This window comes from Clarias gariepinus, chromosome 25 (genome assembly GCF_024256425.1).
Source record: "Clarias gariepinus isolate MV-2021 ecotype Netherlands chromosome 25, CGAR_prim_01v2, whole genome shotgun sequence".
Lineage (NCBI taxonomy): Eukaryota > Metazoa > Chordata > Actinopteri > Siluriformes > Clariidae > Clarias > Clarias gariepinus.
In genome coordinates this window covers 10,220,420-10,337,653 of record NC_071124.1, presented here as the reverse complement: position 1 = coordinate 10,337,653, position 117,234 = coordinate 10,220,420, and the positions used below count along the sequence as shown (strand labels likewise).

The 117,234-nt window shown below is 38.3% G+C and overlaps 1 protein-coding gene across 2 annotated transcripts; it reads left to right on the top strand.

The window, feature by feature from the left end:
- Positions 1–31,393: 31,393 nt before the first annotated feature.
- Positions 31,394–108,601, top strand: efr3a (EFR3 homolog A (S. cerevisiae)). Of its 2 annotated transcripts, XM_053486378.1 has the most exons (24): positions 31,394–31,453; positions 31,751–31,885; positions 50,110–50,186; positions 54,095–54,222; positions 54,331–54,481; positions 59,540–59,661; positions 63,669–63,818; positions 74,029–74,136; positions 81,505–81,583; positions 81,919–82,054; positions 87,484–87,651; positions 87,903–88,017; positions 88,204–88,255; positions 89,079–89,251; positions 89,362–89,437; positions 93,660–93,821; positions 93,921–94,052; positions 98,182–98,249; positions 98,829–98,956; positions 101,159–101,244; positions 101,591–101,639; positions 101,748–101,851; positions 102,689–102,738; positions 103,549–108,601. In XM_053486378.1, the coding sequence occupies exons 2-24, from the start codon at positions 31,876–31,878 to the stop codon at positions 103,652–103,654; spliced, it is 2,430 nt and encodes an 809-aa protein (XP_053342353.1). In that variant the 5' UTR covers positions 31,394–31,453; positions 31,751–31,875; the 3' UTR covers positions 103,655–108,601. The 2 variants fall into 2 exon arrangements, with proteins under 2 accessions (XP_053342353.1, XP_053342354.1); XM_053486379.1 differs by lacking the exon at positions 50,110–50,186.
- Positions 108,602–117,234: the final 8,633 nt, after the last annotated feature.

Sequence of the window (117,234 nt, the reverse complement as noted above, 5' to 3'; positions counted from 1 at the left end):
GATATGGAACTGCACTTCAGAAATAATACATAACCCATGTGGGTTACATGACTGGTTTATGTAATATGAGATATTCTTATAAAGGTCACCTCCTCCGAGAGAGCTTAAACACTGATAGCGGAACATTTTCAGCACACTTCCTCTGAGAGTGTGTTATTCTTCGCTTTTGAGGTAATTGTTGAGTATTTTCCTGGTTCTTGGGATGTAATACAATACACTTTTACAATAGGCTAGCACAAAAAAGTGAGTGTCATGTTTTGCAGCTGCCACTGTTTCTCCAGGGTACCGAACGCAATACTGAGGTCGTTTTCCGGTAGTGTGTGACATTGCATGTTTATTCAGTATATGCATGTGTTTCCTTTTCCACATTTCTTCACACCTCTGACAAACATCTTCATAGATGTGACTAAGTGAATTAGTGTATTCCCTTGCTAGACCTATTTCAGCCACAACATTACGCCCATTAACATAACAAACACCTAGGTTTTGGGTTCTGTTGTACCACATGGATGGCCCTGACCACTTAAGGCATGGCTCCAGCGAAGCCTCTAGGGTGTGCTGTGCTGTGGTGTCTGGCACTGGGACGTTGGCAGCAGATCCCTTGGGAGCTGTAGGTTGCTTGGTGGGTCCTATGGATCAAACTTGTACTGTATGTCCGGCACATTCCACGGGTGCTTGATCAGATTGGAATCTGGTGAGTTTGAGGGCCAGGTCAGTGCCTTTGGGCTCTTTGCCTGCTGGGCCCCATCTGCAGTGGGCTTTGCTTTACTGGGTGTTCTGGTAATTTCTATTATGATCAGCATTTAATTTTTGGCTAGTTGTGCTGCAATACCTTTTCTGTGGGCTTGAACTGGCCTTTGGTCCCTGCGGGAATGGATGAACCAGAGGCTCACTCCCCTTGGGTGCCAATGAACCTGTCACTAGTTTACTGGTGTAAAGTTGATCACTATTACAGTTTTTGTCCATTGCTTGAACACATTTTGCAAAACTTGGCTCATGGTGCCAAAACTCTACACACAAGGAAGTAAGGAAAAACACTGGGAAATAAACCATTCACATCTATGCCAAATACAAACTCTGCCATCAAAACTGAACAATCCTTTGTCAAAACCTCACTTTGATGACTAAATGATGCCCACTTCCACATGTCAATACACTCTCATATCAGCGGCAACACACTAGTCTACTTTATATAAAACACTGCAGTCTTTCACTTTTACTGCTTTTATTCAGTTACAATTCCAAATGTTTCACATAATTCCAAAAATAAAATACTGAAATCAAAATACTGCAATTACATTACAGTAGTGAAATTTATATGACAGGAAATTCAGTTAAAGCAAAAATAAAACAAACTGAACTTCACACAAAAGAAGTTACATGTATGGATCCTGCCGTCTGTCGGGGTCGGGCCACAGGACCTCATCCACATCGCAAGCAATATTTTCTCTGGCTAAACATCGGGGAAAAAATCCCCTTGTGTGTCTAATCCATCCCTGAATTGACCTGATTTCAATATCTCCGCAGGCCTGTTCCATTGCTTGTAAAAGTGGCATTCGGGTGTGGGGTTGGCGGTCATATACGCGCCATCTCCATGCTGAAAAAAACTCCTCTATAGGATTCAAAAATGGGGAGTAAGGGGGCAAGTACACCACTTCAAATCCTTCATGATTAGTAAACCAGTCTTGGACCAGAGCAGCCCGGTGGAAACTAACATTATCCCACACAACAACAAACCTGGGCTGCTCTGGTCTATTCTGTATGACTATGTTATGAAGACCATCAAGAAATGTGAGTATTTCCTGTGTATTATAGGGCCCCAATTTGGCATGATGGTGCAGTAGCCCTTGAAGGCTAATGGCAGCACACAATGTAATATTTCCTCCACGTTGCCCAGGGACGTGCACAATTGCCCTTTGGCCAATAAGATTCACCCCGTCGTCTGTTTTTTGTCAGATTGAATCCAGCCTCATCGATGTAAATACACTCATGAGGCTGAGCAGCTCCATCCATGGCGAGCATTCTCTGCAAGAAAAAGTACATATTACTGTATGGATGGCATTACTCAAAGTACACAACTACACTGATACACATACAGAATTGAACCACCTCATCACACAGGGGCCTGTTTAGCTTTCTGAATATACAGTGTCAATGTGGTACTGATCCAATGGTACAGACTCAGCTATTTGACTGCTCCTCTTTTGTATTGTAAATGTAGAGGACTGAAACACTTACCTGTACGTATTCTGTGAGTAACGTCGAAGTTCCTTCACTCTGGCATTGTTCCTCTGAAATGGAACCCTGTACAGTTGTTTCATTGTAATATGGTGCTTTGTCAAGATGCGTTATATGGTGGTAATGCTTACTGTATTTATATTGCCAAAAACCTGTCTATCTGCAATTATGTGACTCTGTAGCTGGTGGAGACGGATCGCATTATTTGCCCTGACCATGTCCACTAATACAAGTTCTTGTTGTTCTGTGAATAGGCGTTGACGTCCACCGCCAGTAGGTCTTCTAATTATTCTGTAGAAAAAATGCAACCAGAATTTGTAATTGTTTTCGTCTATTTTTCAGTACTGTACAAACTGTATTTTACTGTATTTACTGTACTTGTATTACAGTACTGTAAAACATCTCAAGACATGATTATATGTTTCACAAAACAAGGAGCCACCCTTCAGTACAGTACTGGTGTAACAGTACATGTACGTAACATATACATGTAAGATGAGACAGTACTGTAAATACTCAAGCTACATTACTGTAGTAGAGGAATTGAAGACATACCTGTTTTCCTGTCGGAATGTCCTTATGATGGATGCGACCGTGAAATGGTTAAGATTGGGGTGGACTCTCTGTCCAGCTTCCCTCATAGTCAGACCATGGTTTATGACATGGTCCACCAAAGTTGCCCTAATGTCATCAGAAATGATGGTCCTTGCACGGCCTCTTCGTCCACGTCCTCGTCCTCCTCTGCCTCTGCCTCTAGCTCTCCCTCCCTCCATGCTGGCAAGTTCTCCAAAATGGCTTAGCTAAGGCCTTTTTGTAGCTGACTGATTGGTGTTCAGTTTTGTTCGTAAATGTTTTCAGGTGTGTCTAATTGTTTTCAATGACAGACTGTGTTTTGTATTTTGAATAGATGTGTTTTCCCAATGGTACTGCGAGATTTCATTTTTGAACAAAGTGTCTTATGTATGAAATAGTGTGTTGTGAGCAGGAGCAAGTGTGTTGCAGAAAGGAGCTAGTGTTTTGCAGAATTGCAACCAAAGTGCAAAGCAGCACTTTTGTTTAAGGTATGGTTACACTTTGTTTAAGGAACAGCCACAACAACTTCAAGTTGGGTTCCTTTGGTTTTAGCATCTGTCAATAGTGTTTAAGCAATTGGTAAAAACTGTAATGTTATGGCTGATCAGTGTATGTAAATAAGGAAGTAATGAAGACGGAGATAGAGAGAGAGAGAGAGAGAGAGAGAGACATAAAATAATCCTAGTATACTTGTGGGAGTATGACCATGCGACTATGCATCTACTGTGCAACAGTTTCAGTTCAGTAAACAGGCTTTCATATAACTATTGAGTCAGTTACCAATGTTAGACTTGAATTGAATCCCTTCTCACTTCTTTATCCTTTTAGACAAAATGTGTCTGATTAATATACTCTACATATGAAAATATGCAAAATTTTAATGATTTTTCAGCTTCTTTAGTAAAGTCTGTAATGCTGGAGGAGGGCAGCAAAGTGCACTTTCACATCCTGCTCATGGTTAGAACAAAAGCTTTAATTTTGTTGATATGCACTTTAACTAATCAGATCATAAGCATTTAGTCTTCCCCAGAGAACACCTTATGGAAAAAGTAGCACAGACTTAAGTAAAGATATGATACAAGATACATTTATGTTCTAAATGTTATGGAAATGCAAAGAAAGGAGGAAAGTTTGTGTGTGTGTGTGTGTGTGTGTGCGTGTGTGTGTCTGTGTGTGTGTGTGTCTGTGTGTGTGTGTCTGTGTGTGTGTGTGTGTGCGTGTGTGTGTCTGTGTGTGTGTGTGTCTGTGTGTGTGTGTGTGTGTGTGTGTGGTTGAAGCTAATCTCTTGTGCTATTAAAATCTGCTTCATGTAATCTCTTCTTCTAAGGAAAAGTTCAAAAGGTTTGAATCAGACACAGAAGTGACAAAGAGAGAAAAAGGAGACAGATGGAGAAGGACAGACAGGCAGATGGAAGAGATTGCTTGTTTTTTGGACAGAAGCCTTTTAGGTTATTTCTCCAAATTTGTCCCACTCTCCTTCTGTTGTGTGCGTGTGTATGTGCCCTTCTGCCATTTTATAAGATTTCAGCTCATTTTACTGTTGATGAGTTGAGAACCCACTTGGGGCACCAACACACACACACACACACACACACACACGCGTGCAAACAGGCACACACACACACACACACACACACAGAGCTTGTTGCAAATGTTTGCTGCATTTGCTTTTGCTCAAATATAGATTTGTGAAAGTGTGTCCTCAGACTAACAGTAAGTTAATATTATATGCATAATTGTGTGCAGAGTTAGTATACTGTATAAGGAAAAAAGAAGTGACCATAAAACAACTGTTAGGTTTGTGTGCATAGGGAAACATTATCATTTACTTTAATTAGCACTGTACATGGACATTAACACTGTTTGCCTTCTCTCTATAAAACAGTGTCCTTTCAAGAAAATAATTACACTAGTCATTTACACTAAAAGGATAGGGTCCCTTTTGTGTTTAGTTCCTCCGAAAGCCTCTTCCTTATGTTGTCTCAGGGGGGTTTGTGTTGTCTCTGGATTCCTCTTTAGGGATTGTAAAATACATCTGGATTAATGTCAATTGAATTAAATTAAGAACAATAACTCATGCTAATACATAATCAGCACAATTATAAGTATAATAAGAAACTCCATTGTTGTTTATTTTCTTTATATAAAAAAGGAGACTTAAAAGACTGTACAAGCATTTTAACAATGAGATACATGCAATACAATACAATACTTATGAAGTGCATGTGCCTTTAGTGTTTTGTCATCTAATAAATAATGTTTTGTATGCTTTCTCCATCTGGTTTTTATATTAAATATCTCTTAATATCTATAGATATTTACATATATTTTAAGTATACTGTAGCTTTTATGTTAAAATGTTGCAGATGTAGCTCTGGAGTAAACTTTTGACCCTCTGAAACCAACTTGGAACTCAATTTCATTGTGAAATATTAAACTCATACGCATAAACGTTTAATGAAATAGTTAATTTAAAACTTATCCTTATCATAAGCCCGCTGGTGAAGGTTACTTAAAATATATATTTAATAGAAAACACATTGTGGTGCCATGTAAACCTTTCTAAAATCAAAATCAATCAAAGAGAGAGAGAGAGAGAGAGAGAGAGAGACCAACGTGCTGATTGCTGTCCACTGCTGAAAGCATTAACAATAGGACCATTGAGTAATGAAAGATGGTGTTCTGGTCTAATAAATGACATTCACTTACAGTACATTAGAAATGGCACCAGGATGTATTATGGGAAAAAGGCAGAGGCAGTGTGATGCTCTGGAAATGTTCGGGATAAGGCACCCTACCAGACTGGTTTGAGGATTATGACAAAGAGTTTAAGGTATTGACATAACCTCCAAATTCCCCAGATGTCAGTCGAAACAAGCATCTGTGGGATGCGCTAAACAAACCATCCCGATCCATGTAGGCCCCATATCGCCATTTCAAAATTCACAATTTAGATTTAAAGAACTTTTTAGAACTCAGATTCAAAGAACCAGAGGGAAATTGCTTTGGCTTGTTACAGTTGCTCACTGTTCAGAAAGAAAGAAAGAAAGGAACCATAACAGAATTACAGAAAAAAAATATCAAAAAATTAGCATCACAATTTGTAAGTGAACAGGAAGTGAATTGGAATGACAAATAACCCAGTACGAGAGTAGCCAAGAGTTAAGTGTAAGAAGCAAGACGTAAGACACAGTGCACTAACATTGATAAAATGTTAAAATTATACAATGAGTATTGCATATAAATATTGCTAATAAATAGATTTAAATAAATGTAACTATTTTACAAGTAGTAACATATGGAGAAATGATTGTGACCACTTTCAGTTGCAATTTTTACGGAAAGGAGTTGTGCAGTTTAATCGGCACTGAGTGAAAGGATCCCCTGTGGTGCTCACTAGAGCACTTGGCAGTTATCAGTCTTCGCCTGAATGTGCGCTTCTGACCAGCCAGCACTCTGTGTAGTGGGAGCAAATCATTGTCCAGGATTGAGTGGGGTTTAGACAGCACCTGAGGGTCCAGCTCAATGCCTAGGACAGAGCTGGCCTCCTTGATTAATTAGTTCAGTCTATTTTTGTTCACCACCTTCATTCTACAGCCCCAACAGATCACCGCATAAAAGATTACACTAGCCACCGCAGACTCACAGAATATCCACACAGCATGGTACTGCAGACGTTAAAAGACCTGAACCTCAATAGAAAATACAGCTGGCTCTTGCCTTTTTGTAAAGCGCTGTTGTGTTTTTTGTCCAATCCAGTTTATTGTCTAAATCGACTCCCAGGTATTTGTACTCTGAAACAAAATCAACCTGCGTACCCAGGACAGATAATGATTGACAAAGGTCCTGGGTTTTCTAAAGTCCACTACTAGTGCCTTTGTTTTCCTTATATTGAGCTGCAGGTGATTACATTACAAAACCATCGGAGAACATCTGAAGATGGCAGGACTCTGAGTTAAATCAGATGCATACAGGGAGAAGAGAAAATGAGACAGAACTGTCTCCTGAAGAACACCAGTGCTGGAGAACACAGTTCTATAGATGAACATACTGGGGTGGCAAGAGAGTTAATTCAGAAAAGAAACTGTACACATTAATAATTTTTTTTTTCTCAGGAAGGCAGGCTGAATGGTTTTAAAGGCACTGGAAAAGTCAAAGAACATAATCTTCACAGTGCACCCAGATATGTTAAGATGGGTATAGCTTCAGTGTAGCAGGTGGGTAATGGCATCATCCACTGCAAGTAGAGGCTGGTAGTTTTAATGTTCTAGCTAATTGGTGTAGCTATTGATGTCTCTGACAATTTTTTTCTAGCCTATTAAGACCTATTCCAGGTCAATGGCTCTAGGACATGACTGGAAGACTGCAGGTGCATTGGCCAATCGGTATGGCACTATAAGGTATTTTTAGTGTCCAGATGGAGTGTTAAAGAGGTTGATGTTGTGGACATCATGAAGAGAGGGTAGCGATTCTTGACAGTAGGGGTTGAAGATGGTCAGATGAGTTCTTACAGCAAGAGAATCCAAAATATACTTTTATAGATATATAAATATACTGCAGATACTGCAGAGTATTCCCTTGGGATTGTCCCTGGGAAAGGTTGATGGCATAATCATTGGGTCAGACAGGTGTGTCCAAGAACTAAAGACGAATGCTAAGAAGCTTCAGTAATAATCTGAGTTTCTGTCAGAGTGGAAGCAGCTGAACACCCTCTTCATCTTGTAACACTCAGATTAAATAATTAACCGAGCTTACACTACTAACAGGTCTTTTATCTTTAGTGCCGGTGCCAATAAAAATAGATACCAATATTTACACATTATATACAATGTTTTTAGTGTGTAGATGGATGTATGGAATGTCCAACTTCTGTATATTGTAAGTGTGTGCATGTGGGGGTGCGGGGAAAAAGGATCGGTCTCACCGGCTCCATTGAATCAGTCCGGGAGCACGATAATTGAGTTGGCTGTTCTGCAAAGCTGTCCTGTTGGTAAATAATCCTAATGTTCAATAAATTCTCAGCGAGAAGGAATTAACAGCTTACGACAGCTCGCAACAACTCCAAGGCAAAAAATGTCATCCATGGCAGGGCTCTGTACTATTTTTACATATATATATATATATATATATATACAGTATGTATATACAGTATATATACTGTACCAATAGTAATCTAAGAGTTAAAGATGAGATCTTTAAGAAACTGGAAGGGTCAGACACAAATAATTGTTAACGAACATCACATGGACACTAAACGAGAGGTACACAAGGGCGATTCTCCAGCAACAAAAGAACCTCTTGTCATTCTTTTAAAGCCAAGGATTGATTACCTGATAGATTCCAGGTGCGTGGGGGTAATTAACTCTGAAAGTCAAGAGAAAGCCTGAAGTTAAGTTAAGATCTCGCTCCCGGCCTTGCCACTATTGGTCCCCTGGGATTAATTAATTAATGAATTTGAAATATTTAAAACAAAAAAGGAAATGTTCAATAACTTAAATTTTAAACCCTTGTTTAGTCTTCACATTTTGTATACTCCCGCTAAGGTTCAAAAGCAACATCTTTGATGTGATTGTACTCCAGGATGATAGCTGGCATATTTGCCTAATTACTCAGGCATCTTGTATGTTGTGCTCAAGAGGACCACACTCTTTTACTTTTTGGTAAGTAAGAAACTAAAGTGGTGGTGGTGTGGGGGTCAAGGCAAAGAAGGGAGCTTGTTCTAACTGTGCTTGTTCAGGCTGAGATCATAAGACCATTACACACCCGCTGAAGTCTGCAGTCTTCTACAAAATTGGAAAGTTTCTATAAATATGGAGAAAGTGGATTGATGGATGCATCCTTTTACTTTTGTTCTCTCCAGGATGATGTTTTGTCTCTCTGGTCTGATGAACAGTTACAACACTCAAGCAATGTCCTAGGCATGGGCAACTGTGGTCCCTGTGGTCATCCTGGTGTGTGTTTTTTTAGGTCTCTATTTAAATGTAAGCAAGAGTGTGATATCAATCAATTAAATCTCATCTATTTAAGTATAATTTTTATTATTATTATTTTTATAAATAGTGGAATCCATACCAGCCTGAGTACACACTGCCAATAAAGCACAAAAGATGACCCCCAAATAGTAAGAGACTCATTTAAATTGTTATAAATAATTATACTTTTATTTAAAAAGTTGTTATACCATAATTTGTAATGAAAATTGTTGCTTGAAATAAGAACATAATGCAAAATAGAAGTATTTTCACTGGTAAATCAGACCTTTGTTCCCACTTCATGTCAACAATAAAGGCTGTCTTCTTCTTCTTCTTCTTCTTTGCAGCTTCTTCTTCTTGGACATAGATACATTGTATTACAGAAAAAGAACAACTGACCACAATCATGCACATATACAACTAAATTCTACACTTCAGTCAAATTCTAACATAAATTCTGTCATAGGTAAATTGTCTTGTCAACAAGACAAGGATAAGAATCTACTAACTTATAACTAATTATAGGTTTACTAATTATTTCTAGCCTATCTGGTCATAGAGTTGCACTTATTAACTGAAAAAACTACTGAAAACTGGTATTTAGCTTTTGGAGCCATGGCTTGGGCCATTTTCAGACCTAAACTCAGTTTGACTATGGTGAAGAAGGCAGTAATAGTCAAGAAACTGCCTTTAGGAAGCATTTAAGCAGTCATGGACTGAGTAAATGACACCAGAGTACTGTAGATGTCTTTGTGGTTTTACAGTATGCCCAGCTAAATCCAGCAGTTAAAAAAAAGGACTTATATATTGATTGTTTTAGAGTTTTCTTCTTCTTCTTTTTCTTCTTAATTGTCATTGTCATAAAAAAAAACACTGAGAACGTTATTAAAACATTGAATTTCACATTTATCTCAATACCACTGTACAACTATAACAACAGCGTAATAAAATTTGTCTTAATTTATTAAAGGATACAACATTTATTTCACGAAATACAAAAATAAATAAATAAATACACTGCTTTCACTAAATTTGAAACAGAAAGTGGTAGCAGTAAATTACACGACTAATCTTGTATCCATACAAGATTACTAGACCAGGTGTTCTTATTCAGGGATGGAGAGTAAGATAGATAATCTCTTCAGACAAAAAAAAAAAAAAAAAAGCTGCATATTATTTTGTCAAGACGTTGCACACAAGCACACCAGGGGCTGCAGAAACAGAATTGACATTATTTTGGTTTGTGGCTTAGTTCAGATATAACAAAAGCTAACAAATGCAACTACTGTTCACTTGTCTCATGATGCTTATTAAAGACTTTCTTTGTTGAATAAGACTTAGGGAATTAAGATTCATTCCTGTCTACTTGCAAAAAAACTGTCAAACAGCCAAAGGTTCAAGAATACAAATTGTATACTAAGTGCCACGTTGGATATGAAAGATTTTTTTTTATACCATATTTAGTAAAGTATATAAAAAAATTTGTTTTAAAATTTTTTCTATAATGCATTCAAAATCAAAATCGACAGTAAAAATCCTAGCTATGTTTACTATTAAGAGTAAGGAGTAAGAGAATTTCCATATAAAATAAAAGGAAACCTCAGAAGATTGAAACTAAACAGCTGTATAGACATAAGACAACAACTTATTAGCGAGGCCAATCTGAAAAAAAAAAAAGCAGTTGAAAACGGTGATGTGGTCAGATAAGTCCAGATCCTATTACTGGAGGATATGTCAGGTGAGGAATGAAAGAGCATGAAGCGATGTACCCATCATGCATAATGCCCACTGTACAAGCCCAGGGAAGCAGTGTTATAATCTAGGGTTGATTCAGTTAGTTAGGTCTAGGCTTAGCAACATTATATGGCAATAAAATGAAGTTACCTTAAGGACAAAATCTAGAGTACCTGTTATTGTGTTTGGACTAGAAGCCTTTTGCACCTGTCATCAAAAACCTGTGGTTCCGCCTACTTCTAGATGGCAAAAGGGACGTTACTTACTTTGTGAGCAACAAAGCTAACTAGCATCTAACACCAGGCTAAATCACAAATTCCCTGTTAATTCCTAATGAAGGACAGTACTTAATATGTGAAACAAGGGATTCTACAACAGACTAGCTTTATATTTTATGCTATTTGGGATTTAACCCTGGAGTATTAGCTAACAGCACATAATTCTATGAAGCAAGAACAGAATATTCATGGTCTATATAGCATGTCAATATAGCATGGTCTCATTTGCAACAAATGCACTAAATGAGCTACTGTAATGCTATGGCTAGAAAATGCCACCAAATCATGAGGTAACCATTATGATAAATAGAAATTTGCAAATGAATACCCTTCGCTGTATTTATGCATCATGTAGCTCTATAAATGTGTTAATGCATATTTTAATGTTGACTTATTCCATGTATGACTTGAAAATGTTTGACAATTTAGTAATTACGGCTAAACATGCGATGGCGGGTTCATCAGGGAGTGCACCTAACGATGGGCCGAGCCAACTGAACTCACCTGGGCTGGAGGCTCATCAGCAATTGCACCACTCAGTGTCCATGCGGTCTTTAAAGAACCAAGACCCCCCACACACCACCACCACCATGCAAACTTGCATTTGTCTCCTCTGCCTCTGGACTTGAGAGCTTCTAAATCCTGTTTGCCAAGGAGAAAGTCGCCTGTTGTCCACAACATTTATCAAGATGGCTATAAAGCCTGTGCTTTTATTGCATGTAGCATATTTCTAAAGACCTGCATACTTTGCTGCTTAAACTAGAGAGCTTAGTTGTCCTTACTTGGGACATCTGCCTTCAACAACCGGCGCTTTTGAAGCAGCTCTCACATGGTTTGTACAGTAGATGACAGCAGCTGAGCTTTTGCGCCTCTGCTTCAGGTCAGCATGAGAGGCTCTACCTGATACACGTCAACACCTGTTCCTTATGCTCACACCTCATGATGACATCAAAGCGTACTTGTGCATGTTTGAGAGGACAGTTTAGCAGGAAGGATGACCATGCCACAAAGGGAGTAAGATTCTAGGCCTGCAGCTATCGGGTGTAGCACAGCGTGCCTATTTTTCTTTATCTGAAGAGGAAGCAGAGAACTATACACTGTTGAAAGCAGAGATCTTAGCCCGCTGTCGGCTTTCGAGTGCACACGCAATGGGGTTTCATAAATGGACTCATGATGCTCAAATCGTGCCTAGGGTCCAGCTTTATCAGCTCAGCCAAATAGCGATCAGATGGCTTTAACCCAAAAGTCTTTCGCCATTCGAAGTGGCAGGACTGAATGAGTAACGATGGACTGCATGCTTAGAGACATGCTGAATGAATATGCACTAAACAGTCTTTTACTGGGACAAGAAAAGAGTCTAATAAGCGACAAGATTGCACCAAGAATCTACTCCCCATTACGCAAAGAACCGGCTCTGATGCTGCCTCCATGCCTGGAATTTCCACCTGCCAGCGATCGCCACCTGCTAAGCCCACCACATTTACGGTAATTCCACTGCCGAACATTAATGTACCCTTTAAAAGGATTGGCATAGATCTAGTAAGACCGCTACTTAAATCTGGGAAAATTTATAAGTATCCACCTTGAAGAATATCCCAAGAGTTCTGGTACAGCTCTTCAGCAGAGTCAGCCTCATCGAGGAAATACTCAACTGCCATTCATGTCAAAACTTATGTGTGATGTGTATAGGCTGTTACTGTTTAAGTAGATTTGCATGTTGGTGTATCACCCACAGATGTACGGTTTGGTCAAGAGATTCAACCAAATGCTAAAACAGATGCTTCGGGGGGCCAGATGCTGGGCGAACTGCTGAAAGCGGGTCTCACTGCCAACCCCAGGAAGTGCCATTTTGGGGCTCACCAAGGCACAGAAACTGGGCTATCAATCAAATTGGGCATGACCTGCTAAAACCCCTGTGGCAGCACCCTTATCCTACTCCTGAGAAAGGACTGCCGGAGAAGGTCCGCTGGACAGCCAAAGAAAAGCAGGCATTCAATATGTTGAAGACATCCCTCACCACCTTCCCCGTCCCCCGGCGCCTTAGACTTTTACTGCCCCTTTGTTATCCAGACCAACACATCGGATAGTGGGCATAGGGCAGTCCTTTCTCAGGAGTTTGAGCGTGAAGAACATTCAGTCCTGTATGTGTGTAGAAAACTAACAAAAGCAGAGAAAAAGTATGCAACCATTGAACAGGAGGCCCTTGCCATTAGGTGGGCAGTAGAGGATCTTCAATATTATCTAAAAGGGCAGCACTTCATTCTAGTAACCGACCATGCTCCTCTACAGTGGTAGACAAGGGCAAAAGACAAAATGGTTTCTTGCCATATACTTTAGGACTTCTCGTTCTCTGTGGTTCCCAACCTAAGGCATGAACCAGTAAAATATCTTGTCTAGATAGTGAACTAATATTAGCCAGTTACCCCAAAAGACAGAAGATGTTTCTTTCCGAAAAGTCCTTTTTTTTTTGGCCAAGTGGTGGTCATAGGTTTGCTCAGTGCTGTTAGCTTGGTGATGTGTCTCCTCAAAAAAAACCCAGAAATATTGCATAAAACAGATGGTAGCAAGCTAACTGGTTTACATTAGCTTGCTATCCTAAAGATAAGGGCTGTGCTCCGTTCCACAGTGTAATATAAAGTCCCTTTTTCCTGTGAAGGTAATATCAGTTAAGGAATGTTCCCTGGACAAGATTCCTCTTTACAGAACCCCCTGCAATGGCACCAATGCAGACATGTGTTACTATGGTAACAACAGCATGTGGAATACCTGTTGCTGCTACTGTGGAAATTTCATATTACTGAAAAAGTTTTTGATTATACATTGAGACAAAAACGGATACAAAATGTATACTATTAAAATGTACATATCCTGTGATTAAATGCGATTTGATCAACTTACAAGTACTGTCACTAAGAAAGGGATAAATATCCACATGAAAAGCCTGCATAATAGAAATGATTTATTGATTAAATATATCTGAAGATTGCTTATGAATTGAATAGTTATGTGTTTTTTGTTTTCCAGTGAGGCACAGTGACTGATTGTTAATTTTGCCTGTCAACTTTTGTCAAGACGATGAACTATTGTTCACTTGTTCCTTACACTCTGCACAGTTCCCTTTGAACTGAGCAGTGTTACTCAATATTGTCCAGAATGTTATTAGAAATGGCTGAAAACCCTATGCACTTTGCTGACATGTTGATGTCTCAAATGGAATCCCTCAATTTTAGTTTGTTAATGTTGATCTTATCTTGTTTAAACTTTGAGGTCTCTATTTTTTACTGCAACTCCAAGAGAGGTCTTTGAGCAACAACTGTGTTAGAACATAGATGAAGAACAGACATTGTTTCTGCTCTGGGCAGTATATTGACTGTAAAGCATCCTGTTTCTAACCCCTGCCTTTCATTGAGGGAACTCCTGAGAAGTTGTGATGGTGTAAGGATCATAATAACTATTTCAAAGCTGTAGTAACCTACTGTATTCTGGACTTCTATGGTGGCTTGCCAAAAGAGCAACTCTAACACTGAGAGCAGGTTTGTTATTTATTGCCTTCAGTAAGAAGTGCACCAGCAAGCAGGTAGAAGCTAAGACCAAGGTTTGGTTCCTAAGTCATTGAACAATAATGAAAATAATAAAGTCATTGGCCAGTGGCAAATCAGATTCAATTAGAAATAAATAATTGCTTAGAAAATATTAAACATGATTTCCAAAACTGTAAGCAATGCCCTGTGCCATAATACGGTAGTCTTAAGTTAAATGTAGCATGGCCACAAGAGCCTGAAAATCTTTTAATATTTTTTGAAAAAAGATTTTTGTACATTTATTCATAAACACAACTGATAAAGTAACCTTTATCTAGTATATTATATTTAGTAATAGTATATTTACTTATTATGTGGTGGTAAGCAATGCTGCTAAATTATCTCTATTCAGCAGTCTGCCAGTCAGTCAAAAAATAATCAGACAAACATGCTATCAGGCCAATATAAAAAAATAGAATTGAATGTACAGTATACACACCACAAACAGTTTAATGTGACATGGGTAATTCGTGGTGTGCGTCTCTCTCCTCTATTTTAAAAATCGTGGAACTGTAATTTTCCCTTTGCAGATCAAGATCAGCGCCCTAAGTAATTGACCGTATTCTGATCCATTGCGGAAGTGACAGCGCTCTAAGCCAATGCACAAGTGAAACAACAACCACTCAATAGATTATTGTGTGCTCTCATGCCCAATTTTTCAGCATTCTTTTCTGCCTTGAGATTCGGATCTCGACCCACGCTCTGTTTCATGGACCAAGGAGAGAAGTTGGGTTTCAGCCAGATTCATCTTGTACCGTTCCCTCATCATGGACTTCCATAATGTTTCACGATTTGGATTATTGCTTTCTCGGACTTCTGGATATTGACCCTCACTCTCGTTTTCAAGACCACGATTCTGGATCACAGACTTTATTTGATTCAACGGCTTTGACCACACACATTCATGACTACGATCATTCCCTGCAGACCAGACTTGCGTTCAGCGCACGACTTCTCCGTCTCTGCACTTCTGCATTCTCTCTTTAAGGGTCGTGCTGTACCTCTGCATCGCCACATGGCACAAGACATTGTTTTTCATTCACAAAACAATCAGATCTCAAAAACATTTTATCCAGCAGATATCGCACGGCTGGAGGCAGCGGTGTAGAACCAAGGCGTGCTTTAAGGCTCTCATCAGCAGGATATTCAGCACATCATGTCTATGCTTCACACAGTCACGCAAACGCTGACACCCCTCACTGATCAGATCCAGCAGCTACTCCTTACTCCTTTTCCTGCTCATCAGGAGCCACTGCCACCACCAGCACTCATCGCCTTCCATTCTTGCACCACCACATATGACAGTGATCCACTCACCTGCTATTCATTCCTGTCTCTATGCTCTCTCGTACTGGAGTTGCAAGCTTCATTCTTCCCCATCAAAAACTCTAAGGTAGCATATATCATAACCCTCCTTACTGAAAGAGCAAGGGAGGGGGCGACAATGTTATGGGATGCACAGATCCGCTGCTGTACCACCTATGGGGCATCACCTCTGAAATGAGGATGGTATTCGACTGCTTGTTTTCAGGACGCCAGACAGCAAGTCAATTACTTAAGTTAAGCCAAGGATCCTGCTCTGTTACATGATTACACCATTGACTTCAGGACCCTGGCCCTCTGTTGTGGCTGGGATGATAAGGTGCTTTTTCTCCATGGTCTTGCTGATCCAATTAAGGATAAACTGGCAGCTCGAGAGCTTCCCTCATGATCCAAAGCTTATGGATCTTGCAACTCGTATTGATGGATTGACGTTCACAAACGGCAGGTAGAAGCTAATCAGTGGTCCACCACCCCAGCGGCTTTTCAACCACCAGATTGGTCGTACTCGCATCTCATTGAAGGAACATTGCAATGAAGGCTCCTGCTTTTACTGTGGTCAAGCAGTCCACCTAGTACGAACCTGCCCATTAAAAGTCCAGGGCCTCCGGTAATTTTGGGAGTACAGGGGTGCCCCCCATGCTCAGCTCATTCCTAGATCTCCACAATCACTCAGATCACACTTATATTCTCCGGAAATCACGCTGAAAGCATCTCTCTCCTAATTATCAAGAGCCCCCTGCACTAGTTGTCCTTGGCCTCCTATGGCTAAAGCAACATAACCCCCACATTGCCTGGATGAGCAGAAGTGTCCTTTAATGGAGCCCTGCCTGCTTGTCTTCCTGTCTTCGTTCTGCCCCCTAGAGAAAAAAAACAAGTCCCTTCGTCCCTCCATAGATTAAAGAAGACTCAATGAAATCAGTGGTCTCACATAGCCCTCGATTTCGTCACTGGATTACCCCCCACAGACAAAAACATCCTCATACTATGTAGCTATGTGGACCACTGGAAGAAGGTCTTTGTGGACCAGTTGTCGACCGCGTCTCCAAATCAGCTAACTTCATTCTGTTACCTAAGCTCCCATTGGCCAAAGAAACAGCTAAACTTATGATTAACCATGTGCTTCGGCTCCATGCACATGGTTAATCATGTGGACTAGTACATGGACTACTACGTGTACGAGGACTACCTGTAGACATAGTCTCAGACAGAGGAACTCAATTTTCAGCTCAATTCTGGGAGGCCTTTTGCAGCCTGGTCGGCCCCACACCCAGCCTTTCTTTAGGTTTTCACCCCCAGAGTAATGGGCGGACAAAATGTATCAACAAATACCTCGAGAAATCATTGAGATGCATGGCCTCACGTGGTGCAGCTTCTTGGAGCCGTGATCTCTCCAAATACACTCCTCACTTATTCCACCGGAATGTTCCCTTTCCAATGCTGCCTTGGTTACCAACCACCAACCACCACTGTTCCTCCGCTGCAAGAACACATGGCTTCAATGGCTTGTGCTCAGTTGAAATGCACAGTGAGCACATTCCAGCGTGAGGCCAACCACTCTCATTTCGTGGCCTCCAAGTACCGGATCGTCCAAAATGTTATGCTGTCCAAATATGATCTGCCTTTTTTCCATGCGTCGGGTCAATCCCACATTTCATGTCTCCCAGATCCGCAGATTGGCACCTTGCCCTCTGAATCTAAACTCCTGCCCTCTACCATCACCTTGGCTCATAGATGGTGGCGAAGCCTTCACCATCCAAAACTTCTTGTGTCTAGACTGAGAAGGTAACGGACCGAAGAAGAGAAGTTAGGTTTCGGCCAGATTCATCTTGTAATGTTCCCTCATCGTGGACTTCCATAATTTTCATCCGGAGGCACCTGCTCACGTTTTACTATTTGGATTATTGCTTTCTCGGATTTCTGGATATCGACCCCCAATCTTGTTTTAACAACCATGATTCGAAGCACTTGCTGACTTGCTGAATGCAAGTCTGGTCCGGGGAGAATGATCGCAGGTGAGAGCATGCATGGTTCAAAGCCATGGTTGAAATCAAATAAAGTTTGTGACCCACACTGGCACTACACTTGCACATTCTCTCCTCAAGGCTCGAGCCTCTGCAGCTCCACATGGCAAGAGCTTTCATTCGCAAAACAATCAGTGTGTTGTACAAAACAGCAACATCATCGCTGGATCCACCTCGCCTGCTCGGATCGTGACAACAACTTTTTCACTTAGCCATTATTTATTTAATTTATAATACTAAGTAGTCCCATTATCCAATAGCATGTAGATCCATCTTTAGCAGCAATAACTTGAAGTAATAATTTCCTGTATGAGTCTATAAGTCTTTTACCCTGTAGTGGAGGCATTTTGGTCCATTCTTCTTTACAACATTCAGCTTTAGTTCATTGAGGTTTTTAGGATTGTGCATACCTCTTAAGGAACTGTTACAGCCTTTCAGTAGGTTTTTTTTTTTTTTTTGCCATGCTGATGTATATTTACTGCTTTTAATTCTTGTCCTATTACATGACCCAATTTAAATTAATCCTTAGCTGTTGGACAAATGGCCTCACATTTGCATCTAAAATACTTTGTTACAGAAAAGAGTCCATGATCGACTTACTGACTGCATGGTACCCAGGTCATGTGGCTGCAAACCAAGCCCAAACGATCACCTCTCCACCACCATGCTTGAAAATGATTCTGAGGTTCTGAAAATGATTCTTTCTACTAAAATGCTGTTTGGTTTCCACCAAACATGGCACAGGACATTAAGTCCAAATAACGTCACTTTAGTCTCATCTGTTTATAGGACATTGTCCCAGAAGTTATGTGGTTTGTCCAGATGCAGTTTTGCTTCTATGTTCTTTTAGACGGAAGAGGCTTTCTCCTGGCAACCCTTCCAAGCAAACCATAATTGTTCAGTCTTATTCTAATTGTGCTGCCATGGACTTCTAACATGCTCAGTAAACCCTTTAGGGACTTGAGATGTAACTCTTATAGTTTGACCTTTGGGTGAATGTGCTGGGACGTCAACTCCTGGATAGAGTAGCACCTTGACTTGTTTTCTTGACTGCTTTCCGTCAGTGAATAATCTTACTATAGAATGGTTGAATAGAAATTGGTTTTATAACACTTTCCAGATTGATGTGCAGCAATTATTGATTCCTTAAGACTAACGCTTATGTATTTCCTCTTGACATTGTGTTGACACACCTGAATACTGCAGGAAAGCAAACCTCTTTATAGAGCTTAGTAGCCCAAATGTCCTGTTCCTCAGTAATTGTTTTAGGTATTTCAATGATTTAAAAAATAATTGTAATAATAATTGTAATTGCTATAATATTGCTATTGTGTGTCACATTAAATGTGTAAATTAAAATTGTAATATTGAAAGTTCTGACTAAAGTAGCATACCCTGTCAATACACTGCTTAGAGCACGCATCTGAAGCAGTTCTGCATTTGGCAAGCCACCAGTCTGACGTATTCCTAATCCATTATATTAGTTGAAGTACTTGCTACAGACCTCAGCATGGTTGAGCTGTTTCTTTAAATCCCCTTTTAAAATGCTAAGTAAAAATCCTTGCACTGAAGCATAATGAAATCTGTCACAACAAGGCCTGGGTTAAATATTATATAGAATATTTTGGATTCCATGTCACTATTCATTCCCACTTGGTCCACTACGTTTTTATGTTTGGCCGGTATGGTTAGCTTGGTATCTGTTACTGGTGTATGTTAGCTTACAAAGGGCAACTTAGATGCATTTTCATATGCACCTAAACTCAGAGTTGAGCATGACAGATCTGATCATTACCAGCCTAAAAAAAAAGTCTGAGAGGTGACTGTAGACACTACACTCATTGGATGAGGTATGGGAAGAAAGATAACACATTGAAGAGGACACTGAAAAGCCAGGTGAAAGACACCTTGAGGAAAAGTTGAAGAATGAGTGAACAACATTAAACTCTGGTTTCTAAGTAACCTCTTCTTATTTCAGCCAAAACCGTTGTGCATATACTGTACTGTACACAGGTGAGTCAAAAATGATCTTCACTCTGGCTGTAGAATTTATTTTAATTATCTTTTAGTAAGTACAAATACAAACATATAATCTTTTTACAATAATACCCTTTGTCCTTCTGTCAACAATCTACCATATTACCTTATTTAAAAAAATTAAGGCTAAGTTGTGAGACACAAATGCACCACTGACTCCAGTTCTTAATCAAAATGTAACCCTTATGAATGCCTTCTGGGGACCAAACAGGTGAGATTTTGATGGAGCCAGATCAGAACTATAGGGAGATGCTTTAACACCTCAAAACAAAGGTTTTGGGCAGGAGTGTGTGCAGAAGTGTGCAGATGTGCATTGTTATGCAAGATCACAATGCTTTGAATAGCAGTCATCCATGTTTAATCTGACGTTTGGGCTTCAGCTTTTCAATAAGCATCTCACTGATGTGGGCACTGTTTATTTTTTAACCTTTTTCCTGATAATGCACCAATACTGGCCCTTGAGAATTCCAGAAAATTGTAAGCATAAAATTTTCAGCTGATGGTTGACTTTTGAACTTTTCTTGGTTCAAGAGAATTTTCTTGAGAATGTTTCCATTCAATATGCTGTCATTTACTTCAAGGCACATAGTGATGGATCCGTGTCTCATCATCTCATCACTAGTTCACTTAAAAAAAAATAAACTCTTACCTTCATTAGAAAATTGGTTTTAAATTATTGAATGCTGGTCTTCTTTTGTGCAAGTCACAAGTTTGGCATCCATTTTGCTTGTGCAGCAGTTAAAAAATTTACTGGGGAGACAGTAACCTTGAACTGAAAACACCAAAAAGATAGTAGGGCCAACAGAAGTTTTAACACAGCAGGTGTGCAAATTTTTGACTCACCTTCGTATTTTAGCCAAATAGCTAGTTTTCTGATAATAAATACAATGTCATTATATGATGTTGACAAAAAAAATAATTGCACCCCATTTTGTACATTTAGTACATAAAATAATAAGGATTACAACAGAGAGTAGAGCCACAAAGACCACCAGCTATGAAAAAGCCTTCTAATTAGTGCTTGAATCCTGCATACATGAGTCTAGGTTAAAAAGCTTTTTTAGTCAGGCATTTTAAATATCTTTTTTTTTCTTTTACATAAGGGTGCAGATCTAGGGGTTCATGCTCACAGAGGGTTATGGTAAACAAGAACGATTTATTGTCTGCAACTTCCTTCATATTACGACAAACTCACATTCAATACAACATTTCAGGAAAGCTATCGCTGCTTGCAGATGTATACCTTATGTACACTGTATATACCTTAAAATCCACTTTAGGATAAGAGCATATCTAATTATGTATTTTCTTTTCTCTGTTGGTTTATGTACTGTACACACCTACTCTCTGACATGATGCTGCTGTCAGATCTTTGTATGCTGCTCCAGTGGCTCATTTTGCCTTCTGGACATGCTAGATTCACGTGAATGCTCTACTTGGAGTTTTCTTTACAATAATGTCCTGTAATAAGCTATGCACTACCTAAAACAGATTATGTCCAAAACTTGCATTTTTTTAGAGGATAATCTCACTAAGATTATATATGAGCATATTGATACTCAATATTCTTTCAACATTTCAGTGCTCTTTTTTTACTTCTTCAGTAAGTAAAAACAAATGAGTCTTACTTAAAAAAGAAAATGGGTTCCATTTTTTTGTTTGGTTCTTCTTAAATTTCCTCTCATGGCTAAGTATGTGCACAAAACCCTTTATATTTACATTTACAGGATCTGGTACGCTGAGGACTTTCAGCTTCCTAACAGGATGATATATGCAGAGACGTTTACTGTACTGTAATGAATGTGACAAAGAAATGTTTTTTTTTTTTCATTAATCTAAAAATTTCATTTAAATTGTATTGTTTTGTATTGTAGTGTTACTACCGTTTTTCCCACTATGCTACATTACAATTTGTATAAAATATTTAAAATAAAATAAACAAACAGCTTCAGCTTCAGCTTCAGAATCCACAGCTTTAGGATACCTAGTTTGATTTAATCCATTTGGCAGCATTAAAAATGCCTAAACTAGGTGAATTTATTATGATTAACTGATCCAAGGCCACCTAGGTTAATCATCACCTCTTGGAAAAAATGTACTTCTCAACAATGTGGCGTACAATGCACCTCCAGGGTCTGGGTTCGATTCCTGCCTCAGGGTCTGTGTGCATGAAGTATGTATGGTCTCCCTGTGCTTGATGGGTTTCCTCTGGGTACTCTGTTTTCCTTCTACAGTCCAAAGGCATGTAGATTAGGAAGGGAATAAATACAATGGTCAATATTGGCCTCTACTGGCCCTTGTTGGACTACAGAAGTTTCACAAAAATAAAACAATTCTGCAAATAAGATTTGGCAAAATACTCCACAGCAATGGAAAAGACCAATTGGCAGATTGGCCAATCACCTGACTGCAGGTGTTGCCACCAAGCAGGGGCTGACTAGGACCAAAAAGTGGCCCTGGCACACAGCAGCCCACCACATCCCACATCATAATACATTGGCTCATTAATGTGTTTTCACTGTTGGGGCCTTGTTCTCCCTGTGCTTGCTTGGTTTTATCAGAGTACTCCGGTTTCATCCAAACAAAATGTCTGTAACTTCTGAATCGTTAATGCAACACTTTTGTCAAACACCTTGAAATAAAGCCAAAAGTCCTAATTTTAGATACATATTTATTATATTTTCATTTTACATTTAGTATAGAGACCAAATGCCCCAAAAAAATCTTTATTTAAAAAAGTATTGGCCTGACTGTATTTTAAAGAGTGTTCTATGATTGTTATGTACTGAAAGATCCAGGACAGGCTTTTCTAATGAGAGTTTAAACAAGTGTATGTTTAAAGCAGGACAGAACAGTGCCACTGGCTAAGCAGCTGTTTATAATGGTTAAAATATTAGGAATGACAGTGAGCAGGGCATTTTAAGTAGATGTGTAGGGATTACATTACATGACTAAATATGTGAAGTGGGACAGTGTTGCAAGTTTTAAGAGGGCAGACCATATTAGTAAATCAAACGTATTATAAACTAGGGAAGAAATACTGACCTTATATTGTTCGGCATGGCAAAAACTTCTTAAGGTTTTTTCCAGTTGCTTCTGGGATACATGTAAACGCGAGTTCATTATAGTATCTGAGAATCTACAAGAAGGGTAGGGCCCAAATAAGCATGAAATCTATTTATAAAAAAATGCATTATGAGTTGGACAGGAAATAAAAGAATTAAATAAAAGGTTATTAAAAAGGTTAATAAAAGTTTTTATACAATACAATTTATTAATCAAAATAATTCAGAAATTGATGTAGTAGCTAACAAACTGCTTTGGAGGACAGGGCAGCTGTAGTTGCAGACAGCTCTATAGTTATTTACATAGTCCAACTAAGTCCAGGCAAGAAAGTGAAAGTTACAGGCAAGAAAGTGAAAATACAGTATATGATGGTTGTGTTCATTCACTATGTGACCTGGGCATCAGGTTGTCTACTGGGGTTTCCCAGCGACCCTGTTGTTTATGAGAAAAATAACATATTGTATAAAAAAAACAGATTTGCTGTCACGAACCAACTGAAGATGGACCAGAAGACTTAGCATTTAGCCCGTGTAGTGTGAATGGTGAACCCAAATGTGGAAGTAGCGCGTAGCGTAACCACGCATAGAACTCTCTTGAAGCAAGAGCAAGAGTTTACACAAATAAACCAGCGTTCTAACAACACACTCGTCAGGAAGATAAACCCAAAATTGGTGAGTACTCACGATTACGATGCGAAGCAACGGAACCATCATGGGCAACTCAATGACTGAGCGATGTGATGCGCCATTTTCTCCTTTTATGCTTCCTAAGTCGCCACCGTACTACTTGCGGGTCCTAGTGCCAGTCGCGGAGCGAGTGCGCATGACAGTACCCCCTATCCAGGACCAGCTCCTGCTGGTCCTGGGGTGGAGGATACCCGACGACAGTAGTCTCGGATGAGCTCAGAGTCGAGAATGAACCGAGCCAGAATCTAAGACTAAGAAATCTAAGACAGAGAGTGCGAATTGAGGATCTTACATACGGTGTAGGCGGGACCACCGTCGATGATCCGGGGAGGAGGAGCACGGAGGGTGGGTGCAACCATGGGAGAGGTAGTGAAGGCAGGCAGCTGGAGCCCGTAGGTGACAGGATTTATCCGGAGGGTATTACGGTAGGAGCTGATGAATCTAGGTGAGAGTTTTTGTGACTCAGTGTGGAGGTGGAGATTTTTTGTGGAAAGCCATACCACCATGTGCACGGCCTTGGAGAACCGATCGGCGATGGTTAGGATGGTGTTAGGATGGTGCAGGCCCGCGATGAAATCTACGGCAATGTGCATCCAGGGTCGATGAGGAACCGGGAGTGGTTGGAGCTCCTTTGGCGTCGGTTGATTGGTGTCTTTTGCCCTGGCGCACACTGGGTATGCCTGGACGAACTTGTTGACATCCTTCGTGGTGGACGGCCACCAGAAGGCGCGTTGGAAAAATTGGATAGGTCGGCGCGTGCACGGATGTCCTGGGAGAGGAGACGAGTGGCCCCACTGAAGGACCCCCTGCTCTCGTGGGGCTGGGTACGTAGACTCGTCCAGGTGGCACGCCTGTTGGTTCGGTCTCTGACAGGAGATTTTGGTCGTGGTGAAGGAGAGTTGCTCTCATTTCTCACCATCGATGATGCGCTCCCAACCCACAATAGGCACAGAGCCCCCCTAAACCATCGTTACCGTTTTGCAGCGGTCAAGAAGGCACATCCTTATTGCATGGGTTCCCCGGCTCCCGTGTCAACCACGGCGGGAGGTGGAGATCTGACAGGTTCGGTGACTGTTTGGGCTGTCGTGCTTCAGGAACCTGGGCGTGGGAAAAGAAAGTCGAGGAGCGGGGCATGGTGTGAGATAGTGATGGTTTGGTGGGCGGTGGTGTCCAAGGGGCCCCAGACGAGAAAGCAGATGCTTGGTGTCGGTCTCCACCTCACCGGCAGGGTGTTCAAAAGTGAGCTTGAGTTGGCGGGTAAATTCGTTGTAAGAGTGCGCTGTGTCTAAATCTGAGCGCAGAACCACTGTGGCCCACTCAGCTGAGCGAGTGTGCATAACATTTGCATTTTCACACTTTACTTGGCAGGATAAAACACAGCGATACAATATAAGCAATTCAGAAATGACCTCTTTCATACCCAAAAGATGTCTTCTCACCTCACTTATCTTAGGTATGGTGTATGCTCTTATTTCATTTATCTTGCTTAACAATACCTGTGAAATCTTTTAGTCAAACTGTATTACAGTATATAGATCTTTACCGGTGTACAAAAAAAAAACATTTTAACAAATAAAGATCCTTAACAACAAACATGCCAGTTTAAAAATAAAGTTTTTAAACTTTTTGGGTTTCTATAGTTCTTAAGTAACTCTTAACATTATGAAGCCTTTGACAGTTGCAGGTCATGAAACACAGGGGGCCAGTCTCAACGCTGTCTGCTGGTTTCCCAATAACACAAAGCAAACCTGGATGTTTGAGTGATTACCTGTGTTTGTGTTCTGTATGTCTATACATTGATTCTGTCTGGACACTGTAGGCTAAGCAGTGAGTCAAATACCAACAGCGTGTTAAAAAATGTCAAACACCCCAAGACAGCAATCAAAAAGCACACCTATGTGGGCTAAACATGAATCCCTTCCTGTGCCCCAATATACGCACATACACTGCGAAGGGACAAAATTGATCTGGAACTTAGCTTGAAGCTTTAAGGAAAGAACATAAAACATTTAAAGTCAGTTTTGTCAGAGTCCTTGTGCGTGTGTGTGGGATTTCAGTACAGTAGGTAGGGCAGAGAAATACTGGTAACTGGAAGGCTATTACCAGACTTTAAAAGGTATGAGGATCCATGTGCAGAAGCTGAATGCAGTAGATGTAGTCACAAAGCCAAGTGAGGGGTCATCCAAAAAAAAAAAAAAATTTTAATAAAATAAAATATCTAATCAGGACTATTAGCCTATATATTTATTTCATAGGAAGTACACGATAAGAATAGAACTCCATTGACAGTGACCCCTGATGACCTCTGGTACTGTTATGGGCCTCTGTCACATTATATCACTACCTTCAAGCAGCATTGTTGGTGGCAAATTTTATTGCAACCTTTAAATTTGTAATGAAATATGACCATTACTACAATACTGGCTTAGTTAAACACACATGTAAATGTAAGATATGGATAAGGGGTTTCCTTTTTTCTTCTTACTAAAACAATGTTTATCACCTTACTAATTGCTTATACAGTAACTGACATGATGGTTCGATCATTATTCACACTTTCTCTCCCTCTCAAGCACACACACACCCAGAGTATTAACTACATGAAATGTCACAGATGTCAACAGTGGATTATCAAGACAACATGTGTGAGAGAGAGACAACATCATGCTGCACTGAGAGAGATTATTTGAGCAAATAGGATTATAGTTTAGACTGACACTTTAGTTCTTATTATGTCAGGTCAGAGTGCATTTTTTCTAACAGGAGGTAAAAGCATATACTTGAGCTTAAGCTGTACAATAAAATAATATAATGACTAGTGATAGGGGAAAGATAGGGGGTTATGAATCGTACCGGCACACTGACAAAATCAGCAGAGATGGTAAAATGTTGCATATACTCTATTATCCTGCATAGCATCCAATTACAATTCATATCAAATCAGGATATTTATAAAATTGTAATATTTACAGGTAGTCTCTGGCGATTCCCAGAATTCTCTTGTTTTATTTCTAGAAGAAGACAAGTTTAAGCTTTAAATTACCAAAATATCTGTCAAAAAGATGCTTATATTATATAAACAAATTATATATTTGTTATATATAATTTTTTTTCAGATTGTAATTAAATTTTGATTAAATGTTGCAACATTTAGATATAGCAATTAACTTGCTATAACAAAAATTGTTGTGATCGGACGTTTGGTAAATTACCAAGAAAATGCTATTTGGTCCTGAGTAAAAATGACATGATATAGCTATAATGCGGTAGTTTTCATTGACTTAATTACATATGTTAATGTATATTTTTATTGATTAGTGTGTTAATTTGTGCAGCTGTGTGCTTCATATTTCTTCTATTATTAATGTTTAATGTATGTTCTATTTTTATAGGTATGTTTTTATTCTCTATCACTTATCACTATTACTATTCATTATTAAAATTATGTTTTTAATGTGGTTTAAAATATACTTATTAACTACCGACACAAAAGTTTGTTTGGGATTATATAGGGACTATGCCTATATCAAATGAAAAGGCTATGTTGAAAAGGCTAATATTTTATTGTTATAACAAATGTTAACACTTAAAGAAGTATGTATCCTTCGCTGGATGATTTTATTATTAAAACAAGGTCAGTTCCTTGAACCACCAGTTCATTATTTTGCACAGCTGAAGGAATCCTGTCTATACAGTAGGTCTAGTTTATATACCTGTTATCAGCTTTCAGACTGTGGTATGACAGGAAGAGGTAAGACCACAATGTTAGGTTTAAGAATTGAAGAACTGCCAAAGAAATTTAAACAGATGAGCTTTTAAAGGTATGATTTTACATAAAACTGTATTATACATGTTGGGTGGTCAGGTAAGCAAATCCTGAGTGTACTTTGCCCAAAATATTCCAAATATTACTAAAGTAAAAGTAGAAGTCCTCCATTTACAGTATATGTCAACTCACTTCAAATAATATGCGCCACTGTTGTTATGTGTGTAAACAGCTGCAGAAACCCTGGATGAACTGGAAGGTCTGCCTTCTACTAAAAGCATGAAAGATAGCCTTTAGGTTTGGAGACCTGGAGGCCTACAGCATCACCAATAACAATCTGTGAAGGGGAATCTTCTTCAACTATGATCACAAACAGCAGATTAAGGAGCACTTACTATGCTGACTCCCGACTCATGTGGCATGGCATTCACACTAACACAGACTTCAACCTACCCAGCAAGGGGCCTCTAAACCAGCTCTGCCTCACTTCCTGATAATCCCAATGTCCTTTTTAAAAAGGGCATCATGATGCCAATGCTCAAGGAGGAGCTACTACCAGGTGAGCAGCCACTCTCATTCTCCAACTCTGTGTTTGCTGCTCTGAGCAGCGTTAATACAAATAAAGCAGCAGATCCAGATGGCAGCTGGTCAGGTGTTCAGGACCTGTGTGCAGGGGTCTTCACAGACATTTTTAACCTGTCCTTGGCTCAGGCAGCTGTTCCCATCTGCTTTAATTCAGCTACCATTGTGCTGGTCCTCAACCACCTTAACGTCTGCCTGCCTCCCATTCCAAACGAGCTTGCTTATTGTCCCAACAGGTCAACAAAGGATGCCATCTCCATGACACTCCATTTTGCCCTGACGCACCTAGACAACCCCAGCACTTAATCCAGGATGCTGTTTATTGATTTAAGTTCAGTATTTAACACTGTCAGCCCATTGAAGCTAGTTTTGAAACTGAAACAGCTTAGCATTAGCACTCCCCACTGTAACTGGACCGTGAATTTTTTTAAAACTGATGATGTCAGTTGGACAATCAAGTCAAAATGGACAATCTCACCTTTTCTAGTCTCAACCTCTGGTGCAGTCTCAAGCATTGGTGTTTCTCAAGGATGCATATTGTCTCTTTACTTTCAACAACAGAAGATGAAGGAGGTCATTGTGGACTTCAGACAGGCTAAAAATTAACACTCCAATCCATATCAGCAGAGGTGTACCTACCTTCTTTGGATCCCAAATCTCTAAAAATCATACCTGGTGCGTGAACTCTTCTTTGATTAAAAAATCAGCAGGTACTGAAAATAAAAATTATCAAAAAAATGGATGGCACTCAGCTACCCACCATGGAGGACATTCACAAAACAAAACAAAGGTCAAAAGGCATTTTTAAAGACACCTCTCACATTCACACTTACCAGGGACTATTTAATGTCCTCCAATTCAATAACTACTGCCCTGTCTGTTTACAGAGTGCACTGCTTACTCACTATGCATTTTACCACTATCCAGAACCTAGCCTGATTATTACCATTAAAACAACATGGTGCATTATATGGCTGCTCAATCAGATTGGGATCTGGTCAGACCTTGCAATGCTCAGAGAAACACACACAAAAAAACTCTAGAGCTATTTCTTGATCCTCACAGGCCTTACCGAGCATTTTAAAAGTCCATGATAGCACAATTAGCAGAAGACTGAACAAGTACTGTTTGTTTGGAAGGGTTGCCAGGAAAAACTTCTGCCTAAAAAAAAGTCTGATGTTCACAAAACTGCATTTGAACAAACCATGAGGCTTTTTCAACAATGTCCTATGGACAGATGACACAAAAGTGGATTTGGTTGGCCTTAATACCCAGCACCAAGTGGAAAAAAAGCATACAGCATTTCAGCAGAAACACCTCATACCCATTGTCAGGCACAGCCGTAGAGAGATGATAATTTGGGTTCGTTTTGCAACCAGAGGACCTGGATAGGCCTGTGATTTGTAGTCAATGAGTTGACAATGAACTCCTCTGTATACCAGAGTAGCATGAGGAAACCTGTCTGAAAATTTCAATGAAACTTGATCATGCATCAGGACAATGATACAAGCACACCAGTAAATCTACATCAGAATGGCTAAAAAATATGAGAATCAAGGTTTTGGAATGGCATAGTCAGACTACAGGTCCGCCACAGCTACAGCTGGACATCACTTTCTTTATTAAGAAATTAAAATGTGAATCGTTGCAGTTCTAACTATTATATGAGTTTGAAAATGTTACAAAGACGGGCTTATATGACTGTCTAATCCTCTGATTTACTTATTTATAAAGTTATTTATTTGTTAAACAATAGGAACCCACATCGACCTTTTTGCACGTGACATATGTCTGCGGTACAGTGCAATGCCCTGTTTCACCACACATTTGCCACATTAGATTTAAGGGGGCGCTGTTACACGCTGTAAAATAGTGAAAAACAGGAGATGGGACTCAGCCACAGCACATCGAATGTTAATGAGACAAATCTGTTAAACTAAAAAAGGCTGAAACCCTGGCTTCCTTTGGGCTTCTCTTCAACAACCTCACATTACCTACTAGCCTGACCTTAATATTTATTGTTTTTATTATTTTATAAGTAATAATTTTATCATATTGATATATATATATATATATATATATATATATATATATATATATATATATATATATATATATATATATATATATTTTAATATATTTTCACCAACACCAGTGTCAGACAAAAGTAAGAATTATGCCACATCTATTTAACAAAAAAGGGCTGGGCATTTACCTTAGTTCTCTCGCCTTACTTGGTCCTGTTTTTTTTTTTTCCTTTCAAAGAATTTCCATATATATTCAACTATATTTCTGTTTCCCATACATCGGCCACCTGAACCAGAGTGGTATATATAAGTTTTATATATATATATAAAACTCTCAACAGCTCTAACCTAAGCCATTCAATAACTACCTCTTCCTTTCCATTTCTTCCCACAGGTGTGCAAACCACTAAAAGTATGTAAACTATGTAATTATCATGCCATCAAGAATTTTGGACATTAAACTTTGAAATAATTGTTCATGGTCTCAAAGGAGATTGAAGAGCAGATTGCATGTAGAAGGCCTATTTTAAAAAATAATGATGTATTATTATTATTATTATTATTATTATTATACTGTCTTTAGGTGTCCAATGTTTAGAGGTACTATTTTCTGACAAATTTTAAGAACTTGTGAAATACTTAGAGACTGCTATGTTTTTTATTCTGTGACTACATTTCAGAGTATTGAGCATGGTTGAAATTATTTTGCTGGCTATGATTTTCAATTATCTCCATATGAGTTCCTTTGGTTTTGAAATCATAGTGGTTCTGGATTAAATGTGAATGTGGGAAAGGACCTAATTTTTTTCTAGAAGTTCTGGGCCAGCAGTAAGGTTGCTTTCTCATATCAATATGTCAGTTTCATATGTTCACCATGTGTTGGGGTGGATTTCCTCCCCACTCAGAAGCATGAACGTGGAGTGGACTGGTTCCTATTCTATGTTAACTTCCTATCTTTCTGGGATAGGCTCTAGGTTTACGGCAACATTGAGTAGAAACTGGTATTGAATATAAACGAATGAAAGAACGAAGAGTTTGCCAGTCATCTCTACAAAATGTATATTTTAGGTCTAGGTTTTGAAGGAGCAACCTGATGAATACATATGCTGACACTAAGAGATGCCAGGGAAGGAAGTCTGGACACTGACGTCAGGAAGTAAATAAATAAATAAATAAATATACTGCCTGTTTATTATCATTATTAATTAAGCAGGTATCCATTAGTTAGTTAAGTATTTATTAATAATAATAAAAAGAATTCTTACAAAATCGAAAGAATATCATTATAAAATACAAGCTTTTGGTGTAAAAAATATTAAATATTTAACCAGTTAACACAGTTAACAAATTAATAAAAAAAATATATAGAAGATATAAAAAATAAGCAAACTTATAGACAGAATAAACCAACCAAGAAATAAATGAAAACCCTTAAAAAATAAGAAAATAAACTACAGTAAATGGAAATCGGCTGCCTGTTCGACTCCCACTTCCGCGTTGCTCAGTGACGTAACTCCAGCGTAAAACCGGAAGCGCTAATCTCAAGGGATTTTCTCCGCTCGTCCACAGGTATTTACTCTCAACTTTGTTTTTGTAACTTCGCTGTACGTCGTGCCTTCGATCTATTGAACGCTGCAGCGATACACAGCTCTATGTGGCACAATCCCTTTATTAAAGAAATAAAAAAAAACCACACAAAACGTATTGTTATTGTCGTGCTAAGCTAGTTAGCTAGGCGCGGACAGTGTTGCAGAATGCAGGTGACAGGAAGGATGACACGGTGCTCTGACCGCTCGCAGTAGCTTTCACACGACGTATGTGTTTCAAGAAATCACTCATTATAGTTTGTTATCTTTTCCGTTTTAGCGTCCCAAGATAAATCCTCAGACCTTGTGGTGTGTGTGAGTGTGCTCGTTAAGGCGAGACATTAAAAACAACTCTCCAGCTCCAATTGCAGCGGGGCAGAGGATCTGCGCTGTGTTTGCACCAGAATGCCTGCGGGTAAGCAAAACGCTGATTTATTGTGTATTTCGTTTAGAAATAATGCACGAGCTCTTTCCGTTACACACTGATGGACAGCGTTATTACTGACCTCTAAACAGCTTTAATTTTATAGTAGTGTCTCTGGGGTGGGAGAGGAACAGCCTAGACTTGTTGTTGTTGTGATTTGAAACTTGTTTCTCACAGAAGACTTGGTCAACACACACACACACACACACACACAGTAAGAAAAATGTGCCTGAGTGTTTCTCTAGAAACAGTCTGCTCACTAGAAATCCCATATGCTTAAGAAAGAAAGATCCAGAACATTTTATTTGGCTTGTGAGCATAGTACTTTTTTTTGGTAAATCACATCTTATGATAAGATGTTTTAATGATAATAATAATAAGTTAATAAGAGCAATAATGAAAAAAAATCATAGTCATTATCATAGTAACTTCTTTATGGGTACAAACAGGGACTTGTATGTATTTCTAAATAAATGAATGAGCTCACAAAGCAAACAGTCACCTGACCATCACACCCATATGTATTTTTCCTCAAACTGTCACCACAAAGTTGGAAGCAAACAATTACCTACAACATCTTTGTATGCTTTAGCATTGCATTTCCTGTTCTGTCCGTACTCATTTGCAGAAATCAAGCTCTGTGCATACATGTTTTAGGGATGAACTGGAATGCTGACTGCATGCCAGGCCTCCTCACCCATCAGTGCCTGACCTCACCAACGCTCTTGTACCTGAATGAGCACAAATCCCCACAGTAATGCTCCAATGTCTAGTGCAGGGCTGTTTAAATCCACTCTCCTGCACAGTTTTCGTCCTGCATAGTTGTAATTCATCAACACTTAAACACACCCACTGTGTGCTGGATTTGAACAGCTTTGCTTTAGTGATGGATGGAGGCTATTATAACAGTGCAGGGACTAAATCTGGGATGACACAGTATATTCAAAAAGCACATATAGGTGTGATATTAAAGGGTCCACATAATTGTTTGAATTTTATTAGATTTTTTCTCATATAAGGACAAACTTACGAGAGGAAATACTCAGCCATCACGTATGTATATATACCAATTGACATTATGATAGTAACTTGCCTCATGTTGAGTAGGTCCCCGCTTTTGCCACCCAGATCGTCGAGGCATGACTTCACTAGATGTGTGTGCTCTTATATCTGTCAAGAAACTGTCAGCAGCATATCCTTCAATTACTATATTTAAGTGTTAAGGTATAGCTTGCATAGGTCTGATTTGGGTCTCCCAGCACATTTAATGAATACTGAATTTGATTGCGATCTGGAGAATGTGGAGGCCAAGTTAACATCTATAACTCAATGTTGTGTTTCTCAAATCATTCTTGGACCATTTTTACAGTGTGACAGGGCGCGTTATCCTGCTGAAAGTTAACACTGCTATCAGGGAATCCTGTTTCTATTAAGGAGTGTACTTGTTCAGCAACATTGTTAGCAATGTTCAGTAGGTGATCAGATTAACATCCAAATTAATCCAAGGACCCAAAGCAGAACATTGCTCAAAGCATCACACTATTTCCACTGGCTTTCCATAGTGTATCCTAGTACCTTCTTTTATTGGACTACTTTTGGTAGGTCTCGATCACTGCAGACCTACTCTTTTTAAGGTCACTGGCAGTCGTGTAAGCATTTCACTACATTTCGTACTGTGTATGACTGTGTATGTGACAAATAAAATTTGAATTTGAATTTGATTTGCACACGGGAAACTTCCCACAAGAACAATCTGGCCCTTGTCAAAGTCGTTGAAATTTTTACACTTGCTTATTTCTTTTTGTTTCCAACATATCAACTTCCGGGATAAAATGTTCACATACTGCCCAATATATACAACCCACTTCCAGATGTCATTGTAACAAGATATTCAACTTTATCACTTTTATCTCTCACTGGCCGTAATGTTATGGTTGATTGGTAAAGTCTATCATTTAATCAAAGATGAAATGTAGGTGTGTTCAGTAGAGGCTATGAAAAACATTGTGAGGACACAGTGAATAAAGCTGTAATAGCCAAAACAGTCTGTTATTAATGTTTACTTTGCTTCTTCATTATGTGTAAGAGGAATGCAAGCTCATACCCTTCACTAAAGATAAACCTTTTTTTAAAATCCGTATTTATTACAACTCAGTGGGGGTTATGTTAGAATCCTGACATCAGATTTTTAAGGGTAGTACCTCTATAAAAAATTTTGATGATCCTTTTTAGGAATCCACCACTGATTATTATTATTATTATTATTATTATTATTATCAGTTATGATCCATATACTTTGATATTTTATGCTGTCAAACATATGATTTTTTTGACTGACACAACACAGGTCTAAAACATGATCATATCTTAAAGCACTCACGCCTCCTTTGCATTACTTAGCAACCGAAGCTGGCAGAGAGGAGGCTCAGTTACTAAGAGTGAGCAGCGTGCAGTACTTTTCCATCATTTTGCCTGATGCTGAGTGCAATCGTCGCTAACCACTCTATATCACAGAGAGGCTTTTTCACATCTTAAATGTGGTTATGTTCTGCTACTAGACAAAAATGTCAAGTAGATGAGGCCCAGTGATTGTGAAAAGCACTTAAACATGTGACATATGAAGGGCAGAGCTTTTGATTTCACGCATTAGTGCTGGTGGCAGTTAACGGCGTTAACAATGTCTGCTTTTCACCTCGCAGCAACAGCGTCATGTCTTGGTAGGTAGTAAGCTTGAAATGGTGCACAAATGCACGTAAGCAACACATTCTCAGTTTCTGTGCGTCATCCTGTAAATCCTTCGGTCAAATTGAATGGACATTGTGTGCATATTTAAGCAGCAATTGACGACACCTCAAGTAAGACTGGACTTGGAATATGTTCACGCTTCCATATAAATAAAAAATTAATTGTGCTGTTATTGTAATATAACATCCACACATAGTGGGATGGTGTGATGCAGCCATATGCGAAGCAGATTTTCCAAAAGTGGATTATTTTCCTATTACCACAAATCCCAAAGCGTGTATTCCCCTTACACTGAAGTGATTTACAAACTTTAATGGTCCATTTAAATTTTTTAATAAAAAGGCAAATAATGTTTTGTTTTATTTATTTTATTTTGTTTATATAAATTGTTAAGAAACATCTATGAGACAAGATAGGTGTGTTATTGCTTACAGCCGCTATAAATAGTTGTCTGCTTAAATAGTTGTCAGTTTTTTTTTTCCCCTCCACTCTTGAAATTAAAAGGACATTTAAAAACAGCATGTCATGATTCCCTCTAAAGGACTCTGTTGTAAGGGTGCTTTGATTGATCGGATGCCGATCAGAATCAGACAATATTCTCTTTAATTTATACAGATCGGTTGTCTCTCAACTGGCCGATTACACACCGACTATTGTGATGATGCAAAAAAACATCCATCGACAGCCACATCAACATGCATGTCTCTTTAAAAAACATCAAATTTGCAATATGCAAAGTTTTCTTTTAAAAGCAAAACTCTGTGGGGCAACATCTTCAAAAGCTTCAACACACCTAATCTTTTTTCGCTGGTTAAGAACAACACACCATAAATACGTAGAGTATTAAAAGTTATCCGCAAAGGGGGCACCTCACTCAACTCAAGTGACCCTCACTCAACCACCTACAGGTGCTTTTTTCACGCAGAGAGTAAAAAGACTTAAATAATTAGCAAAAAATAATAATGAAAAGATAGAGAGTGGTTCCAAGTCTGTTTGAAGCACCCAGGTTTACTTTAATGCTTCATGCATTTGTGCTGACCTTGAGCAACTATTCAGCACAGTAGCTCCCATTCTGGATGATAAGAGGAATAGACTGTCACTTTAAAATGCAGAAATTCTGATATTAATAAAGACATACCTGCCCTTGCTGCTTACTAATGAGTAGCCATGATCGGCTCGCCAAATACAAAAATGACTGATATCTGCATTTATTTAAAACCTTTGGTGCAGGGTTTTAATTTGTTATTCATTGACACAGCTTTGTTTCATGTGCTGCATGTTACAATGGGTAAGCATAAGTACATTTTTGCACTGCTGCTCCGTACCCATGGACGAATTTTTTTTGATTGGAAACAAATACCTGCTTTTTTCATTGATCACTTTTCCTCCCATAAGCGATCATTTAAACATTTACATACAGGAAACCTTCTGTATTATTCGTGATGGTGGTGATGATGATAATTATTGTTGTTAGTTGTTAAAATGTATTTAGTCTGTTTATTGTTAGTACAGTATTAGATTATGTTTGGTATCTACAATACCAGTCCCTTTGAGTGAGCTGTTATTGTATAAGTGTGACCTGATTTGCTGTTTTAGATAATAAATCCCCATCTTCTAACAGATTTGGGAATTTAATCCCAAAATCAAGGTAAATTTAAGGTCATACACACGCATGTCCTGAGTGGCATGTCATGTCTGGTTTATAGCTGACTTGATGCATGGTCACTCATGTAGCATACTTGTATAAAACATGAGTGTGTACAGTAATGAGCAGTGTCATATAAACCAAAGTATAATTTACAGAGAAGTAAAAACTAAAAAAAAAAAAAAACGTTATTTTGTGTCAGCACAGTGTAACTTTGATTTAAAAACTGCTTAGGGGAAAGAAACAAAACCTGGGCTCATAAACAGTAAACCCAGTGAGTTCATCCTAAGAGATGCAATGGGCATAATGCATTTTTTTTTATTGTTTTTATATATTTTTTTCTTATATTTTTTCTTATATATTTTTTCTTTTATTTGCTCTTTTCTTAGGTAAGAGGGAATTTAATGAGTGGTCAAGATAAGACGCTTCAGTTTTCACCATCTGCAAATTGTTTGTCAGATACATGGGAACACAGTTTTAAAATTGAATACCATTACAATTTGTGTCATATAATAAAATTTAGATTATTATATAATTTTTTAGACAAATTACAATGTTTGGATTATTTATTGTGTGTATGTAAAGATCCTAATTGATCCCAATTAAGGCCATAAATACCCTAGAGCAGAGGTTCTTAACCTTTTGTAACTAAAGCCCCCTCAAACCTTCCCTATCATGTACCTCCAACAAATGCACTGACTTTTTCTGAAAGAAGCAAGTTCTTGGCATCTCTCCCTTGCATAGATGTGTTCAGCGAATTCAGCCCTTTCGAAACTGTCTACAAGGTATGACAACTGCACTAACCAAAGGCGGTCATCCAGGTACCGCGCAAGGTCGGACTTAATATTTACAAGAAATGTCTTCACTTCGGAAAGCAATTTGTAGAGGCGATGTAAAACTCGACCTCTGGAGATCCAGCGAACCTCAGTATGAAAAAGGAGCTTCTCATGTTCGGCTCCCGATTCCTGACACAGCAAGGAAAACAAGTGTGTGTTAAATGGATAATGGAGCTAAATTCTGGCCGCTAACTCTCCCAGTCATTAAGTGGGCTCCGTCCGTGCAAATACCGACACATTTATCCCGTGACATGCCTGCACCTCGTAAATATCTATCCAGAACTTCAAACAATGCCTCACCGGTTGTATGCTCTGGAAGGGGCCGACAGAAAAAAATGTCCTCCTCAATATTAGCATTTTTTTTTACATATCTGACATAGGTAAGCAACTGTGCTAGCCCTGCAACATCAGTTGTCTCATCAGGCTGTAGGGCATAGTACTGGCTTTGCATGATGTTAACTAGCAATTGCTCTTTAACGTCGCTTGCCATGTCAGATATGCAGCAGCCAACGGTGTCGTTAGAAAGGGGGATGTCACAGATATCTTTGGCAGCAGGTAAGATTAGCGCCTCAGCGATTGTGTAAGGTTTTCCTAATTTAGCCAAACGTTTAGAGACGTATTACGATGCTTCTAGACACCTGTTGGACACTGATGTGTGTCTGCTGAGGTTGCGTTTCTGCTGTTCAAGGCCAGATAACTTTAATAAAAAAAAAATCTAAGGGTTTGTCTTTAAGCGTTGGATGTTTAGTTTCTAAATGGCGCTTTAGCTTGCATGGCTTCATGCAGCGGTTCAGCATCTGTCCCAGCCACCCTAAAGCCAAGCTAAAGATTCCTAATGTCATACTTTTGTATTTTACACTTCTTAGCAGTAGGAGCTGACGACGCATCGTCACAACTCCTTTTTGTACGTGTAATGAATTTATCCATTATCTTTCCAAAATTCGTTCCGCTGCTACTGATAATCTGAACATGTCTGCACTGACTGCTGGATAAAAGGCAGGCTCTCCAGAACAACAGAAAAATGCAGAGAGATAGGAGCATATTTTTCACCCCAAGCTGAGCACGTTTTCTTCCAAATCAAGCAGGGTTTTTCCATTTTTCCATGTGTATTCTACCTGGAAGGTGAAATGCAATAAAATGCACTCAAATAATGCCCAAATAATGCATTGTCTCTGTTTTTTCTTGAAAACAATTTGCGCCCCTCTCCCAATCTTTCCGCGCGCACCCCCATTACCCCCCCAGCCCCCCCTTAGATTGCTGCAGACAGCATGTTTTTGGGGATTGCAAGATTTGTTGAGAAGTATAAATGGATGGAAAGCTATTTCAGATTGCTGTGAGTGCTCTGGAGCACATTATTATAAAAACCACTTTCCAGTTCAACTATATACATAACAACTTAACCGCTGTCACCTATGTTAGACCCTCATTCCAGGTGCCATCAAACCACTTTTTATTAAACCACCAATTTTTTTTTACATTTTTTTAATTGTGTGTTCCTTGGCTGAGTGGCCATTTACAGTTAATGTGTACTTAAATTTTACTTACTTTTGCTGTACCAGCGCTGGCTGATTGTCGTCCCACGGATGTTCAGACGCACATGAATTCTGGTTTGCCAGTTCATGTTCAAGTCACATGACCACGTATTTATTGGATATGTATGTGATCTAGGATATAATGCATAAAAACTTTTTTAGATTTTCAAATGAAAAACATCAGATTTGTGCATTTGGACCACACTGTGTCTCATTAGTGTAAAAAAAAAAAAAAAAAAAAAAAAAAAATTGCAATTGATTCGCTTCAGGCTAATAATGTGAACGGAGCCTTTGATCACTAAAAGAGCAGTCGGGATGCTGGTGTGTCCAGGGCATGACTAATGTATGGAGTGTATTACTCAACCAATGATTCAGTTTTAACGATTATTTCATCTGGTAGTTATTATGATGTTATTAATGAAATCAGTGACTGTATTGCCAGTGTGTTTCTAAATCTCATGTATATTTTTTGCAATCTTTGTTGAAACATAAAGTGTAAAGTTGCTTATGTGAACGTATGTGAGATGGGGAAGAAAAAACAGCTACATATATCACAGAAATAAGAGAGAACCTACACCTGTCACATGTCTCTTCTGCTTTACCTCTCTCTCTCTCTCTCTCTCTCTCTCTCTCTCTCTCTCTCTGGCCATCTTTGTAAATGTACAGAGAGAGCACTTTGACATGTTAATGTCTTTGGGTCGAAAGCGGATTGAGCATTTTTGCTTTTGGAACTTGTGTGTGTGTGTGTGTGTGTGTGTGTGTGTGTGTGTGTGTGTGTGGGAAGTGGGTGAGTGAGTGCGCAAGAGACAGTTTGATCTCCAGGTCTGTTCAGTGTGTGTGTTTGATCTTGAGCTCTGATTTGCGTTCGTGTCGGTCCTTCGTTTTCCATTTGGCATTGCTTCATTCATATGCGTTATGGAAAACTCGCTCTAAAGATGGATTGTGGGAAAAAATAACATGAAAGCTTTTAAAAGCTTGGAGCTCTGTTTTTGAACCAGAATATATCACAGACATCTGCATCATTATTACACAATATCTTCGTGATGGTCTTTTTTCTAAGGGAAAAAAGTCTCTGATTGTTGTCATTAAATGTGGTGCATTGATTTGCTCAAACTAAGTTTAAATTTATTATAAATTGTTTCGGCAGATTTGCAGCTGAGTGTGTAAAGCTTGATCCTTGTGGGATGCCCTTTTTTATTTTTTCATAAACACATTCTTCATAATATTAAGGACTGGATATTCACTGTTTTATGCCATTTCATTGTCACTTTGACTTGGCTCTTGAGATCATTGTCCTCCTAGAAGGTTAACTCGAAGCCTTCAGCAAACTGAAGCAGCTTGTTTATATTTTTGCTTGCTTCAATCTCAGGCATGACCGTTTTGTTGGGTTTGTGCCACACACATGGTGCTTTGAGTTCTGGCCAAAAGGCCATAAGGCTCCAAAGGGTCTCCAAAACATTTTACACATCTTGCTTGCTTTCTGGCAACTCCAGATGGAATTCTTGAGTAATGGCTTCTTTCGATTTTATGCAGAATTGATATGTTGTAATTCAAGTTTACTGCACTTAAACTTTTAAATCAGTGAAATATCCATATTCTTTATTATAATTAAGTTTATTGCAGTTTATCTATTGCTTTCATAACAATGCTGTGTGGTCAGTAAGGATGAGAATTATTAGCCACCTTGTTTGGTGATTTAATTTGTATTGCAAACCTGTAAGTATCATAATTTTATAAATAGCTTAATTACCATTGTAATACCATGTTTCTAAATTTAAAATAGTAAACAGACTTTATTACACTGTATTATTACATTGCAAATTTGAGGTGGGCTGGGTTTGGATTGACCTGCTGTGTGCTCCAGATCCTAACCAGAGTCCGAAAAGCCCTGCCGTATACAAAGGTATTACTCAACATAGTCTCCATCACAAGCGATGCAGTTGTGCTATTTTAAAACTAAATTCTTGAAACCTTTTTGAAAATCCCCTTCGTCACAGTTGATGATCTCCCATTATATGGTTTGTCTTCAATGCTGGCGTCCTCATCTATAAGCTTTTTCATCCATCTTGGCACATTGCTCTTGTAAATCTCTGTAAACATTCTGCAGCACAGTGGGAGACCATCAACTGTGACAAAAGGGAATTTCAAAGAGAATTCCAGAGTTAGTTTCACTAATGGCCAAATGCGTTGCTTGTGACTGTATGAAGACTATGTTGTATGCAATAGTATTTTTTTGTATAGGGGAAGAGTTACTGTACCAACATGTGAAGAAACTTGTGTGGTCAGAGTTTTGTTTATGCACATACTGTACTTTGTTTCACTATTATTTACCCTATATAGTATTACCAAGATGGTCAAAAGTATACTTTGTGCACACCTAAAATTGATTGGTCTACCAATGTATCATTTTCTCAATTAAATAACAAATCTGGATATAATCAGTCAGTCAATAGAAGCTAAAGTTAGCATATATTGTCTCACAAAATAAATTAAAAAAATCTTAATCACAAACGTCTTAGTTGTACAACAAAAAAACTGAACTGTTCTTGTCGTTCCAATACTTTCAGAGGGGAGCCCTTGGCCCATATCAGGAGAGAAAAGAAGAGTGTTTAATTTTGCCGAGATTAGGACAGTTCTTTCTTAACCTCACTGACTGATACACACAGGCTTAGGGTTATTGGAGCTATTTTTAGCTCTAAGACAAGAGACCTGTACTGGAAGCAGTATTGGAGTTAGTAATAACATTAGTGTTACTAATGCATGCCAAATTGTCTGTGTGTAGGAGCTAGATTAATGCCTACCTCTGTTTAGAGAGGGAGATAGAGGGGAAAGTGGAGAAGGAAGGGGGGAGGGACAGTGGGTATAGAAGACCTGCAAGGTCAAAAAGACAGAGGGGCAGAGCAAGATGTAAAGGCAGTAGAACTAAAGAGACCACTGAACAGCTATGGATGCCGGAAGCCCTTATCTGGGTAAGAGTATGGTGTGTGTTTCTTTATATGTGTCTGTTAAACAGAGCATGAGAGACAGACATTAGTGTTATTGTTGTTTAGCAGTTTAAGTCTATACTTGTGGATAAGAAAAACTGCACATGGTGAGAAAAAGGGGAATAAATCTCTCTCTCAATAAATTGCAGGAGATTAAAATAAAAGAGAAGTGATGTAAAAGAACAGGTTCTGTCTGTTTGCTTTTATTAACGGTATAAAATGTATACATGTATTAGAAGTGTAATGCACAGTGCTAGCTTCTTTAAAGTGGATTATTTGTTCGTTTCAACGTGCCGAAAGCACCATTTTTTCCAGTCTGTGTTTGTGTGTTTGGCCAGAGCCTGAACATTTGATTACAGTTGTTCTTGTAGTGCTTCATAAAAGGTGATCTAACGTTACATAATCTTAACCTGTGTTAAAGCATATATAGGCACTAGGGGTGTAACAGCATACAAATACATTACCAAGAATTGTTTTAAAGCAAGTATGCCAGGTTCAGAGAAGATATGTGAGTTAGGATCAGTTGGAGAGGTGTGACCACTGTTGCCAAAGGTTTTAGGAAAATAACCATCCTAAATGCAACTTCCAAACTGCACAAAAAGACTAGAATCCACTTCAAAGACGTAATTATACGTAAGAGAGAACGTTGATGTGGTTTGCATCTCACATTGGTCTCATCAGTAGTTTGCTCCAGTGGCTCGACCTACAGTAATCTCTGCTTTACTGAGCTCGCCAGTAAAGCCACATTTCTACTATATTTCTGTATAACCAGGAAAAAAATATTTATAGAGCCCACTACTGATTATTTGTGTAGCTCATGCAGACTGTGTATCTTATCACATATCATTATATCTTTGATAGGCTCTTCATAAATAATCATTTAATTTATTGTAACATACTGTACTAAGTTTTATATTTATTCATCGTTTCACCATTCTACAAAGAATATCTTCCTGAAACATCCTATGGCTATTATAATGAAATGCTCAATGATAATGAAATAATAATAGAGAAATAATGAATGTCACAGCATGTGATGCTGCATGTTTAGTGTGATTTTATGATCTTTTTGGAATGTCATGCCTCCTTTGGCTGCTCCCATTAGGGTTTACCACAGCAGATCTTACATTTACACTTTATAGCATTTGGTAGATGCACTTATCCAGAGTGACTTACATCTTATCTTATTACACAAATGAACAGTTAAGCATTAAGGCCCTGGCTGAGAGGGCCAACACTGGCAGCTTGGCGGTGCTGGGGTTTGAACCTGGCACCCCAGTTGTCCAACAGCTTAACCACTCAGCTACTCTTGCCTCTAACCCGTGTTAGATTTTTGGCACAGACTTTATGCCGGATGCCCTTCATGATACCCAGGCTTGGGACCAGCACTGAGAGTGCACGGACATGTCTGAGGGATTCAAACCTTGCTCTTCTGTAATTAAACAAGCAAGGAAAAGAGTACAATTATGTCAGTCTTAACGCTATGCTAATATTAGTGATATTTTGTGACTCTCTCGTGTCGCTTTCTACTCTATCAGCTAAGGCTGTGTAGGTCAGGGTGTGAGGAGACAGAATCAGATAATAAAATCATATAAATCCCATACTATATAATTTCGTGGATGCACAAGGTTCGATAAGTTCCCACAATAGCCCAGGCTTCAGGTTTCCATTGTGTAAAATATAGACCTAGAACTTTGGAACAAAGAAACATCGAACCCTCTGTCATGCTTCCATTGTGTGTGGTATGTGAATGTAGGGCTCTGGGCACATGGCGATGACCCCAAAACGGTATGCATCATTTAAAGCATTTAAAGCATTTAAATCATCATCATTTTTGAACTCATAAATCTTTATGAACGCCTAACTACTGAAAAACATTTATTCATTCAATTTATCCAAAAAACAAAACAAAACAAAAAATTATAATTTTAAGTAAACCAAAAAAATTCTAGTTCTTGGATATATAATGTTCAGTTAATGTTCATTGTGAGGGTTATTTGACCCTTTTTATTTTATTGTATTTTTTTATTGTATTGCACACACACACCTCATGGTCAGGAAAACCTTTTCTGCTTGATTGGTTTGACCTCACAGTGATTGACAGGTGCAGCAGCGCTGGTGTTGGTTTAGTGGATCTGTCCATCACAGTGGAAAGTGGGAGTGGAAGGAGGTGTGGCATGTATAAATGTGCGCCTGAGTCCAGGTGCACAGGTGTGTTAGGCTGGTCGGCTCAGAGTTTGTACTTGTAAAATAATTCTTTAAAGAAGAGTAAGGTCGCTCTGCGACAGCTGCCGTTTGTGGGAGAGGTCGGAGGTCACCATGCGGCGGTACAGGCAGGTGCCACGCTCGGATGCGGATGGAACTTTTACATACAGACGCACAAGGGACCGGACAACCTTTTTTTCCACACTGGGTATAGAGATTGTGTGTGAGCAGTGTGAATGTGTCCGATACTTGATTGTTGATTCTAAATCTTTGATTTCTTATAGATCATGAATTCAAAACATATACTGTTAGTATGGATACATATCTATAGGCTGTTTCTGTGTCTTGTGTTAATTATTTTTTTTAATTTATGTAGAAAAAGGATACAAGGATATATTGGTATAAATAGTTTTATAAATAATGCATAATACATTATCTCTCTCTCTCTCTCTCTCTCTCTCTCTCTCTCTCTCTCACAATCTCCTTCTCTCTTTCAACCTCTCAGTAAGGGTATCATATGCTTGATAATGATCAACCCTATTTCCACTTCTCAACTTACAATACCACACACACACACACACACACACATTTTGTAGCGATATTACAGCGATATTTGTTATCTTACTCATGCATCATTAAGCTTTTACTGAAAGTAGGACAGGTGGGCATACTGTAGCTCCACGGTGTATAACTATAGGGTCTGTGATGTTGAAAATATTTTAATATTGAGTACCGTAAGTGTTCATGAATCCCTGGATTACAAGCCTTGAAGTGTGGTATACTTTCCCAATATTGTAGTAGGTTTAGAGAGCCTAGCGCAGAAGCCTTGCTGTTCTACCACTCTTTTCATAATCGCCTATCCCTAACCCTCTGCAAACGACATGCCACAGACCAGTGTTTTTGCATATGTCATTCAAATGGTCTCTTGCTGCTGGTCTCTGGACAGCTTTAGAAATGGAAAAATAAGAGACTCAGAGTCAGGTTTAAAAGAGTTATATTGTCATAACTACCAACAGCACTCTGTGCAATTCTAATACATGCCAAAATTGTGTGTCTGTGTTTTACTAAGAGAAAGGGATGTGTTAAATGAGTGGAGCCTGTTGTCTGGTTGGATACACTCAGATGTCTTCTTTTCTCTTAATTATTAATTACCCATACACAAACACACACCAAACCTTCTGAACTCTAATCTATGTTAACTCTAGTTATTTGTATCAAACTAAATTCAAAGTATTAAAATTTATATTTTAGCAACACCAAGGCATATTTTATTTAATGCCTTGGTGTTAGCATTAAATAGGGCTCTTGGGTGCATTTAGATACCTTGCCGATATCGAGTACCAATACGAGTACTTGCTACTTGTCCGTGAGCATAAAGTGAACAGACTCTTTCGACTTCTCCCAACATCTAAAGCATATCATCAAACCTACCCTTTATAGAAAATGGGTAAGCCATAACATTATCTCAACAAACTTGATCACTAACCATATACCAGCAGACTAAAGACAAGATCATGGTCGCCCAAGCTCACCCATGTCCTCAAGACCGGTCTGTCCTGCCCGATTCTAAGGAAAAGCCAATGCGGCACAAATCACAGAACAATCTCAATGCTTGTCATGACAGAAAGGCACTAGATCACTATCCGCTGACCCGGCCCTAAAACTCCCAAGATCCCAAACAGTCCCACCGTGCAACCCACAGCACTCAAAGGATTCAATTCAATTCAATTCAATTTTATTTGTATAGCGCTTTTAGCAATTTTTATTGCTGCAAAGCAGCTTTACACAGTCAAAAGAATTATTTAAGTTTGTATGAAATGTGAATTTGTATGAATCAAAATGGTCAGTTTGTCCCTGGTGAGCAAGCCGAGGGCGACAGTGGCAAGGAAAAACTCCCTGAGATGGTAATAGGAAGAAACCTTGAGAGGAACCAGACTCAACAGGGAACCCATCCTCATTTGGGTGAAACAGAAAGCAGTAAATGATCTGCATTTATACAGTGTGTAGGGTTTGAGGCAGTTCAGCTATAATAACTGATGTTAATTGATGTTAATATGGAGGCCAGGTAGTTATTGAAGACCCAGGTAGACTTGTAAGAAGTTCCAGTCCTGAACTATCGAACTGTCAAGTCCCCAGAGAAACAGTTGCCAACACCAGTCAAGGCCAGAACCATTTTCTAGGTAAAGAGAATCATTCCCAGACACCAGACGCATCCCAGAGAGACACACGGGGCATCCATGTGACGAGATCTTCAGCCAGAAGCGGGGCACCAGGATGGGTCAGACAGGTCCGGAGGGCAGAGGGAGTCTGGATCACTGGCAGCTCAGGAACGACATGTGTAGCTCGACAGAGAGAGAGAAAGAGTTAAAGGGGGAGACAGGAGGAGAGAGGAAAGAGAAAGAGGGGGGGAAAGAGAAGAAGAGGAGAGATGGCAGTTAGGTATGGTCACAGTCACACAATGTATAATGTGAATGTATATTAACTGTAGAGTGCAAGCAGAGACTCCGGCAGGACCAACTATGACAGCATAACTAAAAGGGAAAGCCAGAAGGAAACACAAACATGAGGGCTTCCTGAGATGTAAAGCAAACTATCACCTCACCGTCAGCAAACCTGAGTGATCAATGAGAGTGAGGAAGACAGCATCCAAACATACCAGTTCACCATAATACTCTACGTCCATGAAAGGATCAACTGACAACGTCCCCACAGCACATCCCCTTAGCCCTGCATAGCTGCAACTGGTGGCACAACAGCAACCCAAAACCTGGTCGATTTTCCTTTTAATGTTTTTGTAACTGATGTTGTGGCACATTGCATTCTGGGTAATGGCCGGCTTCAGCATATTAGGATCCACCTCTTAAAATAAATAGTAACAAGGAAACAGAAAACAAAGGGATAAACCACCTAGGTTTATCAGGACAGACAGACAGATGAGAGAGAGATGCACTGCTAGCACATGAGTTTAAAGTTATTTGCTGACCTCAAAGCCGAGCAGGAAACACAATCTAACCTGATTGCTGTTTCTGCAGTTCACTTACAGAAGGATAGTTCTTTGTCACCTTCTCATTGAGGATGTCAACACTGCTTGCCACACTGACAATAGAGTGGAGGAGGAGGCTTTTGTCAAAATAATGGGGGTCTTTTTAACTTGCACAGGGAGTGTATAGGGCTTCCCCGGCTTTAAAGCAGTATAGGAATAGTTTTCCGAGTTAATGGACACTGTATTAGACCGATGTTCGGTACAGGTACAATTTTAGTAATTTAGTAATTATTAGTTTATAATTTAAGAAACAAGACTGTTGTGTTTTTTTTTATTTTATTTTTTCATATTTTTTCTGAGCAAGCAGACAATAAACTGTTATTGAACTCTCTTTTTCTTTAAATCCCATATAACCACCAGGGGCAGCGAGAGTGACCTGGAGATCTTCCAAAAAGTCAGAAAATGACACATGACTAAGTATTTGAAATAAATACTGTCATAGAGCTATCTGCCCTTGTTTCTGAATGAAAGAGTGATTTAAGATGATTACCACACAGCAGTGCTGAGAGTGGCAATTTTAACCTTGTTGAATGTGAAGAGAGTGCGCAGTGCTGCCCAAGCAGCAGCAGTGCAGATGTCTGTGTAATGCCTATAAGGAATAGATGCTACCTATAAATAGAATTGCTTATTCGGTTGCACATTCTATAGACCATGATGATGTCATCCATCACCCGGTGGGCCAGTGTCTGCTTAAATGTTGGACAGATGAACAGTTGGTCTGATAAGTTCCACAGGGACCATACTGAGCACAGCAAGGACTCTCTGTAGGCTTACCTTCATGAATCACTGCAAGGTTAATAGATTTATTTATTTTTTGTAAAAATGGTGTCAGCAGAAATCCAATGGGGTCAACTACAGAGTCAGCTGACCATCAATGCTCGCAAAATAAGCTTAAAATATTTAGTCATCTGGATTATTTAGCCGAATTGATTGCTGGCAAAAACTGTTTTCAGAGATTTGATATGAGTTCATTATCTTGCATGAGGTCATAAAGAGGGGCCCTCAGTGAGAGATCTGATGCCAGCACTAATTTAATAATGGTGAAAGTAAATGAGGCCCCTCAGTGATGCCATCTCCACATGCAAATGTTGTCACACATGCCCAGTGTTCATGGGCATGCGATGATCCCTAGCAGTCACTGAGAAAAGGTGGTATTTTGGGATTTGGGCATTGCACCAGATCCAGTAAAGATGTACACTCTTACTACAAGAAGGGAATTGTCTCTTTTTTTTATATATGGCATTTTGGATCCAGCTGACGGTCAAGCCCAAAGAGACCTTCCAAAACCAATTCTAAAGTTATTTAAAAAAAAAAGCTGATGCAACCCAGTGAGTCTGATTCGTCATTACAATGGCATTGTTTTTGCTAGCATTCTCATTAAATGTAGCTGCCCACTGATGAACCTTCTTGGTTGTTGCAGCATTTAGGACGTTTTCTGAGCACTCAGTAAGAGCCATTGCATCTCTGTGTACAAGTGGTCTGCTTCTTGATAAAGGTCCATAGAAGCTATTCATCCAAAATAGGAAATTGTCCTTAATTCCTCTGGACATCAGAGTGTAAAAGGAGGTTTACAAAAATCTCACAAATATCCATGGTGCTACAGAGGTTGAAGTGGAAGGTCCAACAAAGACTGCTGAGCTTAAGACGTAGTGAACCCAAGTTGTTCAAGTCTTCAGCATTTCATGTTATGTTTAAAAAGATAAAACAAATGGAATGTTTGTTCTCTTTCAGACCAAGTATTTTGTTAATATGATTCAGTAAGCAATCAGAAGGTATGCCATCTCATTAAAATAAATTAATTAATTAACAAATAAATATGGGTAATGTGTGGAATTGGAAGGCAAACTTTGAAAAGCATCCACATGGAATAGGGTATGCAGCTTCATCTATGTGAACCAGTCCTGCGCTTACATTTCCTCTGATGTCCTTAGCATATGTAAAGGATGGTTGTTTAGGAATCAGTTCAGCCCCATCGGATCTAAAAGTGAATGTAAAATGCCATCCTTCTTCTGAACCAGGAAGTGTGTGCTCAACCACAGGGGTTATCTGAAGAGAACAAACTTAATGCGCCAGAGTGACATCTTTGTTGGGGTTGGTATTTTGAAGTGACTCTGAAACCCATGATATTAGGGGGGCCAGTTGATATTGTCTCTAAAACCCAGATCTGACGCAGTTGCTGCCTGTGGCTATAAAGCATGCCGCAGTTCTTCACGTCAATTGGAGTCAGTTCTATAAATTTAAACCTGCGGTCGGGGCTGAACACGCAGACAGTCTGTGTCACATAATGTTAAGTGTAACTGTTCCACTTTGCGATTGTTGGGTGTTTAGTGACCCACACTTTTTACTGCAGAGAACGAGTGAGCTGCTTGCATTTGGCTGAGAGAGTGTACAGTTCCCTGCATATCTAAGCACTGCCTGTAACTCATCTAACTTAATCTTGTTGTATAAACATTGGCTTTTCCATCTAAATAGTTATAGACAAAAAAAGCTGCTATAACACAGTTGCATGTACAGTTGCATGTACAGTTCTACAATTAAACACAAATCACACACTGAAGAAAATGCAAATGCCTAACTCCGTTTGTTGGCTGCAAAGTTATCTTCATGGTCACAATGGAGCTTTATTTCCATCTTTCCTTTGTCCATTCCATATTTTTTTTTTATCTGTCCTTTTATTCTTCTTTCCTTACATACATTTTATTTTATGCCTTCTTTTCCAGCTTGTTCATGTTCTCTCCATTCTTGGTCGGTTTCCTCTAGGTGCTCCATTTTCTTCTCACAGTCCAAAAACATGCAGATAAAGGGGAATTGTAATTTTAAAAGAATTGTATGTGTTTGTCTTGCAGTGAATTTGCACTCCAACTAGGGTGTCCACCATCTCATGCCCACCTAAGCAGTATGGTGAATGAGTGAGTGGAAGAGAGGGATAACGATCTGTTGGGACATTATCATTTTACTAAAGAAAACTTGTAATAATGCAACCAACTTAAGTAAAAAGTATAAAAGGGATCTTCTGGAGCAAAGTTTTTCTAACATGTGCACCTGGCTTAAAAAAAAAAAAAACAGAGTAAAGCTTGTATCAGTATACTCCATGTTTCCGCACTGAGCTTGCTTTTGAGGACTGAGTAATTCAGATCGGTGTGAAGTGCAGGGCCTCAATAATGCCTCATGTCTGTCTCATGGCCTTGCGTACATATGAACACTGAAAGCTGTCTCTCGCTACAGGTGTGTGTGGATGCTGTGGACGGTGCCGTCCCCGCTACAAACGCTTGGTGGATAACATTTTCCCCGAGGACCCAAAGGTAGTACTACTTCAGCCACACACACAAACACACACCCACACACACAGTCAATATCTATCAGTAGAATGTGTCTTTCACAAAAACTTGTAAATCCAGAAAACAAATTTAAAACATCTCCGCCATATTAATTAAGACAGACTTAAATTGTTATTTAAGTTGAATCTTTTCTCAACATTTAATACCAGAACTGAAAGATATGCAACTAGTCAAAAGCTTGGATACAAAATTTATTTTTTTCTCTACACTAAATATACAAAATATACAATAATCTCCTTTAAACATTTGATATTGAGATGTGTCTGCTACGTATGATCTGTAAAGCCTTCATAACTGCTCTAATCTGAGGAGTTGTTAATTAGTGATTTTTAAGGCTCCTTTAATAACTCAGTAGTTATTATAGTAGTATAGCAGGTTTCATCATGGTGCTTAATGCACATTTGCAAATGCACTTGATAAAACTGTTCTTTTAAGAACTATTCCAGAACAATTGACCACCTTGTCTTAAGATAACAATCAACTGTTGTTGTTGCTGTTACTTAATTACCTAATGACCTGTATTGTCCTAGAATGTAGAAAGTTAAATCTAAACTTTTATCTGTTATTATATGTTAGCTTCTTTATTGGCAACATAAGCTCCAGGACTTGTAATATTCTGTCGGTTTATTGGAAATGTTATATTATAATGCAGCAAAAGATCTTTAGTAAACAGGAGCTAAAGTTTGGGAGAGTAACATGCCCTGTGCAGAGAGTTTTGTGCTAAGTTTTGGTAATAAAGGTTCTGTCTTTTTTTTAATGCTTTTGTTCTACAGTGAATGACCTTTTCTAGAATCAATGCGAACATTTTCTCATATTATTGAACTGTTTATTAAATTGCAGAATCCTTTTACATTTCATGCCGTTATGTTTGCAGGATAACACAGTCACAGACAAAATACTCTAACATAACACTTAACTAATCTTAAGGCATCTATTCACAACTGATAAGGATGACTTTAACACCTACTGCAGATGGGAGAAATGACTATAACTTTCTCAATCTGAAGTTATTATCCTGTACCCGCTTATCCTGTACAAGGTCGTGACTCAGGACAGACCTGAGCATTTTTCTAACCTGGGATCTCCAATCTTTTAATCATTGCGATTGGAGATTGCAACTTTACTGCTTACATGGACGATGATCCCATAAAATGTGCATTCATTTACATGCTTAAAGCATTTAATCAAAATACCCTTATTGACATGCGTGACCTACACGCTCACCTTCCCTCATATCTACACTACATTTTGTACATCTACATCCTGGACCATTGCACAAAGACACTTTAATAACTTTGCACACCTACCTTCACAACTACACTACATGTTTACGTTTACATCCTGGACCAGTGCACAAAGACACTTTAATAACCTCTGCACAAAGACACTTTCTTCTATGCATATTTGCACACCAGTACAGTATATTTCAATTTGTACAGTATATTTCTATTTTTATGCACATCATATTTCTATGTACAGTATATTTCTATTTTTATGCATATCATATTTCTATTTTTATTTTTAGTTCCATTTTTTTTCTAGCACATTTCTATTTTTATTTTTAGTTCTATTTTTTCCTAGTTTAATTTAAATTTTTTATTTAATTTTTTTATCGTATTCTTTTATTTATATTTATTTCTTATTTGTAAACTTTAATTCTCTTTTAGGGTCAATAGCAGTCGTATAATACATTTCACTACATTTCGTACTGTGTATGTTTGTGTATGTGACAAATAAAATTTGAATTTGAATTTGAAAGTGTTGCCACCCGCTGTGACCCATATATTCTTCTCCAGTTTTGAGGTTAGATTAGGCTTCCTATCTTTTTTTGATGAAACTCACCTTCTGCGTTATGATTGGTTTTTTAGAATTCAGTCTCATCTATGATTGGTTGGAAGCTTTACTGTGAAATGGCAGGCCAATCAGTGCCACTTCCATCAAACATTGAGTCCCAGTGAGTGAAAGGAAATATAAATGGGAGAGAGAGTTTTTTCCATACAGTGTTTACTGATAGAAAATGAAAGTAATATTTTAAACATGCAGAAACCATACATTTATACAGGCTTATACATTTATAAAAGTAAAACATTTAGATCAAGTGTTTACATGGCCCATATTTCCCTACTGTACGGATTATAAAAGGTTTACTTCACCCCTCTCATTCTGATTGAAAATTCATTATAATCGGGTCGCATCGGGTCAGACAGTTCTGACTGGGGTGATTACATGATGCACTTTTATTGTGCTTGGGTGATTAAGTTAACCTTTTATTTGTCACATATACATTACAGCACAGTGAAATTCCTTCTTTGCATATCCCAGTGTAACTTGGGTCAGAGCTCAGCCACCACTGCACCTAAAGGCTGTGAAGTTTGAACCTGAGACCTTCTGGTCAATAGTGCAACATCTTAACCACTGAGCTACCCCTGCCCAGATTATTATAAACAATAGTGGAATATTAGTGGTTGTGTAAATGCACCTAGTGAACAACTGGTTGTTAAAGGACTGTATTAGAGGATTTTTATACATTTTTTAATAATTAATTTTAACTATAGGGTATGTTCTCTCACTCTCTCTCTCTCTCTCTCTCTCTCATTCACTCACTCACTCACTCACTCTCGCACACACTCACTCACTCTCTCTCTCTCACACACACACACACACACACACACACACACATACACACACACACACTCTCCCGTTCACAGAAATGCATCTTTAAGCATGAATGATATGCTCTTACACTTTACTAATACACATTTTCACACTTTTCCTCGATTGCTCAGGGGAGTGACATGTAGACTTGGACAGAGGTTCATTAATGAAATTAGCAGCTACGGAGCTTTGGAATGGAAGTGCTCTGGGGTGATGTGGCTAACACTGCTCTTGCTGATTTGCACCAACCGGCTTGATGGCTACCTCTCAGTGAAGATTACCCAACTCCTTGGTGGACAAACCACAGCTTAAAGGCGTACATCCTTCACAAAAGGAAAAAGTTCATATTGATGTATCTTTATCAAGTTTAGTCTACTTTATCAAAAAAAAAGAGTTGCTTTGGTCCCTAGAATGAGGTATTATACCAAGTTTAGAAAAGGTTAATCTTTGGTGGTAGTAAAGACAAGGGGCATTCAAGTTAAACTAGGACAGTCGTTCTTGTGAGTGGAATTCTTGTTGCAAACTTGCAGAAGAGACACATCTGTGTTGTGGGAACTGTGGGAACACACAAATCATTTATGAACATGACTTGCACATTATAGTAATTTGACTGGGAGTTATTGTCAGATCACCCATACAGTCCTAACCTCGCTAACTATTTCCACATGTTTGGGCCATTAAAGAAGTTCCTGGAAAGTAGACCATCTAAACACGGCTCCTGGGTACGGAGAGAACTTTCTACCTTCATGGTATCTACTGTAAGGTCTAGTGAAAGGCTGGGATAAGTGCATTAGTGTAGCAGGGGATTTTATTGAGGATTGAAAGAACTCCAATAAAATTCTGTTATTCTGCACAATCAAAATTCTTGTTTTGACATGAACCTTCTCATATGTACGTTTGCCAACAGGTACCCGGGCAGCTCTGTTATTCTATCTGTTGTCCTTGTTAGTGGTTAGCAGTTAGCATTAGTTTTTACTGCAGGAAATTTACTGTGGCTGAGTGACACAATGCTTGGTGGTCATTTTCTTGCCAGAGAATTAATCAGCAGAAGACTCTTAGGCAGAGCAGTGCAGAAATGCCCAACAAAATATTATCATAGTATAATAAGACAAACAAGAGATAAAAGATAGGTTCATGATACCACTTCATTATTGTTTCCCTCCCTCTCTTTGCTTTAATCTTTTCTTCACCTCTCTTTCTTGCTCTTACTTTTTAAGGATGGCTTGGTGAAGTCAGACATGGAGAAGCTGACATTCTTTGCTGTGTCAGCTCCAGAGAAGCTTGACCGTATAGGAGAGTATCTCGCAGAGCGCCTTAGCAGGGACGTGGTCCGACACCGCTATGGGTGAGATGCGCGTACACACACATACATGCACACTTTGAGTATACCTTGCTGTTATACTGTGCATGCAGCTTCATGAATAAATGTGTGTGTCTGTGTTTATGTGTGTAGGTATGTGGTGATTGCAATGGAAGCACTGGATCAGTTGCTGATGGCATGTCACTCTCAGAGCATTAAACCCTTTGTGGAGAGTTTTTTGCACATGGTGGCAAAGCTCCTGGAATCCAAGGAACCAGACCTGCAAGTGTTGGGGACCAACTCTGTAAGTGACTTATTGTGCTGTTCAGATAAATGTAGCGGATAATTAAGAAGATTAGGAACAGGGAGCTCACAGTGGTCTCGAGAATGACAATGAAGGTGGTGGTAAATGTAAAGTATATGATTTAGGACAGATAAATTATATAAACAATAATGTTCTTATTACCCAGTATATTATTGTAATTAAAGTAGAGATTCCTGGTTGTTCATTAATTCACACTGGGTAGTTTAGTGCCGGGCATTAATCAGCAAAAACTGTGAAAACTTAAAAACACTGAGTGTTTATCATTCACTTGAGTCAAGCTAAAATGAAGTCACGCAGATTAAACAAGATCATAGTTATTATTTTCAGGTGCCGTTGTAATCCTTTTTTAACAAGTTAAAAAGTTTTACAAGTTAAGGTTTTAGAGATCTCTGTTTCAGGGTCAGTAGCTGGAACTAGAACAACCTCTTTGCAGGGAGGCATTTTACAACACAGGAAACTGGACTTTCCTAAAAAAGGAAACCCCAGGCAGTGCCCAGTATTAGAGCTGAAGTAGGGGCTATAGAAATTGTGATCACCTCTTTTTTTTTTCTTCTTTTCACGCTTGGAATGATGTCATACGAGGGGGAAATTTGAACGATTTGTCTAAGAACATTGATGGACAAAAAAAGGCAGAGAATGTTTTTGTTTCATATTTTGTCTCATATTTGATTGAATAACCCACATGAATGTCCACAAATTTTGCAACATAAATCCCCTCTAAGATGACACAGTGGCATTGTGGTTAGCACTGTGACCTTGCATCAAGGGTTAACCTGGGTTAAGGGTTTGATTCCCACCTCAGAACTGTGTACGTCTTTGTATATTCTCCCTGTTCTTGGTGGATTTTCTCTGGTTCCCTCCTACAGTCCAAAGGCAATGCAGATTAGGTTAACAGGGTTTAGCCCACCTCGAGCCTTGGCTAGTCTCCAGCCCTATGAACAAGAAAAGTGGTATAGAGAAGGAGTGAGTGAGTAAGAAGGTCCTCTTTGACAGTATACATTTGAATCATCGTGTGGAAGGAACGTGTCCAAAGGAAAAGCTAATCAGTTTCAAACTTATGAGCAGTATAGACATAAATTTAAATCAGCAGCCTTGATACACATTTACTGTATATGTAGTATGATCTATTATGTTAAATTAACTTTTCAGTTATTTTTAGACATTCAGATGGGTGTGTCTAGGTGTGTGTTTAAATAAAATGTGTAACCAAAAAAAAAAAAAAACATTTCCTGCTTTTTGTCCATTTATGTACTGGCTGTGGCTTAATTATTAATTGATTGATTTGATTTTCTCATTTATGTGACCTCATATAAGGAAATCCCCCCTGAACTCTAGAGACTGAAATTGCTATTTCAGAAGAGCAGTAAAAGAAAGGGAGTTTGAGATAAGACAAAATGCATTACCTATCTCAGCTAGTGTGTTACCAGAAACATACTGAAGGACCTCTATTAACTTAGTAAATAGTAAAATATGGGCCCTTTAAAATGTACTTTACACTTAAAGGAAGCTATTAAAGAAAAAACAGTTTTCTACATTTGACCTTGACCCTCTTTGGATCAGTTCCAGAATCCAGTCAGGCCATCTGCTAGTTCTGAAGATATTTCCATTTGCATCCTACAAAGATTCAACTAACAGATGCCCTGTTTTTAGCTAACGCTAATCACTAAGAGACTGACCTATAAAAGCAAGTCAGAGATAGATAGAGAGAAAGAAAGAGAGACACTGTTAGCCTTCACCTTCAGTTGTTGTCGTCTTTTTCAGATTTAGTTCAGAGGAACCTAAAATAGTGCTCTTGGATGCGAAAACAAGCTGCATAATTTAACGTTGAATGAAGGGTTGAGAGAGAGATGATATAAAGTACTTTACGAATTAAACAGCAGAAAGCAAACGAACACTGGAGAGAACGGAAGGACAAAAAAAATTAGTGGTGAGGTGGGTGGATGGTGTGAAATGCACCACTGAGAGAATTCTGAAGTGCTGAGATGTTTACTCTCTTTTTCGTGATTTTTTTTTCTTTTTGAACTTTAGACAGAGCTTATAAATCCCAGACATTCGCTACAATAATGATGGAAAAGCTTGGAGACATTCTCTTTTAGGGTGATTTGGAAATCTAAAGGCTGCAATCTGAGTCAAGGAAAACTTATCAATTATAAATAAAGGCCATCAATTATAAATGCCATTAGAAACAGAATAGGCTGGAGGTCTAGAGGTCAAAGATTTATGAGTTAGTGTGTTTTTTCCCCCTTTCCAAATACAGATTAGATATAATCCCTTACACCTTTTCAGCAGCTCTGAAACTAACCTAGTAATCAAGGGGTTGAGCAGAGGTAAATACATAATCATCAATAAAACTTTAAAGTTGTTGTATCTGTACATTAAATATATTTGTGAGAAAATAACTTTGATGAGTAATAAAACACGGCCCACGGTAAGAGAAGATATGCAATTTGGTAATTTAAATGTAAGTCCCCTTATATAATAAAAAATCAACTTTGGAAAAATCATTAGTTCTTCTCAAAATTTAACAATTGGGGTGTACATTTTTAATACATGCCTATGGTTGTGCAATTGAAAACTACTTAATAAACGCAATCTTCACCTTTATTCTGTGCACTCCACTGTAACGCATAAAAAAATTGGTTATTTCAAAATTCAACAGCATTGTAAATTTTTTAAAACATGCTTATGAGTGAAGTCACGGGCACATCTAGTCTCCTATAAGAGTTGCAAAGTTTAATCAGTTACGGTTGACTGAAATCTGACTTTCTAAAACCACTGGTTCTTAACCTCGGTCCTTGAGGAACACCTGCCTTGCACATTTTAGTGTTTTCTTAGCTCCAAGCGGGCCTTATAAGTTAAATCACTTAATAAACAGCATTTTCTTAAATGATAGTAGGTGTGATAGCATGGCGAAAACTCTAAAATGCGCGGGTCCTCCATGACCTTGGTTGACCTTAGCTAGTTAGTTTTTGTTAATTTATGGTGTAATTTATGTTAGGTCAATCTGTCTTGTCTTTGCTAGCCAGCTAACTAGGCCTCTTAGTTAGCTAGTTTATTTTTTCTGTTAATTTATTTTGTAAATTTATGTTGCATGTAGCAACATAAATTGCTGGTCACTTTTCATAAATTGGTCACTTTTCGAGCCTGTTTGGGCTTCACCTCTCGTCGCGGAATGATGTCGCAATGCCTCAGCCTGTTTTCTTTTCAAACTTTGCCTGAACGGCATTGTGACTGGCCGAACAAATCCTTAGCAGACAGAGGTTTATCCAAGTACACGGTCCTGTATCTGGGATGTCTGAGAGCATGAGCCATAAATGCCTCTGTGCTACCACCGCAGTCGCCATCCCCCTGCCGAGGGAGAGAACCACACAACGAGATGTGCAAAATGTAGTCTGTGGCGGTTCTGACCTGGTTAAGCAGCGCACATATCGGGCTCTCTTGAGGCACCAGTGAACACATTGCCTGATACGTCGGAAGCACCGCAACGGTATTGAGCACACGAGCGCGGTATATCTTCTCTAGCTGGTCAGAGGAGAATCTACAGTGTTTGGACGGAAGGACAGTAGGGCCAGACACTCCGTGGTTATGCGAGGGTGCCAAGTAAGCGGCCAAAGAGAGCTCCATTGGCGGTGGGCTAACCAGTCCTGCTTTCTCAGCGCTGTCCAATTCTAAATACTGTTCGTAACCGGGCACTGATACGCAGGTCGACAGCAGCTTGCTCCATGACGACGTTAACTTACCAATAATGTTGGGAAACATGGGCAAGCAGTTTTTAACGGTTGTCAGTTCAGGAAGGAGAAAAAAAAATCCCGCGAACCTCGATAGATTCTGAGACGGCTGTGGGGAGGACCACTCCACTTCCAGCTTTTTGGCCGCTCCTGGAGGAGTCCTGGAGGAACGTTGTTTCGTTTTACTGTGTACTGACTGTATATGGTTGAAGTGACAATAAAGCCTACTTGAACTTGAGAAGAACTGCTCTAAACAATCAGATCCGCCGCTTCATGTGCGTTGCTTGTCATTAATTATGAAATTCATAGCTTAATACAGCTTTTTTAATACAGTCAGGTGCTTAAATTTTAGAGCAAATGTTTTTTGCCTTTTGTCCTGTACACAACACCACACTGAATTTGAAAAGCACCACTCAAAATGTGAGCAAAGTCAAGACTTTCAGCATAAATTCAAGTGGTTTGACAAAATGTGCCATTAAAATAACCTTTCAGGAAATACACCCTCTTATACACACACACACACACACACACACACACACACACACACACACACACTTGTGGGAGCTCATAAATAATGGAACAAACTAACAATCACAAAAGAATTTTTAATCAGAGTTTGCTGCCTCAAGATGCCTTGCCAGGCTTTTACTACTGTTGGTTTCAGCTGGTGCATGTTTATGTCTTTCTGACTTCAGTCTTCCCAGTCAGGGAAAAGTTGGTTAAGAGCAGGTGGACTTACCAAATGAGGCTGTTGTCGCTAACACCAACAGGAACAGTAAAGCTGATTTTAAGCTCAATCTTATAATATAAAATGTAAAGTTGACTAGCACCTAGAAACTCTACGGAAAAGGTGTTCACAGCGAGGTAAAGAGCGTAAGAACTGATTTAACCGTGGTGACGATGGCTTATAGGTATAGGCGTCGCTACGCCTACGTCACCACAGGTTTGACTGCCTTTACAGCGTGAATATAGGTGGCTTCAGCCAGGACACGAGAGGGCGTGATATCCCATACTTTGTGTTGTACCGAGTGAATCGACTGAAAGTGATCAATACAGCAATACCAGTGTGCTGGTATATGAACAACATTGCACATACACCTTCTAATAGTAGTTTTATTAAAAGTCAGCAGCCAGAAAAATTTGTACTGTACTTCTATAAGAAACTTTTTTTTTAAGTCCAAAAAAAATGCTACTTGCACAAAAAATCTAATCATCAGTGGCATACAAGAGACATTTACATTAAGAATTGATTAATTTATTGATTAGTGTTTACAATTTGACCGATTTTTTTATTGTTTTTGTTTCACAGTTTGTGAAATTTGCGAACATCGAGGAGGACACACCTTCCTATCATCGACGTTATGACTTCTTTGTGTCCCAATTCAGCGCCATGTGCCACTCCACACATGAGGACTCGGAGACTCGTACCAGGTGTGTGTGTGTATTAGAGATGGAGAAAACATTGATTCAGTTATGACTGCGTTTTTTGCGTGCTGGTTCATGTATCGCCACACTTACTCAAAAATTAAAGTTTGAATAATTTATTAAATTCATAGTAGAGACGCTCCTCTCGAGCAGTGACTGGACCTGGCTGGTTTTCAGCTTGATCAGTCATAACTGATCAGCCTTGGACTTAACCAACTCTGTCCTGAGTGCACAGGCTTCTGAGTGGTTTAAAAGAAACAAATTTTCATGGCATTACATTATCATAAGTTGCATGCATTTAAAAGCCTTTTTCTTATTTCCCCTTTCCCCAAAGTCTGTAAGCAAATTAGTCTTAAAACCAATGTATGTTGGAAGCAGCGCGTGTCTGCGTTAGAAGCCGTGGCACCCACCCACATGCTCACAGCTGATCAACACATGCTCAAGTCTTGAGTGCTGAAGGCGTTTAAGATGGTAAAACATCGCTGTTGTATTTTCCTGCAGGTAGTACACGTGAAGCTCAGTAAAAGTGGAGCTTTTAGTTTCATTAAATGCTGCGCTTGGTTTTAAGTAAGAAAACTTATGTTATAAGGAACAGGCTACATTTTATTACTCATATTCAATTCAGTTTTGAGGCTGTTGAATAAAACTAAGGTATAAAGCTATGTTATGACAATGGTTTGAGTTTGTAAAATGGTAACAAAATCGTAAAAAGTTTAATATCGAATCAGTATATTTATAAAATCATGATTCACAATTGAAGTATCAATTAAAACAGCACTTAGGTAACATGATAATATTGTATCAGGTTGGTGAGTGGTTATTCGCCTTCTTGGTGTGTAAGGTTTGATACTCATTTAATTACTTCTAGCATGATTTATTTATTTTTATAAGTTCTAATTAAGTTCTTTATCAGGAATTAGAAGTTTTGGGAGCACAAGAGCAAAACATATACATTTAGGCATTTGGCAGATGCCCTTATCCAAAGCAGCTTACATTTTTATCTCATTATACATCTGAGCAGTTAAGGGTTAAAGGCCTTGCTCAAAATGTACAGTCGTGGCCAAAAGTTTTAAGAATTACATAAATATTGGAAATTGGAAAAGTTGCTGCTTAAGTTTTTATAATAGCAATTTGCATATACTCCAGAATGTTATGAAGAGTGATCAGGTGAATTGCATAGTCCTTCTTTGCCATGAAAATTAACTTAATCCCAAAAAAAACCTTTTCACTGCATTTCATTGTTGTCATTAAAGGACCTGCTGAGATCATTTCAGTAATCGTCTTGTTTCCTCAGGTGAGAATGTTGATGAGCACAAGGCTGGAGATCATTATGTCAGGCTGATTGGGTTAGAATGGCAGACTTGACATGTTAAAAGGAGGGTAATGCTTGAAATCATTGTTCTTCCATTGTTAACCATGGTGACCTGCGAAGAAACGCGTGCAGACATCATTGCGTTGCATAAAAATGGCTTCACAGGCAAAATATTGTGGCTACTAAGATTGCAGCTAAATCAACAATTTATAGGATCATCAAGAACTTCAAGGAAGTCCAGCAAGCGCCAGGATCGTTTTCTTAAGAGGATTCAGCTGCAGGATCGGAGTGCCACCAGTGCAGAGCTTGCTCAGGAATGGCAGCAGGCAGGTGTGAGCGCATCTGCACGCACATTGAGGCGAAGACTTTTGAAAGATGGCCTGGTGTCAAGAAGAGCAGCAAAGAAGCCACTTCTCTCCAAAAAAAACATCAGGGACAGATTGATCTTTTGCAGAAAGTATGGTGAATAGACTGCTGAGGACTGGGGCAAAGTCATATTCTCAGATGAAGCCTCTTTCGATTGTTTGGTGCATCTGGAAAAAGGCTTGTACGAAGAAGAAAAGGTAAGCGCTACCATCAGTCCTGTGTCATGCCAACAGTAAAGCATCCTGAGACCATTCATGTGTCGGGTTGCTTCTCATTCAAGGGAGTGGGCTCACTCATAATTTTGCCCAAAACAGTTTGGTGAAGAACAATGCGTTTTCCAGCACGATGGAGCACTGTGCCATAAGGCAAAAGTGATAACTAAGTGGTTCGGGGACCAAAAACGTTGAAATTTTTGGTCCATGGCCTGGAAACTCCCCAGATCTTAATCCCATTGAGAACAAGTGGTCAATCCTCAAGAGGCGGGTGGACAAAAAAAACAAAACACTAATTCTGACTATTTCCAAGAAGTGATTAAGAAAGAATAGGTTGCTATCAGTCAGGATTTGGCCCAGAAGTTGATTGAGAGCATGTCTAGTCGAATTCCAGAGGTCCTGAAAAAAGGGGCCAACGTTGCAAATACTGACTCTTTGCATAAATGTCATATAATTGTCGATAAAAGCCTTTGAAATGTATGAAGTGCTTGTATATTTATATATAATTATATTTCAGTACATCAGAAAAACAACTGAAACAAGGATCTAAAAGCAGTTTAGCAGCAAACTTTGTGAAAACTAATATTTGTGTCATTCTCAAAACCTTTGGCCAGGACTGTTTATATGTACAGTGGTGTGAAAAACTATTTGCCCCCGTCCTGATTCCTTATTCTTTTGCATGTTTGTCACACTTAAATGTTTCTGCTCATCAAAAACCATTAACTATTAGTCAAAGTTAAAATGCAGTTTTTAAATAAAGGTTTATGTTATTAAGGGAGAAAAAAAACCTCCAAATCTACATGGCCCTGTGTGAAAAAGTGATTGCCCCCCTTGTTAAATAACTTAACTGTGGTTTATCACACCTGAGTTCAATTTCTGTAGTCACCCCCAGGCCTGATTACTGCCACACCTGTTTCAATCAAGAAATCACTTAAATAGGAGCTACCTGACACAGAGAAGTAGACCAAAAGCACCTCAAAAGCTAGACATCATGGCAAGATCCAAAGAAATCAGGAACAAATGAGAACAAAAGTAATTGAGATCTATCAGTCTGGTAAAGGTTGTAAAGCCATTTCTAAAGCTTTGGGACTCCAGCGAACCACAGTGAGAGCCATTATCCAGAAATGGCAAAAACATGGAACAGTGGTGAACCTTCCCAGGAGTGGCCGGCCGACCAAAATTACCCCAAGAGCGCAGAGACAACTCATCCGAGAGGCCACAAAAAAGACCCCAGGACAACATCTAAAGAACTGCAGGCCTCACTTGCCTCAATTAAGGTCAGTGTTCACGACTCCACGCAAAAACGGCCTGCATGGCAGATTTCCAAGGCGCAAACCACTTTTAAGCAAAAAGAACATTAAGGCTCGTCTCAATTTTGCTAAAAAACATCTCAATGATTGCCAAGACTTTTGGGAAAATACCTTGTGGACAGACGAGACGAAAGTTGAAAAGCTGAAGCGATCTTGGGTGCTGCAGCAGGACAATGACCCAAAACACACCAGCAAATCCACCTCTGAATGCCTAAAGAAAAACAAAATGAAGACTTTGGAGTGGCCTAGTCAAAGTCCTGACTTGAATCCTATTGAGATGTTGTGGCATGACCTTAAAAAGGCGGTTCATGCTAGAAAACCCTCAAATAAAGCTGAATTACAACAATTCTGCAAAGATGAGTGGGCCAAAATTCCTCCAGAGCGCTGTAAAAGACTCAGTGCAAGTTATCGCAAACGCTTGATTGCAGTTATTGCTGCTAAGGGAGGCCCAACCAGTTATTAGGTTCAGGGGGCAATTACTTTTACACACAGGGCCATGTAGGTTTGGATTTTTTTCTCCCTAAAATTTCTTTCTCCACCATCATTTAAAAACTGCATTTTGTGTTTACTTGTGTTATCTTTGATTAATAGTTAAATGTGTTTGATAATCAGAAACATTTTGTTTGACAAACATGCAAAAGAATAAGAAATTAGGAAGGGGGCAAATAGTTTTTCACACCACTGTAAATATATGTATATAGATTTAGTATTTTAAATATTTATATATAAGTTTTTCTTTTTCTGAAGTTTGTATAAATTTTTTTTGGCTGACTGTGTGTCTGATACATAATTTGTGTGTGTGTGTGTGTGTAGGATCCGTGTAGCTGGTATCAGAGGGCTGCAGGGTGTCGTAAGGAAGACAGTGAATGATGAATTGCAGGCCATCATCTGGGAGCCTCAGCACATGGACAAACTTATTCCATCCATGCTTTTTAACATGCAGGACAATGATGATTTGGATAGGTACGTGTGCACAAGCATGCACCTGCAGACATGAAAAAAGGAGTATGTATTGTGACTTTTTTTTACTTTCATGTTTTGTGATCAGATATGAAGCCCAGATGAAAATATGCACAAAAGAAAGGCCACTTTGAATAACATGGGTGCAAATCGAGTGCTTATGCTATTCATATATCATAAAAATCAATATATGAAATAATCATTGCACGCAATAAGTGACCAGTTTCCAGTCAATTAAATGGAAATGCTAATTACAGCAACAGCTATTATTGGCACCCATGTTTAAGATGTGTTCTTAGGCTTTTAAAAAAAAATACTTTTTTTTTTTAATTGCAGAAGCAACTGCACTGAGTAAAAAACTTTTTTTGTAATAAAATAATCTGTTTCACAATTATTGCCACTCTAACAATTCTGATAAAATAAATGTAATTAAGCCATTTCTAAAAAGTTTATTTTAGTTTTTAAAGTTGATCAGAGTATCTAGAACCTTTAATTAATAATTCACGACTTCCTGTTTCCTTGTGGTATGAATACAACGTGACACAGAGGCCTATTTCTCTTATCCACTCTTCAGTAAGTAAGTAAGGAAGGCAGGTGTGTGTCGACTTTCATAAGTCAGGCAATGGCTTACAAGAAAATAGCCACTCATCTAAACTTGCCCATATCTATAGTCGGAGGAATCATTAAGCAGTTTTAAATCAACTGGAACCGTGACTAACAAGGCTGGACGAGGAACCAAGTTTATCCTGCCACCACGCACAGTTAGGAGGATTTTAAGAAAACTAAAAAATCTACAAAGCTCATTGTTAAAGAACTGCGTCAAAGAATGGCCTCTGTCTGAAAGCTAAAGCAGGATAATCACCCAAAACGTGGCAAAATCTACACAATTTTCTTCTTGTGAAATTTTGTAGAAGGAGATTAAGTGTTGTCTTGCTGGCAAAAGAGGGTACGTAGTATTTACAACAGGGTGGCGATAATTGTGGCACACATGATTTCATGTAACAAAAAAATTCTCAATGTTTCTTAATATTTTTTTTCCACCTAAATTGAAGGTTGGATTATTTTTCTCTTTTTTTGCATTGTGGTTCTATATTGTTTAAATAGAAAAGTGCATTTATTAGAAGCTTATGAACACATCTTAATTGGGGTGCCAATAATTGTGGAGGGCACTGTAGAGCTAGAACAAATAAAAAGTGTATGACTGTGACAAACAACTGGCAAAACTGGATCATTGAATCCTCTAGCAAATATTTACAACTAATGCAATACAAACTTGGAACAATTCTATTATTTTAAAATTGTTCTCAGGACCCAAAATATAGGCTTAAACATCTTGAATTGTTTAAAATCTGCCAGGAAGGATTGAAAAAACAGTATTAAAAAAAAGTGGTTTTGGAATGCTTTAATTTTGTAAATACTTGGGGTTGACACTTTAAAATTTTATTTCATATGCTTTTTAGCATGGCTGCAAAAAAAAAAAAAAGTCATTTCTGAAAGCAGCCTACAAAACAGTTCTTAAACTTTCATAAAGTGTCATTGGACATTGCAAGATGGTTGATATGATTGGAGGCTGGTTTATGCCTTTAAATGAGCAGGCACCTAATTATTTTATGTGCATCAGAAGGCACTTCAGCTGGGGTTAAGCATGGCTGGCCAGCACTGAAGTGTCCAAACTGCCCAACCTCCTCCACACTTACTTGTCAGTAGAGAGGTGTGAATGACTGGAGGTGTGTCTGACAGCCTCTCATCCTCAAATACTTGTTACTCTGTGTTGGGTTGTAGAGAATCTGTCAGTTTAACTGCATTTCCATAGACAGAGATGGAAGCTGTGTTCCTTTTTTAATCAAGTCTCTTGTAAAGCAAGCTTGATTTATTTTTATATATTTTTTAAAGATAATGAACATAAATATAAAGATAATAATTTGTCATTTTGTGAATTTACATTGCCATACAACCATCAATATTTAATATGAAGTCTAGAATACTCTATAATACTCTGGTGTCACTTGCTCAATCCATATTTTCTTGATTTCTTCCTGAAGAGCATGTGCAGAAGATGGTTTCTTGACTTCTACTTCCTTCCTTCTGTCCAGCAGTTCTCTATTAAGTGTAGGTCTGAAAATAACCCAGGCCGTGGTTCCAGAAGCTGAACACCATTGCCACATAGACATGTTTTATTAGTTTTTAAATTATTTAGCACAATTCCACAACTTCCACCAGATGAGACGAACTAGAACTAATTAGTGGAATTACCTGTTTTGTGCACAGGGAGAATTATATGTTGCCTATGCTGGTTTAATTATTTTGATCACCACTATAGAGTATTTCTACATTTTCTGATGTCTTGGGGTTTTCACTCGCAATAGTCACTAGGGTTGACTCAGAATCTTGCATTAAAGGAAAAAACAACACTTGTAAGTGGCATCCTGTTTATAGTGATTTCTAGTTGGTGAGAAAAGGGCAGTGGAAAATGGCCAGAATGATTTAAGCTGACAAAAAGGCTACAGTAACTTAGATAATCACTCTGTACAATTGGGATGAAAAGCATCACAGAAAGCTCAACATCTCAAATCTAAAAGTGGATGGGCTACAACAGCAGATGACCATGTCCAGTTCCACTTCTGTTAGCCATGTACAGAAAGGTTGAGGCTGCATTGTGAACCAGCTCGCCATAACTGGACTGTTGAAGACAGGAGAAATGTGACCTGCTTTAATAACACTGTATTTTTGCTAAGAGTCACAGATGGTAATGTCAGAATTTGGCACAAACTGCATGAGTCTATGTTCCCAACCTGCCTTGTGTCAATATGCCAGGCTGACAGAGGTGGTGTAATGGTGTTGGAAGTGTTTTCATGTGGTGGAATGCCACAAACTATTTCAATACTGTTGCTTGACCATGTGCATCCCTTCAAGGAGATCCTTTTGCCATCACCTAATAGCTACCTTGAGCATGAATGCATCATGCCATAAAGCAAACTAGTTTCATTAACATAACAATGAGTTTAGTAAACTTCAGCAGCCTTAAAAAAATTTACCGGATCTGAATCCAGTAGAACACCTTTGGGATGTGGTAGAACGAAAGAATCACAGCATGAAAGTGCACTTGAAAAATCTGCAGGCATTGCCTGATGTACTTACTTCAACATGGGCCAGAAAATCTACTAAATCTAAAACATTTTGTGGAATCTTAATGTGCATCTTTAACTAAGTTTTAAGTAAACTTTAAAAGCTTGAAATCATGCTTTTTGTCGTAGCATGTTTAATGCTCCTCAGATGAGGCCACAGCAAAAACAGCAACTAAACAGCAACTAAACTAAAAAGCCACCTTTTTTTTTTCGAATAGGCAGAAATAAATCAGGCTCTGTCACATGTTCACAGCAAACTTGCCATTTGCTGCATGCCAAAAACTTAAGCCACACTTCATTCAAAATTTGAGTGATTTGTGACTTGACTTGAGACTAAAGATTTGTGAACTAACTGATCGGTATATAAACAAAATCAAACAAAAGAATAAATAGCGACTATTGTCATGATGCAATAAATCCACTCTTTTCTGATCCACCATGTGCAGCTGTGTGTGTCAGATTCATGATTGCTGTGCACCATAATAAACTGTAGCATAATGCACAGTGGGCACAGCAGGAGATCATAATTCCTTTAGAAAAACTGTGAAGCAGTTTTAGGAGCTCTTGACATAGCTCAGTTGTCAGGTGAAGCACCATTAAGAGGTAACCTTGGATACAGAAGAAGTTAATTTTGAAAATTATGTGTTTAGGTGATTGCATGGTGTCACTGTTGCCTTGCATCTTCAATCTGTGTGCATGGAGGCTGTTTAGCATTTTCAATTTCATTTATATTTAGGGATTTTACAGCTGATTTCTGGAGAGCCTCCATCAAGGATGAGATGTTTGCTGGATATGCTGAGATCCGAGTGGAAACCTGAGTGTCTAAGCGAGGAAAGGGTTGGAGAATGAAATGAGTGTTATCCAGATAACAATAATATGAAAAGCTGTGCAATTGATATTAAAGCTGGGATTGAGCCGTGCAATCTTACCATAAGATTGGGCATAGAGGTAGAATATTGAAGGACCAACTACTGAGCCTTCTGGGACACCAGTGGAGAGTCTGCATGGAGAAGATGTGGATCCCCTGCCTGTCGCCACACACTACCGATCCTCTGGGTAGAAGGCAGACCATTGGCATAGATTTCAATTTCCCCATAATGTGCGCTTGTGCCCAATGATAAGATGGCCCCCCATTTATAGTGTACCCCACCTCATGCCACAAGTTGCCTGGAATAGGCTCCAAGTTAACAATTTATTCAGGTCTAGGCTGTAGTAGTGCTGGGAACCATAAATCCAGCCATTTTTTTTCACAGAATAAATTGTTGGACAAGAACCAGAAGAAGCAGTAAACTACTTTATAAGTAATATAAAGTACGTTATCAGCTTATATAAGACAGCAGTTTGTTCCATTAATTTTATTGGATTGCATTGTCCGTTATTAAATGATAATGTCTTGTTTATAGAACTATTGTGTAAAACACACACCCAGAAATGTTGCTTAGTTGGCTAGCACATTGGAGCTGTGATTCATTTTTTACACATTTTCGATCCAAGTGCACAAATAAGTGTGTTTCTGCCTCTGTAGTTTGATGGACAGTTTAGAACCTCTAGGTGTTATAAAAGACTGTGAATGCACCTGGATTAAAAAAGAAAAAAAAAGAAAAAAAGAAAAAGTCACACAATGTATGTTATGTTTGTGTTTCCTTTTCGGTTTTCCAGTTTCCTCTTACTTCCCTTAAAGTTTGTGGTGACCTTTGGAAATAATTGATGCCTTGTATGTACAGTGTGTATATATATATTTGCATTTTGTGTGAACTGTATGAACAGTTGCTTCTTCCTGTTCAACTTGCAAGACATAAATGACTCATGGATAGACTCATGCAGTTTTTTTTTCTTCTTGCTGTCTGCTCACACCCACATGTGTGTTTATATTTCCTTTAACATCCTGTTTTTCTAATATGTAACTGGAGTTTAAATTGCATGGAGTTAACTGGAGTTAAGAAATCATTAAAATATATAAAAGTTTCAATGTAAAATTCTCTACTTTAGTATGAAAGCTTTATTTTTTATTTATTTTTTATTTATTTTTAAACAAATTGTTGAGGCACTTATGTGAGAATATGAGAACTCCTCCTGCACTGACTTGGGTTTAGTGCCACAAATAACACTTGTGAAACCTACAACAAGTTTTGTCAAAGCTGTCTGTTTAGTTTTCACAAAATGTTCTCTCCTTGTATCTTTATAATCATGATTTGAGAAGAACAAACAATAATAAGTAATGTTTTATCTCTGTTGCTTTATATCTTGCTTAAAGGTACAATTACTCAAGATTAGTGATCTAGATTCGTACCCACAAGTTTTGATATATATGCCTATACAACAAGCTTCTCCTTCAGGATATATGGTGCCCTGTAGCATCAGTATTAGGATGGCCTGTCATAAAAATAATTTAAATCACTTAGGCAGGTTGGTTATTTATTAAGAGCCTACTTCATTATTTAGCCATATCGACACCTCAGTGACTTTCGATTCCCACCCAATGCACAAACCTCAGCTACTGGATGCAGTGCCGGTCCCATGCCTGGATAAATTTGGAGGTTGCGTCAGGAAGAGTATCTGGTGTAAACTCGTGCCAAGTTGTTTGCGGATCAGATGGTCTGCTGTCTAGCAACAATACTATTGACACCTCAGCATCGCAAACATTATTTGTTGAAGAACATACAATTCTAGATTCAGATTCCCATTGCTGTTAGTGCAGCACATACGAGTTTAGATATTCGTTTACATACTGCATTTCTTTTGCATTTCTTTTTGCACATTGGGAGGCAGCACAGCATCCTTTATGGAAGAAGTAAATTATAGAGTATACAAAGTTTGTTTAGAGTAGTAAGGAAGTAGTATTTTCCCCAGAACTAAATGTTTTAGGCAGCATGCCAGCTTAGCAGTCATTGCTGGTTTGGGGGTTTAAATCTAGTGTGTGTGGTGTTTGGATGTTCTGCCCTTGCTTTGTAGGTTTCCTTTGGCCGCTCCAGTTTCCTCTCATAGGTAACAGGACATATCCCATAGGAAACCCTAAAACTGGTGTGTGTGTATGCGTGTGTGTTTGTCTGTATGCTCTGTGCCCGAAGTCCCTGGGGTAGGCTCCAGTATACACAATATAAGAGGTATAGATGATAGATGGATGGTAATAAATGTTTTACAGTTATTGTCACCTTAATAATCATAAATCACAATCGTGTCATAAATGTAACACCAACTACATTTCCTGTGGAATCTGGCTCACATTCTTCAGAAATTGGGTACAAATGTAAATTTTATTAAACTTGCCATTTGTTGCCAGGGGGAACAGATGTTTGTTGATGCACAGTTATCAGGTAATGGATATGAAAATTTACAAGCAATGGAGGGTACTGTTAATTTGTTTTGGTTGGTAATAAAAACCTGTGTCATGACCTGAATGAAGCAGGCCACGTGTGTAGCTCTACAGTCAATATATAGAATCTATTGTCTGTCTTCAACTATTTCAAATGATATAGGTTTCTCTGCAGGAATTCACTCAAATGTTTTATTATTATAAAAAAACAACATTTTAATAGACACAGGATTTTAAAATGATGCATTGTTTAGTTGTTTGCATGCATCATTGCATTAGACATATGGACATTAGACATTAGACATATGGACATATGGACATTTCTCCAGTACTTGGACTAACCCCCCTCCCCCCGAAAAAAACAAAAAAAAAAACAAAAAAAAAACACCTCAGTTGTGTTGGACTAATGGTACTTAGTTATTAACCTAGTTAACCCAGTGTAAGTATGTATCCAATGTTGTAAACATTAAAGCACTTTTTGTAAGTCGCTCTGGATAAGAGCGTCTGCCAAATGCCTAAATGTAAATGTAAATGTAAACATTAAGCCATCATTTCATTCTACTCGAGTCATGTGTGTCTTGTGGACGTGCATGTTTAGAATGCTGATGTGTCTGATAATTGTCGCATCTGTGTGGCTGTGCATTAGGGACTGTGAATGCGTGTGTGTGCGTGTGTGCGTGCGTGTGCGTGCGTGTGTGCGTGTGTGTGTGTGTAAGACTATACTGTTGTTGCTTATAATAAGAGACTGAAAGCTGATCAGGAATATTGACCTGGCCGTATCAGTGATATAAACATGTCAACATCCACGCAATCCATCTTTTTGTCTGGGTTCTTGTTGGAGCGATGTTTCAAGAACGAGTCATTCAGTGTTTGTGGGATTTCTCTAGAATTATTTTTGTACCTAGCAGCTGAGTGGTATAGATTTTTGGGATTGATCTAAGCAGGGTCAAGGTCACATGCCGAGAACGGTTTTCTTTTCTTTAAATACCTTCTTTTATGTGTGTTGCACAGAGAAACTATAGACACATTCAGCACATGTTCAGGACCTTTAAACCTATTCTGTGGTTATTTAAGATTTTTGTCTGGCGGTCTACCAGTGCAATTGTCCGATGAAGATTGCAGTCACCTCGACCCTAAATCAATTCTGGAATCTCATCCGGTCATCAAAGTCAAATGAAATATTGTTTCTTAAAAAGCTTTCTTTCTTTTTGAAGTTTATTTAAAGACTAGTGTAGACATGCAAATGATTAGGTCTGCGTGATTTGATTACTTTGACAAATATTGTAATTGTGACTGCACCATTTAATGATTAACTGTACTGGCACAAATTAAGAGAATGTTTGCCAATGTTTATTTTTTCCTCTTAAAAGCATTTAAAAAGTAATCAAATACTTAAATTATTGTAAAACATCCAGACTTTGCGTCTATAATCTGTAATAAATTGTAGCCTTTTGTAATTAAATAATTGCACAGGTCCAAATTTGTGATTTAAATTATTATGCAATCAATTGCAAACTGTAGCAGTACAACTAAAACTACAGAGCTAGACTCGAAATATAAATAAACATCTTATTCTGTTTTAGATTATTTGATTTAAATTGTTTTGTTCAAGTTGTGGAAGTGTTAAAATTTATAAATTTTATCCTTCTGTTGTTTTGGAACAGGTAAACATTAGCCTGTTGTTAAGCTTACTGCCATTCAGGTCAAGTGAAATTTTTGCCACACTTATTATTTAGATCTTTGTGCACAATTAAACAAGAGAAATGTTTTTAAATGTTTGGTTCCTCAACAAGCTAGAATCCTTAAAAATACAGTATAGAAATATTCTGTACACAAATAGTCTGAAGTGCAGTAAAGGGAAAATAAAGGTGACTCTTCAGCTTGGTGTTAAGCTTGTAGCTGTGCCTGTAAGCTGGTTAAAGCCATCAAGTTGCTTTTTAGGGACTAAATGTGAGCTGAAATGGACAAGAAAAATAGTGCTCTTTACCAAAATATTTTAGGACAAAACTAATTTTTTTTCTGTGTGTCTGGTGTTCAATTGGCTATTTGTAATTTGAGAGCTGTTTGATGGGTTTTCTGTATTTAGTGTCTTTCTGATGTTACCTGAAGCTCTTTTTGCTGACCTCCTGTTAAATATAGACTGCCGTCTCATGCATTTTGTATTTCACAGCCGGTCCTCCATCGATCCATGAAAGCTGTGCACGTGTTTGTGTGTGTGCGCGCGTGTTAGAGACACCTATCATTTTTGACCTTGTAAGAACATTTCCCTGGTTATTAACACTTAACCATTAACACTGCCTTTTTTTGTTCAGTTTTCGGCACCAATCTGGCAAATTGTTGGGAGTTAAGTAGTTTCTGAACTTGTTGAAAAAACAGCCCATCTAGTGCCAACAGCTATGCCACACTCAGCATTCACACAGAAATCACAATTTTTCTTACTTTTGATGTTTTATGTAAATGTTATCTAAATCTCTTAATCTGTATGTAAGTGATTATATGATTATATAGCTGGAGTATAGCTATATGCCATCGTCTGTGGGTCGTGTTTTGTTTAGTAATTAAGGATTTACAGCAATCAGGCAATCCATTTACACCACATAACATTAAGTCATTAAAATTGATTATCAATTGTATACCAGTGGACTGGTAACAGGATCATGGGCACCTAAGGCTCACCCATGCCTGTGGAAACCAAAGACTAGCCTGTCCAGCCCGATTCCATAGAAAAGCCAGTGCGGCACAAATTGCAGTTAAAGTCATTGTTGTCATACCAGATGTGCCAAAACACCCAATGTACCACAGCCCACCATGCTTATGGACCAGTAGACAAAGAGAGTCTAAGACTGTCTAACTGGCCTCCAAACTCCCTAGATCCTGATCTGATTGAGCACTGATGGGGTTCGTGCGACAAACAAGACCAATCCACAGAGACCACACCCCACAGCACCCAAAGAATGGCCAACATCCTGGTGTCAGATACCATATCACAGCCCCAGAGGCCCTGTGGAGACAAATCCCAATGGGCCAGAGCCACCCCGGAACTTATACACTACGGAACTAACACTAGCCATAATGTTTCATGTTGTAATGTCATGGGGTGATTGGTGTAAATCTTAATTTGCATCCAGATTTTAATGATGCTTCTTTGTACTTATGGCTACAAGAATATGTAAATCCATATTATGGTTATCAAACATTACGCCATTCTATTTGTTATTTTGTCTTTGAAATTGCATAAGAACATGTTTGAATAAGAACATAATAATTGCTGACTGTACATTATTATTTTGTCAGACACTCATTGCTTTTTCCTTACAGATTCTTGCTAAGTACTGTATAAGTGATTATTGCTTCAGGTAAAATAAACAAATAAATAAATAAGTAAAATTAAAAGCTGAAAATTGTGTAAAGTGACACCATGCTCCAGTCCTGAAGGGGTGAATTTAAACACACTTTGGTGTTTGGTGTTAAAAACACCCACTAAACACCTGTTAGCTGAGATTTAAATCCGAACACTGCTGCTCTTCATGACTGGACCTTGGTTCAAGAGTCTAAAGAATTTTTTTTGATGCAGATGGCAGCACCTGGTGTTGAAGCCAAGGGCAGCCTGTTTTCTTGACCTTTTCAGTGGTTTAAAGGGCACTTTTGAATTTCTCAAAAGCAAAAAATGTTAATGGTCTGAAGCATAAAACTCAGAGTTTTTTTTGTGTGTGTTTTAGAACTACAGCTGTAATAATTCGTGATCATCTTTACATTTCCACTTTCTTTGTGTCAGGGGTGGAGGAGAGGAGAACCCTGCGTCCCTGGCTGAGAGCTGCTTTCGGGAGTTGCTTGGTCGTGCTGCATATGGAAACATGAACAACGCTGTTCGGCCCGTGCTAGTGTAAGTACATTTTCTATAATCAACGTGTGAACACTATGGAAACAACATTGTATCTAAAAAGGACTTTTAATTTACTTAACAAGTGGACTTTAGTACAAATCAAATGTATTCTGTGGTGATATGAGTAAAAACTCTCCTAATGGAGTAGACTGGAAAGCCCAAAACCCTCTTTAAACTGACTTTAGCACTGGATTTAAAGCTTGATGACAGGTAGCAGGGAAAGGGTAAAAAGTTATGGGCAAGCACTTAATCTTCTGTAAGCACGTATACAAATCTCTGAATCAGCGTTTATATTCTCATGGACAAAAACCTTGCATTTAGAAATTTCTCACAAATGTATTTATGTTAAGTAAATAAGAAGGTTAATTATATAAAAAAATCTGTATCCATGAGCACTAGAAGCTCAAAATTCAGTTGAGGTTGACAATGTAGACATTGGCCCTCGATACAGCCTAATTTGAATGTCTGCCAAGTCCAGCTGCAGCTAACACTCGTATGTAACACTAGAATACCAGCAATGGTAGTTGCTGGTACTATTGGCCTTCCAGACCTAGGGTGATCAGCAGTGGAACCAGTTGCTTAGAATCAGTTCCATAGCCTGGAAATGGTATTCCTGGAAACTCCAATTTGTCTAACAAAGTCTGCATGCATTGCACCAAGGTAAAGCATTATGTTGGCCATCTCTCAACTTGCACTGTCTGGAAGAAGCATAGTAGTGTGAAGATAAAATGCACCATCAGTACTTCACATGCCATCAGGGAAGAAGTATCCACAAATGAGATAACCTGTCCATCCAGTACATTTCAGGTCATCAGCTGACTTACTTTTATGACCGCATAACATCGCTGAGCCTGAACCCCAGATAATAATACTGCCTTCAGAGGCGTGATTAATGGCCACTATGCATGATGGGTATTTCACTTAATGCACTTCTCTTACCATGACACACCCATCACTCTGTTAAACTTGAGTCATAGGACTGCATTACACCGTTTTATCTTTATGATTCCTAACAAACTGAAGCCTTTTTTTTAGTCATCTCACTAACAAGTTATTTTTCTTATGCTCAAACAGCTGTTTAGTCCAAATCCTGTGAGTTCATGTCACATGGTGTGTGGGTATGGAAATGTTTTCCCTTTTACTATGAAAAATAGCTGTCATTTATGCTGTCATTTTTTTACGATGCAAATTCATCAAATGTTTTCCTGGTCCCAGATCAGTCATTGAGGATTAAATGTCTTTTTGAAACTTTTCTGGAGTTACTAACTTGTTGGTTTTAAATGTTAACATGAGTGTTTTTGATAGCAACAGGTTTTAAGACGTACCGAGCATGTCAGTGTGTTTAACCCTGCTGTACATGACATTACTAAATATTTCACAGTTTTACTTTCACATAAAGTTTGCAGGCAGGTGGGTGAACAATGTTGTTTGCATTGCACTATTTTTGAAAGGGCATTCAAAGTCATGCATCAAGTATAAACTAGCCATGTGAAGAAAAACGAGAACAATTCAGTTTATAATCCCTTCAGTGCACTCATGGTGCTGGTAGCAGAATTTTGCCAATAATGCCCAGCTCCAGTAACAGATGCCTTCTGCCTGGCATTTCCAGGAATCTCTTAATTTAGTGTTATAATTTTAGGAACCCAGAGTGATCTCTTAAGGGTTTTAAAATGTACTAGTCTCTGCAAAAAGGTCTTATGGAGTTAGATAATGTTTCAACAATTCAATATCTATAAATGAGATGCTTTCAGATGGCATTTTAAAAATTTCAGGATGTTTATAACCAGAGAGAGAATGTTAAAATAAAGGATGCTTGCACTTATCTATTTATATATTTTATTCAGACTGTGAGACTGGAACGTCATTGCTAAAGCTCTTGACCAATCTCTTAACCAAATTACAGCTCCGTATATAGAGCCTTCAATAGAACATCTTTTCAATCTCCTGCTCATGCAGCTTCACACAGCAACGTAACACATTCAGAGAAAAGAGCTATCTATCCTGTTCTGCATGCATGCATTTACAGATGCCTATAATTGTCTAGTGTTGCCGTGATTGACAGGTGAGAGAGAGCAGTTTCCTCTACTCAGAGAGCATGGCTAATTTTGCAGTCTTAGTAAGTCTATGGCTTTCACATTTGATCTCCTGACAATAAGATGCTGATATAGAGAATAACAGCACTGGGACGTTTCATCTGTATGTACCACTCCACTGGTGTTCTACTGACTGATAACCCCAAGGAAAAGCTTCCTGAGATGGCAATAGGAAGAAACCTTGAGAGGAACCAGACTCAACAGGGGACCCATCCTCATTTGGGTGATAATGGATAACAGAAATTATATAATATCATAAATCTAAAAAGAAAATTGCACGGTTTACAGTACTGTCCACCATGCTTCATTCTCCTTACCTTTTGGTAACTAAATACCAATAAGAATTTAAAACTTCTTTCATTTCTGTTAATTAAACTGTTAAATTAATTTAACTGTTACCTAAACTCTTAGTAACCAGCTTACAATAGTTCAGCCAGTCATCGAAAGGATATGTGTTAGTGCTAACACATGAATAACGTGTAAATAAATGTTATTAATGAAACTGTTGTATAAAAGCAATAACGCACCCAATGTCATGCTGTTGTGCTGTAAATATTGGTGTACTGATATTGCATACAGCAGCACTTTCTTGCATGATATTGCTTATTTAAAGTAGCTACTAACATTCCTTCATCAGTCTCTTATATTTTCTTTGTTTCTAAGTGAATAAGGAATGTTTTTAAAGCTTTTCATGCAACAGAAAAGTTAACATTTTTGTGCTTTGTTAATTAACACATTGTGTTTCTCCTTTAAGTCCCTTGTATGAGTTGTTACTATAGAAATGATAACCTTTTGAAATGAGCACAGCAATATAAACCTATAAATCATATTCTCTGGAAAAGGTAACATTTCTTATCATAATATGACCCGGTTGGTTGACTGCCTACCGCTGGTAAGTGACAAAATCACTTCACACACCCTAATCCGCCGTTTTTGCCTGGAGAGATAGTTGTCCCACTTTGGCTTTTACACCTTGTAGCTATAAATAAAGCTTGATCACACTCAAATGTGGTATTGATTGCTGCTAACCACTCAGAGTTTTACCACCAAATCAAATATCCATGGTACACTAAGAAGGAACGTCTATATCTTTTTGTCTTAATAATAATACGGTTTTGCTCTTAGACTTGTATCTAATTGCAGTGAGCGTGTCAACATGATTTTCTACAAACTATGAACAAAGCAAAAACTTCATTTTACTTACGAATTGTAAGTCTTAGATATTATATAATTAATAAGGCTCATCTCGTACAAGAGCCATCCACACTTTAACTCAACAGCTGACACATTGTATTCACTGCCGTGTTAATATATAGCCTATTAGCAGTTTTGTGACCCAAAAGACACTGCTTCCATCAGGGATTTTTAGCACCAGGATCTGATAGATAATTCCAAAGCTAATGTGCTCTATTTGGGCTGTCAAGGCTTGCTAATGAGATGCTTTTGTCTCTGCTTAGTTATCGGCCAATTAGAAGCAAGCTGGATGACTGTGAGAAGTGAATATCAAAGCATCACATTCAGCCTTTCTGGCACGTTCGACACATATCCTTTTGAACAAATTCTGTAATGTCACACACACCTTCTTTTGAATAAATTATGAGTATTGTTTGTTCCTTTCTGTTTATATGGTAATTTGCGTGCTGGTTAGTTAACATCTTTACGGTAGGGTGCGGATGTGAACAGCTTGTTCACATCAAGCGTTTGAGCTTTTGTGCTATTGCGTGTGTGTGTCAAGAGGAAGGTTTTTGAAGTGCACAGAAGAAGAGGGGTTTAATCTTTGGGGGACAGATCTGTATCTTTGATAGGAAATAAAGGTGATGGAGAGAAAGAGAGACTGAGGTTTGGAAGGAAGGATTGGGGAGGCTTTCTTCCAGGCATTCTAAAAATAGCTCAGATTGGGGGCAGATTGACGTCACCATGGCGACTCAAGGCAGACAAGGGAGGAAAAAGAGAGGATGATGGAAGGAAAAGAGTAAAGTGGGAAAAGCAATTCGAAGGATATTTACAAGATAAAAGCAGGTAATATCAATATTAGGCAAGCAAGCAGCGAATAAATCATATCAGTTGAATGGGTATTAGGATTCCCATTTTGTCCCTATGTAGCTTTAGTGTGTTATATATATGTCTGTGTGGGGGGATGATTATTAATTATTAATTGTTCTATTAAAATTTGCAATAGGTATTATTTTGTTATTTCTAGCTAGAACCTGAACAGAACTGGTGATGCAATTTTCATATTTTCTTCCCTCTGTTTACCACCACAATGGATTGGAAGCCTTTAAGATGTGATTGAAGTTATAAATGGAAAGTTAAAGGAAAATATCTCATTAACCATTTTTACATCAACCATTTTTAGTCTTTTCATTTCACAGACTGAAAAGTAATTGGTTCATTGACTTAGAAACAGTTTAATGGTCATTTATGATCCGTGTTATTTCATGACAGCTTAAGGAGATTAAAGGTCTGGAATTGATGGCAATTGTTGAATTTCATTTGGTAGCTGTTCATAGGAACTTTTAATATGCAGTTCAAAAAAGATCTTGATGCAAGTAAAGGCGGCCATCATTAGGCTGGACAAAAACAGAGAGACAGCAGAAACTGTAGGAGTGGCTAAATCAACAGTTTGTTACATTTTTTAAAAAGCAAACCAAATGGTCTAATAAAACGATAGAGGACATTTAAAGTGGATGATTACAATTTTTTTTTTAGTAAAGATAAAACCCATTTACAGCATCTAGTCAAGTCAAGAAGACTCCAAAGGCAATTTTATGGCATTGGGATGTACGGCTGCCAATGGAACTGGTCCGCTAATGTTTATTGATGATGTGAGTGCTGATAAAAGTAGAAGAATGAGTTCGGAAATTTGTACAGCTGGCCTACAAGGAACTCCATTAATGGCCTAAACATGTGGATTGAATTCAGGACTGTATGTGTTTCTGTATTGTGCAAGTAGTGTTCATGAATAATTGTGTGTACAGTTCCCACAGACAGTAGCGTCTCTTCTGCAAATTGACTTCTTTAAAACTGTGCATAAGAAATTTGTTTCCAAGTCCCGGTTTTACTTTGAATGCGCCTTGTACGTGCATGAAAAACAGAATAAATTATAGCAGAATGGTGGGATGAGACGAGTATACAGAACCAAATACAGGGCCCATAAGTCAAAGCACACATCATCATTTAATATCCAAGTAACTTCGTCATAAATTGCAGGACTCAAGGTTTCCCAGCTTTTGTTTCCATATTACCACTAGGAATTTAAAACCCTTTTAATTAAATTAACTGTTGGTTTGCCAGCTCAGTGCTAGTCCTGCCAGTTGCGGAGGTGTATATTTTAGCATTAACACACAAATAACACATGAATAAATGTTGTTTGTGGAATTGTTGTATAAACTTATAAACTGGTTGTACTGTTGTACTGTGGTATCTCAGGGTACTTACATTGTTGCACCCAGTCTTTGTTTCCAAGGATGGGAATTTTTAGGGGTCTAAGGGTTAGTAATTTAAGCTGCGTTCACTGCCTGGCCTCCAATCTTGACTAATACATTGGGTAATTAATAATAAAATAATGATAAATTAAAATGTTGTGTTCAGATAAAGTAAATTTTATAGTGTTCTAGTGTTGGTACCGATCGTTGTCAGTTACAGTTTTTAAAAAAAAAAGTAAAGGGTTAAAATACTTTTTAAAAATTAGCTTACCAGCTTTAATGTAATCAGTGATATTATTATTTCACGTTGAAGCCTACATGTATTTCTGCTTGCTTTTCTGTATTTATTAATACAAAGAAATAAAATTTTGTACGCTAAGTTGTGCATCTTTCTTCATCAGCCAAATGCATGTTCTGTTTAAAGTAGATTATTGCATTTAGCACACAACTGTTTATTACATCACTTTTAGTCAACATTTTGATTTAAACGTCAGTTCGGATATTTTACATGCGGATATCTTTAAAGATTCAGTTTTCAACAGTTACATACCTTTTTTGGGAGTAAGTCATGCCATGTCGCGCAATTGTTTGTGTTTGGTAAGGATTTGGGTGCTTTGTATTCTATTTTATATTATTTTGCACTACAGTCATTTTGGGTTTTCTGCGTACTCTGTGTATTTACGGTAAGCTATTGCGTTGATTGGCTCTGTTGAATAATGGGTATAGCCATGCACACTTTAAGGACAAAAGCGCTATATTTGTCCAAAACTGCTCATTACATTCTATTATAACTCCTACTTAACATTTTGCTTTTAGGTTATGGCACAGATTTATCTTCAGTTAAACACTTTCATGAAATTCCGTTCAGCCAGTTTTGTGTGATACTCTGACAAAATTGTCTGGACAGACTTTTAGATATTCAGATATACGGACAGAAATTTTTTGAGACTGGTTTTGGGTCCTCCAGTGTATGAAATATAAAGATGATATTGAAATAGTAAGATCTGACCAATGTACAGACAAAACCTTTCTTTTATTTATATAGATTTAAATTAATAAATCATTGTAGCTTGAGTGGTGCACTTTATGAAAAATTCAGTGCTTTATAAACCATATGTGCCCGATTCACACATGATGCGTAAATGCCATGTTCATAATCATGTTCATGATGATAAATCTTAATCTGACTGAAAGGTCATGCACATATTGAAAAGCATAATATGTTCCCAGTGTAGCTGTAAAATAAGGAAAGTACAGGGTTTGATCATTGCAGAGCCAGAGTTATTATAGTTATATATTTAGCACATAGTAATTATAAAATTGTTTATTAAAACTACTGATGTTTAAAGAGAGTTGCACAATTAAAATGTATCAATCAATTAAGCAATCAATCAAAAGGATTTCACACAAAACCAACCTGCAGCATAATATAGCTTCATGTGTACATGTAATACAGCTGAAAAAAAATGATTTATTTATTCTTGTTTTAAACCTAAAAAAGTAACGTAATGACTGAATGACTAAATGTGACACATTTAATATTCAAAGGAAAGATGAAAAGAAAAATCTTAATTAATTGTCCAAATAAATACTATTAAATATTGTATAAAAAATTATTTATGTGGCAACATGTTAACAAATTACAGTCTCAAGGATCTAGTTTCATTCTATTGACCCAGTTTAACCCGTGTGTGTGTGTGTAAGTGTGTAAGTGTGTAAGTGTGTAAGTGTTTAGGTGTGTAAGTGTGTAGGTGTGTAGGTGTGTAGGTGTGTAGGTGTGTAGGTGTGTTGGTGTGTTGGTGTGTAAGTGTGTAAAAAAGACTGACACTCTCTCGTTCTCTCTGTTCCAGACATTTAGATAATCATCATTTGTGGGATCCAAATGAGTTTGCCGTATCCTGCTTCAGAATCATAATGTACTCTATACAGGTAAGAGAAACACACACAGATTCGCGCGCACATAGACGTGCAGATTCCTCTCCCCCTCTGTCTCTCTCTGTTCCACTCCATCTTGTCTTTGATTTTCTTGCCTGGGGATCCCAGGTGTTCAGCTTTTCTCATTAAAGATAAGAGGCGATCAATTCACATCTGTAAGTGATGTTTGAAGGTGTTTTCTCGAGTGTTTGTGGATGAAGGTAACGTGCACATTAGTGCATACCGTGTCTGAGTGTGAAGGAGATTTATGCAGGAATGGTCAGTATTAATGGATGATATTGGAATATTAAAGAAACCTGTGTGTGTGGTATTTTTTTTTTTTTTTTTAGGCTCAGCATTCTCATCATGTGATCCAGCAGGTTCTGAACCACCTGGACATGCATAGTAAGAATACGCCAAGGGTACGAGCAGGTATCGTGCAGGTACTACTGGAGACTGTCGCCATAGCGGCCAAGGGCTCAGTTGGTAAGACATGTGTGTGTGTCTCTGTGTATTTGAGGCTGATGTAACAATTTGAGGTTTGCTTTTTTTTTTATTGTGGACTCGGTATTGAACCTGAACTTTGATTGAAACATTACTTCCTTTTCTGTTTGCAAGTCATTTTCCCTTTGTTCCTCTTGTCACGCTTTCATTGTTCTCTTGTCTTCTGCTTTCTCTGTTTGTCAGTGCTGCTGTCTGATAAATATGATTTACATGTCTCGCCTAACTAATCCAAGTCCATTTCACTCATCCTGTTCTGACTCACATGTGTGTTTTTGTTTGATCTTGTATAATCTCACTCTTTTCACTTTTCCCTTTCTGTTTAACTTCTTTTTCTTCCTTTTTCTCTTTAATGTCTTTTGTCCCACAGGACTTTCTACGCCTAAAAATCTAAACACTTATGTGTTTCTCAATCCTCCCTGTTCGCCACCTAATCTCTGGTTGGGTAGGTTAAACAGCAGAGAGCCTCCACCAGTAGAGTGTCTTTATCAGGTTGTAACCTTTGTGTTTGTAGTGAGATCTTCCATCTGCTTCTTTAATAAATATTGATGTACAGTTTAATTAGTTCCTATCTGGTTCTGCCTGGCTGGAATTCTCAATCTGTCTTCATTTGACTTAAAAACAGACAGATGATCAGTTAATGAAAAAAACCTGAGGTAAAGACTGGAGTTAAATCTTTCAGGAAGGTTTACTGCATCATACAGGTTAACTGACAAATGTCTCATCACGGCTCTGTGTATGAAAAATCTTGAATAGTTCAGTTACAATTTTTACATGAGATTTTTATGACGAGATATGTAAAATTTGGTTCAATATTGGGGAATAGACAGGAGCTGGAGCTTCGGCCACAAATATTTCTGAACTGGTTTGAACAGAGCAGTGATAAAACCTGCTGTAATGTCAGAGATTAGATATGCATTAGATGAAACAGAACTCTGTTAATAGAGGTGCAAACTGGGTCAGTCTTTTTCATTTAAAGGTACTGTTTAATCGGAGTAAGCAGAAATATGGGACTTTGATATTTTTTACATTAAAACAACTATGGCACTTGGCATACAGTATACCAACAGTACCCTTCCCAATACATTATATAGCAGAGATAGAATGGTATATAGTTTTATAATGCATGTTTTTATAGCTCATTATTTTAAAGATTCCTTAAAATTTAAAGAAATTAAGGTTACAGACATTTAACACTTTCATTTAATGTATGCATTTTTAAACTTGCATCCATGTAATGTACATGGAACAGTCATTTCTACCAAAGCATTACGGCTGATATTTTATTTTGTTTGAATGTTAAAACAATGCTAAAGACATTTCAACATGTCACATACAGTGGGGCAAAAAAGTATTTAGTCAATTGTGCAAGTTCTCAAATTAAAAAAGATGAAAGAGGCCTGTTTTTTTTTCCTCCTAGGTATACCTCAACTATGAGAGACAAAATAAAATAAATCCAGAAAATTACATTAAAGGATTTTTAAAGAATTTATTTGCAAATTATGATGGAAAATAAGTATTTGGTCAATAACAAAGTATTTGGTCAAAAATTTCATCTCAATACTTTGTTATATACTATTTGTTGGCAATGATAGAGGTTTTCTGTAAGTCTTCACAAGGTTTTCACACACTGTTGCTGGTATTTTGGCCCGTTCCTCCATGCAGATCTCCTCTACAGCAGTGATGTTTTGGGGCTGTCACTGGGCAACACAGAATTTTAACTCCCTCCAAAGATTTTCTATAGGGTTGAGATGAGGAGACTGGCTAGGCCACTTTAGGATCTTGAAATGCTTTTTATATAGCCTGTTTGGGATCATTGTCATTCTGAAAGACCCAGCCACATTTCATGTTCAATGCCCTTGCTGATGGAAGGAGGTTTTCACTTAAAATCTCACAACACTTGGCCCTATTCATTCTGTTCTTTGCACGGATTAGTCATCCTGGTCCCTTTGCAGAAAAACAGCCCCAAAGCATTTCCACCCCCATGCTTCACAGTAGGTATGGTGTTCTTTGGATGCAACTGAGCATTCTTTCTCCTGACCATATAACATTCTTCCAATCCTCTTCTGGATCATCCAAATGCACTCTAGCAAACTTCAGATGGCCTAAAAATGTACTGGCTTAAGCCGGGAGACACGTCTGGCACTGCAGGATTTGAGTCCCTGGCAGGGCAGTGTGTTACTGATGGTAGCCTTTGTTACATTGGTCTCAGCTCTCTGTAGGAAATTTACTAGGTCCCCCCATGTGGTTCTGGGATTTTTGCTTACAGTTCTTGTGATCATTTTGACCAAGGGAGATTATCTTGGTCTTGTATGTCTTCCATTTTCTAATAATTGCTCCCACAGTTGAGTTCTGTACACCAAGCTGCTTACCTATTGCAGAGTCTTCCCAGCCTGGTGCAGGTCTACAATTTTGTTTCTCGTGTCTTTTGACAGCTCATTGGCCTTGGCCATAGTGGAGTTTGGAGGGTGACTGTTTGAGGTTGTGGACAAGTGTCCAAATACTTATTTTCCACCATAATATGCAAATAATTTTTTTTTTTAATCCTACAATTTGATTTTCTGGATTTTTTATTTTATTTTGTCTCTCATGCAGTAGTTCAGGTTTACCTGTGATAAAAATTACAAGCCTCTCTCATTTTTCTAACTGGGAGAACTTGCACAATTAATGGCTGACTTTTTTTAATTTACACAATTATTCATGATTCTAGTCAGCAGCACCGTCAGGCCACCTCAAACTAACACACATTTTTAAACTTATCTTGTGATGAGAAATGCTTATGAATTTTAGCATTTTATGTATTAAATCCCCTGTCATTTTCTGTCTCAGAGTCTCAGAGCTCCTTCAAGGTGTGTAAGTTAATGCTTAAGCAGAAATAACCTTTATAATAAATTTTTTTACCTCAGATGTTCTGTTTCACCCCTCTCCTGACCACAGCGATTCAGTGCCTCTGTAAATAAGCCGCTCAGCCAAACCCTGCCAGAAAACAACAGTGTTGAGCAACAAGTCAGGGAAGGGTATTTTTAGGGTCACATTAAGGGAACAATGGCTTTTTTTAAACCCTGGTCAATTAAAAAAAAAAGAAAAATAGGGATTTTTTTGTTGTTGTTGTTTTCACATTTTTTTGGTTGTACACACAGTAGTGAGGCACCTGAATGTCTAAAATCATTAGAAAGGGAATTTTGCATAATAGGTTCCCTTTTGTATGGAGTCTACAGTCATCATTTTTGCTCAAGTTATAATTTTTTTTGTTGCTTTTTTCATTTTGAGAACATTGGAAGTATTTAATCAGACAGAATTATTTTTTTTCACATCTACCAAATTTCATGTGACTGGAAATTCTGTTTATAGAAACATTATTGCTAGAACTGGCTTCCCAGATAACATTTTTTAATTAGAAAGTATTTTATTTTTCAGGTGATTGAAAAAATTGTGACGATATAATTTAACCAAATTCGGTTTTGGGTTAAAAGCAATAAACAAAATCTGAGGCATGTCGCAGCATCCCTACTGCTTCTGACATACACATGGCCAGATTGTGCATTTGTGTAAAACTTACGGAAAAGAAGTAGCATTACAGAATGTGTTCAGGATGTGCATATCAACAAGGAGTTTGCAGCTTGTTAAAAATACATATAATTGTAGGGTTGTAGTGCGTAAACCATCTATTACAAAGTTGGATTTGTGGACAAGAGCAACGATCCGGAATGCTTACCTTTAGGCTGAGGCGGACCAGTGGAGCCTTTTGTCTCATCAGACCGAAGTTATTGATAATATTAAATCTTTTAATTTTGCTACCATTTTTGGCTGTAAAAGTTAAGTTTAACCAGTTTGCAAACTGGTCTTGGACCTTTTTAATAATTCCCTAAACTACAAATAGACAATTTGTGTTGAAATGTCGTCATGTGATAATGCATTTGTTTGTGTCCTCCACGAACACCAGTTGCACATTACAGAAACTCACCTGGGAGTTGTTCCCAAATGTCCTGTACAGTCCTGACCCCATTTCTAAATGTTTGGGTCATTAAAGTAGTTCCTGGGATCTGAGCATGGCTCCAGCGTACTGAAAAAATTCTACCTTGATGGTATCCAAGCACTAGTGAAATGCTGGGATAAGTGCATTAGTGTAGCTATATAAAGGTATTGTTTTACCTTCATAAATGTGTTTTGTTATTCTGCACAATCTGAAGATCTGGTTTGACATAAACGCCCTTCAAATATATGCTGGTTTAAAAATCCTATCAGTTAAATCATATACAGTACATGTTTCATCGTTTATGTAGTTAGCACAAAGCCGGCTCGTCCGACATTAAGCCCAAGGACTTTTTGCTTTGTTTGAGGTTGTTGGGAAAGCTCTAAAGACAGTACTGGACAAATGAACATTGTAGATATTGTACACAAGGCCGACTGAAACTGTTCTAGTGGCTCGTGTTTTGGTGGCCCATTAAACTCTCACTCTCTCGCAAAAATAGTGGAAGTAATGGTGATCTTTTATTCTCGAATAAAATGTTTTAAAGGCTATGGAGGACAGCTGACACCTCGCCCCTGTTATTCCCACTTGTTAGTCTCTCCTACTCAATCAAGTTTTACATTTTTTTTAAAAACAACTTTTCTATCCCAATTACAAGAAGACCTGTTATACAAAATGAAATTTACACATACTGTTCCGGAACATAAAAAAAAAAAAAAAAACATTGCAGTGAATGACTGTTACTTATGGCATGGAACAGCCTTATTCATGGATCATTATGTTTATCTCACATCTTTCTGTATTTCCCGGTGTTTATAACGTTATAAATAAGTGGCTGTCACTCAGCAGATGTCAGTTTCGTCAAATTCTCATTGTCTCCGTCGATCAACTACACATGCCGTGCAAAAAGAAAGACACGAGTCAGACAACGCAAGCTGTTTTACACACTTAACAGCCAAACAAGGAGACGAGTGAATAGACAAACAGATAAATTATTAAATAAACTCTAAAGCATGCTCAAAAAAAGGATACAGAAAATGCATACAGGTACAATATAAAAAAGAAATCGATGATGTGAATCATATCGAAGTTTACCATTTACTTTTTTCTTTATTTTAATATAGTAATATTTTACATAAATTAGAAAAAAAAAGAAAGAAATGGATGTCAAAGCTGGATGTCAGATATGATGGCACTGGGCATTTTGCTTTTGGCTGAAAAGCTCAAAGACCTGCTGTGCAGCTGCCACTTGTCTCCCCCTAGCTGTGCTGCATAGTGACTACACATAGAGCTACATCTGCTTCACTCATGTGTTTATTTCCTTTTAGCGTGATGCCAATTATGTGTAAATTCTTGTTTGTTTCCTTCCATGTTTGAAAGTTTATGTATAATTTATTCCTAATGGTGTTTGTGTGCATGTATGTGTGTCTGTGTGTTCTCAAAGGCCCGACAGTGTTAGAGGTTTTTAACACCTTGCTCAAGCACCTCCGTATGAGCGTCGATTTCGAGCTGGGTGACAGTTCTCGCAGGAACTCTGGAACAAGTGTCTCTTCCAGTCGCGGCAAAGAGAACGAGGAGCGTATCGTCCAGAATGCCATTATTCAAACTATTGGTTAGTTGAACTTAAACACCATAAATTTTACTTTTAGCAGCAGCAGGTCAAAAGTTTGGCTAATTCATAAGCAGTGCATTGTTAACTTTTTATTAATAATTCATCAGGTGATTTGCTAATTAATTACATATATATGTATATGTTATTATATAATTTATAAATTTATATGTCATACTTGAGCACTTACATACTTTTATGATTGCCTTTTTTATTTTTATATGCATTGTGTGTGTGGGTGTGCACATGCACAGGGTTCTTTGGAGGCAATCTACCAGATTATCAGCGTGCTGAAGTTATGATGTTTATTATGGGGAAGGTTCCAGTATATGGGACACCTTGTCATTCTCTGGACACTGTAAAAATTGGGTAAGGTATCCTGTGTCTTCTTTTACTTGTGTCTTCTTTTACTACTTCTTTTAAGTTGAATGCTGTATGACACTCTTTACTCTGAAAATGTTAAAAATTAAATCTGCACATAAGGTTTGTGTGTGCTCCACTACAAATTCGAGCCTTGTTGCTTTGTTTCTGTGTTTCACTTGACATCCCTTTCAGGCCCCAGGGTACTAAGAGGATTCAGACGATGCTTCTCAGTTCTCTTATTATGGTAAGTGTGGTACATTATCTCTGCAAACTGGTGTGTGTGTGTGTGTGTGTGTGTGTGTGTGTGTGTGTGTTTGTGTGTGTGTGTGTGTTTGTGTGTGTCATTGCATGTGTGCATGTCTGAATTGGAAGGTTGGACAGGACAAGCAAATGAGACACAGGTGTGGACTGTTGGCATTGCCTCACTGACATTATAGCCACCCGCTGTGTGCGTGTCTTTGTGTATGAGTATGTGTATGTGATTTTGAGAGTATGAGAGATTGAGAGAGAAAGAGACACAAAAAGAGAGAGAGAGAGAGATTTTGAAAGCAAGCACACAGCTGCAGCTGGGTCTCATAATGAATGGCAAAAAGCTGTCAGTCACCCAATTAGGCCGACAGAATGGCTGGTGGTGTTTGTGGGCCTGAGACATAAAGTGAAAAGGAATGAAAACATCGTCTTTGCGATTTTGTGAATTGTTCAAGAGCTTTTTTTTCCTCAGTAGTTCCAGTTCTATTTTAGCGTCCATTCTCCAAGACCTCACTACTAAGGCCATGATTTAGCCTTGCCGTTGCCATGGATACAAAACGCGTTAATTGTTCTCTGGCAAAAAGGCCTCATTTGCATATTTCCTCATGGTGATTAGTATGGAATGATTGCGCTTTCATTTCCGTATTGATACATAATTATCTATGTATATGCTCTCACTTGTGCATTACTGAATGACTCACATTGAATGTTGAAGAAATAAGGTGTGTTTTTTTTTTTTTGTTTTTTGTTTTTTTTAATATATAATAATTTCCTTTTCTATCTGATTAAGACATCATGTTTTGTGTTTGTGTATCTAGGTGACGTCTGGTTTTAAGTGTAAAACGATGAGTGCGGGTTTGCCGCCTACTTTCCTGGAGCCCCTCTGCTCCATCTCTCTGATGGAAGACAGTGAGCTGCGGCAGCTGGTCCTTGAGATCCTACACAACATCATCGATCGCCATGACAACAGGGCCAAACTCCGTGGCATCCGGTGGGTTTCAGTTCATTCACAATTTTTTCGTGTCTATCCTCCTGTGTGTTTTTGCTTGAAAATGTACTGTATAGCAGGTGTGTTATAGTGATCATGTCTTCTCTTCTCAGAATAATTCCCAATGTTGCAGCTCTGAAAATAAAGCGGGAGAAGATCTCCAAACAAGATGTAATGTTTATGAAAAAGGTAAGCACACACACACACACACACACACACACACACACATTCTGGTCCTGAATTACAGGTTTTACCATGATTGGTCACTGAAGACTAAGATAAAGTAATCAAACTATGTAGCCATAAAATAGGAGAACGATTGTGATAAACTGATAATGATGTGAAATATACAAAACAAGGATGCTCTGGTTTTATTTGATTAATGTTTGATCTACAATACTGCACAAGAAATGTGTTAAAGCAAGGATGCCTTTAAATAAACCTGTAAAGCGCAGTGAACAGTAGTTAACAAAATAAAGTCAGTTATCTGGCATGAAAAACACTTTAGTCTCAGGTACAATTTGTACAGTTTTATAAGGAAGTTTGCAAGTTTTACTGAGTATCCTGCAAAGCCACCCACAGGTCTGCTGATGACTTTAACTGATGCAGCTGCTTCTTTTTTACTTGCTAAACCCGGCAGTTCCATTTTATTTTATGTCGAAAATGTAGTCACTTATGTAATATCCTCCTTTTTTTCTATCATTTAAATATTTTTCTGTAACTTAGAATTTTGGTGGAATACAGATGCTTAAAAATTAGAATGTAAAGTCATAAAATAAAAATGAAAAAAATTATAACATAGTTTGTAGTAAAAAACACAGAGTGCCTAAGACTTTTGCACAGTAATGAATATGTAGAGTGCAAATAGACAATATGCAGTACATTAAATAAGAGCACAAAGCAAGATTATTAATTAGAGCCAATGACTAACAGTGCTCAAAGCTGTATATAAAGATGCATGTGCTTCAAATTTCCAGACTAGTGTCCTTGTGTTACTGACTGTCTTTGATGTTAATGCATGTTGTGACTGAGTAAAATCAGGACAGATGCTGCTGGAGGAGACATTTTACAGTCTGATGGCCACCCAAACAAAATTGCATAAATAACACTTGCTTGCACACTGGCACGGAAAAAGATCAGTAACTTCAGAGTAATAGATTGGAGTTAATGGGTAGCATAAAGCCTGATGGCTGTATACTTTTTTTTTTTAAGCCAGTATTCAGGCCAGTATGAGATTGTCTGGCTTGTTCAGCAGGAATTTGGGATCTTATGAGCTGTTACCTTTTCATTAGACTGCCGGCATTAAGGAATACTTTAATACAAGGAAGACAGAAAAAAATAGTGCAGTACACTGTCTTACATGTTAAAAAGCCTGAGATGTCCGAGCTTGCACTAACAGTCAAGTCTGGTTTAAGGTTTGTACCTCCACTTCCTTTCTTTTGGGGGGTCTGCCATTCTTTTTTTGCCGTGCTGAATGTCAATTTTGAATTGTTCTCTCTGTTTACAGTCAGATGCAATATATAATACAGTCAAACCTTGGACTTGAACTATATACTTGAGTATATGTTTAATGTTGACACAGGAAGGATGTAAGAGTGATTTAGAGTGATTAGATACTGAGTGTGCATGCGTGTGTGTGCGTATGCCATCTGAGTGAGCAATCAAAGATGGAAGGTGGGGTCGAAGGTGCTGGGGTATGTTTAGGACTCTGAATGACACTTCTTCGGGCTCTCCTGAATTGTAGGGGTTAACTAGCTGTAAAGTTCAGACGACTGTTGAATTACCACCTATAAGAGTGATCACAGGACTTTGGGCTGAAGTGGTTTTGCGGTTTTGGGAGTCAAACCAGGCATAGGACATGTTGAGCTCTTTTGTTAGGTGAAAGCTTGGGTTACAGTACAAGGGTTGGTAAAATTTGTAATTGGTCATACAGTAGCTTGAATTCCGTGCCACATGTGGATATTGTTGCCAAGGCAAAACGTTTCCAGTTTTTGTGTGTGGGCACATTTGGCCCCTTTGGATCGATACAGTCTGCAGAAGTCTATCATTGTGTAGTAGTTCATCTCCTGACCTGCCTGCAGTATTCCCAGATTTTGCTGTGTATATCCGGTGTGAACCACTGCTTTTGTTTCAGGGATACACAAATGTCTTGCTATAAATACATGCAAAGGTACACCAAATGATATAATTGCTAACTGTATCTGTGTATTTGTGTGTCAGATTCTATAAACATGTCCATGTCAGTGGTTTAAAGCAGTCCTGCAAGAATGTACTTTCACAATGACCAGTTTAGCGTTCAGTCTCTTGATGGAGATGGGTTGTAGCAGGAATGCTAAGTAGTCAATTTCCTAAAGTTATGTTTGGGGACTACAGTAGATGTTTCATATTCCTATAACACTGATCTAATATGTTCTTTCCTTTAGTTAGAAAGGTGACAAACTGCTAATGTTTCAGTAACAATGCTCGCAGTGGTTAAAATCTCTATAACAATACATGTTGTATTGTACATAGTGAAGCTATTCTATCTTAAAGAAGTATTCAGCAAATTCCATCAGGTTCTGTTTCCTTTCCTGTGTTCAGTATGAAATGTTTTCCCTGACCCAATCAGGTGAGACAAATCTGGGAAAAATAGGAGCTAATTGAATTAGTTGGAACTGCCAAATCCATTTGAAACACATTTGGTACATTAGCCCTGTCCAAATTCCACCATACTATCAGACAAGTATCATACTCTACTCCATACAGTTTATCACAAAGTGGAGTCTACATGTACTGTACTTGGATCATTGCCGATGTGCTGAAAATTATGATTCTGACCATGAAAGGTTTCTTGAATTATCAGTGATAATATATCAGCTATATTATTAAGTCCGGTGCAGTGGTGTAGAGGGCAACATTGCTGTCTCAGAGCTCCAGGATCCTGTTTTCAGTTCTGAGCTTGGATGAAGGTCGGTGTGTTTCTCTCCATGTTGTCTCTTTTTCTGTGTGGGTTTCCTAGGGTTTCTCCAGTTTCCTGCCACCTTGCAAACAACATGCCAGTAATTAAATTTTCTAAGTGTGATTTCACATTAGTAGAGGTTTCACATTAGGTATCTGCGATTGTTTCTGAGCGCACTTGACCCCAAAGTCTGGTTCATTTTGGGTCAGTGAGAACGCAATCGGAAGCCGTGCCCAACTCTGCTGGAGAGGGCGGTCTCGAGAACGTACAGGAAACTCGGACGCGGATCAAATCAGTATGTGATCGAATCAGTCGTCCTTAAAAATGGAATTGGATGCGAACTCATCAGTGTACAATGTGTCGCCTCCGAAATCTCTACCAATTTCCTCCTCTGCCTTACACAGTTACGGATAATAAAATAGGAAAGCACACTCTTCACATTTTCCCCGAACTATTAATAACATTAGGCATAGCGCAAAAATTGACTTCCTCATTCTGTTCTTTTCTTTGTTTTTAATGGCGGCTCACAAATCAGCTAGGTGTTTACTCTCACCTAGTGTATCAGCGGATAAAAATATGTGTAGACTCTTACCCAGTATTCCCTGCATATTTTACAGGTCCTCTGTGACCAAGAGCATGATAAGGACTTTACATAAAGTTAAGTAGTACAACGGTGAAATGCCCCTGCCAATTTAAGTGAAATGACATTGGGAACATTGGCATTATTTGAATCAGTTTAACTTATGAAAAACAATCATCAGATTTTATTCAGACATTCAAAGTAATCAAATAAAATCTATACTTTTGTGTTCTGTGCCATTACTTTGCTGCTACTTTTAACAGTACATACAGTGTGTTAGAGGCAGTAATACACCCTGGATGAGTTGTGAGTACACCACAAGACACTTTGCACACACATTCACATGCTTATTCACACTTCGGTTCAGAGTCACCAGTTTGCTTAGCAGATTGTTTTCGGGGAGTTGTGGAGAAACTGGAGAACCATGGAGACAGAACGAATATGTGAAAAGGCAAATAGGCAGTAACTCAAGCTTGGGATTGAACCCCTGACCCTGGAGCTGTGTCACTATGCTAATAACAGTGACCATCGGGACGCTTATGTTAAAGTTGAGATGGAGTGTTTTAAAAACATCGTCTATACATAAGGTAAAACTGAAAAGTGAATATCCTTAAATCTGTCTCTTTTGTCTTCTATGACTATTCCCTGTTTAATTCCCAACCTTCCCTACTGAATGCAAATTGGATGCAAAAAGAACCTACTGTCATAAAAAAGCTCAATGTTCCAAGCCTTTCAACTTTTGGTCTCATTAATACTTTTGACCAAGCATAAACAAGGGGCTACATCATCATACAGGTCCAGATTATTTATTTCTGACAACAAATGGGTACAAATTAGCTCAGAAGTAAATCTTTGTCTCTGTGTCTACACTTCTCCTGTCTCTGTCTCTGTAGCATGGACAGCAGTTGTATAGGCATATCTATCTGGGCTGTAAGGAGGAGGACAACATGCAGAAGAATTTTGAGCTTCTCTTCACTGCACTTGCTCTGCTCACTATAGAGCTAGCTAATGAGGATGTGATCATAGACCTTATACGCCTCTCCCTCGCTCTGCAGGTACACACACACCCACACAGACTAATCAGTTCAGTACCTTGTGAACTTAAATAATTTCCTGTCTACTGTATATTTAACTGCTTGTATGACTGGTTACAGGATTTGGCTCTAGATAATGAGGAGAGCATGCCTATGTTTATTCGCTGTGGTATTATGGCACTGATTGCAGCCTACCTAAACTTCCTCAGCCAAATGATTGCAAACCCTGCCTTCTGCCAGCATGTCAGCAAGGTACACACACACATACACACACACACACACACACACACACACACACACACACATCTATGCATGTTCTGACTTTTTTTCTATACTAATTTGGTACTCCAGTTGTACAATAAATCCAAAAACATGATCTTAGCAAGTAATGAGTGTTGCAAAGAGTGAATATGGTCTTTTTTTTTCTTTTCTTTTTTTTCCTTTCTTTTTTTACCGGACCGGGGCCTATAGGCAGATAGCAACCCCTAAAACCTTTAATGCACAATTAGCTATCATTTAAGTAAGAGAAGAAAATGAGGTGTAGGAACAACTCCTTTCAGCCACATGGTTTTGGCTAAAGGTACTTTTCTGAGAGAAACTTGAATATATATATTAGGTATTTCCCCAGCGTCATTTAGTAATATTGTTGCTGCAGTGGCTCTAACCATTACCCTTATTTAGTTCTGCAACACAGATACAGAACAGTCACGTGTGAACAACGGTTGTCTTTTCTAACATTATAAAAATAACTGTATGGTTGTAGCATTTATAACAGTAGACAACATTTTTTCTGTTATTTTTTTTTTCTTTTGTAAACATGCAGCTATCCTCAGATGTGCATTTAATGATGTTGATTAAATTTATGTTTTTTTTTAAAGAAAGACAGCTTTTATAAGACAGCTGCATGTTTACAAAATAAAAAAAACTGAATAATTAAATACAATTTCTTCTGCTGTTAGAAAAATATATATATTTGTTGCTCTCCAACAGAATGCCAGAATCACCGTTTGTGGATTGTTTTTAAAACAATACTTACATACAGTACTATATCTAATGATATTTCATTGAGTAGTGAAATGCATGAATTTCCTTTTGCCATCTCAGAAAGTTTTTCCTTTTTACCGTTCATACACATTTTTCACATTTCATACAAATTTCCATAATTTTTAGTGATTGTGTATAGCTGATTTGCAACAAAGTTAATTGATAATCGTTAAAAGCACTATACAAATAAAATAAAATTGAATGGAATATGCAGGGTGACTACAAGATTGATTACTTGCATTTTTCCTATATAATACGAATAGATGCATTTGAATTTGACTGTTTTCGACTTATAAATGTAACTGTTAAGAAACCATTTCGGACATTTTTTATTGTTGTTAAATGAGGGCCGTATGCACAATTATAAAAAAAATTTTTTTTTGAAAAGTGGTTCTCTTTCAAGCATACGTTTCAGTGTCTCACTATGGGATACGCCCCTTCCGCGTATTCTTCAGAAGCCCTATTACACTACGCCAGCCCCAATTGGCTGGCAGACGTGACGTTGTGTCTGGGAGTGGCCTCCCCCCCCTCCGTATAAAAGGGGCAGCACAACGTCACTTCGCTATTCAAAAACCTCTTCTCGCTTCACACCAGAAGCCTATCTTTCGAAACGACTGGTCACCGTCTTTCGCCTAGCTCCTTTTATTGACACTCCAGTTAATTCTAGGACCGTTTAAAAACAATATGGCTGCAGCAACGCAGACCGCCAAGGCTAGAGAGGGAGGAGACGTGCGTATTTGTGTTTGTGGGAACAAGATTTCGAGCAAAGACACACACCAGGTCTGCTCGTCGTGTCTTGGGCTAAAACATGCGCAACTAGCGCTAGACAACCCCGGTTCATGCGAACACTGCGCACGGTTCACCGCGAAGAGCCTTCGTCGCAGGCTAGCGCGCCAAGCTAGCCTGTCGGGCCTCGACCCACTCCTCTCACCTAGCCCCACTCCAGCTGCCACCCCACAGGTATCCATCCCTGTGGAGCTGCCCACCACGGCAGCCTTATCCTGGGGTGAACAGCTCGACGTCTGCGCCCCTCTACCCAGTGTGCTCAGCACTGACGAAGAGGAAGGCGCGCTAGACTTCGAGGAAGAGGGTCAGTCCGACTTTCTCCTTTCTGAGGAAGAGGAGGATCTCGAGGACTCCCCTTTCCTTCCACCCGTGCATTCAGCACAGCCTCTTGCCGCGACAGGAGCCGCTGAAGCCATGGACGGGGCACCATCCCCGCTCCTGAGCGTCGACCTGCAGGACGTGTGCAAACGCGCCGCGGAAAAGCTGAATATTCAGTGGCCGACTGTAGTGGCAGAGACTGCAAAGTCTCGCTATGAAGGTAAGAGGCTGCCGAGAGCGAAACTCCTTCCAGTCTTCCCAGAGCTCCTGGAGGAGCTCGCGGTGACATGGAAGGAAAAACCGTTTACGAGCAAGACGCCAGTGCAGGGGGGATCTGCACTCGACGTGGAGGGCATGGAAAGAGAGGGACTTTTTAGGATGCCCCCCATGGAACGGTTAGTGGCTGCGCACTTGCTCCCGAGACACACGGCGGCTGCAAATCCGTCGTTGCCGTCGAAAACGGAGCGCTTCCAGTCAAACATGACGGAACGCGCATACAAAGCAGTCGCGCTCTGCGTCAGAGCTCTAAACGCGACCTCTCTGCTGACCGCGTACCAAGCGGAGCTGCAGGACGAAGCCTCGGCCACACCAGGTCAGACACAGTGGGAGGAGATCTGTATAGTGACACGCTGTGCCCAGTGCGCGCTCTGCGCATCTATACAGAGCGGACCAGAGGTCTAAGGGAGAGTGATCAGCTGTTCGTTTCTTGGATGAAACCTCGTACAGGGAAGCCGATCACTAAACAGCGTTTATCACATTGGATAGTGGAGGCGATTTCGTTGGCATATTCCAGCAAGGGTCTAGAACCCCCAACTGGCTTACGCGTGCACTCGACAAGGGGAATGTCAAGTTCTTGGGCTCTTTTTAAGGGAATCACATTACAGGATATATGTGAAGTGGCGAGCTGGTCATCTCCGCACACATTTGCCAGATTTTACAAACTGGACGTTACAGCTCAGACTTTAGCTCATGCAGTACTGAGCGTAGGGACAGAATCTAAAGACTAAACTCGTTCAGCCCTGAAGGCTTTGGGTATGGTTGGCAGAAGACTTCAAGACAGGCTATCTGACAATACGGGAGTTAGGATATCCCATAGTGAGACACCGAAACGTATGCTTGAAAGAGAACAATAGGTTACTTGCGTAACCCCGGTTCTCTGATAGCATTAAGTGAGGTGTCTCACCAGATGACCCTCCTTGCTGTGTGAAGCGAGGAAGAGGTTGCTTGTTTTGAATAGCGAAGTGACGTTGTGCTGCCCCTTTTATACGGAGGGGGGGGAGGCCACTCCCAGACACAACGTCACGTCTGCCAGCCAATTGGGGCTGGCGTAGTGTAATAGGGCTTCTGAAGAATACGCGGAAGGGGCGTATCCCATAGTGAGACACCTCACTTAATGCTATCAGAGAACCGGGGTTACGCAAGTAACCTATTGTTTTCTTATTTTTTAAAAAAAAATGTAGGGATCATATTAGTTTTACCCATAGAGTGTGTTAAAGTAACTAGATAAAACCTTCACATGTAGGTTTTCTAAGAAGCTTTGAAGCTCAACTGTGGAAGCGCTGGTCATCACTATCTTGCCTGGAGCTTACTCTAAATGCTGGTTAATACATAAATGGTCATATGGGTGGAACGAACAGTGCCCAACTGTTGGCTGGAACATACCTTTTTACTACAATTACCACAAGCTAGCTAGCTAGCTTACTGTAACTTTATCTTTGAAATGTTAAGATGGCCAACGTTAATTTATATGCTAATGTTAAACATCGTCATCTACTATACATGTTGTATAGTAGAACATCGTCATCTACTATACTATACTATACTACTCCAACATTTCTTGTAGTAAGTTAAAGATTTCAGTTAGCTGCTTACTGTAGGTAAAGTCATGCATGCCACACAGACTCAAATTGGCCCCAGTTATGCATAATTCATAAATTCTAAAATTTAACTGACGAGTTATATAAAAATTACAACCCCATACAGTTATCATAAATAAGACCAAAACTTTTTGTACCATGCTGCAAACTTTTGGAGCCAGCCCCAGTAGTTAAGGGAACTTCACATTTTGGCACTTTCGCAAAGCCTTCATTTTTCATAACCAGAGGTTGCCCCTTGTTTTTGGTTCATTTACGAGAGACTATTTAAAAAATGGTCCTTATGAGTTAGTAATTTCTCTATTTTTTCCTGAACATTTTTTAATTATTGTGTTAAATTATTACGTCTTTCCTTGTAGGTGATTGAGTTGAGAAATATGGATGCTCCCTACTTGCTACCTGAACATGTGTTTCGAGAGAAATGTGTGTAAGTATGCATTTGGGATGTTTCAGCAAATGTAGTTTTGTGTTTGGTTGGTTCGTTTTCCAAAAAAAAAAAAAAAACTTGTCAGAAAGGTTTTCAGTGACTCTCATCAAGATAAAAAGTCACACAAGCTAAGAGTTTTTACTTTCATGTGGGCGAGCAGAGTTATGGAGTCAGCCGTCAGATAAAGCTTGTGGGAGAAAGAACACATTCAATAATATGAACCTGAGTTGCTGCATGGTGCACTGGTCTGGTCAGGGCCACGGTGGTTCAAAAAGTTTGGGCTGAAGTCTGAAAAATCTTGTGGGCATGTGCAAACAAAATTATAACATTTCTCACTGAGGTTGATTCCACAATTCACACATTCATGCTGACGGTGGTGTCTGAAGGAGCTTTCTGTCTATTTTTCCCTTGCAGTGTTTTGCAGTGTTTCTACAGCTCACATGGCCTAAACATTGTAGTTTCCAAAAGTATCTGTGATTAGTGGGTGTGCCACAAACTGACAAGTGTAGCAGTCTTTTATTCTTCTGGAAATGCTTGTGTATGCCTTTCATGTCAGTTCATACATAATTTTTGTTTCAGGCTACCTGCGGCTCTGGACCCTGAGGATAGTGGCATATATTTTCAGACAGCTGACCTCGCTGATGCCCTTTCTGGACCAGGATACAATGCAGAAAGACTTTCCGTGCCATACATACCACAAGTTACAGGTACACATACACACTTACACCCTTACACCTACCTTGATCAGTCATAACATTAACACTGATTATCAATTACATACCAGTAAACTGGGGTCATTATCGTAGGCACCCAAGGCTCACATATGCCTGGGAAAAGCAAAGGCTAGCCTGTATGGTGCAATCCCACAGAATATTCAGTGCCACACAAGTTGCTGAAAAAGTCAATGCTGCCCATGAGAAAAGCACTGAAACACCCAGTGCATATTACCCTGCTGTCTATGGGGCTAAGGAGGCAAAGAGATTTCAATCCGATCGAGCATCCATGTGATGTGCTGAACAAACAAGTCTGATCCATGGAGGCCTACCTTGTAACTTAGAGCACTATGGTGATTATGCTGTACAATAATCTAAGTAAATAGCTTTGTTTAGTAGTTGATATTATGAGGGTAAGATTATTATAGCTGTTCATGCTAAAGGGGTTTAACAGTGGAAAAATGTAACTATGGTGCCACAGTGACAGCAATTCACTGCTAATGGTATTTTGGAAAGTATGATTTGTGAGAACTATCTGTCTTTTTTTTTATTGCCCTTTGTCTAAATAAATATACATTTACCACTGTAACATCACAGACGATTACAAATATTTATTAAATTTATTTATTTGTGTGTGTATATCATAGTGCTGTATACAGTAGGGAAGATTCTGAACAGATGCAAAGAAGCATCCAGAGGTACATGTAGGACTATAGCGAGAGAGTTAGTATGTGTGCGTGTAGAATTTATACACTTCTGCAGTGCAGTAGCTTGCACAGTCTAAAGCGGCAGTCTCCCTAATCTCAGACTTCCTGTTTCTGTAGTGAAACTGAGTAGTGTCCATTGTTGATGCTTTACACTAAAATATAAGGAAAACGTATTAAAGAGTAATGTGCTGTATAATAAGCTTTTTAAATCTTATTTCCTTTAAATATGATGTCCTGATATCCTTATGACGCTCTAACTTGGATTGATGAACTGGTGAGTTTTTCTTATAAACAAAGACTTTAGACCATACAATAGTCTAGTTTATATATATATATATATATATATATATATATATTTCTCTCATTTATATATATATATTTCTCTCATTTTCTCCCTAATTTTGTCATATCCAATACCCACCCATCTTGTTAGGGCACTCCCTCCATCAGCAACAGCTACCTATGGGGAGGGTGTAGGCTGACATGCTTCCTCTAAATCAAGTGAAGCTGCCAACCATATCTTTTCAAACTGGGAGCACCATAACACGCTCAAAGAAAAGTGCTATCCACCCCTAGTTTGAGGTTATGCCTATGATTGGTTATTACGATCAATATGGGAGTGCAAGTATGCCACCCCTGCCTTCTGAGAGAGCATGACCTACCTACATATGAGCCTCACGATGCCAGATGTCTGAAACATCAACCAGGAATAAAATTCAAGATTTCCAGATAATAGTTTTACCATATTTTTCATTTCTTAACATCATTTTGTTTCTGATGTTTTTTGGAATTTTTATGAGTCACTGATTAGTTTGGTTCTTTCTGCACATTTTGTTAATTTTAATGTAATATTGTAAATAAAATAAAACAATATAATGTTAAACAAATTATAAATTGTTTTAAATTCTACAAAAGATGACAGTCATTCTTGCTTTTATTAGCCCCTATGTCATTTTAAACAACACTTTGTCTTCTAAGTTGTTCTATATTTCCTCAGCTATAAAACTACTAATGCAAGGCTGAATCCCTAATCCCTGTGTAAGCCCTAATATTTGGTGTGTGGAACAAGATTGTACACGCTAGTGCACTAGCTTTCCATTTTACGCTGTTTGCGATTGAACCAATTCCTAAATCCCTTTATGGGATATTCTTCTAACATTTTGTTTTCATAGTACCAGTAAGATTTTAAAACTACTTTTACCCCTGAACCCTGTAAGTCACCAGCTCCAGCAGTCGCAGTTAGTGGGATAACTCAGTCGTGGAAGGATTTGTTTTGGTGAAGCAAAAAAAGTGGTTAAATAAAGAACCAAATATTAATCTGTTGATGATAAATTCAGTTTGTGGAACTGTTGTAAAAGCAATGTCTTACTCAAGGTCATGCTGTTGTACCAGATACTGTATCAACACAGCTGTGATACTTTCTGCTGATATTCAATACAGCAGCACTCCCTCTCATGTGAAATGATCTTAATGACATTTTGACCCACAGATGAAGACCGATTGACTCGGAGAAAGAGTTTTGTGGACACTATCTCTCTCCAGGTGGACATCCTGTCCAACAGCCTTCCTGACCAGGTAATTTAAGAAATTATAATTTTTTAAGAAATAAAATTTATTATTTTACATCAGTATTACAATACTGATAAAAATGATCTGTCCTGGTTACATCGTGGGGTGTGTTAGAATAGAATTAAACATTAAACAGATTAGGGACACTCCAAAACTCAGTGTTTTAGAGAGAATGGTGAAGTGAGCATATTTAAACTATTAAATAAACAAATTCAGTATTTGTAAAGCTGTCATCAGGAATGTAGGGCTGGACTTATATGAACTATTAACTATATATTCACATCATATGAATGCAATCATTGTAAATTTTAATGCTACCATAATAAAACGTATATACCTGTGTTTTATCTAGTCACAGTTAGCTGAGGAGATTACCTACGAGACACTGAAGAAGGCAATTGGTGAGAAGTTTATCAGCTTGTTGTCTCTCTTTGTTTGCATTTATTTAAGCTCAAGTTTAAAGTATGTATTTGTCTATTATGTTTCTATTGTGCATCATTTTGTTCTAGACACCACCGGTCTGGAGGAGCAGGAGAGAGAAAAGAGGCGTCAGGTGATGGAGAAGTTCCAGAAAGCTCCATTTGAGGAGATTGCAGCCCACTGCGAGTCAAAGGTATGAAAGGATTTGTGGTTGTGTAAACACAACCAGCATTGACCTGACTTTAAAAAAGTCTTTCTTAGAGAGAAAAATAGTCTTTGTGATTTATTCCCCAGCTAAAAAATAAAAATAAAAAATTAGCTTTGATCACATCACACATTGTAGTGGATAGTTCGTGTGTAAATGATTCATGTCCCCAGAACCACTCCAGAAGACACATAACATTGCTGACCCTAGACCTGACCAACTGAAGCAACCTCAGATCATAACACTGCCTCCAGACGCTGTACAGTGACCACTATGCTTGACAAGTGTGCTCCATACTTTTCTTTTTTTTATGCACCAATCGTTCTGGAATAGGGTCAGTCTGAAGTTGTCGGACCACTTGACCTTTTTTTAATTTCCAATCTTTATGCATCATAAAAAAATAAACCCTTTTTCTGATAAGTTTGCCACATTTCTTCCACAAAGTTGACTTTTAACAGTGACAGCACTGTCCTTACAGGTTTTAATAATGTGTTAAAGGGATCTAAACCCAGCTCCTGTAATTTTTCAGAATTTTTAAATCTTTTCTTGTTGCAGCCCAATAATTTGGCAATTCTGAAATGTCAACCCTTTTTTGGCCGGATAGTGTACAGTGGTTAACCCTTAGTCCCTATATTAATCTTGGAAGGTTGTCAGTGATCAGAGTAATAGAGTAATAAACATATGTTGGAAGTTTATAGTCATAACTGGTTGACAGTGAAATTATATAAACGAATTTTGAAGGATGACAATTAAAGTATAGACTACTTGTTTTAAAAGCACTGTAAATTATATAAACACAATCTCTTTCTGTCTGACGGTGTTTAGGCCAACATGCTGCATGATCGTTTGGCTCAGATCTTTGAATTGACCATACGGTGAGTTGGTCCTGTTTAATCTTGCAGTTTTCTGAACAAATTAAAATGTTTCTTCCTGATTGTTATAAGATAAGATAAATCTTTATTAATCACAAGGGAAATTCCAGGACTGTTGTGTAAGGAACAAAATATGATAGGCCATGCTATGCAATTATTATTCTTAAAGTCCATCTACTAAAATTAGGAAATTGAAAGTATTAAAGTAAATTAGAAAAAACATCTAAAAAGTAGATTAATAAATCCACTTGATTTATCGCATAATTGATTTAGATATTAGAAAGATTTTCCATAATCAAGATATTTTAATTGCTATGTCATAATTTTTTTCCACTCTTGTTAGATTTAATGTTGTGGAACAACTATTAAAAAAAAATGTCCTCTCTCTACAAAAGTTTCTATCTGTTAAAATAAAAATAATATTTAAAAAATAAACCATGGTGTAAAAAATAATGATTATTACAAATGACTCAAGACTCTCTTTATAAATAATATTTTTATAAAATAATTTTATTTTTTAAATCTGTTCATGATGAGGCTTAGATTATGTTGACTGTGCACTATAGAAGTCCCTGTGAATGAGGTGTTACCATAGAAACGATAATGTATTAGGTAATTTATTGCTGCCTGCGTCTCTGCCTGAATAGTACTAGTGCAGAAAAGAATCAACGCCTAGCGGTGCTATCCTAAGACAAGTGAATAAACATATCCATGTTCGTTTTGGATCTGTATTGTCATCCTTGCGTCATTGTAGTGCCCTGATTGTAAACTTGCATGTGATTTGTGTTTCTCCCTGTTTGTGCGTCTCCACAGCCCACCCCCGAGCCCCTCCGGGACAGTGACGGTGACTTCTGGCCACGCCCAGTACCAGTCTGTGCCCGTCTATGAGATGAAGTTTCCTGACCTCTGTGTCTACTAAGCCTGAAACTTACCTGTATTATAGTTTCTCACCTTTGACATTTACAAAGCCACTCTTTATTTTAGTTTCATAGTTACATCCATGCACCTTTACATGCTAAGCATTCACCTTCAAGCAGACCATCACTGTAAGATTTAACCTGTCCCTCAAAATTTTTTTTAATCTAATTCCAAGCACTAGTGTCACTTTGTTCTAACCAAACCTAAATTCAGACCAAGAAATCTGATCTCAGCACTGCAGATATCTGCATCCTGTAATGCAATAACCTGTTGTCCCAGTTACTTTCAGCAGCTAATCTTTATCATTATACACTAATTTTATAGAGTATGATGCTGTGTGTGTGTGTGTGTGTTCTGTGGTGTGTGTGTGTGTGTGTGTGTGTGTGTGTGTGTGTGTGTGTTCTGTGGTGTGTGTGTGTGTGAGAGAGAGAGAGAGCATTAGCTGCATTGGTCCAGATCCATTTGTCTATCTGAATCGCAGACTTGAAAAAAAAAAAATGTTTACATGACTTATTTTTCTTAAATGTGCTTGTGAGACTTGGTACTCCTGTACGGCACGATGTTAGCATGCAGGAATCTCCTCTCTTTGAATGTATAACTGTTTGAGCCTCAGTAGAACATGACTCTCGGGGGTAAATGTTCAGCACAATTCCTGTTCTTACCGCAAGTTGCTTTGACCACCTCCGATTCATCTGTGTGTGTATATGAACTGATATTATGGAGTGAAAAACTTTGCGCATTTGTTCATTTGCCCAAATTCGTTAAACTATTGAGCCAACTCTTCATTTCCACTTGATAAGAGCTATGAAACATAGCCTGGGTAAATGTTTGAAATGTTCTGAAACATATCCATCAATATTATTTTATAGGTACTGTACATTGTATATTTTTTCCGTAGTGAAAGGGGATTAGTAGCTTTTTTTTGGGTGAAGGTGCCCTTAAGAGTACAAACTATAACAATTACAAATCCTCAAACACACACACGCACTATCACTCGGACTTGCTATTTAGAGCTTCTCATCAAATTCAGAGTTTGTGTAGAATCATTCCGATGCATTTGAACCATCAATTTATTTGCACATTTTTGCAGATTGTAGAAAAAAATGCTAAAAGCTTTTAGCTTTAAACTTTTAGAACATTACACTCTTCTATATTCTTATAGAAATTCTTACACATATAAACATTAGGATAAAAAGTTCAAAGTACAAAACAAGCTACGTATTCCTCTAGCTAAGCAAATAAATAAGAATAGAATGTTAAAGCTTCAGATGTGACTGTTAAAAGCTTAAGTACTATGCTGAAATCTTATGCTGTAAAGATGTACGTATGCCTCAACGGCTTTAATCCACTGCTGTTATTGCGCCTTTTTTTTAAGCTTTAAACCGAATTTGTGGAGTCAGCATTTAATGCTTTCAGTGGTGTCCGAGTACTCTAATAGAGATCGTCTTAAATCTTACTGTTTTGTTTAATGAATTTGCAAACGAGCCATCTGTGTAAATGAGCAGTGTTATGAAAGCTGTTCTCATACAAACTAAACTGTAAATTAGCCAGGAAAGCTGTTGGCTGAATGCAGAAGGATTCAGGATGGATTTAGCAGTCGAACATCAAAGTATGTTCAGGAAGTGATCACACATTTTACCATATTCTAATGAATTATGTTTGAAACAATCGACATTGTGATCTTGCCCATGATTGGACAGATTGAGGAAAAGAATAGCCGAGTGAAAAAAAAATCAGCATGAAAAATAATTTAACTTTATGACTGTAAGTTCACCATTGGTTTGTTTGTGTGGTGTTTACATGAAAGTGTGTTGCGTAGGATTATGGACAAGATTTTTTTTATAGTAAATGGAGTCTTACTGTGACATGAATTGGAATCAGTCCAATTTTTGTTAATGTCTTCAGGTAAAATGTTCTGTGAGTCCCATATTCACACTTTTTTTTTTAAATTAAACTTAAATCTTTTATACCATAGTGCTGTTAAATTCTCAAATCTAGTTTTTCATGAGGTGCTGATGAATGGGGGTATATTCATGTTCTTATTCTCTTAAGTTATGCCTTCTAGAAATAGCTCAGAGGACTTAAATCATCAAAGCCTAATCTTGATTTAGCCGTCTCCAGTGTAGTGACAAATATGTTCTCCTCCATAATAGAGTCTTAAGGAGTAATTTATACTTGTACAGGGAAGTTTATACTTTCTTGTTAACATAACAAGGGGTTTTCCTTATTTTTGTCTCATTTAGCATTTTAAAGGTAAAACACTGAACTTTTCATGGACATTCAATAATAATGAATGAATCATAATCTAACTAATGGACTAGAAACTAAACTAGTTTAATTTTATAGGAGTTAAAACACTCAGGTCTTGAAGTTATTGTTAAAAAGTATATTCTTTCAGTTTGTATGATTGTATTTTGTATATAGTAAACATTCACAAATATGTTCACAAATAAAACTTTTGTGAAGTATTAAGAACTAGAACACGATATTTATATTTCTAGAGTTTATATTTACATGCACTGGTTTAGATTTTGCAGAATGGGACTGTGTGTAATGCATTTATTCTTGCACATTTTTATAAAAATCCTTCCTTCAGTATATTTGTATAAGGCAGGGTTCAAATTATGAATTAGGGATTATGGATGGTGCAGAATAAGAGAACACATTTGGCAGGGTAAAAACACCCTTTGTTTCTCCAGAAATATTCCCCTGCTACACTAATGCACTTAGACCAATGTTTTACTAGTCCAACCTCATACTTATTACAAGGAGTTATATAGAGAACTAAAGGTAGTTTTTACTCTCATAACTCTGTTTTGTTATTGTACTTAATCCAAAGTCTTGGTTTGACTTGAACACCCATCCTATTTAAGAATTTATTTTAATATTTTACTGAAGGTGTGCTAAAAATATTTAAAAATGTATGTGCACAGAATTAGTAATTACTTGAAACCTGCATCTAGAATGATAGTGATGCATGAAGAGTGAATATGGGCTTCACAGAAAGTGGTGTGGGTTCATAATGGTTTATGATGGAGTAGTGACTCACTGGCCTTCTGTGTGTTGTGGTTCTGCAGAGCATTTTTGTTTTCTCCCTTATTTTATACACATTAAAATATACACAACACACACACACACACAGTTTACTGTAGTGATCACAGTTTAATTTTGTGCCTATTTATCAATCTATTAATCAACAACTTGTATTCCTCTGGATGATCTTTTACTTTACTCACCTTAGTGACACATTAAGGTCACACACTTGATTACTTGCTAAATGTCAGGTGTGAATATTACAATATACTTAAAAAATACAAGCAAATTTGTCACATTGCAAATAATAGGTCAGTAATGAAAAATGTGACATTTTATCTTCCGCTTGATTTAAGGAGAAGAACAGGAAGATTTTCAGTAGTGCAGGAGGTTATATATTATCCTTATCATGTACAGTATGTATGTACATTGCTGTGCAAAAGATTAAATAAATAGATACTGTATAATTAAATAAATGGGAATAAATGTTTTACTGTGAATGGCCTCTAAGTGATACAATAAAGATACAAAACAGCCAACGTTTAAATTGTAACACTCTCAGCAGCAACCTCATTTCCCCTCCTGTCTGTTTCAACCACTCAGCATCACCAGTTAATAATTTATCCTGACAATCTGTCATCTGCTCCTGTTTCTCACTGGTTAATTTCTTAGCTAATAAGAAATTATCTCTGTACTGATTTTTTTCCCTCAAATGCAAACAAGGCAGAACACAAGCTTTAAAAGAAACCTGACAGCACATATCATTTTGATGTTTTATTTCCTGCATTTTTACCTTTCACACTAAATTTCACTATTTGACATTTTCAGTTAGAATGATTAGATAGAATTGAAAACGCAAAGTAATAATCCACATTAATGAGAGCCACTATACACATGGGAAGGCCAAGTGTGTAAAATGTGCGGTGTTATGACTTGATGCATGTAGGAAGATTCATGAGGTGAAAGTGCAGGAGTGCCTCGATCTGACTTTCCAGTTGAGTAAATGAAGTGATGCATTGTCCTGGGCAGTCTTTGAAAGCCAACAGTCTTTCTTTGCAGGAAAAGGTGACCAAACAGCAAATGAGCTTATGACCGTTAGACAACTATGACATTTTTTGGCTATTATGCTGCATTAGTCTTTCATTCTGCTTAATGGGCTAATAGACAGAGACCTTTACTTACAGTATACCCAGATGTCTGTATCCATATGTTTTAGTCTAATGAGCTATTTTGTAAAATTAGTGCAATATATTTTGTCTTATTAGGAAATGTGTATTTTTATGTGCTTTAATAACATAGCTGTGTCTGTGGGTGTGTAGAGGTTGACTCACACTTGCATGCTGGTCTTTTATATTGGTATAATCATTAGACAGTTGAGAGAAAGGGTAAAGAAATCATATTCTTATAATTGCAGTGGCAAGAACATTGCTGTTTTCTTGAGCAGTTGAGCCAACAGTGTATTATCATACTTACTTTACTGGTACTTGAATCGCCGCTTAGATTTAAATCGTCGTTTTGAGGCTGTGATTGTATGTGCACTTTTATATATCGTTACATGTATCAATGAGGTCTGGACATCATTGAACAATTGGTTGGACAACTCTGTGTTTTTCCTGATGGGTAAATCTTAAATGTTTATTATCCCGACCTCTGTGAATGTGTGTGAAAGAATGTGTGTGTATACATACACGCAAGTGATGTGATAAACAATGCAGCCTTCAATATGTACAGTAAAATCATAATCACCAGCTACTGTATGTTGTATACATTTCAGTATAAATGTTTATTCAGTAATAATAATAAAAAATGCTATAAACTTTGCCAAATTTCTGTCTAGCATTGGTTGGGCATTGGATGCTCAACCTTTTTCTTGTGCACAAGATCAATATCAATAAAGATTTTATATTTAAAGCAATGCAACTTAAGTGTGATCATTGTCTGTGTGACAACTTATCAGTCATTTTGAAAAGGAAAATATTAAAAATTAATACACAATTAAGTTTTTACCCATTTCAAGTTTTTCATGATCTGCAAGCATTCTTTATCCTTACAAAAGATTCTTGTTGGCTTTTTTTAAAAAGAGGGATGTCAAACTTGCAGTAAGTTCTGTTAAGTGTTTCTCTTCTACTAGTTGACTGCAGAAATAACTCTTAACAAGATGAATTGTATTCCTTATTCAGCCTAAAATAGCAGGTCTTATGTTGACTTGTGTATGAATTTTAGACTAAAAAATCACACTAGATAAAAGATTAATCGTATGAAATCTAAGTTTGTTGTCAACTTGTTCAACATTATCTACCTGCCTTCGAACTAGAATACATTTACACATGTTGAGAAGAGAACAGCCTCTATTCCTGGAGTTTTTTTAAAATCTCATTAACATTTTAATACACTCTGATGGTGTCCAAATTAAGCAGTTGTCCAGATGAATGAATAATCCTTCTAGATTACTGTAGTGCGCTACACCATATTGCAGCCATTTATACAATGTGTGATTTTTTAGATTTCTTCTTCTTCCCCTTCTTCTTCTTCGCCTTCTCCTTCTTCTTCTTTTGGTTTTCCTACATCCTCTTGCACCCACGAGCCTCCTGGTTTATTGTGTGCATATGGACGCTGAAGAGGCAGTGTAAGTGTTTGGAGATCTGGTTTGGTGCTTTCTGAGCTCTCCTGGCTCGAGTCAGTGTCGGTGGTTGGTGGTGCTGGTGGTGGTGGGCGTGGTCTGGGCACACAGGGGGGCCGGGGACCGGAACACTGGGAGTTGAGCGAGTGGTTGAAATGAGATGCTGCCATGCACTCAGCAGTGGTGCGATCACACACACACTGCAGTCGATCGCACACACTTACTCCCAGACCTGAGTCAGAGAAAGACCGAAGAGGACATAAGTGATTCCAAGTGGTGCCAAATGGTCTGCTTTGGTCAACATAAATGCTGCTCTCCTGTGATTTTCACAGCCGTTAGAATGGTCAGACTGGTTCAAAGGCTACAATAAATCAAATTACCACTCTCATAATACTGTCAATACCAATCAATCATCACTTGAATTCAGCAGCCTGTTTAAATATTTGTGTTTCCATTTATGGCCAAAATTTACACATATTCTACGGGCATGATAATGTGACTAAAAGTTGCCATGCCAGCAAAACTCATCTCCAACTGGTTCATGAACATGACAAAGTAGTCAGCACCTTTGGGATGTAGTAGAACACAGCATAAAGTGCAATTTAAAAATGAGGGACCAGGATCTCAAAGGAAATTTTGCAACATCTAATGTCATTGATGCCATGCAAAATTTAGGTTATTCTAAAAGCAAAGAGAGGACCTTCCCAGGATTGAGATAGTGTTTCTCATAAAGTGTTTGGTTTGAGCCTACCAAATTACTCAACTTACATTGAGGTTTGCTGTTATGGCAGTTGATGCGGATGTTGAGTTTCCTGTCTCTCCTACAGCCCAGCAATGTGAGCTGCTCCATACAACACTGATGAAGGAAACAGCACCTAAAGACAAACATATGGCATAAGAAGAAACAAAGAAAATCACTTTTGGATGATTTCTTAATTCAAGTTGTCATGTGATGTGAATGTATACAGTATGTGTGTTTTACCGGTCAAGGTGGTCTTGAGGCATTCCACTACCCTGCTGTCCACAGTAGCAGCCATAGTGCTCGTACTCTTGAGGACAGCGGCCAGTTAGGCAGTGCAACATTTCCCCCAATGCTGCAAACCCCCCAGTTATCGCTCCAGTGGAGCTGTACTGCATAAATGTCATGCTGCACTCTATATTTACAAACAAAACATACAGTTTATTTAGGATTATAGGTCTACAACACATACAGTGGACCCTTGGATTACAAACATAATTCATTCCAGAAGCGGGCTCGTATTTTCAAAACACTCGTAAATCAAATTCAATTTCCCCATAAGTAATAATGGAAACTTAAATTATTCGTTCCACAGCCCAAAAGAATAAACACATAAAAATAATTAACACAAAATATAAGGTAAAAATAAAACAAATTAACCTGAACTTTACCTTTACATCTTTTAAAAATAAATCCCGACCGATTAGTTTTCGTTTATGTGCGCCGGTGCTGTGTATGTGTGTGTGTGTGTGTGTGTGAAGCTAAAGTAAGAGAAGAGGGAGAATCACACCCTTCCCTCTCCCTCTTCTCATCTTACACTGTAACCCTTCATTCTCCCTTATTTAAGTTTAACACACACATTAACGGAAAAATTGTTTTATTGTAAAAATTTACAAGAAACATCATTAATAACACCCGAGTAAGCAAATGCTAATGAAACCACTGCTGTAAAGTAAAAAAAAAAGAATAATAACCTGCACTTAACCTTTGAAAAGAATAGTGACAGAGCAGTGTTTCTGTGTAGAGCAGAGTGTGTGTGTGTGTGTGTGTGTGTGTGTGTAGAAGGTTGGGGGAGAAGTCAAGAGGAGGAGGGGTGTGTGTGTGAAGGGGCATGGTGTCCCCTTTACACACACATAATGACAGGCGCAAGCACACCCATAATGACAGGCTGATACAGAGAGAGAAAAAATGGATCATTAACTCCTCTAATGGGACTTTCTTTTGCTTTAAACGTGTGCACGTGTGTTATAATAAACAGTACTTGAGTGCGGTACACACATGCATGCAAACACAAAATAAAATATGTTTTACACATGTGATCACAGTGTTATAGTAAATAGTACACCAGTAAGAGATGCACACTAAGACAGAGCAGGGGAGACGATTACCCACAATTCCGCAGCACAAGAGAAAAAAAAAAAAACGTTGGCTCAGTTGTGATCACGTGGCGCTTGCGTCAAAACAAGAATCGCATGTGTGATACATAATACTCTGTATTCATAAACCAAGACTTGCTCGTTTTTTAAGTCAAAATTAAATTTTAAAAGTTTAAAATGTAATTTAATTTGTTATAATTATTTGTCTTGTTGTTTGTGTATGTATACTTTATTTGCACATGTATTAGTGTAGGTATAAACAGTGCATCTCAGAAAGTGTATTTCTACTAATTTCATTCAAAAAGTGAAACTTTATCTTGATTCACTTCATGTTAAGTGAAATATTTTAGGCCTTTTTGTTTTCTTTGTTTTAAACTTGAACACGCCTCATAGTAATAGTAATTTTAAGTCTGTCTGTAAGTATAGAAAGTTTATAGACTATACAGTAAGCTAAGCATTTTATCAGCACCATCCTGTACAGTACTGTATATTTGCTGAGTAGAGGCCCTGTAAGCAGCTCCAGTGGCCTTAAGATTAGTTTCTCTTACCGTCTGATTGTGAGTGTAGCAGACTCTCAGACAGTCCTGCTGCCTCCAGCAGGGGCCAGGCGAAGAGCGGCATCATTCGTTTCGAGCGCTGAAGAGGCTCTGGAAAACACAAATTAAAAATAAAACGTTATTACTGATAAGAAGTTTTAAACTATGGCACAGTACATTTCCAATAGGTTTAATTATTATAATATCAGTGCTTTTTCCCTCGAGGTGGATGTGGTTATACGTGTCACTCAACAGAGCCAATCAACGTGATATTGGACAGAAATTACTGTAATGCACTTACAATCTGGCACAATCCTCAATACACAAACAAGACAGCGCCACTTATCATGGCTTACTTTAAAATTGTTCTGTCAGAACTTGCTCTTTTTATGATATCTTTACGTTTCATACATTGGAAGACAACGAACCAGTCTCAGACAGACAGGCAGACATGTCCAGTACGTGGGCTTCAACCTGAAGTTATAATGATGTGGATTACATTAAAGCTTATTTTTTAGCGTTACTTTTTAACTATTTCTACAAACTCTTTACCTGTCAGACGGGCACTTAGACTGGTAAATAATAATACAAAAAAAACTGTCTAATAAATAACAAAAATACATAAAAGAGTAAAATCATTGTGATGTGGGCAGAGGAGTTATGGGGTCTGATGCCAGTGGGCAGAGATATCATTCCCTTATACACTATTGCATAGGACAATGATACGAAAACAAATGTATATATAATACATGTCATAACATTTGTCATGAATAGTAAAAATAGGAGGGTATACATGCAGAACATTGATCTAGGTTATTATTGTAGTTACGTTCAACAGCAATTTCATCAGCCATAAACTGACGGCTGGTGACAGTGTATGATGCCATGACATGTTTATGCCAAGCCGGTGCCTTTTTTTAGTCTTACTTTTTGACTCTTCTTCCTGAGAATGGTCCAGGACTCCTTTACTTTTCTTTTCTTTATACTTTTTTTCCTCCTTCTCTTCCTCCTGATCCTTCTCCTCCTCTTCCTCCTTCTCCTGATTCTTCTTCACCTTCTTCTTCTCTTCTTCCTCCTCCTTTTCTTCCTCTTCTTCAGAAGAGTTCTGTGTCGTGGTGGCTGATGACATTGGGGTAGTGTTGGGTTTGGGTGTGTAAGGAAGCCTGTGTGGTAGTGTTTGTAGCGTACGAAGTTCAGTTTTGTGCTCGTGAGTAACCGGTACTCTCCATACACCATCAGGACTGTGGTGGAGCGTGACTAAGGATTTTTGGGTGACTGTGGGCTTTGAAGGAAGTGTATGCGTTGTGTGTGGTGATTTTGGTTGTAATGTGCTTGGTCTGGAAGGTAATGTGTGTGTGGTGAGTCTATGTGATGTTTGGTGTGTTACAGGTACATTTGTTGTTTTCAGGGATATTTTTGAGGTTGTTTGTGATAGGGTGGCTATGTGATGCTGAGAGATCATGGGTGTAATGGTTGTTGTGTGCTCAGTGATGCTATCATGTATTTCTGCACTCATCTGTAGATCGTCTTCGTCACTGTATTCGTCTTCGTCCTGACTCCCTGTATCTGTCTCCTCCTCGTCTTCTAAAAGATGCAGTGTTGTGGTGTGTGTATACGTGTTAGCTGGTGTGTGTATCGCAATCAATTTGGCCTGATCTTCAGTGAGCGTTGTTGGAGTGGTGACCTGCCATGTTTCTGCTATCGGTTCTTCCTTGCTGCTTGTCTTTTCTCCGCTCTCATCTCTATTATCCTCAGGAGACAGCTGTGTTGGAGTGTGTGTATCCTCAGTGTTTTGTACGGCTGGCAGAGTTATGAGAGGAAACAGGATTTGATTATTTGCTGCCCCAGATGAAGTGGATACCAGAGGGATCTGATTGCCTTGAGACATTTTAGCTTCTTCTTCATTTTTCTCAGCATGTGATGATCTCTCCACACTGTCCCTATCTTCATCCTTCTTTCTCGTCTCGTTCGACTCATCCTTGTTCTCAAACTGTTTGCTCTCCGTCCCTGAAGTGTTCAAGTAGAAATATGCTGTAGTGTTGTCATCAGGGTTACCCGATGTGTGCGGGGCTGAAGGGGAAAAAGTCATTGCTGTAGTTTGGAGAAGCATGTTGTTCCTATCCTGGAGCACCTCCTCCTCTTCACCTTCATCTTTCTCCAGGTCTCTTGGTAAATCATTAGTCCAGGTGTTTGACAGTGCAGGTGAAACTGCAGTGATGGAGTCTAGGGGATGTGTGTGCGCATTTTCTGTCTCTGACTGAGGTGTGTATGTTAGTGTTTCAGGATTCTTCTTGTCTGTTAATCACAATACCATAGAAACACATTGAATGTTAGGCAAATCTAAAACAGTATTCTACTCATTCTTACATTCATGAGAGTATAATGATAGAATTACTGCAGTCACATGATTACACTTGGACTAACACTGTGGTGATATTACCTAGTGTAAAATATATTTACCTAACTAGTGTAAAAAATTTAAAAAAGCGAAGGAAGATCCTTGTGCTTCTACACAACTCGCATTTTCTCAACTTTTTACTACTTTTTATGGAAAGATCACTGACACTAAGGTTTATGAATATGTGAATACAGTATGCATGTCATAGTTCGGCTAGATGACTCTGACATTACTCTAAGCTAAATCCTTTCAGTTTTTGGATTATTTTTAACCAGTTTTTTTGACGAGATTGAATTTCACAAGCATACATTAGCATAACATTTCGATGAACTTTGACACACACATTTGCATCTTTGACAGTTGCACAACTTCATGTCATTTTAGCCTTTTCTGTCATGCTTTCTGACCAGAATATAATAAATATTGTGCATACTAATGCAATAAAAGATGACACTGAAGAAAAAATGAACATGTGATCAGCCAGCGCTAACATATCATATTACATACATAAATTATATTGAGTTTTTCATCAAAACTTGATTTGATTGCTTATACGAAATGTTATTTGAATATGTTTCTAATTACGACTTTGAATCATTGAGTGATTATGATCAAATAAAGCTTATTAAAGTGTTTGTGGTACGATTGCACAGTGAGATGCTTTACTGGTTTTACAGTGATTTACAATGATTTAGGATTGGTCTTGAGTTCTAGTGATGATGCAGGGTTTGATTATTTTCAGATTTTTAAAATTACATTATCAAATCATGTTGGGTGTAGGAGGAAAATGTGCTGAACTCAATTCATTAACGTGGAGCTGCTGTGCACATTGGAATTAGATTAGATTTCACTGCATGTCTTGCTTCTGTTGTCGAGTGTGTATTTTGTTCATATAAATTTTAATTACCATTCACTGGTGAACCTGTAGCATTGTGGGTATCTGTGGCCAAATAGGCTTCCTTTACTTCTTCCTCTTCAGTTTCATTTCTGAAAGGTGTAACTATTACAGAAACAGAATATATATCAGAAAGGTTTTTCTTTTTTATTAGACTATAAATTAAATTCATACAATATATTTTATTTAAAAAGGCTTTTTTTTCACCTGATGGAGTTATCCCAGAATATCCTGCACCATAGCTCTGGTTTTTCAGAGTTTGATTTGTCAGTAAAATATCCTCAGTGAAGTTACCCATAGTTCCATTTAGTGTAAAATCCAGTTCTGACAGGGGATAAAGCATGAAACAATGAGAGACCAAAGATCTACTGAGAAATCTTATATAATTGTTTAATTACCCCAAAATTCTTCATACACAGAGGAAATGAAAACATTTCAGCAAAATGTCCTCCTAAATGTTCATATTAACTTTTAATTTAGAAAGCCTTTGTCAAAAGTACCTAAAATTAAAATTGTATCGGCTTAAAATTAAACACAACTAAAACAATATACATTTAGGAGAAATATACAGAAATGAGTGGAAAAAAAGATAGACAATAGAAAAGAAGAATGCAATATTGATTATAAAGACTTTGTTATCAGTGCTAAGTCGACTAGCAGGACAGATAAAATTTCTCCAGGAGAATTTTAATCCGACAAAATGCAATTAACAGTCAGACTGGAAGCTGTACTGTACACTTAAACTGTATTACAAACAGTAAATGTGCGAATAATGTCACTGTTAGCAAAAAGACATGAATGTACCAAAATGAAAAATCATGGATGAACAGCAAAGTAAAACAGCTACTTAGGACACAGGTGTTAAATCTTGGTGTGTGCAGGATTTCTTTACAATCGAGAAGCAGCCATGCCTGATTCAACCTGTTTAATAAGTTGATCTTGGCTTCAATGGACTAACAGGAGTGGCTTCTGCTTTGTTGGAACAAAAGCCTGCATTCACACTGGCTGTTTCTAAAGAAGATTCTGGCTCAAAGCAAAGAAAGAAGATCTCGTTTTATTAGGAGATCGCTCAGCCCAGTTTGCAGAAGAAAAAATAACATACAGCAAACACCAGCCAATAACTGGCCAACTTTCTGAGGAGCTCACCAACATACTTGCACGGTTTGACAAAGACAATACAACTGCAGTCAGAATCTTGTTCTGCACACTCAGGCGCATGTGGTCCAACTGTAGCACCAAGAAACAGAAGCAGCAGGGCCTGCATGGACTCAGGAGCTGTGCAAAATGATCCAGCAAAAGTGTTAACACACACAACTCTCTATCTACTGTACTGTACAGCTCCGCCTGCCTCAAATCAACCACCATCCTGACTGTACTTAGAAAACTTATCCTAGCCTGTGCTAATGACTATCGGCTAGTCACTCCCACCTTTGTCATTTCAAATTATTTAAACGACTAATACCAACATCATAGATACTGTTCCAGCTGATCTAGACCAATACCAGTCCTCATCTGAGGACACCATCTCTGTGGCTTTCTATGACATTCGGCAGACACCCTCACCCAAAGCAACTTTGCAATGAGAAGCTTCTATCTTATTATACGTCTGAGTAGTTGAATGTTTGCGGCCTTACTTAAGGGCTCAACAGTGACAAATGGTGGTTGTGGGGTTTGAACCTGGTATCTTCCAAACTGTAGTCCAATGCCTTAGCCAGTGAGATACTCCTGACCCCCCACTTGGAAAGACATAACAGGTCTTAAATAAGGATGTGTTTGATTGCTTTTTTAAAGCAAGCCCCAGAGGCCTAATAAATGTGGTACTGGCCTCCTACGCCAGGAGTTGGGGGTCAAGTCCCTTCTGGGGTGACTGAGACTGATCAATGGATAAAATCCAACCGCTGCTAAGATTTGTCTTTCTGCAATTTCCCCTGGGATTAAAAAAGATATATTTTATGCTAAATACCATCAGCTTGGACAAGGACTA

Excerpts from the sequence above, each read along its gene's own strand:
- efr3a (XM_053486378.1), top strand. Across the intron at positions 63,819-74,028 it reads GACAATGATGATTTGGATAG|GGGTGGAGGAGAGGAGAACC; the intron begins GTACGTGTGCAC and ends TCTTTGTGTCAG. Across the intron at positions 101,852-102,688 it reads CAGCCCACTGCGAGTCAAAG|GCCAACATGCTGCATGATCG; the intron begins GTATGAAAGGAT and ends GACGGTGTTTAG.